The 104,636-nt window shown below is 47.6% G+C and overlaps 5 protein-coding genes and 2 pseudogenes across 20 annotated transcripts; 6 read left to right on the top strand and 1 right to left on the bottom strand.

Moving 5' to 3' along the window:
* Positions 1-7,898: 7,898 nt before the first annotated feature.
* On the top strand, positions 7,899-12,874 carry LOC136553286 (proline-rich receptor-like protein kinase PERK1). The gene is made up of 8 exons (XM_066449383.1): positions 7,899-8,549; positions 9,313-9,804; positions 10,523-10,609; positions 10,720-10,790; positions 11,077-11,153; positions 11,298-11,439; positions 11,856-12,017; positions 12,275-12,874. Exons 1-8 carry the CDS (start codon positions 8,030-8,032, stop codon positions 12,608-12,610), a joined length of 1,887 nt encoding a protein of 628 aa, XP_066305480.1. The 5' UTR covers positions 7,899-8,029; the 3' UTR covers positions 12,611-12,874.
* Positions 12,875-13,559: 685 nt separating this feature from the next.
* On the top strand, positions 13,560-16,247 carry LOC136449373 (ras-related protein Rab7). The gene is made up of 7 exons (XM_066449392.1): positions 13,560-13,612; positions 13,746-13,772; positions 13,874-13,973; positions 15,222-15,368; positions 15,446-15,526; positions 15,620-15,765; positions 15,855-16,247. The coding sequence occupies exons 1-7, from the start codon at positions 13,560-13,562 to the stop codon at positions 15,922-15,924; spliced, it is 624 nt and encodes a 207-aa protein (XP_066305489.1). The 3' UTR covers positions 15,925-16,247.
* Positions 16,248-30,481: 14,234 nt separating this feature from the next.
* On the top strand, positions 30,482-46,918 carry LOC136553284 (cytochrome P450 71A1-like). 16 transcript variants are annotated; one of them, XR_010783126.1, is made up of 8 exons: positions 30,482-31,914; positions 35,688-35,994; positions 36,073-36,136; positions 36,213-36,473; positions 36,557-36,950; positions 37,035-37,257; positions 37,335-37,420; positions 37,496-38,014. XR_010783126.1 is itself a non-coding variant. In XM_066544684.1 (6 exons), the coding sequence occupies exons 1-6, from the start codon at positions 30,991-30,993 to the stop codon at positions 37,167-37,169; spliced, it is 2,085 nt and encodes a 694-aa protein (XP_066400781.1). In that variant the 5' UTR covers positions 30,482-30,990; the 3' UTR covers positions 37,170-38,060. The 16 variants fall into 16 exon arrangements, 14 of the variants coding, with proteins under 14 accessions (XP_066400781.1, XP_066400782.1, XP_066400780.1 ...); XR_010783125.1 differs by having other exon boundaries at positions 37,335-38,017; XM_066544684.1 differs by having other exon boundaries at positions 37,035-38,060.
* Positions 46,919-49,578: 2,660 nt separating this feature from the next.
* LOC136449370 (cytochrome P450 71A1-like) lies at positions 49,579-51,336 on the top strand (annotated as a pseudogene).
* A 3,337-nt stretch (positions 51,337-54,673) lies between these two features.
* On the top strand, positions 54,674-55,276 carry LOC136451268 (uncharacterized). The gene has a single exon (XM_066451982.1). It carries the CDS (start codon positions 54,674-54,676, stop codon positions 55,274-55,276), a length of 603 nt encoding a protein of 200 aa, XP_066308079.1.
* Positions 55,277-87,667: 32,391 nt separating this feature from the next.
* LOC136451267 (F-box/FBD/LRR-repeat protein At5g22660-like) lies at positions 87,668-88,515 on the bottom strand (annotated as a pseudogene).
* A 7,839-nt stretch (positions 88,516-96,354) lies between these two features.
* LOC136451266 (uncharacterized) lies at positions 96,355-96,813 on the top strand. The gene has a single exon (XM_066451981.1). It carries the CDS (start codon positions 96,355-96,357, stop codon positions 96,811-96,813), a length of 459 nt encoding a protein of 152 aa, XP_066308078.1.
* Positions 96,814-104,636: the final 7,823 nt, after the last annotated feature.

The raw sequence follows: 104,636 nt of genomic DNA, 5'->3' as shown, positions 1-104,636 counted from the left end.
ACCGCGACCAAAAAGTCTCGCCTCTTGACAGCAATCGGATCCGCCATCAGGGAGATCAATCAATCAATCAGCCGTGTGCAATAAACTCGCGACAACATCTGCGCGCACCAAGTCCAGCTGCGTATGATATCGGTCTTGTGATCCGTCTGTCCTGCGTAAATAAATTTCTAGACTTGTCTTAAGTCAAATAAATAGATTTTTAGAGTTGTCTTAAGTCAAATTTTTAAACTTAAACTGAATTTGTATAAAAAATTGTTAAGATTTATAGTATTAAATTAGTATCATTAAGTTTATCGTAGAATATATTTTCATAAATGCTCATTTTATATTATATATGTTGTTACTTTTTTTTTATAAAATTAGTTAAAGTTAAAAAAGTTTGATTGTCATGTATTATAGGAATTAATTTATTTGGGGACGGAGGGAGTACGTACCAGCGATAAATATCTTTATACTTCATCATTATGAACTGTGACACTTTAATTTTTCTTTCAGCGAATTACACCGACAGAGGTCATCCACAAACAAGCAGGTACACTCATCTTCTATAAATACTTTAAATTAATGACACACATATTGCAAAATACTTCCTAATTTGGATTACCCACGCATTTATTTGAGGTCCAAACTTCGTAATCATCACTATCATAATCTACTAATAATCAGCAATACAAGATACTCCAGATTTGAAATTACCATCTCGTGGTCATAATTACGTAGTATGTTGCTAGTAGAAATAGTATTATAGTATAAGAGAACTTAAATGTTAAAACTTATTGAATAGACCGTGCCATGTGAAATGGTGGGCTATAACAAAAGAGTTCCTACTCTTAAAAAAAGGAGGTGCGGTATTAAGGGCATGCTTGATTTCAATCCAGGCAAACTTGTTTGGCACTACCAACAATATTTGGCGTTTGACTTTAGACGCCTAGGGTTACCATACACGTCTGAGAGGCCTCCGTCCATCCAAACCTTTGGGGTCTGAAGACGAAAATAAATCACCTGTCAATGGCGCCACGGACGATGTCCGGTCGGCACCCTCGCGCGTAGGGTTCAAGCCCCGCGGATGCGTTCATTCGCCAGCCAGAGGTAAAAAAAAAATCTCATCGTCTGTCCTACGTTTCTCAAACACAGGTAAATTGACCGGCCCACTCACATGGTAACAGACCCCTATGTGAGGGCGGGATATGGAGTTCGGGGATTTTCTCGGCCTACGTAAGAGGTCTTCTACCTTAAACACAAAGTTACGGGGCTGTCTGCCCACCGCAGGCTGAGTTTTTTTAATAAATCACCCATGATGTAAACGTGAATATTTTTTTTAAAAAAAGGGCTAGAAATGCCTTAGATTCTATCACTTTGCCTAGGTTAGACCTTCTATTTTAATCTTTCTGCGTAAACAATCGTGACATAGATCACTAAGTAGAGAAACGACTTTTGATCCGCTTCGAAATTTGGCTTTAGTCTCGGTATTTTTCGTGCCTGGGACTAGAGAAACCTTTAGTCCCGGTTGGTAGCTCCAACCAGAACTAAAGGTCCCTGCCCAACGGCTACTGCGGCAGGCTTTTGCTATAGGGGATCTTTAGTCCCGGTTGGAGCTACCAACCGAGACTAAATGTTAACTTTTACTCTCGGTTGGTCCCTCCAACCGGGAGTAAAAGTCTACTCCCGGCTGGAGGCTCCGTCCGGGACTAGAAATGGACCTTTAGAACCGGTTGTTGTCTCCAATCGGGACTAAAGATCCCCTTCTATATACCCCTTCTTCCAACCGGGACTAAATCTATATTCTTTTAAAACAATTTTATGCCTTGTATTTAATTTACTGTGCAATTAATAAGACTTTGACATTTTATAGAAAGAAATATATAAAAAAATAAATGGAGCTTGAAACGGGCGGGAAGTGAAACTGTAGCCCAACTTTAGTCCTGGGTAGATCTACCACCCGGGACTAAAGGTGGGCTGCATTATTTGCGGCCCGCCAAAATACACCTTTAGTCCCCGCTCGTAATACCAGCCGGAACTAAAGGTACCTATAGTTCCGGCTGGTATTACCTACCTTTAGTCCCGGGTATTTACAGGAGCCGGGACTAAAGGTCCCTCCCCTATATAAGGCGGCCGTTTCTTCTTCCTTCTCACTCATCGTCTTCGTCGCCCATCGCAACTGCCGTCGCCGCCGCCCTCGTCACCGTCGCCCGTGGCCACCTCATCATCCTTGACCTCGCCGTCGTCGGACCCGGCGCCGATCTTCTCCTTCCCAACCTCCGACGCGCTCTTCGACTGCGCGTGGTCTGAGTCCCACGACTCCCTCTGCGCCGCCGCCTCTAGGGACGGTTCCATGCGCCTCTTCGACGCCGTTGAAAGGTCCTAATGGCTAGAGGGGGGGTGAATAGCCTAATAAAAATTTCTACAACAATACTTAACAAAATGATTAGACAATTATGTGGCGAAGCAAGTGTTGCGCTAGGCTACTTAAAATGCAAGCCACCTACCACAACTCTAATTTAGATAGTTTCTATTCACACAATAGCTATGACACTACCCTATGTTAGTGTGCTCTCAAAGGCTAACTAAAGAGCCACACCAACCAACCAAGCAAGCTCTCACAACTAGCTACACTAAAGAGCTTGACAACTAGTTTGCGGTAATATAAAGAGAGTGATCAAGGAGGTTATACCGCAGTGTAGATGAAGGAACCAATTAATCACAAGAATGAATAACAATGAAGACCAATTACCTCGGAATCAATGATGAACACAATGATTTTTTATCGAGGTTCACTTGCTTGCTGGCAAGCTAGTCCTCGTTGTGGCGATTCACTCACTTGGAGGTTCACGCGCTAATTGGCTTCACACGCCAAACCCTCAATAGGGTGCCGCACAACCAACACAAGATGAGGATCACATAAGCCACGAGCAATCCACTAGAGTACCTTTTGGCTCTCTGCCGGAGAAAGATCAACAACCCCTCACAATCACCACAATCGGAGCCGGAGACAATCACCACCCTCCGCTCAACGATCCTCGCTGCTCCAAGCCGTCTAGGTGGCGGCAACCACCAAGAGTAACAAACGAATCCCGTAGCGAAACACGAACACCAAGTGCCTCTAGATGCAATCACTCAAGCAATGCACTTGGATTCTCTTCCAATCTCACAAAGATGATGAATCGATGATGGAGATTCTTTCTAAGTCCAAGCACTTGATCATCACCATGGCATCATCATCATCATGTTATGATCTTCATTTGCTTCACTATTTGGAGTGTGCTACCTATCTCATGATCACTTAATAAACTAGGTTAGCACTTAGGGTTTCATCAATTCACCAAAACCAAACTAGAGTCTTCAGCCGTGCGGCTCCCGTCACCGCAGAACCCCGTGCGCCTCCTCCGCGAGCACACGCGGGAGGTGCACGGCCTCGACTGGAACCCCAACACCAGTCGCCCCAACGCTGGCCGCCCCACACGCCACCACATGGCCAGGAGCCGCGCGACGTATTCGAAAACCACCATGCATATTCGAAAACCTATTCGAAAACCAAAACGAATCATCAATTGAAAATAGAAACAAAAAATAAAGAAAAAAAAGAAAACCTTTAGTCCCAGTTGGTAATACCAACTGGGACTAAATGGCCGACCCACGTGGCCAGGCCGGGAGGCCTCTTTAGTGCGGGAGGTGGACCTTTAGTCCCAGGCAAGAAACCGGGACTAAAAGAGGGGCCTTTTAGTCCCGGATTTGTGCTCCTGGTTGAGAAACCAGGACTAGAGGAGTTTCCCAACCAGGAGTATAGCTTGTTTCTGTACTAGTGGATAATGCATTGTAGAAGGACGTATGTTACCCCTTCGGTCCGAAAACATAAGGAGTTTTGAGCTATACTAAGTGAAAGCTTCCAAAATTTGACAAAATATATAGAAAAGAACAATAACATGTAAGATTTCAGACAAGTAATAAGATGTACTCCCTCCATGTTTCCAAAGAAAGTCAGTTTAAGGTTGTCTTAAGTCAAATATTTTAAACTTTGACTACAAATAAATTCTTTTGGGTTGAGTTTAAAAATATGAAAGTGATGTAACTAGATTCATCTCAAAATGTAGTTTTATAAAAGTATATATTGAGTATATTTTCATTACTATAGAAAACTTAACCGAGACGGGCAAAAACGATTAATCGAGGCGGGCATCCTATCAGCCTTCGCGAAAAGGTCACGGTTAATCCGGCCTTAACGGAGGCAGTTGGTCGCCTGCCTCGGTTAATCAAATAAAAAACAAAAATTCATGGACAAGCCCAGTGAGCCCACCCAAGGGCCTGCCGAGCCCATCCACAGGCCGCCGCCGTCGCAGCTGCTTGTAGGTGACAGCATCCCCGCTGGACCGCCAGGATCCGGCTGCCCGACGCTGGATCTGGTCACCTGCCGCCGGATCTGGCCTCCGGTCGTCGGATCTACGAGCAAAGGAGGGGAGGGGAGGAGCGTCGCCAGTGAGGCCTCCCCCACCACCGGAGGTGATGCCCTATGACGCCGGTGAGGCGTCCCCCACCGTGGATCTACAAGGGAGAGAGGGTGAGCTAGGGACAGATCCACCATGGATTTGAGAGAGAGGAGGAGGAGGGCATACCTTTTCCACCGGGAGCGGAGGCGAGCAAGTCGTCTATGGCCACGAACTCCATCGCAGTGGAGACGCCGACGCAGTAGGATGGGGTGAGAGATGGGTGGCGTCGCTACCGTGGGGAGAAGGATGGGTGGCGCCGCTGCTATGGGGAGAGGGATGGTGGCGCCGTCGGGAGAGGAGGCGAAGGAAGGGGAGGGCCGCTGAGGGAGGGAGGGAGAGAGAGTGGAGGGGGAGGCGCGTTGCTTCATCGAGGGCGTGAGGCGCCACTACGTCGGGAGAGGAGGTTGACGCGCGACTGAGGGAGAGCGAGGTGAGGATGGAAGTTAGGGTTTGTTGTGCTCGTGGTATATATACTAGGAACCCGTTACCGAGCCTAGATGGGCTGTTTGGGCCACTATTTACCGAGCGTGGGCCTTATAATGTGACCACCTCGATTAATCACTATTAACCGAGGCAGTTGCTGGGCCGGCTGTCGGCCACCCAATAACGGTGGTGGGCAACCGACCCTCCTGCCTCCAAGGCAGTTTGGGAAACACCTCGGTTAAGTTTTTGTGTAGCAGTGTTTATAAATATTTTATAGCAAAAAGTAGTGGTCAAAGTTGTTTTTGAGACTGTGTCAATGTCCAAAACGACTTTCTTGAGGAACATGGAGGGAGTAAACTTAAATCTATACTTTCTTTGATGCGATAGATGTTAAGGGCGCCTGAAATGGTTAGAGTCAGTTACTAGCTCTAAGTCAACTTCTCTAATAGTGCTAACTTTAGCACATAGCTTTTAACATTGATAGCCCTACATGACATTCTCACATAACCTTGAAGTGTGTAAGAGCTTATCTCTTAATTAAGAGCTAGCTTTTTTCTCTCTTTGATTAGGGCATGTACAACGGGTCTTCAGAAGCCGTCTCTACGATGTATATTTTGCAAAAAACACCCCACCGATATGAGGAGACGGGGTCGGCGTCGTCTCGTGAGACGACGAGGAAGTCCCGTTGCCCGAGGCCGAGGTGACTTCTCCAGCAGCGTTGTACGGGCGCTGCCGTCTCCAACCCTGAGGGCGAGGATCCAGTGCGCACGATTCAGGGAAATCTCTCTCAAGAGATCCAGGCCGAGGCGACTTCGTTCCAGGCCGCCGGAGAGGCCATCGCGGCAGCGGGCATCTCGTTGCAAGCCGCCGGAGGAAGTAGCTGTTCCGGCCATCGCGGTCGTTTGGTAGGTGGTGTCGTGCGCCGCCGCCGCTGCCGGAGAGCGCAGCCTCCGTGGGATTCAACAAACGTACGATGACTGTTGGTCGACGAGCGCAATCCTGCCCAGCTATGGCGTGCACGTTCTTGATTAATCACTTGATCTTGTAAATTGAAGCTAGTTAGGCTGTTTGGGATTAGTAGAATTGTTCCTTGATCACATAACTTAATGTCTGATGAAATGTGCTTCATAGAATCAGGGTCGGCCCTGGCATTATGGTGGTCTGGAGCGAGTGAAAATTGGGGGTCTATTCCTAATATATATGTGCAATTTTTTTTTTCTAATATATAATATAATCATTATAACGATGGTTTTGTAAAAAATATTGTAATTATGTTGCTGTGCAAGCGGTAGAGTCTTACCGCATTGACCGGAAGGTCCCAGATTTAAGTCGCAGTCTCATCGCATTGCACAGGCGAGGGCAAGGCTTGCCACTGACAACCTTCTCTAGACCCCGCACAAAGCGGGAGCTCTCTGCACTGGGTACGCCCTTTATGTTGCTCCTATTTATCCTTGATACATTTTCTATCAAATAGCCACATAATGATATACAAATATTTATTTATAGTTGAACTTAGCTACATGCAAAGCATTAAATAGCTTAGAGACATAACTCCGTATGTGGGTTGTATGGCCAATCTATATACTTGTCTGTATGATAGATTCAAGGCACTTAGAAACAGACCCCTGTCTGTGAGTTGTATATGCCCTTAAGGGGATGTTTGAAGTCCATGGTAAAACTTTAGTCTTGCACTTTTAACCTATTTTTTGCCATAGGGATCTAAACAGGTAGGCTAAAAATGAGCAAATAGGGTGGACTAAAGTTTTGCCCATTTGCTAATCAAGAGGTGCAAAACTAGGATAAAACATCTTTGGGGACGCACTGGACACCAGATAGCCCCCACCCATCCAGCTGCGCCCTCTCTCTCTCCTATGGCTTAAGCCTTCTTTGGCACGACTCATCCAAAACGGCTTCATCGGTGAAGCCAAAGCCGGTGAAACCAGAAAAACTGGCTTTTTCCGGCTTCTAGTTCATTTTAATCCCGGCTTACAAAACGGCTTCACGCTACAGTGCCTCGATTTACGTAAAATAGATGAAGCCGAAGCCGGCATAAGCCGTGCCAAAGAGGCCCTAATTGAATGAGGGTAAATCAGTCATGGTAAGATGGAGAACTAAACTTTTGCCATGAATCCAAACACCCGACTAAAGTTTAGCAGCTAAACTTTTGCCATGACAAATGGATCCAAACAAGATCTAAAATATGAGAAAATGCTTAGTTTAAAAGTCAATTGTTTGAGCTGCCCTATTACCCTCCTCTAAAACATGGTACACTCAAACATGATACTGTTCCAGTGCATTGTTTTCGGGACTTACGTACAGCAGGTGTAGACTCTCACGGCATTGGCGGTGAGCGGCGAGTCCCTTGGCCGGTCGCGCGGCACGGAGCTTGACGAGAGGGCAGCAGGGGCCCGGCCCGGCGGTCCGGCAGTAAAACGTCCCGCTCGGCCGCTCGCCACCCGAGTCACCGTCGTCAAGTAATCACGCCGTGGCGACGCGGGAGGCGCCCGGACCGGAGCCGCGCCACCGGGTCCCGCAGCTGTAACGCGCCCACCACCACCGCCGGCTCCGTCTCTTACGCAACTACGCCACTGACGCTGCCCACCGGTCAGCAGGAGGCGCGTGGACAGCGGAGGAGGGGCGCACCGGAAAGCGCGGGCGGGCCGCGTGCGTGAACGCCAGCGCCGCCCGTCGTGTCACGCTTTCCGTTGCTGGCTGGCTCGCAATCCCACGCAACGCAACGCAGTCCGGCCCGCGGGCTCCCTCCTGTTTCTCCGGCCAATCCTCCGCCGATTCCCCTCGCGCTTTTATTATTCCCCGTCACGTCGCTCGCGTCCGGCTACACCCCGCACCAGTACACTCCACTAGTCCCGCCGCCGCCGCCCCAGCCAGCCAGTGCCTGGCGGCAGGTGCAGGTGCAGCCGTGCGAGCGCTCCTGCAGCTCCTCCCTTCCCCTCTCGCCGTCTCGCGGCCCGGACCCGGGTCGCATTCCCCGTCCGATCCGAGCAGGCGCAGGCCTCCCAATTCCCCTCCCCCCACCAGCCACCAAAAAGCAAGCAGCGCACCACTAGCTCACTGCGCAGCAAGGAAGGACGCGCGAGCCACCGCACACGAGGGGACCGGCCGCGATGTCCTCCTCGCCATCGTCGTCCCCGCCGGCCACTTCTCCGCCCGCCGCGCCGGCCAACGGTACGGCCGCGACGCCGCCGCCGTCCAACTCCTCCTCCCCCACCTCCCCGACGCCCCCGTCCACGCCCACGCCCACGCCCACGACACCGACGCCATCGCTCGCTTCCCCCACCGCTCCCGCGCCGCCCTCCACCAACTCTCCGGCGCCGCCCGGGACGCCGGCGGCCCCAACCGCGCCCGCGTTCCCCGCGCCCGGCAGGGCGACGCCGGCCTCGGCCTCGCCGCCGTCACCGTCCTCCTCCGGGTCGGGGCTCACCACGTCCGTCGTGGTGGGGATCGCGGTCGGCGGCTTCGCCGTGCTGCTCCTCGGCAGCCTGTTCTGCCTCTGCCTCTTCAGGAGCAACAAGAGGAGGCGGCGACGGCACCACCACCACCCGCCCCCGCCCCCGCCGCCGCCCCACCTCTTGCACTACTACGGCCACCCGCCGCCGCCTCCGCCTCCGCCGCCGCCGCACAAAGGTGAGCTGCCGCCACCTCTGTTACGCTTCCCGAACAGGTGTCACGTCGCCATCACCTACTATAATTGTGCTGTGTTCTCTACTACCAGGGCGAATTGAATGTGTTTTGTGGGTTTTGATGCACAGCATAAATGTCGTTTTGCTTCTCTGCTACCATAATCGTGGTTTTGCTTCGCCATCACCTAGCATAATCGTGCTGTATTCTCTGCTACCATACCAGGGCGAATTGTGAATGTGTTTTGTGGGTTTTGATGCACAGCACAATCGTGGTTTTGCTTCTCTCGAGGATTTTTATTTTGGTGCGTGCGAGATGTGGCTAGTGCTGGCGGCATGCCGGCATGTATGTCATGTGTGATGACTAAAAAAACATTGACTGATTTTTTATTTTGGAGGTTTTGTCGCATAATGTGTGTCAATGGAATCACGTGTTGTTCATGGGCCTAAGTTTAGTATGGAATATTGGTCGTGTCGATATTCGTCTGTGTTCTACATTCTACATAATCAAGAGGGTGAATTTTCACAGCAAAAAAACTGATAGCACTCCACATGGTTAGTGATTTTGTTTGGGGGAAATCATGGAATTCACAAGGTTTCAAGTCAAGTCACGAGGGAAAGAATTTTTTTCCAATTCTGGGTTACACCATCATCATGTGAATGCGTTTACTTTAACCTTTATTTCTTCATTTTATTCTGCATTGGGAAGTTTTCATGTGCGATTTCTTTCTCCATAATTTTTATTTAAAGTCACGACTGTCTTGTTTCAGGGGATCAGTACGAAAACTGGCAGCATAATGCCCCTCCACCACCACCTGACCATGTAATTAAGATTAGTTCACATCCTACCCCTCCGCCTCCCCCGCTTAATGTACATAGCAGTGGCTCCGCTTCGAATCACTCAGGTGGTGAGAGCCGCCCTCCGCTGTCGCCTGGCACTGCCCTTAGCTTTTCAAGGAGCACATTCACTTACGAGCAGCTGATGACGGCAACCAATGGGTTTTCTGATGCTAATCTGCTGGGGCAAGGCGGTTTTGGGTTTGTTCACAAAGGAGTGCTTCCAAATGGCACAGAGGTTGCCGTGAAGCAATTAAGAGATGGAAGTGGCCAGGGAGAGCGCGAGTTCCAGGCAGAGGTTGAGATTATCAGCAGAGTACATCACAAGCATCTTGTCTCTTTGGTTGGCTATTGCATTTCTGGAGCCAACAGACTGCTCGTCTACGAGTTTGTTCCAAACAATACATTGGAATTCCACTTACATGGTATGTTCTCTTCCTGTTTCTGCACCGTAATTACTTCATCTCGTTCAAAATGCTTTGTATGATCTCTCAAAGGCACCTTAGAAAATATGTAATATTGTTTTCCATATTTAGTAGCCACATATGTCGTAGCTAATACATTTATCGTCATACACTAAAGTATCCTAGTAAAAAGTACAGATGATTTGCAACGGAAAACTTGTGAAATCAAGGTACACGTATACAACAATTGTTGGATATTTTGTCATTCCATTTCACTGAAGCAACCTAAGACGTATACTAAGGATATGTTTTTGCTTGCTCAGAATAATTGAGTACTATAGGAATTTTTGATTTGTTGAAGTGCGTTATAGCGACCTGCCTCTTCTATGTATTCGAGAATTTCGTCAAGCCATAACAGTAGCCACAAACAAACCAATCCGTGGAAGCTATTAACTTTAATGATACTCTTTTCTTTAGTTTGAATTATATGTTATTTTCATTCGGTTTGTCAAATTGTTAGGAGTGTTAGAAAAGACAAGAAGATGTCCCATTCAACGCAATGGCTGAGCTTGTGCTAAAGATGGAAAATGATTTCTGACTCTGATAGTTTCTCAACCACTTCTGATATAAATCCTGAACATTTTGCTTGGACCACACGCATGTGTCATACCATCTGCTATACCCTTTTGGTTTTTGTTCCTTGAGCACTTTCTGAGGGTTATCTTCTCTTTTGTTTCAGGAAGAGGCAGACCAACCTTGGATTGGCCAACAAGACTAAAGATTGCTCTGGGTTCTGCGAAGGGATTGGCATATCTTCATGAAGATTGTGAGCTCACAGCCATAGCTACTTATTATGCTTTGAGCTTTCTTTTTTGCTTTTGGATGGATGGGCAAGTAGCTAGTCTATACTGATTTTATTCTGGTTTCACTTCATAGGCCATCCTAAGATTATTCATCGTGACATAAAGGCCTCAAATATTCTTCTTGATCTAAGATTTGAACCTAAGGTATCCTCTACTTTCTCCGCTGCTCTTCCTTTTCCTAAGGAGTAACATACTTTCTCCATGGACTTGTCATTGTTCCTTGAATGGCACTAGACTAGAAACTTGTATACAATTGAACTAGGCTAAGCTTTTAAGTCTAGTTGAGATGATTACATTCAGATGACATAATGTTTTGACAAAGAGATGTATAATTATTACCATGTGGTCATTAAATAGTTGATTTGAACCTACTAACTTACGATCACAAACATATGTGCTAGCGTAATTTGCTAAGTGGCTTTCTTTGCAGGTGGCAGATTTTGGACTTGCAAAATTCACTTCTGATACAAACACCCATGTTTCAACCAGAGTAATGGGCACATTTGGGTATGTTCAGTCTTATGGTGTAATATCATCTCATTTTATTTTATTGTTTCAAAACAGAAGACCCACCAGGGTTATCTGTGTACACAATAGACATACAGGGTCTACTGTATCAAATTGCTATGTTAAATCTCTTACTCCTCATAGGTACCTAGCACCTGAGTATGCTGCTTCTGGCAAGCTCACTGAGAAATCAGATGTCTTCTCTTTTGGAGTAATGCTTCTTGAGCTAATAACTGGGCGGCGACCTGTAAATTCAAGACAAGCGGATGACAACTTGGTTGACTGGGTAAGCTATGCGTGGAAACCAATTTGAATTTTTGGTACACAGTACTGTGGCTAACAAGGTCAACTCATTTCTTCCACTACTTCCACTTATCCTAAAAAGTGTCTTTCATCTAACAATATTTACTGTAATTCTGTGACTAGATATCATTGTTATTATTGACTATTGAGGTCTGTAATTAACAGCTGCATGCTTTATCTTCATACAAATCAAAATTATACTTCTTATTTATCTTAGATATAATGGTTTCCTTTTTGATGGGGTTTCATGGCTTTCCTATTTTGATCTTTGCATGTGACTTTTTTAACTATTCATCTCAGGCTGTTCATCATCATGTGAACTACAGATGATAATTCCTCTTGTCATTACTGTAAACATGTGCTCCTTCCTTTCACTATACTGATTTGTTTCTCCTGCAGGCAAGGCCTTTGATGATAAAAGCATTTGAGGATGGTAATCATGATGCTTTAGTGGATCCCCGGCTGGGAAGTGAGTATAATGACAATGAGATGGCGAGGATGATAGCCTGCGCAGCTGCATGTGTTCGCCATTCTTCACGGCGGCGGCCACGGATGGGTCAGGTATACAAGTTAACTATTCTCTACTTTCAGTTATTCAGTAGGAGTAACAAATAAGAGGTCCCAACACTGTTTCAGGTAATCAGTTTTTCAGCATGGCAGTGGTTCAGCTAACCTATGTATACTCTGCTATCGTTATCTGCTTGATTGATGAGGACATGTTGTAGTTGTACTATTAGTTTTGACTAATCTAGTTTCGTGTTGCTTCAACGATGAATTCTAAGAAGAAATTATTTGCTCTTGCTGCCTGATCCACGCAGGTTGTCCGAGCCTTGGAAGGCGACGTCTCCCTGGACGACCTGAACGAAGGCGTGCGGCCTGGGCACAGCCGGTTCATGGGATCATACAGCAGCTCGGCGTCCGACTACGACACCAACCAGTACAACGAGGACCTGAAGAAGTTCCGGAAGATGGCGCTGGGCGGCAGCGGGCTCCAGAGCAGCAGCGGCCAGACGCCGACGAGCGAGTACAGGCAGAACCCGTCGGTGTCGAGCAGCGACGGGCACCACTCGACGAAGACGGCGACGACGCAGGAGGCGGAGGAGCCGGCGGCGAGCGTGAAGACAGACGCCGACAGCGCGGCCGCGGCGTCGTGAGTCGTGAGGCGTGAGGCGTGCCAGCCCCCCGCGCGTCTGTAAATCCTCCACTCGTCCTCCTAGCTAGTACCTTTGCTAGCTGATTGATTGCTGACCTGCTGCCGGGAGAACGAGATGCTTTGTTCGGTTGAGATAGCTTTTTTTTTGTTCCTTTTGGGGGTAGATTCAGTTCACTGGTCTCATGCGATCTCGCCGCCACTGAGAATGTTTTACATGAGGCATACGGAATATAAATTCATGACTCTTTTAGAAACCGATTATTGACGCTATGAGTATGAGCAGAGTGGATAAAAACTGTCGTTGGATTGGCTGCACGAAATCGACACGGGATGAGCAACCCACGGAGCACGGCTGCGTGGAGGAGTTTGAGCCGTCCGCGTCTGTGGTGTCAATTCGGGGGCATACTGCAGCATACTGACAGTGACAACAATGCAGACAGGCTGTGCTGAACTGCTGACTGCTGAGTACTAGTAGGAGTACGTGCACACCTGGAGACGACAGCGCAGGACCTTGTGTTGAGCTGGTTGGCAGTTTGCATGCACAGCACAGGGCCAGACGAGAGAACGGGAAGATGAACGCTGTGCATGTGCAGTGTGCCATCAGAAAACACGAGGCGACAGCAGAGCAGGCTCAAGAGAGGAGGGGGAGGCAGGCAGTCACCCCACAAATCACCAATCAGGCAGAGAGGCAAGCAAAACAAGCCAACGGCAACAACAGAAAACCCAAGACCAAAGAGAAAGAGAAGAGACCTTCCAAGCCAGCAGGCAACAGCGCACCAATCCCGACGCGAATCCCCCAGAACGCGAGGCGGAATTTCCCACCCCGCCCTCCACCTCGGGTCCTCTGCTCTTCCTCCGCTCCTCGTCGCCGTGTCCGCACCGCGTCCACACGCTCCGGCCCGGTCCGAATCCGCCCGCGTCCGCGGACCCAGATCCGGCGCCTCGCGACCATGGCGACGCGCAGGCGAATGCTCCTCAAGGTCATCATCCTCGGCGACAGCGGGTGCGGCCGGCTCCCCTTCCCCCTTTCCATTCCGCTCCCATTTTTTTTGTCTGTCTGTTCGTTTGCTACTTTGATTGCTTGCGCCGGTTCCTGAATCCTGACTGACCCCTCGTGCGCCCGTGTCTGCTCGCAGGGTCGGCAAGACCTCGCTGATGAACCAGTAAGTCCGCCCCTGTCCGATCCCTCGATTTCACTTTACTTCGTTGCTGCGTTGGTTCATCGGGGACCGATTTTCTCGGTTTGGTTTCTGTGCGCGCGCAGGTACGTCAACAACAAGTTCAGCAACCAGTACAAGGCCACCATCGGCGCGGATTTCCTCACCAAGGAGGTCCAGATCGACGACCGCCTCTTCACATTGCAGGTCTGCTTGCTTCGTCGTCTTACAGTTACAGTGCCATTTATTTAGGTTTTCTCTTCACTTGCCTTGGGGTACCTACAGTATCTGGGATCTATCTAGGAACCCGAGACCGGATTAGTTTGGGGTGTGTGCTCCCGTGCGCCTCCAATGTGATCGCTGTAGTGCCCGATTCGGAGGGGTCCGTTCAGTTTCAGGCTTTCAGTCCGGTCATCCTGTGCTCTCTCTCTAGATGAAGCTTGTTCACAATCCGACTAGCTGTGCTCAGTCTGAATCAACCAACTATCACCTTCATTTGCCTAACACTTTGACAAGGCTGGTACACTGGCTGCTTAGATCGTACGGCAACATTCATTAATTGATTGTTATATAGTGCCGTGTGCTTCTTAACTATCGTGTGGGTTGCTTATTGGAGATGCTGAGTGGCTGAAGGATATTTTGGGGTTGTGCCGAGTAGTTCCCTTTCAAGACTTTTGACTTTTGAGAGATGAAGTTTTACTAATTAATATTATACGGCTTTCTGCTTTTTGGGTACCACCCTGTTAAAAAGCTTATGATGCTCCTTTTCACATGTTTGTGTCTGTTACTCTATTGAATTTGTATGCTACTTAAAATCATTATTCCCCAGTTCCTTAAAAAGCTGTTTTCCTTTCATTACTTCCATTTCGGCACAACCCAAATTTCATGGGTTAGCCAAGATATTTTAGATTTGTCTAGCTCATAATGAATGATGCTGTGGAGAGGTGCTATAAGATTATCATGTTCTTTGCAGTACTTACTATGTCAAGCATTAGAGGCCATTAGTGATCATGTTTTGTTTCTTTAAAAAGAGATGTAACCGAAAAGGAAATGACAAGGGCTATTATGTCCATAATTTTATTTTGCCATTTATCAGTTATCATTGCCCTTATCTAAAATGAGGGATATGTGTCATTAGTCTTTTTGTTTATTATCTGTATCATTAAATATTTTTTTTTTGCCATGTGGTGCATTTGAATAAATAGAATTTTTGGTTCAACTCAGCACATACCTGCCTGTTTTTATCACGATTGGCTAGATAGCTGTTACGTCACAGACTCACAGGTACTAATTCAATCATGGGTAGCAATGTTTTTATATGCAATTACTGTTTATGAAACTGATGCTAACCTTTCCTTTTCATTTGAATGGGACTTGTCATATGTTTCTTAGTGTGATGGAATTAGCAATCATTCACATTTTAGCTTACGACAGTTTTGTTTCACTGAAGCTTAGATATGGGATACGGCAGGACAGGAGCGGTTTCAAAGTCTTGGTGTGGCATTTTATCGGGGAGCTGACTGCTGTGTTCTTGTATACGATGTGAATGTTACCAAGTCATTTGAAAAGCTCAACAACTGGCGTGAGGAATTCCTAATTCAAGTAAGTAACATGCTTATTAACAATCTATATGTACTTCACTGTGTTTGAAAAAAAAAGACCCACTGTTCATCATGCAGGCTAGCCCGTCAGATCCGGAGAATTTCCCATTTGTTGTGCTTGGGAACAAGATTGATGTTGATGGTGGCAACAGCCGGACGGTGAGTATTTCTCATCACGAGTTGCTACCTGCTCCTGCTTCCACTGGATTTATTCTGTACTGTTGTTAATTTTGTTTGATTTCCACTTTTCAGGTTTCTGAGAAAAAAGCTAAAGCATGGTGTGCTTCAAAGGGAAACATACCTTACTTTGAGACGTCTGCTAAAGAAGGCTTCAATGTAGAGGCTGCTTTTGAGTGTATAGCCAGGAATGCTGTCAAAAATGAGCCAGAAGAAGATATGTAAGTTTGAATAGTGTAACTCAGATGAATATTATACATACAGGCTGCCTTATGGTGTAACTTGTTCTATGTTTTACCAACTTTTGTAGGTATCTTCCTGATACAATTGATGTTGGAGGCGCTGGACGGCAACAACGTTCGTCAGGTTGTGAATGCTAGAAGATATGGAGCATGGCGATTTGCTCTGTTGGTTGGTTTGATTCTCTAGGGCTTGTTGTTTGTTTCGCTTGTCTCTTTTCGTATGTATTTAGTTTGCAAAACTGCTATTTGTGGATACTGGATAGTCTGGCAGTCTGCATGCGGGTGCTTATTGTCGACTCCCCTATGTAGATGCAGAGAATTCATTTGTAACTGCCGTTACAGTGTTGCATCGGCGCTAGATGCTAGTGTTGTAATGCTTTTGATTGTTGATGAATTGCATATATGTATCCATGGATTGGTTAGTGTTGCTGTAAATGGACAGCATTTTGATAGTGTTGGTTGGTTTGACAGTGTTGTAAAAATAGTCTCTTGTTTGCCTTGGCAGATCCGTCGGGTAGGAATGTGCTAAATATGTTACAGGGACTCCGAACTCTATCGATGTTGAAACTAGAGGTTTCAACCTGCGTGGCGAAGACCAAGGCCTTCGTCCGTCAGACGGCCGGCCTCGGGCGGAGGCACGGGGTACGAGCGACAGGGGGAATAGTGGAGAGTAAGGGAATGGCACGAGAAGTTAAGGTTCCATTAATTCACTCACCAACCAACCTCTATGGTTACAAGTGTCCCCTATTTATAGGACTCAACTACCACATAACATAATTTATTACAATGCCCCTCAACTACTACAGTACATCCCTGGAATATTCTGCCGCTAGCCTTTTATTCGCGGGGCAGTCCTGCCACACCGTTTCTAAGCAATGGGCCTCCACGAGCGGTCGGCCCACTGTAGCTGGTCTTCGGCCCAAAGGCCTGGCTCCCCGGCGCCGGCCTTCATCCCCCACGGCGCGCCGCTCCCTTGGCGGGTCTCCGCCGGACGGTCGGAGACGTTCTCCGCGGTTATCCGCCCGGCCGCGCGGGGGCCAAGGTTCTCGCCGCTGGCCTTCGCGTTCAGGGGCGCGCTGTTGCCTCGGAGAGTCCCCGCCAGTCCGGGCGGAGACATCACCAGCTGGTTTCCGCCCGGCCACTGGCCTCGGAGCCTCCGCCATCAATGGCGCGCCGTCGCCTTGGCGGGTCTCCGCCGGTACGGGCGGAGGCATCACCAGCTGGTCTCCGCCCGGCCGCTGGCCTCCGAGCCTCCGCCCTTAGTGGCGCGCCGTTGCCTTGGAGGGTCCCCGCCAGTCCAGGCGGAGACATCATCTGTAGGTCTCCGCCCGGCCGCGCAGGAGCCATGTTGGCGAGCTTGCGCCCACCGCGAGCGCCCGCGCTTGAGTACCTGCGCACACTTGGGCAAAATCGTTCGTTTGGTTAGTTAAGAGATAAGGCTGCCTCCGCCCGTAATACCGGAGACGTCCGCCTGAGCGGTCGGCGGGGTGCGTGCCTGGCCTCGACGGAGTCCATGATGACCCCTCGAGCATGGTTGAGAAATCTCCTAGTCAGCGCCCGGTCTCCGCTCGCTCGAAGACGCCTTGGCGACACCCCGCTGCCAGGGGCCTTCGCCACCCGCCAAGAGCCATGCTACAACAGTTCCCCCCTTTTGAGACCATGGTTCGCCAGAGCGTGCCGTGAGCTCAAAACGCCTTAGCCGAAGGCGTCCGCGGGGGCGGAGGCCACTTTCGGCGACTTCGAGCGAGACCCCGCTACTTCCCCCCTAGCCCGCTCTGGCGTAGCCGTTGGTCTCGTCGAGAATAGCCGTTGGGCGGCAAATGTAGCCGTTGCCCCACGTCGCGACCGTTTCCGCTGTGTCAGTGTCCGTTACGTTCCCCGCGATTTTTTCGGAGGTGACCGTTGTGCAGCGGGCGAAACTTCCGAAGATGACCGTTGTGCCCGCTGCCTATATAAGGGTGCTCTTGGTGGCGGGGTCCCCCCCCACACCGCTCATTCGCTTTCATTGCGTCCGAGAAAACGTTCTCTGCCCTCTTCGCTTTCGCCTCTCGCTGCCCTTGCTCGCTCCGTCTTTCTGTTCGCGTCTCGCGCTTAGGTTGCTGTCGCGGTGGCTCTCCTTTCCGCCTCCGCCCAAACTCGTCGGCCCGCCTTCTCCGGACCCTACCGCCACCTTCTCGGCGTTAGGGCCGTCGGCTGGGGTGCACGCTTTGAGGAGTGCATGCTTGCCTCTGCCTCCGCATTGGAGTTGGAAAAGCTGGTGGAGGAGGATTTGGGGAGCGTCTCTGCGTCCATCGGAGACCTAGTCGCCGCGGACTCCGGAGACATGGCGATAAAATCTTGGGACTTCGGCCCGTCCTCTATTACTGAGGAGGCAATCATGGAGATGCTGAAGGAGTCATGTTTTCCTTCTTCCCGGGTGAAGATCCCTCCGTCGGGTCAGACTGTTCCGGAGCCGGAGGAAGGATAGCGCGGTGGTCTTCCAGGACTTCTTCACCTGCAGCCTCCAATTTCCTTACATTCCCTTCCTCCGCCGGGTGTTGGAGACCTTCAATGTTCAGCTCCATCATCTGACTCCCACTGCTTTCTTGACTCTTAGCAAGTTTTGCTGGGCGTGCGTCTCTTATGGTGCTGAGCCAGATGTGGACACCTTTTGCACGTACTATGAACTACAGAAGCAGCCGAAGAGGAAGAAGGAGGTGCGAGATGGCAAGGAGGTGGAAGTGACCTATCAGTATGGTAGTTGCACTTTCATGTCCAAGAGGAACCAAGGCGTGGATCATCTGGAGATATCTTTTTGCCAGAAGGGCAAGTGGGACCGCGACTGGCTCGAGTAATGGTTCTACGTGAAGACTTATGGGGTCCGCAGCACAACCGAGGATGGCGAGGAAGTCTCGGAGTATCCACTGACTTCTCGGATGGAGGAGATGGCGCCACACACGCGCGTGGATCCACCAGAGGAGGTGTCTCCGACGCGGGAGGCCTGTGATCGGGCTTTTGCGGCCACGTGCCGCTACTCTGGTGGTCGCGATCTGGTGGAGGAGATCATGGCCTCCAACTACTGGCCCTTGGGCAAAAACAACCCAGCTTTTCAGCTGGAACAGGTCAAGGTCCCCATCTTCGGGCCGGAGGCCGGGATTCCGTTCCCCCGCTTTGGTCAGTCTTTGGGGGAGGGGGTGACAGAGGACGGTTTCGTCTCCGAAGTCGAGGAAGCCGCCATAGGACTGGTTGGCAAGATTTCTGAGCGTGAGTACACGTCTCGGATGGCCGTGGCAGGCACCATGCCACGGACTTAATAGAGTTTTCGAGGAGGTCGGTATCATATACCGGGAGCGCGAAGTTCCTGCTGAGGTCCTGGCCTCGATTGAGAAGAAGAAGAAGAAAGCCTACGCAAAGAATATTACAGCGGAGGCCGAATCCAAAAAGAGGAAGGGCGTCGCCGTATCTCGGGCGCCTATGAAAAAGAAAAAGAAAAACAGAGCCCTGCTGATCGCGTGGATTTGTCTTTCGCTGGCAGTGCGGGCGCTGCCTCCGCCGGCAGCGAAGACGTTGAGAGCTCCTCCGCCCCATCAGCGGATGCTTGAGTTGTGAGCGGAGGGGATCGCGGCTCTCCCGTAGCTCCGGTGTGCCCGACGAGCATGGCGATGAGTGGCGCCGGGCGTCCAGAGAGCGGCGTTATCCCGATGCGCCCCTCGCATGGTGCTACGAGCGTTGGCGATCGGCCAGAAGATAGCGCCGCCGAGCCTATGCCCGACGTTCTTGGCGGGCTGTGCTCAAGCTCTGAAGAGGACACGGAGGCCGTCCCGCGACGTGTTCCTTCGCCCTCTGCCACTGTCGCGCTTTCGCCCGCACCTGCGGCCGACGTAGGGCGGTCGGAGGCCGCTCTTGCTGAGGAGGCTCCGGTGGCTCGGCCTTCTTCGAGCCCTCCGCCCACCGGGCCGCTGGCTGGGGAAGTCCGTCCCCTTGGGCCTTCGTCACACGATACGGCGGAGACTTCTGCTCAGAGGGCGCTGGCAAGCTGCTCTGCCCGGGCTCTTTATGAGTAAGCTCGTTTGGTGGACATCTTTATGTTTATTGTCTTCGCCCGGTTCATCCCTTTGCGTGTTGTGCCAAGTGCCAATACTATGCACCTGCTGCTTTGCAGGTGATGTTATGGCTAGACTTCTCACCCCAGAGGAGCGAGCAGCTGCCGCTGGTGCTAGGTTCGGTCCAGGGCAACCGGGGCTGACGACGCCGGGTCCGAGTAAGTAAAAATATTTTCATTTTGATCGTCATCTGGTTTGTTTGTGATCTGCCCTCCGACCTAAGCTGCTGTTGTGTCTTTTTTACGTAGGCTCCTCCGACACTTCTATCTAGGTTGGGAGGAGTGTTATCTTGCCATTCTTGGAGACGTCGGAGGTGGCCTTTGGCTGTTGGTGCGTTTAACGTGAAATTTGCTTTTCTCACCTCATTGTTTCTTGTTTGTTTGTTCCTCTTTGAACAGATCGCTTCAAATAGTGTCTGAGGGATATGGATTTCTTCCAGCTTCTTCGCGTTCACCTGGAACACCAGAGCCTGGTGCGCCTCCGGCGGTTTTACTCCTTTCGTTGTTTTAATATTTTTTGCATATGCTCGTTTCTAGTCTTGTTCTTGATTCCGCTGTTGATCGCTTCGGGTTTGTTTTGTCATAGGGGTATCACACGGGCGTTGTAATGGAAGAGCGTTGCACCCTGGGAGGTCTCCGATCGTGACGCCGCGATCGAAGCGCTCAAGGTGGAAATCGAGCGCCTGGAAGGTGAAAAAGGGAGTCTGTCGGACTCTCTCACAGCTCTCCGCCTGTCTCTGGCGGAGAAAGAGCGAGAAAGGGATGGCTTGAGGGTCGATCTTGCCAAGGCCCGGGAGGCGGAGGTTTTGTCCGCCGAGCAGACTCGTAGGGCGAGTGAGCTGGCCGAGGGTCTCCGGCGAGAGCTCGCCTCCGAGAAGGAGTCCGCAGCAGCGGTGAGGGAGCAACTTTCTCTGACGACGAGGCATTTGGACTCGGTCAAAGGGGTCCTCGCTGTGACTGTTGGTCACTATCGGGCTACCATCATCGAGCTTGGAGGTGAGACCTCTGCTCCTCCAGAATTAGACGTGTACGCCCTCGCTTCCTGGCTAAAGCGTCATCTTGCGAAGCTCCCTGGTCTAATCAACGGTTGCACGGACTACGGGGCACTAGCGGGAGTGGCGAACTATGCCAAACTCTTGGCACGCGGCGAGTGTACGCACACCGAAAGTATTCTGGAGGGGGCGCTGCCTGGTCTGGAGGAGCTCGGTGAGACCTCTCTTGGCTTGCGAAAAACCTTGAGAAATTTCATCGGGCACTTTTGGGCTCCATTTAGGAGATCTGCTGCCCGGAAACTGGTGGAGGACAAGCGGGCGAAGGTACTTACAGTTTTTGTAGTTGCCCTTTTTGTCCTTTTTTGTTGCTTTTGGCCCTGACATTCCAGCCTACGCATGCAGGATGCGCAGAAGGGTCTTGCGGGCAGGCCTCCGTCAGTTCCGCGCTCGGTGTCTATGGTTGGTGCCTCCGCCGCTGGTGGTGCTTCAGGGGGATCTACCATCGGCGGGGTCGGTGGTCGGAGGCCGCAAGGCTCCGTCTCCGCCCACCGCTGATGCGAGCTCCTGCTCCAGGGACTTCCGCCGCTGCCGATGCGCCGGAGGTCTAGGCTCTTTGTAGCATTTAGCTGTTCTAGCGTGTACCTCGCAGTCCAACTGTGCTTTTGTGAATAAAGTTTATTTTGTTCTGAATGGTTTAGTGCAAAATTTTAATCTTGCGTAGGTTCCGAATCGGGAGCCTGCGCAAGACGTTGCTCCTTTGACTCTCTACAACGACGGTATTTACGTGAGCAGAGAGCTTTGGGAGTATTGGTGTTCGGCCTTCCCCCACAGCATCGCGCATGACGTATTTGAGTCGGTTAGGTTTGACATAGACGACGAGCGCGCTGGGTTTACTCGCGCGCTCGCTTGGCGCGGACCTCCGCCACAATAGTTAGGATTTTATTTCAAGTTGGTGTTCTGTAAGAATGTTTCTCGACACCTTATGGAATACAAGACAGGTTCACTTTCTTGATTGTTTGTGCGGTATCTTGAGCCCGTCGTGGTAGTTTACATATCGTCTAGTCCCTGAGCTCGCGCACCGTTGTCCTTTGCTCGGGCGATCGAGCGCGATACAGAGGTGGTGGCCAGGACCTTCGGCCCATTTTTTCTCATTCTCTGTGTTTGCTTGATGGCCGGGGTAGAAGTCTCCGCTAGCATTTCGACCAGTGGAGGCGTACCCGAAGGTCCGCCTAGCGAGGCTTGCCGATTCGTCGTTTGATCCGGCTGGGGGTTTGGCGCAGCTTGTGCAGACGGCTGGAGACTCTAGATATTTCTTTAGCTTGGTGTTTTAGCTGTCTGGAGGTGTGGGTCTCCGACGCTGCGCACCCGTGGGACATGGTTGATCTTTGGAGATGGCAGGTTAGGTCTCCGGCGTCAGGGGGATGTTACGAGTTTTCGTGCGATATCCCCCTGCTCCCGTAGGCCTTTGCTGTTCATCACCGTGCCGTAGGCCCTCTCTCTTTTCCCACTGTCTCCGACTGTCTACCGTTGCCTCCGATTTTACGAGTTTTCGTACAATATCTACGGACCGACTTGAATATCTAAGGAGACCCCTGCCTCCATGGCTATTGCTATGGCTTTTGCCTGCACTATGCCTTGCTCCCCCCTTGCGCCCTTGCGCCTTATGCTGACTGAGTTTCTTAAGGGCACGGGGGGGAATCCGTTTTTATAGTGGGGTGGTGGCTTTCGGGCGTTAACATTTTTGTACGTTGTTAGGTGGAACGCATCTTGGCTTTAATGGCCTGTATGTTGCCTGAATTAATCGTTCTTCTTGAGATCTTTGAAGTAAAGAGGCCTGGCGCCGCAGTGGTGGCAGTGTTTTGCCAGGCACTTTCTGTTTTTCCTATTACGGATAGCGGAGACCTTTTTCCTAGTTTTTGCGTCACAATTTTGTTTTCCCTGACGCTAGGGTTTTTTTTGAAAGGTCGGAGGCCTGTTCCACCGAGGTTGTTGCCCTGATGCCTGAGTTCGGTCAGGTCTTTGTCAATGGTCGGAGGTCTTTTTGGCCGAAGATTTTTGCCTTGAAGCCTGACTTTGGTCAGGTCTTTGTCAAGGATCGGAGGCCTTCTTGGCCCGAGGATTTTTTCCTTGATGCCTGACTTTGGTCAGGTCTTTGTCAAGGGTCGGAGGCCTTCTTGGCCGAAGATTTTTGCCTTGAAGCCTGACTTTGGTCAGGTCTTTGTCAAGGGATCGGAGGCCTTCTTGGCCCGAGGATTTTTTTCCTTGATGCCTGACTTTGGTCAGGTCTTTGTCAAGGGTCAGAGGCCTTTTTTGGCCATAGAGGTCATTTCAAATTGCCCTTGCCTATGGCTGGCGCTTTGAAAGGACCTGTTTTTTTGTTTACCGAATATTGCGGCGCCAGAGCTGGCCGCTTTCGGTTTTGGGTTCTGTGTGGTGTTCTTTTGGGGAATTACCTCTTTATACTTGTAGAGGATTTTTACATTGAGCCTGCCTCGTTAAAAACCTCACCTCCGTTTGGAGTTCCCCTGTGAGGAAAAGAGTGCAGGCTCTTTTACATTTTGTTTCGAATGAAGTAAAAAAAACTAAGGTAATTGCATGTAGGGGCCTCCGCTTATATTTTGCGGAGGTTGCCCTTCGTTACATTGCCTAGATGTAGTATCTGCGAAGGACTGTCGATATTCCATGTGTGGGTTGTTGTGACACCTTCGCTGTCGGTCAAGTGGAAAGAACCAGGTCGGCCTGCTGCCGTTGCTGTGTATGGGCCTTCCCATTTCGGTTGCAACTTACCGACGAAGTTGTGCGTTTGGTTTTCTCCTGAGTACGAGGTCTCCGTGTTTTATGTCTTTCCTTACCACCTGAGAGTCTCTCCACTTCTTGGTTTGTGACTGATATTTTGCAATGTTGTCGACTGCTTCCAGTCTGATGGCTTCTATTGTTTCTTTTGCATACTCTTCATCTTGCAACATCAGCTGGCTTGTTGTGCGGAGGCTTTCGTGCTTTATTTCTTCTAGGCATCATGGCTTCTTCTCCATAGAGCAGTTTGAATGGTGTGAATCCTGTTGTTCTTGAGACGGATGTATTGTGTGACCAAATAACTCTAGGTAGTTCATCTATCCATCTTCCTTTGCGTAGGCCCAGCAGTGTCTTTGATATTGCTGAAAAGACTATTCTGTTTGCTCTTTCAACTGCTCCATTGGACTCTGGGTGGTATACAGAGGCGAAGGCTAATTTCGTCCCTATGCTTTTGCAGAATTCTTTGAAGTTCTCTGAATCGAATTGTTTTCCATTGTCTACTGTCAAGATCCTTGGTACACCGAATCTACAAACGATGTTCTGCCTAGAAGAATTTTCTGATAGTTTCTGAGGTTATCTTCGCCAGTGGCTTTGCCTCTATCCATCTTGTGAAATATTCCACTGCCACTACTGTGAATCTGTTTCCTCCTTGGGATGGAGGTAATGGGCCGACCAGGTCCATCCCCCATCTTTGCAGCGGCCATATCGGAGGTATAAGCTGGGTCTCCGCCGATGGTTTTGACTGTCCTGGAGAGAAAGTTTGGCATGCTTTGCATGTTCTGACTGTCTGCTCTGCGTCTTGTATGTGTGTTGGCCAATAAAAGCCTTGCCTTATTGCCTTTGCTGATAAAGCTCTAGGAGCCAATGTGCGACCCGCAGATTCCTGAGTGTATTTCTTGAAGCAGTTCTATGCCTTCGCTCTGTGATATGCATTTGAGGAGAGGCTGGACTACTCCTTTCTTGTACAGTACGCCATTTACGATTGTGTAATTTCTTGCCCTGGCCTGTATTCTTGCTGCTTTTGCTTCATCTTCTTCGGTTGTTTTGCCTTCTAGGAATTCTGTTATCACCTTTCTCCAATCTTCATTTTGCAGGTGTAGTATGGGTTTTGGTGCCTTCGATGTCTCCGCAGTTGCCGGAGCCTTCAAGATCTGGTAAAAAGTGTTTGGAGGCAGTGGCAGGTTGTTTGCCTGCAGCCTTTGCCAATTCATCTGCCTCTGCGTTTTCTGATCTTGGGATGTGCTTTAGGGTGAAACCCTCGAATCTCCGCTCCAATGTTTCTAACAATGGATAGGTATTTGATGAGTTCTGGCTCTCTTGCTGTGTATTCTTTCTCTACTTGGCCAGTGACCACTTGAGAATCTATTTTGACTGTCAATGTTTTTGCCCCTAGGGCTTTTGCTTTGCTCAGCGCTAATATCAGGCCTTCGTATTCTGCTATGTTGTTTGTTGATTTGAATTCTAGCCTTACTGCGTATTTTAGTCTGACGCCGGAAGGTCCCTGTTAGGACAGCGGAGGCTCCTGCTCCAGCTTGGCCCCAGGCTCCATCCATGAATGCTATCCAGCCTTGAGCTGTAGGTTGCGTCTTGGGCTCTGTCGGAGGTGTCCAATCTGCTACAAAATCAGCTAATGCTTGTGATTTGATTGCTGTTCTAGGGACATATGAGATTCCAAACTATGATAGTTCTGTAGCCCATTTGCCTATTCTGCCGGAGGCTTCTTTGTTTCTGAGCAAGTCTTGTAGTGGCAGAGATGTTGGAACTGAGATTTCGTGGGCTTGAAAGTAATGCTTTAGTTTTCTTGATGCCATCAGCACTGCGTAGGCGACTTTTCTCTACCTCTGTATAGTTTAGCTTGGCTCCGGACAGTGCTTCTGAGATGAAATAAACTGGTTTTTGAGTTTTGCCTGATTCTTTTTCCATCTCGTGGACTAAAACTGCGCTGACTGCATGGTCTGAGGCCTGCCACATACAGCAATAGGTGGCTGTCCGATTCTGGGACGGAGACCATCAGTGAGTTTGCCAGATACTCTTTCAAGTCATGAAATGCCTCCGACTGCTTGGGCCCCCATTCGAAGTTGTCTCCGCCCCTCAGGGCTTGGAAGAAGGGTAGGCTGCGTTCTGCTGATTTTGAGATGAATCTGTTGAGCGCTGCTATTCTTCCCGTTAGCTTTTGTACTTCCTTCTTGTTTTTGGGCTCTGCCATTGCTATTATTGCTCTGGTTTTGTCTGGGTTTGCTTTGATGCCTTCGCTGCTTATGATATAACCGAGCATTTTCCCTTTTGTAACTCTGAATATACATTTCTCTGGGTTGAGGCGGAGGCCTGCTGTCCTGAGGTTGGCGAAGGTTTCCTATAAGTTGGAGACATGATCGTCCTTGTTCTTGCTCATGACGACTATGTCGTCGACATAGGCTATGATGTTTCTATCTAGCTGTGATCCCAAAACCTCCTTTGTCATTCTAGGCGAAGGTTGCTCCGGCGTTCTTTAGTCCCTTCGGCATTCTGGTGTAGCAGTATGTCCCAAATGGGGTGGTGAAACTTGTCTTGTCTTCGTCTTCTTTTTTCATCCAGATTTGGTGATACCTAGAGAAACAGTCGAGGAGGGAGAACCTCTGGCATCTGGCTGCCTTGTCGATGGAGGCATCTATTCTTGGCAATGGGAAGGGGTCTTTCTTGCAAGCTTTGTTCAGATCTGTGAAATCTATGCACATTCTCATTTTGCCATTTTTCTTTGGTACCAAGACTACGTTTGCGAGCCATTCTGAGTACTTGACTTCCCTGATCACTTTTGCATCTAGCAATCTTTGCACCTCCGCCTTTGCTGCCAGGATTCTATCCTCCGACATTTTTCTCTGTTTTTGCTTTCTTGGTCTCATGTTTTCGTTGATATCCAGTTCGTGCTGTATGATGTCCCTGCTGACTCCCTGGAGGTCAGGAGGCTGACCAGGCGAAGATGTCCTTGTTTTTGACTAGGGTTGCCATGAGCTCTTCCTCTTCTGCCTTGCACAATTTTGAGCTGATTGTTACTTTTCTGTCCGGTAACTCTTTTTCTAGAGGGGTCAGCTTTGTCTCTTCTTGACCTGCCATATCTATTTCTCCTTTGGGCATGTCCGGAGGCTCTAGTTCTTTGTTCGCTGACTCGACTGCATTGATGTTTCTTTGGGCTCTGTAGATAGCTTTCTCTATGTTTCTTGCTTCTTTCTGGCTGCCTCGAACTGTGATAATACCATGGAGTGCTGGTATCTTCATGCACAGGTAGGCCATATGCAGTGCTGCGTTGAATTTGGTTGTAAATCCTCTGCCCAAGATGGCATTGTATGGGTAATACAGATCGACGACGTCGAAGGTTATGTACTCGGTTCTAGGCATTCGCTTGGGTTCCGAACGACACTAGGAGTGAGATTTTTCCTAGTGCTTGTATCTGCTTGCCTCCGAATCCTATTAAAGGGGATTCGGAGGGTTGTAGTTGATTTCTGCTGAGCTTCATTTGGTCGAATGTATTTGCGAAGATGATATCTGCCGAGCTGCCTGTGTCGACCAGTATTCTGCTTATCTCCCATGCTGCTATGTTTGCCTTGATCACCATTGCATCTGCGTGAGGGTAGCTTTCTAGCTGGAGATCTTCTTCTGTGAAGGTGATTGGGACTCTAGACCAATCTGTGTGTTTCGCTGGCCTTGGACTGCTACATTGTTTACCAGGCGGAGGTGATCTTTTTTCTGCTTTTTTGTTTGAAACTCCATCGATGATCCTCCGGCGATTGGCAATATCATGCCTATTGTTGGCAGTGCTCCATGAGGGTTGACTTGGTTTTCTGGGTTTGGCTCGTTTTTTGGTGTTGCGGGCTGGTTGTGTGGTGGTGGCGGAGGCAGTTGCTGCATGTGGTGCTGTGGCTGCTGGAGGCTCGAACCTTATTCGGTTTTGCTCCGGCGGGTTTGTTTCGAGGTAGGTTATATGGGGAGATTTTGGGTTTATGTAGGTCAGGCTTGCCTCCGACCTGTAGTTGCTCGCCGGAGTCTGCTGCGAGGGTGATGACCGCCATGCTGGTAAGAAGTTTGGGTAATAGGCAGAGGCCAGTGTGGAGGGATGTATTTGTGTTGCGTTTAGCGCTGGGTACATTGGGCAGTACTGCTGGTGGCCAGTTGTGTATGTGGTGTTGACCTCTCTTGTGCTCTGCTGTGTCGAAGGTTGGGCAGTCTGCTTGTTCTTCATCCTTTCTTGTGTTTCTTTTGTCTCCGGACAATCTTTGGTGCTGTGCCCTGCGTTTTCACCGTGAAAGACGCAATATGGCTTGCGTTGTTTCTGGCTTTGGTTTCTGTTCTAGTTTTTTCCTTGGTAACCTTGGCGACCTTGGTTCCTTGTTTGGGTCTCCGGCCGTGTTGGCGCTGGCTGTTGCCCTTGCTCGTGTTGGGGTTGACCCTCGATACTGAGCACTTGTCCCTGGCCTGGCTTCTGATTTGATACATTCTGGTTCGTATAGGTTTTCTGGGAGTTTTTGCTGCTGTTTTGTTGTCTGTTCTGACCTTGCTCCTCCAGCCTCTTGCGTAGGTCATTGTCTGATCTGCAGTACTTCTCAAACTCGTCGTACAACTGCTGAATGGAGGTTGGTTTCTCTCTTGCTAAGTGTGCTGCGAACGGCCCAATTCGGAGGCCTTTGATCGCTGCTTCAATGGCGATCTCGTCTGGGACATCTGGTGCCTTCGCCTTTAGTTGCATGAATTTCCGGAAGTAGTCATGTAGTGTTTCTCCCTGCATTTGCTTGCACTGAAATAGATCTGTGGAAGTCAGCGACTGTGCTGTTAGCCCTTTGAAGTTTGCCAATATCTTGTCCCGAAGGTTCTCCCAAGAATAGACTGTGCTTGGTTTGAGCATAGAATACCAAGCCAGTGCGTCGCCTTCGGCTGCAATGACAAATGACTTTGCCAAGACGGCATCGTCTCCGCCGGCGGAGGCTACTGCTGCCTCGTAACTCATAATGAACTGATGGGGGTCAGTCTTTCCATTGAACTTGGGTAGTGTGATTGGCTTGTACGATGTTGGCCATGGCGACTTGTTGTATGCCTTCAGATAGTGGGGACTTGGGATCGATAGGCCTCCGCATTACCTGAGATGGCATTGTCGGCTGGCTGATCACTGGCGTAGAACCCTGAAGCATGGCTGCAGTTGTTGTTGCTGCGGAGGCTGGGATTGCGGAGGTTGTTGCTGGTACTGCATGCTGCATACTTAGCATCTCAGCATGTAGGACTGCCAACTGCTACCTTATTTCTGCTAGCTTGTGCTGACGCTTGGATAGCTTGCTGATTAGCCAGCGAATGCTGCTGCCATTATGTCCCTCTCTTGTTGAGCTCTTTGCAACTGTGCTTGCAGCTGTTGCAGTTCTTGCTCGGGTGCTGTGGCTGAGTTTGGTTGGGCCTCCAGATCTTGAATCTCTTGGTCTTGGGGTTCCGGTGGTTGACCCTGGGCGTCTGCTCTGGTGTCATCCTCCGCTGGCGAGGTTGCGTAGGCGCTACAAATATTGCGCCTAGGCCTTCCTCGCTGACCTGTGGCCGCTGCTGCTCTGGTGGTGGTCTTTCTTTTCCCTGCCATCTGTTGGTTTGCCTTGGCTCAACCACGGTGGGCGCCAATGTTGAAACTAGAGGTTTCAACCTGCGTGGCGAAGACCAAGGCCTTCGCCCGTCAGACGGCCAGCCTCGGGCGGAGGCACGGAGTACGAGCGACAGGGGGGAATAGTGGAGAGTAAGGGAATGGCACGAGAAGTTAAGGTTCCATTAATTCACTCACCAACCAACCTCCATGGTTACAAGTGTCCCCTATTTATAGGACTCAACTACCACATAACAGAATTTATTACAATGCCCCTCAACTACTACAGTACATCCCTGGAATATTCTGCCGCTAGCCTTTTATTCGTGGGGCAGTCCTGCCACACCGTTTCTAAGCAATGGGCCTCCACGAGCGGTCGACCCACTGTAGCTAGTCTTTGGCCCAAAGGCCTGGCTCCCCGGCGCCGGCCTTCATCCCCCACGGCGCGCTGCTCCCTTGGCGGGCCTCCGCCGGACGGTCGGAGACGTTCTCCACGGGTATTCGCCCGGCCGCGCGGGGGCCAAGGTTCTCGCCGCTGGCCTTCGCGTTCAGGGGCGCGTTGTTGCCTCGGAGAGTCCCCGCCAGTCCGGGCGGAGACATCACCAGCTGGTCTCCGCCCGGCCACTGGCCTCAGAGCCTCCGCCATCAATGGCGCGCCGTCGCCTTGGCGGGTCTCCGCCGGTCCAGGCAGAGACATCATCTGTAGGTCTCCTCCCGGCCGCGCAGGAGCCATGCTGGCGCGCTTGCGCCCACCGCGAGCGCCCGCGCTTGAGTACCTACGCACACTTGGATAAAATTGTTCGTTTGGTTAGTTTAGAGATAAGGCTGCCTCCGCCCGTAATACCGGAGACGCTCGCCTGAGCGGTCGGCGGGGTGCGTGCCTGGCCTCGGCGGAGTCCGTGATGACCCCTCGAGCATGGTCGAGAAATCTCCTAGTCAGCGCCCGGTCTCCGCCCGCTCGAAGACGCCTTGGTGACACCCCGCTGCCAGGAGCCTTCGCCACCCGCCAAGATCCATGCTACAACAATCGATTCAAGGAGCTAGATCTCACTTTAAATGTTATCCTAAACGCTAAACGGTAAACAATAGGTCACCTACTATTTAGTCCATTACGTGGGCAAAACGGGTGTTCAAACAGAAAAAACGGCCGTTTAAATGATTAAAATAACCGATTAAACTGAAAAGATGTACCACCGTGTAGCATTTAAACGGTGTGTAATCGGGTTAAACGGCCGTTTAGGGGACAGCGCTTCCGATAGGAAAGAAGGGATCATTTGTTCCGCCACTTGACTTGACAGGTGAGGCGGCGAAGTCTGGTTTCTCTACAGTGCCCATTTTGACCGTAGCTGTGATATGGGTGGGGCTGCTTTGGAACCTAGCTGCTGACCTTGGAAAACATGTGTTGCTTATCTGTATACTTGGATTTCTTTTTCTGTCAGTTTTCTGAATCACAAGGATTGCCTTCATTTTCAATTTCCATCAACCAAAACAGATCCAACGGAACCCATTTGTCATCATCTCCCCCATCTTATCGCGCGCACCGCCGTCGCCATCTAACATAGCAGTGAGGCAACCCACATTCATTTTCCACGACAAGTCTATATTCCATACGTGAGAAAACTGGTGCTCCAATTATCTTGCTCGCTTCTCATTGGACCATCCATACCATTACCATACGTGTCATTGGACCATACGTACCATCCGTGAGAGCACTAGTGCAAACATTGACCATACGTGAGAGCACTGGTGCAAACATGGACGTGTCACCGCTCCTTGCACTGCTGCTCGTTGCCCTCCTCTCCCTGCTCCTCTTCCTCTCCACCGGGACCGGGAGGAAGACGCTGGGCGGTGATGGCCGGCGGCGGCTGCCGCCGTCGCCTCGGGGCTTTCCTATCCTGGGACACCTGCCTCTTCTCGGCCCCCTGCCGCACCGGAAGCTGTGGGCAATGGCGCAGGCGCACGGCCCGGTGATGCTCCTCCGCTTCGGCCGCGTGCCCACGGTGGTGGCCTCGTCGGAGGCCGCGGCGCAGGAGGTGATGAAGACCCACGACCTGGCGTTCGCGAGCCGCCCCAGGATGCGCATGGCCGAGCGCCTCGTCTACGGCCGCGACGTGGCCTTCGTCCCCTACGGCGAGCACTGGCGCCAGGGCCGCCGCGTCTGCGTGCTCCACCTCCTCAGCCAGCGCCGCGTCACCTCCTTCCGCCACGCCCGGGAGCAGGAGGTCGCCTCGATGCTCGCCCGCGTCCGCCGCGACGGCGGCGGCGCCGTGAACCTCACCACCCAAATCATCTCCTACACCAACGGCATCATCTCCCGCGCCGCGTTCGGCGACAAAGGAGGGAGCTACTACGACGGCCCCGACGGCGGCGAGAAGCTCACGAAGCTGTTCGCCGACTTCGAGGGGCTCCTGGGGACCGTCACCATGGGGGACTTCGTGCCGTGGCTGGCGTGGGTCGACGCGCTCATGGGGCTGGACGCCAAGGCCACGCGCACGTCCGCGGAGATGGACGCCTTCCTCGAGCGGGTCATCTCGGACCACCGACAGAGGCGCCGTGGCGGCCACCGTGACGGCGACGATCACCTGGACTTCGTCGACGTGCTGTTGGACGTGAACGACGACGAGGCGGACGCCAGTGGAGCCAAATTTGACGACGTGGCCATCAAGGCCATTATCCTGGTACGAACTTACGAATTAATTTACCAACCACACGTACTATCGGTACTGATTTTATATTGACGTTTTTTTTCCGCCAGCAGAAATAATTAATTTACATGCATGTCTGTATGTTCAACATTTGTCCGGCTCAATTTTTGCTACTCGGGGCAGTATGTTCGGGCTTCGGCGTATGCCGAACTCGATGGTTTACGCAAGAGACAGCCGATTTATCCTGGTTCAGGCCCTCGATCGTAGATCGAGTAATAACCTTACGTCCAGTCGGCCTTAGCCTTTGCGTTGGATTGATTATGATTTGTTCTGTTCTCTCTTTTGACAGGAGCATTGCCCTCCTTTATATAGTCAGGAGGCCAGAGTCCTAGTCGGTTTACAATGAGATTTCCTAGTAGGATTACTTGATAGTTCTACTACTAAGATTTACATGGGAAGAATCCTAGTTGAACTAGATCTTCTCTCTCCCTTGCGAGGTATCCTGTGGGTCCCGTATCGACAAGCCCCCGAGCACTTCATGGTTGAGCTCTGAAAGTCTCGCTCTGCCCCTTCAAGTCTTGTTGAGTAGGAATAAGATGTCATCCGAGTGCTTTCTGGAGTGAAATCTTGTAGCGCTTCTTAGGATCTTTGAGTGGTGAGTGCTTTTCTGAAGAAAAAATACATCCATCTGGTTGTAGCCCCCGAGCCTCTTGCTATTTGGAACAAAGAGCTGGAGGATCTTGTCTTGAAGTTGTTCCGATTGTTCGTTGAAGTTTTATAAAAAAGAACTCGAATATGGCTCGTTCCGGGTTCTTTTTGTCGTAATGTCTTGAAATGGTCTGTGTTGAGGAAGTCTTTTGGTGACGTGCGCTTTTTCGAAGAAAAAGTGCACTCACTGAGTGTAGCCCCCGAGCCTCTTGCTATTTGGAACAAAAAGTTGGAGGGTCTTGATCCTTTATGTTGTTTGAAAATTTGTGTTCTAAAGTAGTCCCCAAGACTTGGATTAAACCATCGTCCGAGTAGTCTCGCGGCATCCTTCCGAAGCGGCCTTTTAGTCTTGGATTAAACCATCATCCGAGTAGTTTTGCGACATACAGCCTCCGAGCTTATGTCTGGGTTCCTTTTTGGTGAAATTACACTCACTGAGTGTACGAGCCTCGTGCTTTTGGGTTTATCCCGCAGCTCCGCGCTTTCTCCGAGTTCTTCTCTTTAGAAAAGAAGTCGGATAAAGAGTCTTGATGTATCGTCGTCGTTGTAGTCTTGAGTTTCTTGTATTCTTGGTCCTTTGTCTTTGGTTCCGAGCCTCCGGAAGTAGTTGAAATGAAAACCGGGTTCCCTAGCTTAGTGTTGATTAGGCTATGGTGCTGGTCGAGCCTCCGAGCATATATCCGTGTTGTTTTGTTCAGGAAGAAATCGGATGCGAGGTCCTGGCGTATTCTTTGATGGTCTGCTGTTGCCAGATGTAGTTGTATGGTGGTGGTTGAGTGTAAATGCCTTTTGTTCACGGGTTGTACTGTGCTGGTATATTCTTCCGAATATGCCTGTCTTCGAGTACTGCTTCCTCTCGCCTGAGTCATCTATTATTAAGTCCTGTCTTTTCACTGTGTCCTTTGTTATGCTTATTTCGTTGGTACTCCTAGTCCATGTGCGCCGATCCTTTGGTCTATAAATACTGTCCCAGAGTGCTTGTTTTCATTCATTGAATATTCTGTTGAAACCTTGGTGGTCATGAACATGGTAGTTTGTGAAGTAGAGTAGCCCTCGGGCATGTTTTGTAGTTCCTATGTGTCTTGTCGTAGCTAGAGGAAGTCTTGTGATAGGGATTAGAGGTAGGCTAATCCCGCGACAGCATTATGCTAGGATGTACGTGGTGGTAGTTGGAGGAAGTCTTGTGATGTGGGCTTCGTTCCTTCATCCGGCAGTTCTGGGTTAATCCTCGTCGCCTGTCTTGAGACCGTCCGGTGCAGATCAACACCATATCCAGCATCACATCGGTCTTGGGTAGACAGATGCCTACCGGCCTTCCATGCTCCATGTTGCCCTGCCATGCTGTCGATTTCCGCCTTGGATGCACTGCGTCCGTCCTTTGAAGAAAATAGTGTAACTGATGGCGGTTTGTCCTTCCTAGTAGCAATTTGGGACACGTAGTCGTTCCAGAGTCTAGTCGTGTCCGTGTTCCTCTTTTGCTACTTTGCTTTTCATGGTGCCGAGTTCGTTGGGTCTTGTAAGATTTGTAATCTTCTATTTTTGAAGTCGCTTGTAATGTAACGAATCTTGTCTTCTGAGTTGTCTTTGACTTTTCTGTTGTGATCCCTGTCGTTCGTGAGACTACCGAGTTCTTTCTTACATATCCGGGTTCTTTTGTTCCTCGTGAGGTAGCCCTTTCTTTCTTCTTGGTTTGATGGGTTGTTCTTGTATCAATCTGATAACCCTGCCGTGGCGTTGGACGGATAAGTCTGAAATCTGCCCGTTGGTTTGTACCGTTGTGAGGATTCGTGCCCTCCGTCGTTTTAGCTGCGTCGGTAAATGCACCGTTGCGTTCCCACATTGTGTTTTAACAGGCTTTGTGGGCCGTTTGTATCACTGAAAAATCTATTTAAAGACCTTTTATCTTCCTTTTCCTTGTCGCCCAGCTCTTGCCTTTAAACCCTAGCTCTCAGAAATCCGCCGCCGTCATTGTCGCCATCACCCGAGCACCATCATTCTAGCTTCATCTTCCTTAGTGCCTTTTTTGCTTCCGCCAGTTCATGGGAAAGAAGAAAACCGCAAGCAAGTCTCAGGCGACCTTCGTGGACGAGGAGTCATCCCTGTCTTTGATTGAAAACCAGGAGTTCGTGGCCATGAGGGCAGCTCAGAAGGTTTGGCCGGCTCCAACAACAAGCGAAGACCAGCTGCGCGAGCTCATTAGCGACGGCTTGATCCAAAGCAAAGTCATCGCTGAATGGAGAGTTCTGGGCGAGCATCGGGTTCCGACTCCGGGTCCTGGTGAGATTGTCCTTTTTGTTTCCTTTGTCCGCGCTGGACTTTGTCTTCCTGCTTCCGCCTTCCTTCATCAGTTTCTTAGTTATTTTGGGGTTAGTCTGAACCATCTAACCCCCAATGCCGTTCTCCATCTTTCTGTTTTTGTTCACCTTTGTGAAGCCTTCCTTGGGATCCCTCCTTCTCTATCTCTTTTTCGCTTTTTCTTTCGTCTAAAACCTCAACCCCGCCGTGAAGAAACCAGCGCCCTCGGCGGTTGCGGGATTCAGTTTCGCCAGGGTCTCAAAATTAAGTTTTTTGATTATGACCTGGTTGATTCTGTCAAAGATTGGCGTGCCAAGTGGTTCTACGCTGCCAATTTGATCCCTTCTCTTGTCGTTCACTCTGGATCTGGTCCTATGGTGAATGACCGATGGGACAAGAAGCTTGAGTCACCTGCTGAGATTCAAGCGATCTAGCCACTCCTTGATAGGATTAGCATGCTGAAACAGCAGGGTTTGACCGGCTTTGGTATTGTTTCAAGCTTCCTTCGTCGCCGGGTTCAGCCTTTGAAAGAGCGGGAGCATCTTGGCTTTGAGTATTCTAGGGCCGAGGATCCTTCACGCATGGTCCCAGCTCTTGAGCTGACCGGTGAGGAGGTACTCGAGCGCCTCCAGAAGATACTGAAAGGAGTGAGCGTCATTCCTCCTGCCGTCTCTGAGTTCTCAGCCATCAACCCGCCCCCAGCTGTGAGTTGTCTATCTTTTTGTTTGAGTTCTTTATGTACTCTTGCTGCATCCGTTCTTGCTTAGCTTTTCCTTGTCTCGGTGTTTTATCTTTTTTCGTAGGAGCTTGGGTGGAACTTTGTCGATCCGATCCCCCTTGATGTTCTCCCTGCCATGGCGGAGACTGGGGATCGTCTAGCTGGTACTTCTGCAATTAGTAAGTCTCAAACATTTACAGCCCTTCCTGGGGTTTCTTTCAGATTTGTTGATGTATATGAAGAATATGTTCCTCGTCTAGTCTCTCGTAGTCCTCGCAGTGTCCCGAAGAGGGGGCGAATAGACAGGTCTTCATCTGGCTTGCCTGTCTCCAAGAAGCCTCGCAAACCAAGTACTCCCTCAGGTACTCCAGTTGTTGCTAGCATGCTCTTAGGTGAGCACATTTAATACTCTTTGTTCTTTTATTTTCATGTTTCTCTCTTGAACCGAGTACTTTTCATCTCCTTTTCAGCAGGTGCTCTGGTTTCATTGGCTGAGGAAGAAGAGGATGATGAAGTCCCCCTCATCATGCGGCGGTGAGTTGGTTTTCATATTCTTGTTGCATTGAATTTCTCCTCTTTGTTTTGAATTTTAGTCTTGAACTTTTTGAAGTAATCGGAGGTCGGGTATGAGTTCTTCCGAGGCTCCCGCGCCGACTTCTTCTGAAGCTCCGGTGTCGAGTTCTTTGGTTGCCTCTGTCCTGAGCTGTACCGCTCCTCCGGTGCGGAGTTCTTCCATGGCTCTAGCCCCGGCTTCTTCCGCGGCTCCATTGTCGGCTGTCCCGCTCCCGTCGCCGGGTGGCAGGGACGTCTTCGCCGTCGTGGTTCCCCCTGCGAGGCTTTCTCTTGGCTTCGCGAAGAAAAAAGTAGTCGGGTGAGTAGATTCTAGCTTTATCTTTTTGGCTTTTATCTTCCTTCCTCTGATTTTTATTGGTGCTTCCTTTTATCACTTTTCAGTGTTTCGCCTTCTCTAATTTCTTCATCGACTTCTTCTCTGCCTCCCGCCGTGCCAACGAGTTCTGAGCCTCGAGACTCACAACATTCTGTTGATGAAGTCGCCGCGGGGGCTTCAGAGCTACCTGGCGGAGTTGCGGACTTGGTCGCTCCGGAGGTAACTGTGGCCGTCGCGCTAGGTCCTTCTGAGGGTTTGGCTCCGGCTTCCCTGGAGGTTGCTTTGGTCGTTCCTTCTTCGCCCCAGCCGGCCTCTCCTTCCCCTTCTCTTGCTTCCGGCGGCCCCTTCTTTTCCGGTGACGTGGTGCAACAGTTCGATGCCACTCATCGGTTATCGGAGCTGACCGTAGCTTGGGGGAGCTTGTCGACCCTCGCGACTTCTTTTGGTGAAAAGCTCCAGGTAGGTTTTACTACCACTCCTCTTTTGCATGCTTGTTTTTCTTCTATCCTTACGCCTTGTTTCTCTTTGCCTCTTTTTGCTCAGTCTTTCTCTCGTGATCATTCTGGCTTCTTTTTCTCATCTGAAAATGAGAGGAAGTTGTCTTTGGAGGTGGACGCTCTGAAAGCCGATCTTGACCTCCTTCGGGCTGAGTTGGAGACGGAGCGTCAAATGCACTAAAAGGAGGAGAAAGCCCTTCGCGCCCGGGTAGTGGAGACGGAGAAACAGAGAGATGCTGCGGTGGAGTCTACGAAGAATGAATGCAAAGGTGCCGCAGGTTCTGCCTGTTTCTTCTTGTATTTTGACTTCTTTTTCCGCTGACTTGTTCTTGGGTGTCCTGTCTAGCTCTCCGAGTTGAGAAGCAGAAGCTCTTGGAGAGTATTGATGAAATGAGGGCCCTTGTCCGTTCTAGTCATAATAGAGCTGAGGAGGTAATTACTCATGCTGAGGAAGAACTCGCCCTTGCTAAGCTGATTAGGCGCGGAGCTGACAGAGATCTTGTGCAGGCCCAAAAAACTATTGAAGGCTTGTCCGGGAAGCTGGCGACGGCTATAGAGAATTGGAATGTTTTGTGGAAATCTTTTCGTTCAGTAGCCGATGTCCTCCGGACTCCAGCGGATGACGGGCAATCTTGGGCGCAGTTCATTCCCCGGATTCTGACTCGTTTCCAAGAGTTCGTGAAGAGGTGTGCCCAAGTATGTACCAAGAATGTGCTGGCCCAGGTCCGGGTCCTTGCTCCAGAGGCGCCTCTCTCCAAGATAGCAGAAGAAGCTGAAAGCCAAGAATATCTTGACGCCGTTGAGAGGATGGAGTCTGAGGTCGAAGGTCTAGCCAGTAGGGTTGTAGACAGTCTAAATATTGACATTTCCCTTTCTGATGACAACGCCTGACTCGATTGAGCGTCCCCTTGTAATATTACACTCCTTTTTAAATGAAGATTCTTTATTTTTGTTGATGTATTCTTTGCCTGGGTGCGGTTGAAGTTACTTGACTTGCTGAGTACTTTGTCCTGTTCCCGTCTCTACTCCGCAAAACAACTCTGTGCGTTATTCTGACGAGACCCCTCGATTTGTCGAGTACTTTTCTTTTCTTCCTCCTTTGTGATCCGTCGAGTGCTTTGTCCGTGCTATGACTTGTTAGATGTAGATCTTTGCGTTTACAACCTTTCGCCTGCGCTATGTAAAATGACTCGGTATAGAATGTTGCCTTGACAAACTTCGGCACCCGAGTGCTTTCTTGAATGGTGCTTGTGCTTTTCTGAGGAAAAAGTATTCCTATCTGGATGTAGCCCCCGAGCCTCTTGCTTTTCGGAATGAAGTGCTGGAGGGTCTTTTGAAGTTAAATTTTGGTCGACTCAGCCATTTTGCTTTTTGTTTCGAGTGTTAGCTTTTAGCTACCCTCATCGGCGAGCTCAAGCATTTTTTCAGCTATTTTGCTCTCGGCCGGGATGCTCAGGCATGTTTTTAGCCATTTTGCTTTTTTGTTTCGGGTGTTAGCTTTTAGCTACCCTCATCGGCGGGCTCAAGCGTTTTTTCAGCTATTTTGCTCTCGGCCGGGATGCTCAGGCATGTTTTCAGCCATTTTGCTTTTTTGTTTCGGGTGTTAGCTTTTAGCTACCCTCATCGGCGGGCTCAAGCGTTTTTTCAGCTATTTTGCTCTCGACCGGGATGCTCAGGCATGTTTTCAGCCATTTTGCTTTTTGTTTCGTGAAAACAACTCGTTGAAGGTCATGACAAGACATGCTGTGGATGAATGCCATCTTTATTGATCATGAGTATAAACTACTACATATGTTGTTGAAGAGTATTGCTTTTCATCGATTGTGAACGTTGGTCCCTTGTGGCTTGCATATCTGTTTTTTCTTGAGTTGTTTCTACGCGTAGAATCTTCTTAGCTGGCTGATGTGCCATGTATTGCTGGCTTCTTTTTCATCTTCAGTTATTAACTTGTATGTGCCTGGTCCGGTGACTTTTGTGACAATGAAGGGACCTTCCCATGGACTGAGTAGCTTATGTCGTCCGTTAGTCTTCTGTATCCTTCTTAGTACTAAGTCTCCGACTTGTAGTGATCGAGGTTGGGTACTCTTGTTGTAATGCCGTCTTAAACCTTGTAGGTATCTGGCTGATTGGAGGGTAGCATTTACTCTGATTTCTTCTGAGCTGTCGAGTTCTAATCTTCTTGTGTGTTCCGCTTCTCCTTCATCTTATTGCTCTATCTTTGGGGATGTCCAGATCAAGTCGGCGGGCAGTACAGCCTCTGACCCGTAAACTAGGAAGAAAGGTGAATAGCCTGTTGCTCTGCTTATTTGAGTTCGTAGTCCCCATACTACTTTCGGTAATTCTTCAATCCATTTGGACCCAGAGTCCACTAGTTCTTCGTATAATCTTGGCTTTAATCCGGCTAGTATGAGTCCATTAGCCCTTTCTACTTGTCCGTTGGCCTCTGGATGTGCAACAGACGCATAGTCTATACTGAAACCACAGTCTTGTGCCCAGCCCTTGAATTCTGTAGCTGTGAAAGGGGAGCCTAGATCTGTGATGATTCGATTGGGCATGCCAAAGCGGTGCATAATGTTTTGGATGAACTCGACTGCTTTGGTTGCGCTGTACTTCGCGAGTGGTTTGTATTCAATCCATTTGGTGAATTTGTCGATTGCTACAAAGATGTACTCGAAGCCGCCTTTTGCTTTTTTCAGGGGTCCTACTTGATCTACCCCCAGCAGGAAAAAGGCCAAGCGGGTGGGATGCAGATAAGATTGTGAGCTAGTACGTGGGCTTGTCTTGCAAACATTTGGCAACCTTTGCATTTTTTGACAAGCTCTTCTGCGTCTTTCAAAGTGGTTGGCCAGTAGAATCCGGTGCGAAATGCTTTGCCAACCAGTGTCCTTGAAGCGGCATGATTTCTACAGCAACCTGAGTGTATTTCATCTAGGATTTCTTTGCCTTCTTTAAATGAGACACATTTTAGTAGTACTCCTGATGATGCTGCTCTTCTGTAGAGTTTATCCCCTACTAGAACGTAGTTTTTGCTTCTGTGAACAACTTGTGTGGCCTCTGCTTTATCTGCTGGCAGTTTATTTTCTTTGATATAGTCAATGAAAACTTGGGTCCATGAAGTGTTGATTATCAAGATCTGAATGCCTTTAGCCTGAATTTCATGTGTTGTTTCACCGGGTTGTTTGATAGAGGAAACTGATAGCTCTTCTATGAATACGCCGGGTGGAACTTTTGCTCTGTCTGATCCGAGCTTGGCAAGGACATCTGCTGCAATGTTGGAATCGCGTAGGACGTGTAAAATTTCTAATCCTTGGAAATGTTTTTCAAGTTTCCGTATTTCAGCACAATAAGCACCCATGTTTTCTTTGGTGCAATCCCAATCTTTGTTGACTTGGTTGATGACCACTGCTGAATCGTCGTATACGAGTAATCTTTTTATTCCGAGGGTAATCGCCACTCGTAGCCCGTGGATGAGGGCTTCATATTCTGCTTCGTTATTTGTAGCTTGCCATAATATCTAAAGGACGTACTTGAGTTGTTTTCCTTCTAGAGAAATGAGGAGAACGCCTGCACCGGCCCCGCCTAGTTTGAGTGATCCGTCAAAGTACATCTTCCAGTGGTCAAGGATTGTATCTGATAAAGGCTGTTGAATCTCTGTCCATTCGGCCACGAAATCGGCGAGGGCTTGAGATTTGATTGCTTTCCATGGGGTGAAATTGATGTCAAGAGCTCTAATTTCAACTGCCCACTTAGATATGCGCCCCATGGCATCTTTATTGTGTAGGATGTCTCAGAGTGGAAAATCTATCACCACGGTAATCTTGTGGCTTTCGAAATAGTGGCGAAGCTTCCATGAGGTAATGAGTAGAGCGTAGAGTAGTTTTTGTACATGCGGGTACCAGATTTTGGATTCTGACAGTACTTCACTGATGTAGTATACGGGACGTTGCACTTTATACACACGCCCTTGTTCTTCTCTTTCTATGACTATTGCTGTGCTAATTACGGTAGGAGTTGCCGCAATATATAGCATCATATCTTCATCTTTCTTTGGAGGTGTTAGGATAGGCGATGAAGTGAGGTATTCTTTAAGTTTTTTGAAAGCTTCGTCGGCCTCTATTGTCCACTCGAACTTGTCTGTCTTCTTTAGTAGTTTAAAGAAAGGTAACCCCTTTTCGCCGAGTCTTGATATGAAACGGTTGAGGGCCGCCATGCATCATGTTAGTTTCTGCACATCTTTGACACTTCTAGGTGGGCCCATTTCTGTTATAGCTCGAATTTGCTTGGTGCTGGCTTCGATCCCGCGCTGACTGACCAAAAATCTGAGTAGTTGTCCTGAGGGAACTCCAAATACACATGTATTTGGGTTCAATTTCCATCTCCATTTCTTCAAGTTTTCGAAGGTTTGCTTTAAATCTTCGATTAGAGTGTCTGGGTTCTTTGTTTTCACCACCACATCGTCCACGTATGCCTCCACATTTTCACCGATTTGATTCCCAAGGCAAGTCTGGATAGCTCTTTGGTACGTGGCGCCAGCGTTTTTTAGTCCAAACGACATGGTCTTGTAGCAGTAGGCACCAAACGGGGTGATGAAAGATGTCTTGCTCTGGTCTTCTTCTTTTAGTGCGATCTGGTGATATCCTGAATAGCAATCGAGAAAAGATAATAGCGCAAATCCTGCTGTCGAGTCAACTATCTGGTCAATGCGTGGTAGCCCGAACGGATCTTTTGGGCAATGTTTGTTGAGATCTGTGTAATCGACGCACATACGCCACTCGTCCGTGTTTTTCTTCTGTACAAGGACCGGGTTTGCTAGCCAATCTGGATGAAGGATCTCCTTGATGAATCCGGCTGCCATCAGTTTTGTTATTTCCTTTTTAATTGCTGCCTTCTTGTCGGGTGAGAATCGTCGTAGCCATTGTTTTACAGGTTTGGAGCTTTTGTTAACATCAATTCTGTGCTCAGCCAACTCCCTTGGGACTCCTGGCATGTCGGCTGGCTTCCAAGCGAAGATATCTTTGTTGTCCCGAAGAAAGTTGGTGAGCATGAGTTCCTATTTTGCCGAGAGGTGAGCACTGATAGTTGCTGTCTTGGAGGTATCGCCTGTGCCTAAGTCGATTTGCTTGACGTCGGCTTCTTTTGGTGGTGCGATGATGCTGGGCTTTTTAGCCGGTATTTCTAATTCTTCTTGGCTTGTTTCTGCAGCGATTGCGGCTATTTCTTTTCTTCCATTGTCGGCTTGCGCTTTAGCTGCAATTTGGATCGCCTGAACGTCGCAGTCAAAAGCGCGCTTTAAATCGCTTCAAAGAGAAAGGATACCGTTGGGTCCTGGCATCTTAAGCAGTAAGTACGGATAATGTGGTATTGCCATGAATTTGGCCAGTGCTGGACGTCCGAGGATTGCATGATATGATGAATCGAAGTTGGCGACTTCAAATTTGATAAACTCTGTTCGGTAGTTTGAAGGAGTTCCAAAGGTAACAGGTAAAGTAATTTGTCCGAGTGGCATGGCTGCTTTGCCGGGTACTATTCCGTAAAAAGGTGTGCTTGTTGGCGTAATCATCCCAGCGAGTTGTAGTCCCATTTTCCTTAGAGTTTCTGAAAAGATGATGTTAAGTCCAGCTCCTCCATCGATTAGTACTTTGGTGACGGTCATACCAGCAATAGTTGGATCTAGAACCAGTGGATAATGGCATGCGTTTCCCATGCTAGTCCGTTGGTCTTCTCTGGTAAATTGGATAGGATACTGTGACTAATTGAGGTATCTTGGTGTAGCCAGTTCTGCTATCATAATGGTCCATAGTGCTAGTTTTTCTTGATGTTTGCTTCTGCAATCCGGAGCCCCTGAGAAAATCACTGCTACCGTTCCCCTGGGTTTTTGGAATCCTTTGTCCTCGTGGTTGTCTTCTTCTCTTTTCTGATTGTCCTCTTTGGTGTTTTCCTTACTATCTTTTCTTGTGTATCGATCATTGAAAGTGTAGCAATTTCCGATGGTGTGCCTCCCACTAGGGTGCAATGGGCAACGTATGTTTTCAATGTCATCGTATCTTCTGGGTTTGGGAAACTTTTTTGATTTGTTGGCCATTGCCACAGTATTATCTGGTCTACGTTTTCTTTCTTGATGTCTGCTATTTCGGTGATTTTGCTTGTCCGGGTTGTCTTGGTTGCTTCTGTCCGGGAACCTCTCTCGTGTTTTTTTCTTCTGCAGTAATCATCTTTTCTACTGTACGTCTGAATTCTTCATTGTTTCTCAGATTTTCTTTGCAGAAGTCTTGAAATTGCCATCTAGCCATGATTCCGTGAGAGAAAGCTTCAATTACTTCTCGTTCGGTTATGTCATGCACTTGAGCTCGTAGTTCGCCGAATCGTCGATAGTAGTTTCTAAGACTTTCACCTCCCTTTTGCTTGAGTCCTTTTAGTTCTACATGAGTGATTGGGTGTGTAATGATTCCTGCGAAATTCTCACAAAAAGCTCTTTGAAAATCCTCCCAATTTCTGATAGATCCTGGATTTAGTTTATCGAACCATTGGAGGGGCATGGCCTCCAGTGCCATGGGGAAGAAAAGGGTTTTGATATCGTCGTCTCCTCTGGCTAGTTCAATTGATTGTGAATATATTCTGAGCCATTGCTTTGGTTCAGTTTTACCATCACACTTGGAGTGATTAGACGGTTTGAATTTGTGAGGTAATCGCACCAATGCGAGCCTGTTCGCGAAGCAGGGGAATATGTCGTGTGCCTTGGTTTCTTTGAATTCAGATTCGGCGCCTTCCTCTGGCCAACTGTTGTTCTGATGGGAACAATCTTGCGAGGTTGTCTGGGTAGGTACCCTGCTCCTAGTCCTCCTTAGTTGTTCAAATCGGTGGCCTTGATTATGTTCCTTCCTACTTCCTCCGTCATGGCTTCCACCCGGCCCAAGTCTTTCGAAAGCGGATTTCCTTTGATTTTGATCTTCTTGCCGGTGGGTTGTTGATCTGGCGGGTAGTCTTGATCGAGCTTTCTCTTCATGCGTTCTCGGGATTGTCGATCGGAGCAAGTCTTGGAGCTGTTCATACTTCTCACCAGGATGCGAAGTTGCTCCGAGTTCTTCTAATGCTTCTCGAATCTTATCGTAAGGCGTATTCGCCGTGCGTCTTCCTTCGACTTCTCGTTGCGATTTTCTTTTGTCGTACTCAGCCAATTCTGACTCGTATCTGATCCAAGCTTCCCTGCGCTGCCTAGCACGGTGTTGGCGCCCTTGCTTCAACTTGTTTTTTCTTTCTCTAGCTTGTTTTTAACTATCTGTTTCTCCGTCGTAGCCCTAGGCAAAGGGTGATATGTTGGATTCTGATTCATCTGATGATCTGACATCGGGTGCTTCCGGAGGATTTAATGGTGACCGCGGTCGTCGAACCATGAGCACTTCTCGTGCATGAGTCGTTCTGTTATTGGCGTTAGTTTTCATGCTGTTGGAGTCGCTCATAACTTTAGTGGATGCCTCGGTGTCGTAGATCGAGTCTCCTTCTTGGTAAGGTAAAATAGTTGTTGTTGTTGTGCCGACTAGTTGGGTTCTGCTACCCTCAGGAACGGAATCCGGCCAGTGGATGATACAGTCCTGCGATGTTATCGTTAGCACGAGACCCTCCTGAGCTCCTGTCAGTGGTATCCCGAATCTTGGATTGAAAAATCTTTCGACCTGTCCCTAATAGGATTTTGTCATGTTGTCGAGCCCAAATGAAAAAGAACTCGACTTCTTGAGAGAATTCTGGGGGTAATCCAAGTTGTTTTGGGTTGTGCTCTGGAACCTTGCCAAAAAAGAACTCGGTTTCTTGAAAGCACTCGGATAAAACTTTGCCTTAGAGTTTGAATTCGAATCGGATACGAGTGGTCGTGAAATCCGATTTGACTTGGATACTATGAGCTGCGCGAATCTTCTGGTGAGCTGATCCGTTGTAGTTGTTGAAATAGGAACTTCTTTTAGATGATCTGGATCTTCGAGGAGATGGCTTTGAAGCTTGCCGTTGTTGTCTGCCTTGCAGATCCATGAGCCGAAGATGAAAGTTGATCCCGTCGGAAAAATTATGTTGTCGAGGTCCATCGAGCTCTCGAAAGCAAAGTCGCCGAAAGCCCCTACCTGGCGCGCCAGCTGTCGATGTTTTACCACCGATAGCCTGCCATGGGGGTACCCGGGGCAGTATGTTCGGGCTTCGGCGTATGCCGAACTCGATGGTTTACGCAAGAGACAGCCGATTTATCCTGGTTCAGGCCCTCGATCGTAGATCGAGTAATAACCTTACATCCAGTCGGCCTTAGCCTTTGCGTTGGATTGATTATGATTTGCTCTGTTCTCTCTTTTGACAGGAGCATTGCCCTCCTTTATATAGTCAGGAGGCCAGAGTCCTAGTCGATTTACAATGAGATTTCCTAGTAGGATTACTTGATAGTTCTACTACTAAGATTTACATGGGAAGAATCCTAGTTGAACTATATCTTCTCTCTCCCTTATGGGGTATCCTGTGGGTCCCGTATCGACAGTACGTACGCACTTGACGTGGGCTATGACACGTATTTACGTACGCACATTATTTTTTATACATGCAGGACATGTTTGCCGCCGCCACGGACACGACCTACACGACGCTGGTATGGGCCATGGCCGAGCTCATCAACCACCCACACGAGATGCGCAAGGTCCAGGACGAGATCCGCGCGGCCGTCGCCGTCGCCGGCGGCGACCGCGTCACCGAGGACCACCTTGAGAAGCTGCGCTACCTCAGGTGCGTCATCAAGGAGACGCTCCGGCTGCGGACGCCGCTGCCGCTCCTGCTGCCCCATGAGACGACCGTGGACACGGAGCTGCTCGGCTACCACGTCCCAGCGCGCACCCGCGTCATCGTCAACGCCTGGGCCATCGCGCGGGACCCCGCGACTTGGGAGCGCGCGGACGAGTTCGTGCCGGAGCGGTTCGCCGGCGACGACCTCACGACGGACTACTTGCTCGGGCAGGACTTCAGGTTCGTGCCGTTCGGCGCTGGAAGAAGAGGGTGTCCAGGGGTGGGGTTCTCTGTGCCGGTCATGGAGCTGGCGCTGTCGAGCTTGCTGTATCACTTTGACTGGGAGCTGCCGGCTGGAGGACCGTCGAAGCTGGAGATGGACGAGCTGAACGGGCTGTCCGTGCGGCTCAAGGCGAACCTGTGTTTGGTTGCTAAGCCGTGGTGTCGTCAGTAAGATCATCATGCATGCCTTTGTTGGTAGTGGGATTTAAACATACGTGGGTGATTTTGGTTGCATTGTATAGTCATAGTGTCATGTACGCACCTAAAGTGAATAATTGTACAACATCTAGATGTAAGTTTATTATGGTTCTTTAGAATGTTTTTATTTCCTAGATTCAAGTTTATGATAGTTCTTTAGAATGTTTGTGTTTCCTACATGGCTTCGACGAACCATCAGGGAAATTCATTTTTGATAATGATATGCCACGTGCGTGTGTCCGGACGGACCGACCCAACGCACCGCTCACCAGCGCCATGCGCCTAAATCTGCGTCGCCCGTCCACGTTGCATGCCGCGCGCCCCCGCCCCACCCCGTGCTCATTCCCTCCCACCCATCGCATGCGCTGCCTGCCCGACTAAGCCAAGGCGATGCTAGTGGTGCTCGCGCACCGCTACTGGTGCTGGTGCTGGCGGCACTCGCGCGCCGCCGCTCGCCGCCGGCTCCCACCCTAACGCTTGGAATCGACCAGCCCTGGCCTTCCCTTTATTACAAAACACATGTTTAAAGTGTTTTAGATGTTTCAGAGGTATATTTCAGATGTCTCATATGGATGTTACAATGGTAGTTTTCGGATGTTGCACATGTTACAATGGTTATACATGTATGTTGTAAGAGTTTGTTCAAAATGTTTCATCTGTTTCATACATATGTTGCAAGTATTTTATCTGGATGTTGCATATGTTGTAAATATATGTTCTAAATGTTTTATCTGTTTTAGATGTATGTTGCAATTGGTTCATCTGAGTGTTGCAAAATTAGATCTAGATGTAGGGTTGTTGAGTGAGGAAGAGAGAGCTAGCGTAGGAGCCATGGCGGCGTCGATGTGGGGAGGAGGCACCGGCCGTGCAGCGCCGGTGTGGAAGAGGCGGGTGCGAAGCGGTGTGGAAGAGGCGGGCGAGGCGCTGGTGTGGAAGAGACGGGGCCGAGTCATCCGGGCGGCATGTGCAGCGGAGCGGGAGGGAGCGGTCCGAACACGAGTGGCGCGCGAATACGAGAGACCAGGCCGGAGCAGGCGTGGGAGTCCGGATGCGTGCAACCGTTTGGACGTCCGGGTGCTAGTCTTTTCGATTCATTTTTCCTATTTCTAGCCGTGTCAAAGGATCAAGGGTTTTTTATACAAATTGGTTGAAAAATTACCGACCACAAATGTCATGAAAATTCCAGTTTTCTGTTTATAGCAGTGTCAAGTTGAAAAACAACAACCACAAATGCCAACCAAACTACTAGAGCATCTCCAACTTTTTATTCTTAAATCCACTCTCTAAATTATTATTCAGAGAGCGGTTTAAATAAAAATCGCTCTCGATATCTTTTCACCTCAAGCATCTTCTCTATATCTTGTGCGTACTCTGGAGTGCTAGCTCCACTCTCCATCCTCTTTGACCAGTAAGTGACAATATTTGGAGATCTACCATTTTGTTTCAGAAATGCTATACAACACACATGTGTTTTAGCATAAAAAACACATGAATTTTCTCTCTCTCTCCCTCCCTCTCTCTTTTCAACTGTCTCCCTCGCCGGTTTCGGTACGACAACGCCGACGGCGAACCCTTCGGTGAAGCTCCGGACCCACAGCTGGGACCTGGTTGGGGCCCAACCTTCCAGCAGGCGATACCTGCCGTCGTCGGATCCATCATGTGCCCGATCTTCCCAGGTCCTGGTCCAACTGGGGGTGCCACACGCAAGCAAGGCCCACTGCTGAGGGAGGCGCAACGTTGACTGCATTCGTCACGTCGGTTTCGCTTGTCCTCTTGTCCTTACATAGAAAAAAAAATGTTTCTTGTGATATGTGGATCTGTGATCTTGTGATTTATGATTGTCTAGAGGTAGAAGAAGGTTGGAGATAGAAGGAGGATAGAGGTTGTTGGATTTTAATTCTATGATGTAAAAAAATTCATGTGTTGATACGGCATAAAACACATGGTTATTGGCTAGACAGACTATTTTGTTTTTGCCACTTTTCTCCCGCGTCGCTCCCACACAAGCAGCATGGGGTTCCTCGTCGAGCTGCCACCAGGCGTCCTCTCCCTCGCCTCTCTTCTCCTTGCCTTCGGCCGAGTTGGGGGCTAAAGGTAAAACACCCGTAAAGAAGGTGGCGGCAGGGCGTTCCTCGTCTGGCGGCACAAACATGTCATGCGGGTGGCACATGCCTTTTAACAACACTCTTGTAGGCTATTCTAATGCTCCGGCGACCAGAGCCGCGGCCCCATGCATGGATCCATCGTTCTCTCAAGCGGTTCTGTGGCCCTGGGGCAGTTTTTGTTGGTATCTCAGCATGCATGGTGGTCCGGTGGCGCGTGGTGGTGTGAATAGAAATTGTGAAGGTTTCTTGTTTGGTTTTTTTTATACGTGGTATGTTTGATCAAGAAAAACAACCGTACCATATAAAAACTTATATATATGCAAGTCAACGCCAACCCTTCACCTTCTTGCTATCTTGAGTCACATACAGGTCCATATCACAATAAGCATTCATCTGAATTCCATGTCATCAAGAATTTGATCTTTGCTTCCCTATTGACTTCGTATCAATACAGTGATCAAGCAAGCTCCATATCGTCTTTCCTTAAAAATAGAAAATTATTATCTTCTCGAATAAACAACTTCATTCATTTTGCAGTTTCATATGGTAGCCATAGCGGTATAATTAAATGTCTCATCTAATAATAAGTTAGACAAGGGTGTCAATTAGGATTGTGTAGTTCTAGCTTGAGACTGAAACTTTGCTATCTCTATATATATCATGAATCCATGCTTGGTGATGATTTTGACAGAAGAGTTGAGTAAGGAAATGGGTCTAAAATCATTTACACAGATTGGTCCATCAATTTTGGGAATCAGAGTAATAAAAGAGGTATTGATGATACTTCTTCTAAGGCAAAAGTCATTTTATGATTTAGAGTACGTGTCACATTTTATCTAAAGATAGCTAGGTTTGGTTGACGAGGAAACAAGAACTCCAATATACAACTTCATTCATTTTGTAGTTTCATATGGTAGCCATAGCATTTAATTATTACATTTTGTCTGTGAAACGATTCAGTAACAATCAGGTTTTCATTTTTGTTTTCATGAATAAATTAAAATAAAACAATACGTCTTGCTACCTTGTCGGTTTCGCTTTGCTAGATTGTGCTACCACGGGCAAATCCTGACCTTTAGTGGTGTTTTCAGTTTCCAAACGCAATTATCTAGATGGCTCTGATTTGGATCCTAGCTTTTGCCACTGATGATGACGTGTCGTGGAAAACTTGTGCTTCATGCTTATACGTGGAATATAATTCCCTATATATATTTTGGGTGCTCTACATACAAAAGGATAATGCCGGTGTGTCCTCAATCATGCATTTTGTATTTACCAACAGCATCGCCGTATTACCATGCACCTCCCTCACTCTTGACCTCAGCTCGGCGCAGTGCCAGACATGGACGTCTCACCGTTTGTTGCACTGCTGCTGGCTGCTCTCCTCTCCCTGCTCCTCTTCGCCAGAAGGAGGAAGGGTTCTCCGTCCAGCAGGGATGGCCGGCGGAGATTGCCGCCGTCGCCGCCGGGGCTTCCCCTCCTTGGCCACCTGCCCCTTCTTGGCTCCCTACCTCACCGCAAGCTTCGATCAATGGCCGCGTCGTACTCCTGCGCCTGGGCCGCGTGCCCACCGTGGTGGTCTCCTCGGCGGCCGCGGCGCAGGAGGTGATGAAGGCCCGGGACCTGGCGTTCGCGAGCCGCCCCAGGGTGCGCATGGCCGAGCGCCTCCTCTACGGCCGCGACATGGCCTTCGCCCCCTACGGCGAGTACTGGCGCCAGGCGCGCCGCGATGGTCAGCCGCGTCCGTCGCGCCGGAGCCGGAGCCCGTGGCGCCGGCGCCGTGAACCTCAACGCGATCCTCATCTCCTACAGCAACGGCGTCATCTCCCGTGCCGTTTTCGGCGACGACGGCCGGAGCTACGGCCTCGACGGCGGCGAGGGTGAGAAGCTCGCGGAGCTGTTCGCTGACTTCGAGGAGCTGCTTGGGGACGGTGACCGTGGGGGAGCTCGTGCCGTGGCTGGCGTGGGTCGACACTCTTATGGGGTTGGACGCCAAGGCGGCGCGCACGTCGGAGGAGATGGGCGCCTTGCTCGACCGGGTCATCACGGACCACAGCCAGAGGCGTCATGGCAACCGGCGGCGGGAAGAAGACGATCACCGGGACTTCGTCGACGTGCTGCTGGACGTGAACGAGGCGGCGGAGGAGGCCGGCGGTGTCAAGTTTGACAACGTAGCCATCAAGGCCAATATCCTGGTACGTCATATGCATCAAAATTTGGAGATGTAGCGATCATCATAATTTGGAGATGTAAACAAGAATAGCATGTCCAGGTCTTGTTTGCTGCCGCCACGGACACGACCTACACCACGTTGGTATGGGCCATGGCGGAGCTCGTCAACCACCCACAGGAGATGCTCAGGGTCCAAGACGAGATCCGCGGGGTCGTCGTCGGCGGCGGCAGCGACGTCGTCACCGAGGACCACCTCGAGAAGCTGCGTTACCTCAAGTGCGTGATCAAGGAGACGCTCCGACTGCACGCGCCACTGCCACTGCTGCTGCCCCACGAGACGATGGAGGGCACGGAACTGCTCGGTTACCACGTTCCGGCGCGCACTCGCGTCATCGTCAACGCTTGGGCGATCGCACGGGACCCCGCGACGTGGGAACGCGCCGACGAGTTCGTGCCGGAGCGGTTCAACGGCGACGACGACGTGAAGACGGACTACTTGCTTGGGCAGGACTTCAGGTTCGTGCCGTTCGGCGCGGGGAGGAGAGGATGTCCTGGGGTCGGGTTCGCCGCGCCAGCCATGGAGCTGGCTCTGGCGAGCTTACTGTATCACTTTGACTGGGCGATGCCGGCCGGCGGGGCATCGAAGGTGGAGATGGAGGAGCTGAACGGGCCATCCGTAAGGCTCAAGGCAATCCTACGTTTGGTTGCTAAGCCATGGTATCCTCAATAAGCGCCGTGTTCGGCTGGGGCTGGCTGCCTGGCTGGGCTGGTCAGCCCCCTCACATGAACACTGTTCCAATGAACAAGCCAGCTGTACTTCTCTCTCACATAAACGAACCAGCAACGATACGAACCAGTCAACCGAACATGCTGAAGATCATCATGTCTTTGGTATATGGATGGCAACGGGCACATTTTTCGCGGGTACATGGTATGGAAACCCGCACCCGCGAGCTGAAACCCGCACCCGTTACCCGTGACGGGCGCAAAAGTGTGCCCGCACCCGCTACCCACGGGCATAGCATACCCGCGGGCACACCCGCTAGCCCGCCAATATCAATTTTTAGAAAAGAATAAATATTTTTTAACTAGCAAAAATGCACACGACTTCTATAAATTTAATTAATTAGTATGAACCATATGTTGATAGTTGAGATTTTCAAAGACAATTAGCTAGATTTGATTCTATACACACTGAGGACACAACACTTCAACACCCACATGTCAGGGCTCTGGAGCGGGTTCGCGGGTCTAGCGGGCACGGGTACGAGTTTTTTTTTGCCCGCCAGATTTTACCCATCGGGTTCAATTACAAACCCTCGTCCACACCCGCACGTGGGTACAACTCCACACCCGCACGACATCCCGCTTGTTGGCATTGTTCTAGTTTATCACCATTAGTACACGATGCTTGGGGTCGTTACTGAAAAATATGCTAATGATTTGTGTGAGGATGAGAGTTGCTATTCATATCCACAAAAGATTTCAGCTCTGACATTTTGTTGGCAGCCTTTAGCAAAATGGATAGACGATTTGTCCATGTTAACCCACCGACCAGAAGCTTGGCAATAATCTTGCAACACCCCTTTACTTCTTGCGCATTCTCAATATTTGCCTTGAAAAATACTAGGCTATCATCCGTGAAGAGTAGGTGATTTATCTTCGGGGAAGAGGGAGCCACCTTGATTCCCTTGAGATTCAATAACTAGATTCGAGATTTTATCATGCACGAAACGCTCTCTGCTGCCTATAAGAACAAATAAGGAGAAATAGGGTCTCCTTGGCAAATGCCCCTTGTCGGCTTAAACTTATGCAGTAGTTTTTGTTAGAAGAAGCCGATCTCTTTATTCAACAGAGTATGAAGTACAAAACTCTACCAGGTGGAGTGATGAACCAAACATGCCTTCTAACAATAAATTAGCTGAGCTTCTGGCTAGAGAGTATGAGCGTCAACATTGGACCTCCGGCTTTCATGAACAAACTCCACTCTAGTGAAACACCTCCTCCCGTCACATACATTTTTTTTCCTTTTTTTCTTTCATGGAGAAGAACGGCTACAGCCCACCGGCACTCGATGGACCTGGGATTTCATTGTGGCTGCCCAATTGGACTCCCTCCCCACCCTCCTACTTTAGTGTGGCACTGCCACAATCGCATAACGAGGGGAAAGAGAAACAAGCACCCACCCCATTCCTGCTGCCGGTGTCCCACTCGCTCCAAACCATCCGGCTATGGTGGTGGCGGCCTCTCCTGCAAGGTCCTAATATAGGCTAGAGGGAGGAAGGGGGGGTGAATAGCCTATTTAAAAATCTACAAGGATCACTAGAGCAATTTGATTAGTATGACAAACGGCGAAATGCAAACTTGCTCTAGCTATACAAGGGTTGCAGGCACAAAAGAGGCTAAGTTGCTACTCACTAAGAGCTCTTAAACTTGCTACACTAAAGAGCTCCACTAGGTGAACTTAACTAGCAAGCAAAACAAGCTCTCAAAACTAATTACACTAAAGAGCTTGTTACAACTAGCTTGCAAGTAAGTGAAGGAGTGAGTGGAAAGCTTATACCGCCGTGTAGAGGGATGAACCAATCACAATATGAATGCCAATACAATCACTGGAAGAATATCAATGGGCAAGAGACAAGAAATTTTACTCCTGAGGTTCACATGCTTACCGACACGCTAGTCCCCATTGTGTCGACCAACACTTGGTGGTTCGGCGGCTAAGAGGTGTTGCACAAACCTTGTCCACACAATTGGACACCGCAAGAACCTACCCACAAGTGATGTAACTCAATGTCACGAGTAATCCGCTAGAGCTACCTCGTGGTTTCAAGTAACCTGACGTGCCCTAGTGTCCGGTCAGCACTCCGTTCCTCTCCGCGCGCTCGCGATGCTGACGCCAGCGTACGTCAGCATCCACCTGACGCTGCCCCTGCGCGTCCAGTCACGCTAAAACGCTTCCTCTCAAAAAGTGACCGGACGCGCCGGAGAAGCCAGGGCCAGCGTCCGGTCCTTTCTCCTCGCTCTCGGCCACCCGTCGTCCAAGCCTTCGCTGGAGAACCGTTGTCCACCTGTGATGCTTCCTCATCCTAAGGAGCAGTCATCGTGGCGGGCGGACACCCAGGCCCTGGTTCTTCTGGTGGCCGGCTGACAACGCGTGAGGCGGCGAACTACTCCAGCATTGGGTTGACCCACTCGTGAGGTCCTGTGCTCACGCACAGCTCCAGCACCAGCGGATCAGACATGGAGGTAGTGTGCAACGGCAGAGGTAGTAGTGTTGTCGACGGAGGCGTTGGGTGCGTCCATGATGGTGTCGCTCGTTGGCTTGCTCCGGCACCGCCAGCGTCGTCGCAGGCTTCTGCCAGCGCCCCCTGCGGCCTCGACCGAACTCGACGGGCCACCGTGGGTGCATGTGCTGTGGGGTCGGTGCCTCATCTCCACGAGCAACGCCACCCTTCGTCTTCAGCAGCAGACCTGATCCGCTTGCAGTCCCTGGCGAGGTGGCCAAAGCCGTGGCAACGCAGACAATGCCGTGGCAACTGGCCAGTCGCTACTCTGCGCGAGTAGGAGAGGCAGTTGAAACATCTATCGTGAAATTCTACGGGGATCCTCTGGGCCGACAGGAGCTGCTCTTGGTGAGGCTCAACCGAGGCGGCCGCAGGCTTGCGCCTCTTGTCGAGGTAGGATCTCCCTCCACCCATCGACATTGGGGGCGGAGACCCATCGTCGGGAAGACGTGACGCGAGGGCCAAGTCGCTGGTGTGCGGGGATGCGGCCATCCACTGGCCGAGCAGGAAGGCCGCGCACCAACTGGTGGCGTGGCCGGTTGCACTTCTGATGTCTTCGTCCAGGTCCCTGCCGTCCTGCGTTCGCTCCACCATGGCCCTGAACCACGACTGAACGAGGCTGGACGCGCATGGGGACGCAGAAACTGGCTTGGGCAGGTGTCGGGCGGCTTCCAGATAGGTTGTGGGATGTTCATCGTTAGACTCCTCGCCATCAGTCGTCCGCCCAGCGACGGCGCTTTGAGCGCCCTCCCGAGGAGCAACCAGGGTAGAACGGCGACGCGTCCACCGAGAGAGAGGAGGAGCGGGGGGTGGCAGGTGGCTCCTCGTCGGCACCCACGGGCCCAGAAGGCCGAGACTTGGGGAGGTCGCTGGTTGCGGCGCCTGCAACGCACATGGCACCGTCCGGCAGTGGCAATGTCTGGCGGGGCGCCCCGGGCCCTGTCAGCGGTGACTCGAGCCCCGGCTCCTGCGGCGAGCAGCACGCGTGCGAGCTGCCACCACCGGCACCGGCGTCAGGGGCACGTCGCGGAGGAGTTGCGGCGCGCGTGGGGGAAGAAAGGTTAGCGGAGTCGAGGGAGGTACCCACCGTCGCTGGAGCCGGCGCCGGCGGCGGTGGCGTAGAGGGGCCGCGATGCTGTGGAGTAGCCCGCGGAGGGGAAGGAGGAAGCGGAGGTGAGGGGGAGGCCGGTCGCGGGGTGGCCAAGCCAGCGCCAACACCCGCGCGCGGCAGGGAGGTGACACTGATCGCGGCGCTGGGTCGAGATTTGGGCGGCTGGGGCATTGTGGGCTCCACGCGCGGCTGGAGAGGGTCGTGGGTGGCGGATCTGGAGGGTGGAGGGGAGGGGGAGGTGGGCGGCGGTGTCGAGGCGGCCACCGCTGCCGGTGGTGGAGGCGGGCATGGAGCCGCCGGCTGGGGCTGCGCGGTTGGCTCCGGGCTCAGCTGGGGAGGGGCGTGGGTGGCGGATGGGGAGGGAGGCCGAGGCCGACGGGGCTAGGAGCGGGTGGCTAGGGTTTCTCAGGAGCGCATCGGCGCATATCCCCATCAGACACCCGACAGAATTTCCGTATGCAAGAACAAGTTATTTACTATTTGAAACAAAAAGGACTAATAAGTCCAACTGAAAGAAATGGTACACGGGAGCACGAATCAGTAATTGCTTTCCTGATGATTTGCAAAGCCATCGAACATCTGTGTGCACGTCTATAGCAAAACTACGTGCGATGTACATTATACTTTGCTCCAAATTACTTAAACCTGAGACGACGGTAGTTTTATTACGAACGCTGTACGTAGGGTCGACCTGAACTCGTGTTGCATCGATCATTAGCCATCAAATAGAATCGATGGCAACAAAGCTAGCATTTTGGGTCGCATAAGGCGCAGGTGGCCCTGCACTCTTGTAAGTCTAAGTGGCAATACTCTTTGCGGCTACCGTCGGGGCAACAATAGCATACATTGTACCTGGGATTAAAGTAATCGCAATGCACCCTGGAGCAAAAAATCAAGGTGAACTTTCTTTCATCTAATGAGGTAGTGGAGTTGATAGTCGTAGTAGCAATAATAGAACTATTAGCATCCAGGTGACCTGCAATATTATTTGCCTCGTTTTTCATCAGAAAAACAAACAAGCAATGGAATCGAAGTATCGAACACACATACGTAGTCTCTTTCTCTCTCTCTCTCTCTCTCTCTCTCTCTCTCTCTCTCTCTCTCTCTCTCTATATATATATATATATATATATATATATAGAACTACTATCCTGTAGCTGGCTACAAAATAACTAATTCTGTAGCCACTTTGAGTTACGATAATTACTATATTAATTTACTAAGTGGTTTACTATAACGTTATGGTAAATATCCCCATGTATTATAGTAACTCAACTATCGTAAATATGTATTGCCATTATCGTAAATTAGTGTATAAAATTATCGTAAATGGAGGTGGCTACAGAATAACTTATTTTGTAGTCGGCTACTGAATAGCCTCTCCCTAGAACTACTATCCTGTAGCTGGCTACAGAATAACTTATTCTGTAGCCACTTTGAGTTACGATAATTACTATGTTATTTTACGAGATTATAGTAACTCCTTACTAAGTGGTTTAATATAACGTTATGGTAAATATCTCCATGTGTTATAGTAACCCAACTATCGTAAATATGTATTTATATTATGGTAAATTAGTATATAAATTATAGTAAATGGAGGTGGCTACAGAATAACTTATTTTGTAGCCGGCTACTGAATAGCCTCTCCATATATATATATATATATATATATATATATATATATATATATATATATATATATATATATATATATATATATATATATATATATATATGAGGAACAACGTTGCTATAGCCATGCTCCTATTCGCTATGCTTTTTGGGCCTACGGAGTGTAAGTACGTGTGTGTCTATATATATATATATATATATATATATATATATATATATATATATATATATATATATATATATATATATATATATATATATTCCTCAAATTGGATCATTAATTTGATCAAAAGCTAAGTATATAGTGTTATATATTATCGATCCTGCCTGTGATGTGAGATGTATATATATATAATATAATATATATAGAGAGAGAGCAAGTGGGTGTGCCAGACGAGCAGTGTGTACGTTATGCAGACTTGCAGAGTGATAACTGAAGTTATGGATTTATATGCATGGTTAAAATTAATTAACCAGTTAGCGTATGTTTCCTTGTGTGGCGACCATTTATAGAGTAAAGTAGCGCACGTTATTATTAATGGTTTTTGCATGTGAGCTAGTAAATGAGAGAGGGAGAGATTAATGAAATAAAACATGAATGAAATTCTCGCTCTCAATGAAAAGTTTCATTCTATGATTTTATAGACACTTAATTTCGTGACTCGTAGAGAGTTGGTAATCGTGCTAAGAAACTCTCTCTATCACTACTACAGGCCATGTTCGTTTCTCTTATAATCCGTCTTTTTCAGCTTGTTTTTTCAGCCGGAACAATTTTTTTTCTCACAACAAATCAGCCGGAACAGTATTTCGGCTTGTTTTTTCAGCGAAGGGAACGGGGCCACAGAACTGATAATCACTATCGGTTGCTTAAAAACCGGTAGTGATAACCCTTCACCGACGTGTCATAAATTAAAATTTCGAAAATGATTGGGGGTCCTAGTGACCTAGCGGTGAAGGCTAGTATCACTGCCGGCTCAAGCCACAAGCCAGCAGTGACATTTCACTGTCGATTTAAGCCACAAGTCGGTAGTGATACTATAACTATCATTGTCGGCTGGTGGCTTAAACCGGCGGTGAAATATCATTATCGGCTTGTTGCTCGGATTGGCAGTGAGGTAGAGCGTATCACTGTCAGCGTGTGGCTTGAGTTGGCAGTGTTATGTGTACACAGTACAAAATACTCCTTTCTTGTCCCTCCTTCTTCCCATCCCGAGCACACTCATCCAAGGAGCATCTTTCCCCACCTCTCGCTCCCTCCATCGTTTTCACCAAAATGCTCATGGAAGGTCTTGGATTTTGATGGATGGACATAATGTTCTTGCCTTTAAGGTTATAAACAGGCATCCACTTCTTTGAATATGTAGCTTTTCAATTGTTTTTATGACTAGATTGCTTGATTCTCATGCTAGTTATTTCTCCATTTTAGAGAGCACTCTTCAATTAGATCTTGAGTAAGGCATTCAAATTGTGGTGAACCCAGCCTTCAAAAGGTTGGTGTCAACGAACCTATTTAATTTCTAGCAAATTATATGATGGTTTCGATGAATGTTAGTATGTGATGCTTTAGTTCTTGCATGGAGTAGAATTTTTTCAATCCAATACCAATTTGTGGCCATTAATTATTATTCTAATTTCTGCATAGGTCGAACTTCTCTACTTTTGATTGATATATAAGTTCTTGATAAGTGCACTGTCATATTTCTGGAAGAATTTGATGACGAAACTAATTTGATGTTATGGATACACATTTTTTTAGATAATGATGTTATGGATACACATACACACCGTATTGATGCCATTTTCGGTTAATTTGGTCAAGGTGAGCAAACTTGACTTAGAACAAGTGACTTATTACAATTTGAAACAAAGGACCAAGTCCAAGTGCAAGAAATATGTACACCGGAGCAATTGCTTTCCTGATTGTTGCATAGCCATCGACATGTGTGCACACGTTTTTTTTTTTTTTTTTGATAAAGCGTGTACAGCAAAACTACGTCATATACACTGATGCGATGTACATTATTTTTTTTTCTCCAAATTAAACCGAAGCGACGGTAGTTTTATTAGGAACGCTGTACGTACGGCCGACCTGAACTCGTTGCATCGATCATTAACCGAATCGATGGCAAGCTAGCTAGCATATGGGTTGGCATAAGGCGCAGCTGGTCCTGCACTCTTCTAAGGTTAAGTGGCAATTCCCTTTGCTGCTCGCATCCGGACAACAATAGCAAGTGCCATACAAGGGATCAAAGTAGTTGCAGTTCACCGTGGTGCAAAAAATCAACTTGACCTTTCTCTCCTCTAATGACGTTGTCGTGGAGTTGATAATCGTCGTAGGAATAATAGGGCCTCGTTCACTTTGCAAAAAAAAGTGAACCCGATGAATAGTACCACTTTCGTCTTATTTGGTAAATATTGTCCAATCGTGAACCAACTAGGCTCAAAAGATTCATCTCGTGATTTCCAACTAAACTGTATAATTAGTTATTTTTTTTACCTACATTTAATACTCCATGCAAGCGACTAAAAATTAATGTAATGAAGAGAGAGTGAAAAAACTTAGAATTTAAATGGCATCTAAACAAGGCCTAACTCCTATCACCCCCTAGCAGCTGACGGCGACCTGCGATATTATTTGGCGTCGTCCTTCATCAGAAACACACATCAAATATATAATCATATATATAAATTCAGAGAAGAAAAAAAGTGAAAATTTTACTACCAAACACCTACATTTCCCTTGAATACTAGACAAAGTCGTTGATTGTTATTAGTAGTAAAATGGGACAAACTTTTCTTAAATTGAATCGTAAGGAGGAAGAAAGGATCCATAATCATGTATAAATATACTTACACTCCGTAGGCAACACCAGGGATCCAAAAAGCATAGCGACCAAGAGCATGGCCATCGCAATGTTTGTTCCTCATATTGGATCTTTAATTTAATTTGATCCTGACACTACTGGAAACCGGCCGACAAAGCCCGAAATACACTCGGTAAAGGCTTTGTCGAGTGTCGCACTCGGCAAAGAGCAGTCGACAAAGAACCCGTCAGCAAAGGTTTCTTTGCCGAGTGCCACATATCGGGCACTCGGTAAAGCCTTTGCCGAGTGTCACGTCAGCACTCGGCAAAAAAAAAAACCGACGTCAACTCTGACGGTCTCTTTGCCGAGTGCCACCTCAGCGGCACTCGGCAAAGAATTTTTTCTTTTTTTTTGAAAATTATTTGCCGAGTGCCATACTCTTGCACTCGGCAAAGAAATTTTTTCTTTTTTTTTTAAAAAAAATCTTTGCCGAGTGCCATGGCTCTGGCACTCGGCAAAGCTGGAAAATTAGGTCTCTGGTTCTCAGCTTTGCCGAGTGCCATGGTCACGGCACTCGGCAAAGAGGGGAAAAATGCTATTTTTTGTTTTTTTGCTTTCCATCAGCGCAAACAAAGAAATCACATATATATCAACACACAGCACATGATATATCACATACACATCCATATTCCATCACATACACATCCATAACCCATCACATACACATCCACCATCCATAATACATCACATACAAATCCATTGTCCATAATCCATCATACATTCGCATCATCCATGACAATATCCATCACAATATATATATGTCTCTAGTAGTAGTCCAACATAAGGCTAAGTCTAACACAAGTCCATGCAACATGAAAAGAAACAAATAAACGGCACCTACTGCCAGCCTCTCCACCCGGAGTGTGAACTGCCACCTTGAGGAGGGCCAGTTGTCCACCCGGCCTGTGGAGAAGGGTCACCTTGAGGAGTAGGGTTCGAACCCGCCGACTGTTGTTGCACAAAGGAGAAGCGAATTCATGAGTATCTACAGAAGGGCCGCACAAGCTAAAGGAATAAACAACCATATATACTCACCGGAGTCCCTACAGGAGGAGGAGGAGCCACAACTGGAGTGAGCAGCGACTGGGGCACGACCACACCTGGCAAGGCCTGAAGGCTCGCCATGAAGCTGAACATGTCCTGCAACCTCTACGTCTCGGCCGTCCTCTGGGCTTGTACAGCCTCCATCTGCAGCCGATGGGCCTCCGCCTGGGCCGCCTGCTGGGCCTCCAATCTCTACAAGTCGCCCTGCAACATTCCACCCGCAATGTTTAAACAATGCAAAAGCAAGGTAGATGTGATCACATGTGGAGATGTCCTGGTTTGTGAGCATCGTACGTGACAACGTGCTTGAAACTTTTTCAAATTTTTTCCACGGCATACGCATATGATACGGCGACAACTCGATAAGTTTCATGACTTTCGGAATTCGTTCGCATTTTATACAATTAAAAAACCACTCCCACGCAAGTTGGCGGCGTTGCCCCATGAGCACGTTGATCGAAATTTCGAGACAGTTTCTGGATTTAGCCTAAATTTACACTAAGAAACAAGGATAATATTTTTTGAACGAATGTAATTCATTATTCGATGCACCTGCAGTTCAAACTTACATTTTCTAGAAAAATTCAACAAAACAAAATAAACTATAGAAATATGCCAAAAGGCAATGAAAATGTCCCAAATTTAAACATGTTGTTTGTGGTAGTGTACTAAAGTTTCAAAAAAAATTGGTGGCAAAGAACCAAAAAAAAAATTATTTTGTCGAGTGCCAAGTTTTGGCACTCGACAAAATAAATTCTTTGCCGAGTGCCAAACGGGGGGCACTCGGCAAAGAGGACGCCGCTGGATGCCGTTAAGCCCTACCGATCTTTGCCGAGTGTCTGCCTTTGCCGAGTGCCAGACAGCCTTTGCCGAGTGCAGGTCTTTGCCGAGTGTCTGAAATTTGGCACTCGACAAAGATTTTTGCACTCAGCAAATCACGTGTTTCCCATAATGTGAGCTAATAAGCTATATAAACCCATGCTTCTCCGATCTATATCTATATATATATATAGAGAGAGAGCGCGCGCGCGCGTAAGTGTGTGCGCTGAAGTAGATCTCTCAAGATTCTTGCAACAGTAACACAGATTTTCATTCCCTTACGGTAACATCCATTGAGAGAGAGAGGGGGCGCTGAAGTAGATCTCTCAAGATTCTTGCAACAGTAACGCAGATTTTCATTCCCTTACGGTAACATCCACAGCTTTAATCCCATTCCCTTTACATTACAATGCTATTACACTACTACATGATGGCCTTATTGTCCCGGGCGGTAACGACCTTTAGTCCCGATTATCGCGCCGGGACAACGATCCCGGGACTAAAGGTGGAACCTTCAATCCCGGGTCATCGAGCCGGGACTAAAGAGGAACCTGTAGTCCCGGTTGATGTTACCAACCGGGACTAAAGGCCCTCCAGCCGAGCAAACGTGGCCGCACCCTTTAGTCCCGGTTGGTAACCTCAACCGGGACTAAAGGTTCCTTTTCTTTTTTTTTAATTTGTTTTCAGTTCAGTTATACATATTTGTTTAACATATAATATATTTTTATGTACGTATTCTACGCTCCTAATATAAATACACGCACACATATAATTACATCTAATTCTCATCTCGAGCATTATTATATTCGAATAAAGTATGAAACCATATATATTATAGATATATATGTATATATACAACACTTTCATAATCTTGTTCTCGAAAATAACGATATCAATAAATATTTAATTTACATCATTTATTCCTTAGGATCAAAGTAGAACTCGCCGTTGGGATTTAGCACTTTTTCTAGAAAAAATCCTGCTATTGACTTTGGCTTTCAGATGGTCTTTTTGCATGACCCTTTGTTTCAACCATTCAGTCTTGCATTTGAAATAAAAGGAAAAGTATTAATACATATATATATATATATATTCATTTAAAAATAAATAAAAAATTGATATATACGTACTCTGATGACATCTTTAGGAGTTCTTCTTATGTGTGCAGTGATAAATTCACAAACGTAGTATCCACATAAGTTATTACCTGGTTGCTGCCGCAAATACCACTGTACGAGAAGAAGATTATTCTCATCATCTCACACGTAAATTGAAGTACGATATAGTAATTAAACACGTGAGAAAGTATATATAGTACAACTTACTGGTATTTCAACTACATTAAGTGGTGCCTTGCAATCCTTACGGTGTTGCTGAATAAACTCTTTTCAAACCCTGTGCGACCAATAATGTACGATCGTTAATAAATTATGGCAAAGTCTATTCAATAATAGTTGTGCGTGAGAGATCGAAATTACCCCTGGATAATATCTATCATATCTTGGTATAGTGTCCGCTCTTTTCTCAACGAGTCCAAGATTACTAACCGACTTGAGTTTAACTCAATGACAATGAGTATCCAGTGAAACCTGCATTGGTTTATACACACACGTACATGCATATAAGTTGTATTGATATTACATAAAATGTGTAGACTACATTATTATTAACACTTACTCAAAGTTGTATGGGAAAAGTATTGTTGTCTTGTCGTGCTGCTTCACTAAGAACCTCATGATATTCTTCTGTGCTTCAGATACCCACTGCTCTTTGACAATAATATCGGTTTTGAATATGATATAAGGATCAATAAAGCCAACACTGGTGTCTTGTATTCTTTGGAACTCTGACATCTAGAATCTATATATAAATATAAGTTACATGTGAGGATAATTATATACACGTACGCATGGAAGTGAGTTTATTAAATAAAAGTACGAATCACTTACAAACAAAAGGAGCTAATGATTGATTTGTCCAGAGCGTCCATGTGGTATAGTTGATGTAATTCTTCAAAACTAATATGTAAGATGTCATCGCCACGGAAGTAATGATGGTCTCTAAATCTGACAAAGATCCACTCCTCACCCCTGCCATACGCCTGCATATACCACTTGTTGAGCAAGTACATTTGCGTACCCAATTCATTCAGAGCCGTAGGGTTATACAGACTTTTGCCAAATTTATAAGTCTTCCAGGTATCAACTTCCTGGTTCTGAATTGGAGCTTTGCCCATCAATTGATCCAAGGTTAAACTAGTTAGTTCAAAAAAAGCATTAAGGTCTTAAACCGATACTTCTCCAGAGTTGTCTGGTCGATAGACTTCTATGTTGGAACCATATTCATTAGCAACAACAAGATTTTGCATTGGTTGCTTCTGTTGTTCGAGCTGTGGGACATCATTCCCTGATGCTCTTTTCCTTTTCTTATCTGCATCATGTGACTTCACGAGGGAGCGGTCATAGTCTGATAGTGGCGGAGGCTTACAAACTTTAAGCATCTTTTTCTTGTGAGCTTTGACCTTCTGCCTCAGCAGATCTCGTGGTATGTAAAAGTATGGCTTCTCCTTAAGCTTCACTTGTCTCTGCTTTTGGATATCTATAAAAAATCTTTCACTTTTTTGTCTTCTTCAGCTGCTATTTGCTCATCAGTCTTTTCAGGAAGTATTTCATGTAGCCACGGAACCGCCCTATAGCCTCTTGTTCGTCCACCGTGTTTAGGATTCTCTAGGGCATATGTCAATTTATTCTTCTCTCTGTTGGGCTTGAAAACACCACTATCAGCTTCTTCCCTAGCACGAGCTAGTCTCTGTGTTGCTCTCTCAATTTTTTGGCCAAAAATTAGCTTGCCAGTGTCTGGGTCTAGGCTTCCCTCATGAGCGTAGAACTAATTCTTTGTGCGTTGAGGCTAGTTCTTCTCTATTGTTTTAGGTATTATTCCCTTGGCAGTAATCTCTGCTTCTAGGTTCTGCCACTTGGGAATAGCACTCCTATAACCACCTGATCCCATGCGATGATGGTATTGCTTCTGTTGGGCATTCTACCAATTTCTCATCACACGTTACTCACTCTCTTGAGATGTCTTGTATTGTATGAAGTCATCCCAATGGGACTCCAACTTGACAAACGCCTTAGCATTGAAATCTGGCGTTTCATTCTTCAAGATAAACTTTTTATACAATGTCTTCTTCCAACTCTAGAACAATGTTGCCATCTTCTTCATTGTCCAATCCCTCACTAGCTCCTTCAAAGCATCATCTGCTTGTAATGTGAAATGCTAAGTGATATCTCTCTAAGCTAGGTTCTTGTCATAATCAGATACAAAACTAACATTAGGAGCGGATATCTTCTGCTTCCATTCACGAGCACTAACTGGGATCCTATCCATTACAATGAACCCACATTGATTGACATATGTCTGAGCATGTGGTCCCAATGGTTTGCCGGTGTCGGTATCAAATTCTGATATTATGAAACGGCCCTCTAATGGCTTTTTTGGCCCTCGGACTTTCCTACTCTTGCCGGTGGTTGATGTAGATCCAGAGACTGGCTACATGAGTAGAAACACAACGATTAACAACAAATATACGTACGCATGCATCTATAAGAGATGATAGATAATCGAATATACCGCGTCAGTATTTTCTTGCGCGACAATTTATTGATGTTCAACCACCAGGATATTCAGGATATCCTCATAATCAGTAAAGTACTGACTCGTGTTATCTACATCCGCATTGGTGCCGGTGTTGATAATATCCGCCATTATGTCATCATTCAAGTTATCATCCAAAGCAGCCATTTGTATCTTCAAGATATCTGAAAGCATCTAGGCCCCTAGTTGGGTTTCGGTGATTAATGACAATACAAGATTACTATGACTAATGTGTGTTTTGCAGATGCAATTAAGTTAGGTCATGGTAATGGAGATCAATCGGGCAATCAAAGTTGTGACGCCCCTATGATGGAAATCATTTTGGTTTTCAAAGGATGGACAACAAGGTTAAGGATGACTAGTTCTAAGTGTCAATTGGAGTTAGAGAGACACTTAGAGTAGTTTAGGACCTTGTTTTTCCTTTGGCCGTACTATTAAGGGGGGTATGGATGGGTAGCTTGACCTAGTTGAGTCTAGTGAGTTAGGTGTGGTGCACCCTTGTTAAAACTAGCTCTAGGTAGCTCCTACGAAGCCTTTTGATCCCATGGAGCAAACTTCATTCATAATTGATCAAAAGTTGGAAGTGAATGGAGGGTCAAATACTGACCGGACGCTGGCTCCGGTGCGACCGGACTCTGGCCGTAGGGTCCGGTCAGTTCATTTGACCGAGGAGAACAAGTCTGGTGTGACCGGACGCTAGAAGGTCAATGTGACCGGACACTGAGGGCTAGTGTCCGGTCGACTCTAGTAAGGGTCCAGACTTGAGAAAGTGTGATCGGACGCGTCCGGCCAATACTGACCGGACCCTGAGGGTTCAGCGTCCGGTCGAGTCCAGTAAGGTTCTAGTAAGGGTTTTATGCGACCGGACATGTCCGGTCAGTGCTGATCAGACCCTGCCAGTATCCGGTCAACTCATTACTACTGGTTCGTGGGTTGGACTGACCAGAGCGTCCGGTCAACACGATCGGAGCGTCCGGTCACCCCGCAGAAGCTCATAACGGTTCGTTTTTTAGGCTGTCTTATAAATAGAAGCTCCACTCATGTGTGGAGTCACTTTTACTCATTTCAACAGCTAAGAAACACATTTATGAGTGCCAAGAAGAGCAAGGTCCTAGTGAGATGTTTGTGATTTGAGAATCCAAGAGTGAAACCTCATTAGTGAGTCAAGAGTAGATAAGTGTGCATCAATCTTCTCATTAGGCTTCGCGTGGTCAAGTGAGAGTTCGTGCTTGTTACTCTTGGTGATCGCCATCACCTAGATGGCTTGGTGGTGATTGGGAGCTTGGTGTTCACCCAGAGGAGCTTGTGGGTGATCCAACTCAAGTTGTGAGCGGCTTTGGGTGATTCGTCGCGGAGTATCGAAGAATCAACCCATAGAGAGCACTTAATCCTTGTGCGGATCAATGGGGAGCTACACCCTTGCGCGAGTGCTCCAACGAGGATTAGTGGGGAGTGGTGACTCTCCGATACCTCGGCAAAATATCACCGCGTTCCTCTCTCCATTTACTTTGAGCATTTACTTTAAGTATTTACTTTAAGCAATTCAATACTTGTCTTTACATTCATAGAATTGCCATGCTAGAGTAAGTTTGGAACATAGGTTGCAAGTCTTTTGTGCGTTAATTTGATAGAAACACTTTTCTAGGCACAAGGGGTTAATTGGGCTATCCATAGGATTTGATTATTGCAAGAAAATTTAGAATTAGCCCAATTCACCCCCCTCTTGGGCATCTTGATCCTTTCAATTGGTATCAGAGCCTCGTGCTCATGTTTTTAAGCTTAACCGCTTAGAATAAGATGTCTCACGGGGATGGACCTCCTCCTATCTTCGAGAGGGATGATTTTCCATATTGGAAAATTCGCATGGAGGCTTACCTAGAAGCTCTAGACGTTGGAATACTTAGAGCTGCCTCTCAAGGGTTCCCAACACCTAAGAATGTCGCACAACTTCAAGGCGATGAAGTGAACTATAAAAAATAGAATGCAAAGGCTCGCAACACCATCTTTAGAGGCCTTTGCAAAGATGTGTTCAATCATGTAAGGAACCACAAAGACGCTCATGCTCTATGGTCAGACGTTTGTGCGCTCCATGATGGAACTAAGAGTGAGCGTGAGGAACGCTATCATCTTGTGATTAAAAAGCTAAATTCATTTGAGATGCTTCCCAAAGAATGTGCTAATGACATGTATTCACGTTTGAATGTTCTTGTAGAGGAAGTCAATGGGCTTGGACTTACTCAAATGTTGCCATCCGACGTTGTGAGAAAGATTTTGAGTGTCCTCCCCATTGACAAATATGGCCATATTGTGACCGTGCTACACCAAGGTGATCTTTCCACCGCTACACCGATGCAAATCTTGGGAAAGATCAATGCTCATGAGATGTACATACACATCACCCCACAAGATGGCTCATCCTCTATAAAGAAGAAAGAGAAGGACTTAGCATTCAAAGCTAGCCAAGATAAGGGCAAAGCAAGACTTGAGTATGAGAGCTCAAGTGATGAAGATGATGAAGAAAGCCTTGCTCTCATGGTGAAGAAGACTGCCAAGATGCTAAAAAGGCTAAACAAGAGTGGCATCAAGTTTGACGGCAAGAAGAAGAAGTTCTTCACTAGCTCAAGAAGAAAGCCAATCTCCAAGATGGATTGCTACAATTGTGGCGAACTTGGTCATCTAGCTCATCAATGTACAAAGCCCAAGAAAGACAAGTTCAAGAACAAGAACAAGGAAAAGAAAGATGACTCAAGCAATGAAGATGAAGATGAGAAGAAAAAGAACAAGCCATACAAGAAGAGAGATGGCAAAAAGAGGGACTTCTACAAGAAGAAGAAAGGTGGAAAGGCCTACATTGTTGGTGATTGGCTCACGGACATTGATTCATTAAGTGGATCATCCGATGATGATAGTGACAATGAAAAGGTGGCTGCCATTGCTATTGATCTTGCATCTTCACCGCCATCATTGCCATCATCCTCTATACACCTATGCCTTATGGCCAAGGGTGAATGCAAGGTAACTAAGAGTGATGATAATGGTGATGTTGAACATGCTAGTGATGATGATAGCAATAGCGATGATGATAACTCACCTACATATGATGATCTTGTCAAAATATTAAGAAAATACACTAAGATCATTAGAAAGAGTAGAGCTACAAATGAAAAGCTTGGTGCTAAAAATGATTCACTCTTAGCTAAGTGTGATACATTGGAAAAGGCTAATGATGAGCTTCGAGAAACTAATGATGCTATATCATCCAAACTCAAGGAGCTCAAATCCTCCAAGAAAGAGCTTAAAGATAAACATGATAAACTTGAGTGGGTGCACAATGAACTCATCACTAGCCACAACAAGCTAAAAGATGAATACACTACTCTTAAGATTAATCATGATACTGTTGTTATTGCTCAAGAATTTTTACCAAATGAGCCACATGATGCTACTAACCATGTTGTCAAGATTGATATAGCTACTTCATGTGATGATTTAATTGATGAAAGCATTGAGCATGGATCTAGTAGCAAAGGCAAGCAAGTGGTTGAGTGCAATGACTATGATGAGTATGTCAAGCTCAAGAGTGACAATGAGAAGCTCATGAAAGATCTTGAAGAGATGAAAAGTCACAACACCATTGTGCTAGAAACTCTTGATCATGACAAAGAGTTGATCCTTAAGAATGAGAAGCTCAAAGAAGAAAACAAGAAACTCAAGGAAGAGAAGAACAATGATATTCTCAAGGAAGAGAACAAGAAGCTCAAGATGGAGAAAGAGCATCTCAAGGTGGGATTGAGCAAGTTTGCTAGAGGCAAGCATCTCCAAAGTGAGCTACTCATGAATACCGTCATGAAGATGGATAGAAGTGGCATTGGATATATGGCAAGTGTAGAGAAGATGAAGGCCCAAGCTCAACACCAATAATCAAAGCCAAAGCCAAAGCCAAAGAGATGTTTTAAGTGTGGATAAGAAGGCCACTTTGCTCATGAGTGTCAAACTCCACCACTGCAACCCTTGCCCAAGCATGCTAGACCCTTTGCTTTCAATGCTCACTACATGCTTAGAAAAGATTCTAGTGGAAAGATGAAAGTCGTGTTCTTAGGACCCCCAACAAGAGTAGGCCTAAGAAGATTTGGGTGGCTAAGTCACTTGTTGAGAAGGTGAAGGGCCCTCAACAAGTTTGGATCCCTAAAGCTTGAACCTCTTGTGTGTAGGTGAACTATAAGACCAGTGGAAGTCATTGGGTTATTGATAGTGGTTGCACTCAACATATGACCGGTGATCCTCATATGTTCACCTCACTAGATGAAGAGGTAGATGGATAAGAGAAAATAACATTTGGAGATAACTCAAAGGGCAAGGTTAAAGGATTAGGCAAAGTGGCAATATCAAATGATCATTCCATCTCAAATGTGCTCTATGTTGCTTCATTGAGCTTCAACTTGCTATCCATTAGGCAATTGTGTGATCTTAGCTTTCAATGCTTATTCATCGAGAAGGAGGTTGTTGTATCCAAGGTAGATGACAATCAAGTGATATTCAATGGATTTAGATACAATAACTTATATCTAGTTGACTTCACCTCCGAAGATGCAAACTTGAAGACTTACCTATTCACCAAAACCACACTTGGGTGGCTATGGCATAGAAGACTTGCTCATGTTGGGATGAGCTCACTCAAGAAGCTTATGAAGAATGATTTAGTGAGAGGGTTGAAGGATGTGAAGTTTGAGAAGGACAAGCTTTGTAGTGTATGTTAAGCTGGCAAGCAAGTTGCAAACACTCATCCAACCAAAGCTTTCATGTCAACCACAAGAGTGCTAGAACTTATACACATGGATTTATTTGGACCAACAACATACAAGAGTTTGGGAGGAAATCTCTATTGTCTTGTGATTGTGGATGACTATTCAAGGTATACATGGGTGTTCTTCCTTCATGACAAATCCAAAGTTGCATCTTGTTTCAAGAAGTTTGCTAAGAGAGCTCAAAATGAATTTGAAGTGAAGCTTAAGAAGATAAGAAGTGACAATGGCAAAGAGTTTGATAACACAAACATAGAAGCTTATTGTGATAAAGTTGGAATAAAACATGAAGTCTCCGCAACCTATATTCCTCAACAAAATGGTGTAGTTGAGAGGAAGAACCAGACTTTGATCACTCTTGCAAGGACAATGCTAGATGAGTACAACACCCCCAAAGCTCTATGGGCAGAAGCAATTAACACCACATGTTATGCATCCAACCGCCTATTTCTTCAAAAGTTCCTTGTCAAGACATCGTATGAGTTGCTCAATGGGAAGAAGCCGGACGTCTCCTTCTTTAGAGTGTTTGGTTACAAGTGCTACATCTACAAGAAGCGGCAATACCTAGGGAAGTTTCAAAGACATTGTGATATAGGTTTTCTTGTTGGTTACTCATTGAAGTCCAAAGCATATTGAGTATTTAATCATTCCACCGGCTTGGTTGAAGAAACATATGATGTGGAATTTGATGAATCTAACGGCTCCCAAGGAGCACATGAGAATCTTGATGATGTAGGTGATAAACCATTGAGGGAGGCTATGAAGAATATTTTGGTAGGAGACATCAAGCCAAAAGATGATGAAGATGGTGTACAAGTCATTAACCAACCTTCTTCATCAAGTGTGCCACAAGATGGTGAAAAATATGGGAGAGTAGAAAATGAAGATACTCATATCTCCCATGAGCAAATGGTGGTACAAGCAAAAGATATTGATGCTCCACAACCTCCTCCTCAAGTGGTCAATAAAAGAAATACACCTCTCCTACAAGATCATCCACAAGATCTCATCATAGGGAGTCCATCAAAGGGTGTAATGACTCGATCTCAAAAACTTACTTCATTTATTGCTCATCACTCTTTTGTCTCTTGCTATGAGCCTATCAAGGTAGAAGAAGCTCTTAAAGATCCGGATTGGATCAATGCCATGCATGAAGAGTTGAACAACTTCACTCGTAATGAAGTTTGGACTCTTGAAGTGCGACCAAAAGGTGCAAGAGTCATTGGAACAAAGTGGGTGTTCCACAACAAGCAAGATGATCAAGGTGTTGTTGTGAGGAAGAAGGCAAGACTAGTTGCAAAGGGGTTCTCTCAAGTTGAAGGCTTGGATTTTGGAGAGACCTTTGCACCGGTTGCAAGATTAGAAGTCATTCGTATCCTACTTGCATATGCATCACATCATAAAATGAAACTATATCAAATAGATATGAAAAGTATATTTTTAAATGGCTTTATTAATGAACTAGTCTATATTGATTAACCTCCCGGGTTTGAAGACCCTAGATATCCTAATCATGTTTATAGGTTGTCCAAGGCACTATATGGGCTTAAGCAAGCGCCAAGAGCTTGGTATGAGCGCCTTCGGAACTTCCTTATTGAGAAGGGCTTCACCATTGGGAAAATCAACACTACACTTTTTACCAAGAAGCTTGATGGGCATATCTTCATTTGTCAAGTATATGTTGATGATATCATCTTTGGATCATCAAATGAAGACTCATGCAAAGAATTTGGTGAATTGATGTCAAAGGAGTTTGAGATGTCCATGATTGGTGAGCTTACATTCTTTCTTGGTTTTCAAGTCAAGCAAATGAAAGAAGGCATCTTCATCTCTCAAGAGAAATACACTAAAGATCTTCTCAAGAGATTCAAGATGGATGAATGTAAGTCAATCAAGACCCCAATGCCTACTAATGGACATCTTGACCTAGATGAGGGAGGTAAACCGGTTGATCAAACTCTCTACCGTTCTATGATTGGTAGCTTGTTATATTTAACTGCATCTAGGCCCAACATCATGTTTAGTGTGTGTATGTGTGCTAGATTTCAAGCTAGTCCTAAGGAAACCCATTTAATTGTCATAAAAAGAATCCTTAGATATCTTAAGCACACACCAAGCATTGGCCTTTGGTATCCCAAAGGAGCTTTATTTGAATTAATTGGCTATTCCGATTTGGATTACGCCAGATGCAAAGTTGATAGAAAGAGCACATCCGGAGGGTGCCATTTGCTTGGTAGATCACTTGTGTCTTGGTCCTCCAAGAAACAAAATAGTGTGGCTTTGTCCACCGCTGAAGCGGAATACATTGCCACGGGTGCATGTTGTGCACAAATTTTATACATGAAACAAACTTTGCTAGACTATGGTGTAGTTCTAGAAAAGGTACCTCTTTTGTGCAACAATGAAAGTGCGGTAAAACTTGCAAATAATCTGGTTCAACACTCTCGCACCAAGCATATAGATATCCACCATCACTTTCTAAGAGATCATGTGGCTAAAAATGATATATCACTAGAAGGTGTAAGATCCGAAGATCAATTAGCGGATATCTTCACTAAACCGCTAGATGAGGCTACTTTTTGTAGATTGCGGAATGAGCTCAATGTACTTAATTTTAGTAACTTCACTAAAAATTAAGCTTGTGTTGCCCTTTGCATTCATTGTAATATACAACATGCTTAATTTGTGGCAATGCATATAGGGCTTGTCTAACATAGTTAAGATAACCACCGCAAAGCGTGTGAAGAAGCTTAACCTTGGATCAAACTTGACAAGCAACTAGATTTACTTACAAGTATTGCATATGCATGAATGTTGTTTTATCGTTTTGTTCCATTTGCCCTCTTGTTGCCTATTTTCTTAAAAAGAATTATAGCCTAAGACAAAATATTTTAAAAAATATGAGGGTTTGAGAGAGGTCACTCACATCAGTCCCAATTGGTGTTTATTTGGATCTTATTCAAGTTGGGACTTGATTGGGAACAGGCAGCACGAAGGAAGTTTGAAGTTTTGCTGGAAAAAGTGCACCGGACGCTGCACCGGACGCTGCTGTCCAGCGTCCGGTTAGTTCACAGGAGGTGAACTGCTGGTGAAGGAGTGACCGGACGCTGTGTCTATGTGTCCGATCAGGAGGGGATACAACATCTGGTTGATCGAAGGAAGAACAAGTTGTACTGACCGGACCCTGCCTACGTCCGGTCATGGACCACCGGACATGTCTGGTCCCAATTCCTGAGGAATTGGACCTCTATGGAATCGACCGGACGCTGGGTGGTAGCGTCCGGTTAGTGGATCTCGCGTGGCTTCAGGACTCTTTTCTCTGTTTCCTTCTCTGTCACGTTTGGGACCCTCATATAACCGCTATCTTCGATTTGTTTCCCCATGACCTAGCCCTAGCCCTTGTCGCCGCCTCCTGCGCCTCCACAGCTCGCTAGCCGCACGCCGCCATAGCTCGCCGCGCCAACGCGCCGAAGCTTCGCCCAAGCCTCCCTGCGCGCCACCGTGCCACCACAGCACCGCACCCTCCCCTTGTTTTCTCCTGCCTGCGCTCGCCCGGCCCTCTCGCCACTGCGCTGCCTAAGCCGAGCCCATTGCCAAGCCTCACCGTGCGCCTCCAGTCTTCCTGCTGCTCAAGCAATCGCCCTAGCCCTGTTTTCTTCTTGGTAAGACTAGATCAATGCTCCAAATTCGATTTACCTATGAACCTAGATCAACTGCATTGTTTTGATTCCAAATCGCATTCAGGGTTTTCGACCTAACCTGAGCTAGTTCCTAGGTTCCCCACGTGACGTCTTTCCTTTTTCTTGGTTCACCGGATCATCAGGTAGCTTGCCCGTCGTCTCAATTTCGTACCTACATTGCTTGCTTCCTAGGTTTTTGCATCTAGTAGATATATTGTATTTATTCATGTATCCATCTATTCTATCGTGCAGCGAGTCGGTGCCATTGTGGTTCTTGTGGTAGGTGGCAGTCAACTCAAAGCCAAGCTCGCGAGTAAGGATCGAGGCCAAGCCTCGAGAGTGTCAGTTTGTCTGTTGATCTTCATCAGCGTCAGTTCATCATCTTGTCAGTTCAGATGGCTCGCACTAAGAACGTTGGTGGTGGCCCAGGTGATAATGATCGGAGGCCCCCGCCTCACTAGCTAGCAGGATCGAAGGGCAAGTCCACCAAGTAGGTGACATCCAAGAAGTGTAAGTACCCTGACATAAAGATAGCGAGAGCAGCAGCTGTTGCAGAGGCCACAGAGCGTGTCGAGAGAGGCGGTGCCCGCAGCGGAGTTATCATTGCAGATCAGCCGATTTCACCAGTAGTGAGAGCTGTGCTTGAGGAGGTTGAGCATCGTCACGGTAGTCTAGCTAGGACTACCACGCTTGCAGGACAATGGGTTGCCATTGAGGAGGGTCAGTCAGCAGAGCAGGAGCCAGTTCAGCAGACTTAGGAGGGCGAGCAGGCACAGCAGACCTAGGAGGCCGAGGGGACAAAGCCGGCACCCTAGCTTCACCGTTCTGGACGGACCCGTGTACTAGTCTCACCGAGGCCGCCGACACAGCGAAGGGGATCACATCCACCACCTAGACCATAGGGTCCACCTCTAGTGGTGCATCTCGACTTGAGGGCCACTACGGCCAGACAGGTTCAGCAGCTACGATTTGTAGAGCTTGAGGTTTGGTTTCCTCTGAGGAGGGATGAGAGAGCAGCTGAGGATTTCTACACGCCACTGTAGGAAGATTTCTACAATGCTTATCTCAACAGTGGGGCAGTGTTTAGATCTCAGAGAGTCTGTCGCATAGAGTCTATTATGGCAGCAGTCGGAGAGCACATTCGGCCTTACTTATCATATTTGCTAGGGTTGACAGATTTGATTGGACGGACAGGAATATATGTACCATCTTGGGTTTGTCAGTTTTATGCTTCACTCTTCATCGATCCACATCACAGATTTATTCACTTTGCTTTCAGAGGCAGAGACTACAGAGTGACGAGTGGAAGGGCTAGAGAGATACTGAGGCTATAGGATCAGCCTGTCAAGATGGATGAGGTTTGTTATGGACAGCAGGAGCCTCCCAGGCGTCCTCATGGAGGGTTGATGCCCCCTATAAATTTAGTGCGACATTGCTTCAAGGAGCCCTTTAGTGAGGGGTCGAGCAGGAACCCTAGTGACTTGACTCCTACAGCGAGAGTGCTAGAGGCCATTATTAGGAGGACACTGCTTCCCAGGTTGGGATACAGGGAGGGCCTGACTCGCTTACAGCTCTAGCTTCTCAATGCCCTGATGCAGCAGACAGTATTTGATATCTAGGACCTCCTTTCTTTCAGAGATGGAGGATACAATAGCTAAGGGATTCAAGGGTCGCAGGCAGCTTCCCTATACTCACTGGATCACATTTCTCATCCGCAGAGTGGTGCTTGATAAGCCCCTAGGTATGATGGATGAGTATATAGGTGCCACCACAGAGTTCCCAACTTACAACTTGTCATAGAGGATCAGACACAGCACTCCTCAGGCACCCAGACAGTCTAGCCATCGTCCCGATGTGCCAGAGTCCATAGCTCAGTAGGATGAGATTATTAGAGGGATTGCAGCCACTGAGGAGGAGGAGCTAGAGGCACAACAGGAGGTGAGTGAGTATAGTGACAGCTCTGACGATGACTACCAGCCTATTCCTTAGATGCCTCCACGCAGACACAATGTAGAGGCCGGTAGTTCTAGTTCTACTCCACCTGCTTCGTAGATAGACCCCGCTCTCATTGCTATTCTTAAGCAGATGTAGCAGACATAGGATAGACAGGCATAGGAGATAGCTTCTTCTTTTGCCTAGTTTTAGGCTCGACAGGACGAGTTCTAGAGGCAGCAGCAGGCCATGCAGCAGCAGCAGATGCATTAGCAGCAGATACTCTTGCAGCAGCAGCTTATGGGTTTCATGCAGCATGTGGTGATAGCTCTTAGGGCCCCATAGCCACAGCCTTCACCCTAGCTTGCTCAGCCGGCTACCACTTCGATGACTCTAGTAGTACAGCCCAGTGGGCTCTAGAGTTAGGAACAACCTCCAGCTCAGTTTGCTTCACCTCTTGTATAGGTGTCCCAATGGTTAGCCTCACCCGTGGTAGCCCCGTAGTTCACTCCACTTCAGACAGGCTTCACACCAGAGCAGTCTTCATTGCTATTTGTGCCTGACACATCAGTCTCCAGGAGTCTTGGAGCATCTTTCAGCGAGCTAACTAGCATGCCTACACCACCTCATATGCATGCCGCCAGTCCTTCTACAATAGCTACAGTCACAGTGACTACTCAGAGGCTCCCCTCGTCTGTCGCCTCGTCAGATCCTACGACAGACATTCTAGCAGCTTCACAGGCAGCACTAGCCCCATCTCAAACCTAGACTGCTTCAGCGACACTTCCTAACACAGAGGGTCAGTCAGTTCAGAGCTTAGGGTCAGATGATGATGGTGCCTAGTTCCAGCTTGCCCCACGTTCTTCAGCGCCCGGCTCGTCCGCTATAGCCCCGTCGACCGACCCCTAGGTTTTGGTGTTTGACGCCAAAGGGGGAGAGGGTTCAAGTATGTAGACTCAGGGGGAGCGACATTTAGGGGGAGCTAGTTATCTAGTATTAGCTTATTATATACATTTAGAGTTCTATTTGTGTGATACACTATTACTTATTCATTCATGTGTTCACTTTCATGCATACTATTATATATATGTGATAGTGCTATCTATGTGATTGTGATATATGACATGTGTGCTTTCTACTTTGCATTATTTAAATGTCATATCACTTGTGTTATGCTCATTTGCCTTTGCTTATGCGTTTAAACTCCGTTGCAAATGAGCTTTGTTAATTGTACTCATGCTTAATTCACATCCTTTGAGTACATTGTGTTGGCTTGGGTCATATAAGCTTGACTAACACTTTTGTTCTTATCGACAAAAGCTTATATGAACCAAGCTCGTCAAAAACCTCACTCTTTCACATACTCGAGGTGGTATTATCATCAATCACCAAAAAGGGGGAGATTGAAAGCATCTAGGCCCCTAGTTGGGTTTTGGTGATTAATGACAATACAAGATTACTATGACTAATGTGTGTTTTGCAGATGCAATTAAGTTAGGTCATAGTAATGGAGATCAATCGGGCAATCAAAGTTGTCATGCCCCTACGATGGAAATCGTTTCGAGTTTCAAAGGATGGACGACAAGGTTAAGGATGACTAGTTCTAAGTGTCAATTGGAGTTGGAGAGACACTTAGAGTAGTTTAGGACCTTGTTTTTCCTTTGGTCATACTATTAAGGGGGTATGGACAGGTAGCTTGACCTAGTTGAGTCTAGTGAGTTAGGTGTGGTGCACACTTGTTAAAACTAGCTCTAGGTAGCTCCTACGAAGCCTTTTGATCCCATGGAGCAAACTTCATTCACAATTGATCGAAAGTTGGAAGTGAATGGAGGGTCAAATACTGACCGGACGCTGGCTCTGGTGCGACCGGACACTGGCCATAGGGTCCGGTCAGTTCATTTGACCGAGGAGAACAAGTCTAGTGTGACCGGACGCTGAGGGCCAGCGTTCGGTCGACTCCAGTAAGGGTCCAGACTTAAGAAAGTGTGACCGGACGTGTCCGATCAATACTGACCGGACCCTGAGGGTTCAGCGTCCGGTCGAGTCCAGTCAGGTTCCAGTAAGGGTTTTATGCGACCGGACGCGTCCGGTTAGTGCTAACCGGACCCTGCCAGCGTCCGGTCAACTCATTACTACTGGTTTGCGGGTTGAACTGATCGGAGCGTCCGGTCAATATGATCGGAGCGTCCGGTCACCCCGTAGAAGCTCATAATGGTTCGTTTTTCAGACTGCCTTATAAATAGAAGCTCCACTCATGTGTGGAGTCACTTTTGCTCATTTCAACAGCTGAGAAACATGTTTGTGAGTGCCAAGAAGAGCAAGGTCCTAGTGAGATGTTTGTGATTTGAGAATCCAAGAGTGAAACCTCATTAGTGAGTCAAGAGTAGACAAGTGTGCATCAATCTTCTCATTAGGCTTCGCGTGGTCAAGTGAGAGTTCGTGCTTGTTACTCTTGGTGATCGCCATCACCTAGATGGCTTGGTGGTGATTGGGAGCTTGGTGTTCACCTGGAGGAGCTTGTGGGTGACTCAACTCAAGTTGTGAGCAGCTTTGGGTGATTCGTCGCGATGGAGTGTCGAAGAATCAACCCGTAGAGAGCACTTGATCCTTGCGTGGATCAAGGGGGAGCTACACTCTTGCGCGGGTGCTCCAACGAGGACTAGTGGGGAGTGGCGACTCTCCGATACCTCGGCAAAACATCGCCGCGTTCCTCTCTCCATTTACTTTGAGCATTTACTTTAAGTATTTACTTTGAGCAATTCAATACTTGTCTTTACATTTATAGAATTGCTATGCTAGAGTAAGTTTGGAACATAGTTTACAAGTCTTTTGTGCGTTAATTTGATAGAAACACTTTTCTAGGCACAAGGGGTTAATTGGGCTATCCATAGGATTTGATTATTACAAGAAAATTTAGAATTAGCCTAATTCACCCCCCCTCTTGGGCATCTTGATCCTTTCAATATCAAATAGATAGAATTACTATGGCATATAACATAAGTACATGTGATAACACATATAGAATTACTAAATCCAATTAAATATAATAACACATAATATTTCATAAGGATAAACAATAATAAGGTATAAGCTTTGGAATCGAATCAAAAACACTTTTGATCCAAAAACTTGGAAATAAGTACATGTATATATACACATAGAATGATACAATTTTCTCTCTCTCTCTCAACACATAGAAATAAGTGCATATATATATATCTCTAGATATGCATGTGATAACACATAGAATGTCTCTCTAGATACAATTTTCTCTCTCTCTCAACACATGGAAATAAGTACATATGTATACATATAGAATCTCTCTCTAGATATGCATGTGATATAGATAGAATTACTAATAAAATATCCAAGTGATATATAGATAGAATTACTAAAATAAAATATGCATGTGATGTAGAGATAGAATTACTAATAAAATATGCATGTGTCAATTACTAAAACAAAATTAAATCTAACACATATATAGAGAGAGAGATAGAATAATAATTACTAAATATATCAAAAACTATAATAAAAAACTATCTAAAAACTATCTAAATAAAGTACTAATTAAATTTTAATACATTTAAATCTAATTAACATATATAAAAAAACTATCTAAAAAACTAAGAATAAACTACTAATTAAATTTTAATACATTTTAATCTAACATATATATCAACAACTATCTAAAAAACTATATATATAAACTATCTAAAAAACTAGCTGGGGCGGATGGCGGGCCGGGCAGGGCGTGCTGGCCGGCCATGGGGCCAAGCTGAGCACCTCGCGCGAGGCGTACGACGGCGCGACAGACGAGAGCTCGACGGCCGCCGGGCGGGGCTCGACGACGAGGCTGGGAGGGAAATGATGCGGGCGGATTGGCGCAGCCGGGCGGGGGTAGACGACGACGGCGGCGTGGTAGAGACAAGCTCGACATGGCCAGGCACGGCAGAGACGAGATTGACATGTAGATCAAAAAGTAGAAGATGAACAGGCAGGAACCGTTCGATATATATAGGCCGGGACCCTTTAGTCCTGGCTGGTAAACCGAGCCGGGACTAAAGGACCAACCCTTTAGTCCCGGCTCGGCTTACCAGTCGGGACTAAAGGAGCTTCAGTCCCGGTTGATGTTACCAGCCGGGACTAAAAGTATTTTTGGGCAGGCAACTCCATCCACCCTTTAGTCTCGGTTCCTGGCCTGGGCCGGGACTAAAGGCCTGAAAATTTTGACAGCCCGCTAGAGTAATTGGAAAGGTCTGTGATTTTGATTTTGTTCTCCTTGTTTAATACTAGGTTAATCAATTAATTCTATAGCAACTTCAATACTTTGCAATATTTATATTAAAAAATACTATTGATTAACTAATTATTTATTGTAAATAGGAAAATTTTGTAACCTAAAGTTTTTAATTTCTTTTATGAATATAGAATATAAATGTTACTAATACTAAGTATTTTGTTAATGCAAAAATATATTTGTAACTTAAAATTAATAAAACTAATATTATTCGATAGGAAATTTATTATCATATTATTGTAACGTCAATGTTTCAATTTTTTCTCGGTTTTTGACCAAAATGACAGGAATTTTTTGTTGAACCTATAAAAATAAAGAAAATATAATATTTTTGTTCTACAATTTTTTCAAATGAGAAAACAGCCTATATAAGGATTGTAGATCTTGATGAACTGAACAAATTTGGTATTCAAAACTTTTCAATTTGAGACAATCTAAGGTTCCGAAAACTAGTTTGTAGGCATCAAAATTTAAAAATCATAAATTTGAACCATCTAAACTTTCTCAAATGGAAAGTTGACCAAAACAACAATTGTATATCTTGATGATCTTAACAAACTTGGTATTCAAAACGTTTCAATTTGAGACAATTTAGGGTTCCAAAAACTAGTTTGTAAGCGTTAAAATTTAAAAATCACAAATTTGAACCATCCAAACTATCTCAAATGGAAAGTTGACCAAAACAACAATTGTAGATCTCGATGAGTTTAACAAACTTGGTATTCAACACTTTTCAATTTGAAGTCATTTAGAGTTTATAATACTAGAGTCAAAGTGTTGTTTTTTCATTTGACCAAATTTGACTGGTCAAACTTGCTCAAATGAGATACTAAATGACCTCAGATGAAAAAACTTTGAATACCAAGTTTAATCATCTCAGCAAGATCTATAATTGTTACATATCCCATTTTCTTATTTGAGAAAGTTTTATCAAACACTAGTCACAAATTCTTGAATCTCATATAGACCTTCTAAAACTATGTCACACACTTGTGAAATTTGAACTATATTTTATTCAAAATTTTTCAAATGAAAAAATGGCCTATATAAGGATTGTAGATCTTGATGAGTTGAACAAACTTGGTATTCAAAACTTTTCAATTTGAGACAATCTAGGGTTCCGAAAACTAGTTTGTAGGCATTGAAATTTAAAAATCATAAATTTAAACCATCTGAACTTTCTCAAATGGAAAGTTCACCAAAACAACAATTGTATATCTTGATGAGCTGAACAAACTTGGTATTTAAAACTTTTAAATTTGAGACAATCTAGGGTTCCGAAAACTAGTTTGTAGGCGTTGAAATTTAAAAATCACAAATTTAAACCATCCAAACTATCTCAAATGGAAAGTTGACCAAAACAACAATTGTATATCTTGATGAGTTTAACAAACTTGGTATTCAAAACTTTTCAATTTGAAGTCATTTAGAGTTTATAATACTAGAGTCAAAGTGTTGTTTTTTCATTTGACCAAATTTGACTTGATCAAACTTGCTCAAATGAGACACTAAATGACCTCAGATGAAAAAACTCTGAATATCAAGTTTGATCATCTCAGCAAGATCTACAATTTTTACATAGCTCATTTTCTTATTTGAGAAAGTTTTATCAAACACTAGTCACAAATTCTTGAATCTCATATAGACTTTCTAAAACTATGTCACACACTTGTGAAATTTGAATCATGCGGGCACAACAGTGAATTTCTTCTTGACGTATGACCCTTGGTTATGATCTTGTTGTAACCATGGAGTGTCTTCATCATTTAACATGATGCTTGGATCTTTCTTCACTGTGAAGGGTGGAATTCAAACATTTCTTTCATAATCTTCTGACATGTCTGACTTGTCTTCAATTCTCACTATATTTATTTTTCCAGAAAGAACTATGTGGCGCTTTGGCTCATTGATCATTGAGTTGATGTCTTCGTTTTTTTCTCTCTTTGATTTTGTAGACATGTCTTTCACATAGAACATTTGACTCACATCGGTAGTAAGGACGAATGGTTCGTCTTTGTACCCAATATTGTTGAGGTCCACTGTTGTCATTCCATACTCTTTGTCGACTGTTACCCCTCCTCCGGTTAGCTTCACCCATTGGCACCGGAACAAAGGGACTTTAAAATTAGGTGCGTAGTCTAGTTCCTATATCTTTTCTATGCGGCCATAATATGTTTGTATATTCTCATTTGGATCTATGCCATCTATGCGAACACCACTATTTTGATTGGTGCTCCTTTTATCTTGGGCAACTGTGTAAAATGTATTCCTATTTATCTCGTACCCTTGGTACGTGAGGATATGCCATGATGGTTGCCTAGCCAACAAATACAGTTGCTCATCAATATTGTCATCGCCTTGACATTCTTTTCGCAACTAACCACTAAAACTTTCCATGTGCTGACGCCTAATTCAAGCTTCAGTCTTCCCTAGAAACTTGGATCGTAAGAACTCCTTATGTATCTCGATGTACAGATGCACTAATGACGAGTTCTGAAGGACTGCGTAGTGTGCTTTATGGAAATAATCGTCTTCCATATTAATATATGTTTTCTTCCCTAAAGTTCCTTTACCACTGAGTCTCCCCTCGTGTCATGATTCGGGAATGCCAATCGGGGCAAGGTAAAGAATAAAGTCAACACAGAACTCAATGACCTCCTCTGTTCCATAGCCCTGAGCGATGCTTCCTTCAGGCTTAGAATGGACTTTCACATATTTCTTCAAGACTCTCATAAACCTCTCGAAGGGGAACATGTTATGTAAGAACACAGGTCCAAGAATACTAATCTCCTTCACCAAATGAATTAGGAGATGTGTCATGATATTAAAGAAGGATGGAGAGAACACCAACTCAAAGCTAACAAGACATTGAACCACATCATTCTATAGAGTAGCTAGTTCCACTGGATTGATTGCCTTCTGAGAAATTGCATTGAGAAATGCACATAGCTTCATGGTGGCTACACGTACATGTGGAGGTAGAATTCCTCTTAAAGCAACTGGAAGCAATTGTGTTATAAGCACATGGCAGTCGTGGGACTTTAAGTTTAGAAATTTCTTCTCTGGCACATTTATTATACCCTTTATATTGGAGGAGAATCCTGATGGGACATTGATGTTGCTTAGACATTCAAACATGTTGTCCCTCTCTTCTTTGCTAAGCGTGTAGCTAGCAGGACTTAAGTAATGACGTCCATCATCTGTCTTCTCTAGATGAAGGTTGTCTCGTTCTTTCATGCCCTGTAAGTCTTGGCGTGCTTCAAATGAATCCTTTGGCTTCCTATACACACCCATGAATCCTAATAGGTTCACACAAAGATTCTTTGTCAGGTGCATCACGTCGATTGCGTTGCGGACCTCTAGGACTTGCCAATAGGGTGGCTCCCAAAAGATGGACTTCTTCTTCCATATGGGTGCGTGTCTCTTAGTATCTTTGGGAATAGATTCGCTACCTTGTCCCTTTCCAAATACTATTTTCACATCCTTGACCATTGCGAGTACATCTTCCCCAGTTCGGTTATGAGGCTTCTTCCGGTGGTCTGGCTTATCTTTAAAATGCTTCCCTTTCTTTCTACTTGGTGATTCATAGGAAGGAATCGACGATGGCCAAGGTACACGACCTTTCAACATCTTTTCAAATATATACTGTCAAGGTCATCAAAACAATGTGTGCATGTATTATATCCTTTGTTTGTCTGACCTAAAAGATTACTTAAAGCTGGCCAATCATTGATTGTTACGAACAACATTGCTCATAGGTCAAAGTGTTCTTATTTGTACTCATCTCAGACACGTACACCTGGTTTGTTCCATAAAACTAGAAGTTCTTCAACTAATGGTTTTAGATAGACATCAATGTCGTTGCTAGGTTACCTCAGACCTTGGATGAGGATCGGCATCATAATGAACTTCCGCTTCATGCATAACCATGGAGGAAGGTTGTAGATACATAGAGTAACTGGCCAAGTGCTATGACTAGTGCTCTGCTCCCCAAAAGGATTCATACCATCTGTACTTAAGGCAAACCTTAAGTTTCTAGCCTCATTTGCAAACTCTGGAAATTTCCTGTCTATCGCTCTTCACTAGGACCCATCAGCTGGGTGTCTCAGCATATTGTCTACCTTACGGTCTTCTTTATGCCACCGCAACAACTTTGCATGGTCTTTATTTCTGAACAAACGTTTTAAGCGTGGTATTATAGGAGCATACCACATAACCTTGGCAGGGATTTTCTTTGTAGGACGTTGTTCACCCTCGACGTCACCATGATCATCGCGCCTGATCTTATACCGCGATACTTTACATACCAAGCATTCATCCAAATTCTCGTATTCATTGTCATGGTAGAGGATGCAGTCATTAGGACATGCATGTATCTTCTGGATTTTTAATCCCAAAGGGCAGACAACCTTTTTTGCTTTGTACATAGTGGTGGACAATTCATTTGGCTTTGGAAGCATCTTCTTTATGAGGTTTAATAAATTTCCAAATGCCTTGTCGGATACACCATTCTTTGCCTTCCACTGTAGCAATTCCAGTGTTGTACCTAGCTTTTTTTGCCCCTATTTGGCCGTCGGGTATAGCAACTTTCTATGATCATCAAGCATGCGCTCGAACTTAACTTTCTCTTTTTCACTTTTGCATTCTTGTTGTGCATCACGAATGGCATCGCCAAGAGCATCACCGAGACCATGTTCTACCGCTACCTCTTCTTCATCTCCCCCCATTGTAGTATCATCAAAGGCACCATACTCAGCAATAATGTCATCAATGTCTAAATTTTCTCCTTCAACTTCTTCCATCATGACCCCGCTTTCTGCATGCTTAGTCCAACATATATAGTTTGACATGAAATCTGACTTAAGCAAATGTGAATGAAGACTCATTGAGCTTGAATATTCCTTTAAATTCTTACATAGGGCACATGGACAGCACATGAAACCATCCCGCTTATTTGCCTTGGCCACACCTAAGAAATAGTGCACGCCCTCAATAAAGTCTTGGGAGCGGCGATCGGCATTGTACATCCAATGGCGTGACATAATCTGCATTACATGACAAATTATGAAAACCTTAAACATAATTAAGTATTTTATTACACAACATAGATGACACACATGGTTGATTAATTAACTAAGCCTGGCTACAACGTAAGCAATCCCAACTATCACTAAACAAACTAAAACTACAATGCACTTCAGTAACATAATTATTTCGTGACCGTACGTAACTAAAACAGACAAATTATTCGTCTGTTGAATATCAATAAGCTTTTTCTGCTGGCTCACTGCCTCATTATCAGCAGCCGCTACCTTAAGCGCACCCGAATTCTATATGTATGTAGCATAGTCTTCCTCCCAGTATCAACCATCGCATCCATTGCTCTCCCACTGAAATTAAAGCCAAAAAATATTTAGTCAAAAATATTCAAGAAAAATAGGTCAATTAGCCATAATAATCAAATACGTAAGAAACTCATATCACGATCCGGGCACTTGTAGAAAACACGACCCTTGTTGGGTCCCTGTCTCTTGACTCGGTACTCCATCACAATCTTCTGCTTACACTTGCCGCAGATAATGAGAGGGAGTTTTGGCCTCAGTCGTTTCACAACCGAACGAGAGACCGAGGATCCGGTACCAGCTGTCATCTACTTTCTATACTTATTTTTGCAAACTAGTGTAAATTTCACATTTTCTAAAATAATATATTTAAACAAAACTAAAATTATTTATTTATCTAACTAAACCATGAAATATGTACTATGTATAATAGTAAAATACCAAACTATCAAGTGATTTTACTATTGTAAATCATCATGTGATTTTGAGCTAAAAATAACATAGAAATCATAATCAAATCCACCATATCAAGTTACTTTCTATACTTATTTTTGCAAACTATTGTAAATTTCTCATTTCTAAAGTAATATATTAAAAAAATAAAAAATATTTATTTATCTAACTAAACCATGAAATGTACTACATATACTAGCAATACTAAACTATCAAGTGATTTTGATGAACTAATTTAACTTTTGTTTATCCAAACATATATGCAAATCATCATGTGATTTTGAGCTAAAAATGACATAAAATCATAATAAAGTCGAACATATAAAGTTACACATGCATCTACATCGCAAAATGAGATAAGCTACTGATAAAACATAAGAGGATTAAGTTTGTTACCTCCAAAATTGAAGAGCAACACCAATGGAGGGGAAGAGAGCAAGAACAACTGTAAGCTGAAGAACAGAGGCAGTGAGTTTGAATGAAATGGCTCGAGCTCGGGGAGAAAGAAATGAGCTGGTCTATAGGCCGGAATAATTAGTCCCAGTTAGGGAGCTAAACCGGGACTAAAGATTAATCTTTATTCCCGGGGCATCACCCAAACCGAGACTAAAAGCTTTAGTCCGGCTGGTATTACCAACCGGGACTAAATGTTCCCTGCCCCACGGACGACCGTTGGGCAGAAACCTTTAGTCCGGAAGTAAAAAAATGCCGAGACTAATGCTACCGTTCTAAAGTCTGTTTTCTAGTAGTGTTATAACCAAACAGCACCTAATTAACCAGCTGTGCCAGCCGAGCACTCTGTACATTACTCCTTGTGTGCGACCATTTCTAAACTTCCATGTGTGGTCAAAACTTGTTCGATGTCACAGCGTATATGTTTGAGTCTTTTACTTGTATGCCACTAAAAAGATGGTCTAATCGTCTATATCCCTAAAAAGTTCGATCTATCGTCAGTGTCCAAGCTTGAAAAACGTTTCTCTCTCACGTCATTCTATCACTAACAGTGTGAAATGTGGGTGGTAAAGAACTTAAATGCCGTTGGAACTTTTGTTTCTCATGTGCCACTGCGTGTTGGGCGGCAACGTTTGCTGCTTCCGATCACCGCGTGCAAGAAAGAAATTGCGCAGAGACGGAGGTACCTGCTTCCGCCATGTTCCTGAAGAGGGTCTCTGCCAGCAGGTAGCGGCCCACGAGAAAGCACGCGAGGACCACGACTGTGACCGCTCCAATGGCTGCCAGAACGAACGACATGATGGATTGTGCCTTCCTCCCTGCGGTGCGGGCATTTCAGTTTTCAGTTGAAGATGTCAGCTACCTTATAAAATCAATCAGAGCAGGAGTTCTAGTGTCGAAATCGCAGTACGCTCGTGACATTATGTACCGAACGAGGTAGTAGTAGAGATGACTCACAGAGCGATGGCCCCTTGGGCTGAGCAAGGGCCATGGTCAGGTCGGCGAGCGTCTGCTCCAAGCCGTCGGTGTACGAGGAAGCGACATCGCCGGCATAGTACGCCAGGAGGCAGCCGTGGCTCCATACGCCCGCGCGGCGGGTGTCGTTGGCGCAGCACTCGCTGGCTGCCGCGACGGCAGCCCGGAGGCATGCGTGGCAGTCCGACGCGTCGGCGACGCCGCCAAAGCCGAACCCAAAGCAGAGGCCGAGGGCGTGAGCGCGGTCACGCCTGGGGTTCGGCTGGGAGCGCAGCGCGGCGGAGGGGAGCGCGGTGAGCAGCGGGGCGAGGCTGGTGCGGAACGCGGTGGCGTTGCCGTGGCGGACGCCGGCGGGGCGTAGCCGATCAGTGGAGCAAAGCAGCCGCCTCCTCCTCCCTGGTCGGAGCCGCCGGTACTGGAGCAGCCCGTCGGGACGAGGAGGAGGAGGAGGAGGAGCATGACGAATGGTACCGTTGCCGCGGGGAGCGCCATGGCTGGGTGCCTGGGCGCGAGGCGAGCTGACCCTTTTGCGCCGCCCGGTGACGGTGGTCGTTGGCTTTGGGGTTTTTCGAGCTGGCGTGGGAGGGAGGGGGAAATGGGAGAGCTCTAGCAAGACGATCGGGCAGAGCGCGTACGCGGACATGTCGGCTTCGCCTCGTCTTGCACCTGGCCTAGCCCGGAGACCCGGATGCGATGAGGCCCGGCCTACGCGACCGCGACGCGTGGAATGATGGGAGCTCGAAATGGGTGTGGCAAAGGCACTGCTCACGGCTCGGGCCCTAGCCTTGTTCGGGCAACTGGGATGGTGATGTTTTCGCGCCTTTTACTTTTGCCGTGGCTTTGACGGGAGGTCGGGAGGAGCGAGTGCGTGCGGTGCGAGCAAGCCGTCGCCATTTTCAGACGCACGATCTGACCTCTGTCCGTTTTCCGTTCCTGGAACTGGAATGGGGTTTTGTAGCACGGATCGGATAACATGACAGCTACTATAATCCCATGAGTCACAATTATCACAACTGTCTACATTGTTCTCGCCAATTCTGATAGATGCATCCACTAATGATGGCATGCTCTCAAGCACTGGAGTCTTAGACCAATTGTCATCTAGCAGCAGCGAAACCAGAGAGGGAGCATGAATACGTGTGCGGAAGCTTCCGCTGAATGCACAATTAATGAGACTTAGGCATTTGAGGGATTCAGATGAGATCTTGTTGACAACAGTCAAATCACAGTTCTCAATCTCTAGTTGTTCCAGTGCTGGATAGTCAGATAAGATAAGGAAATTTTCCTCAAATGCTACACCAGAAAGCTCTAGCTGCATTAAGTGCCTGGAGACGAGATGCATGTAATTTAGATCAAACCAATTTCCAGATGGCATTACCAACCGGAGGACTCGAGCCTGGCACCGTACAGCATGCCGAAACCAGAGGTTCACACGAACTCCCGGAGCTTCTCCATGTCGTCCTCGTATCCATTGCTAGTGATGCGCAGGCCCGTCGCGAACATCCAGAGCTCCAGCCAGCGCCGGGCGAGAACGCACGACCGCACGGCGTCTCGCGCGGGAAGGAAACCGAGGATGTGTTGAAGGACACCGTCTGGCAAGGACTCTATGCTGTTGTCACTGCTCTCAATTGGCGCTTTCCTGCCCCTTTTCCCTCTTCTCCAAGGAAACATTCTATCGAACAGGCGGCGGGCGTCGGCGCTGTGGGACGAGATATAAAATTAAGGTGGATGGATGGGTATGTCGCCCACATCAAATTAGTCCAAACCTCGCTGGCGCCAAAAGCCATCAGGTTGCCGCCCAGCAGGCAGTGACACATGAGAAACAAAAGTTCCAGGGGCATTCAAATTCAAGTCCTTTGCCACTCACATTTCACACCGTTAGTGACAGAATGGCGTGAGAGAAAAAAGTTTTTCGAGCTTGGACACTGATGATAGATCGAACTTTTTAGGAACATAGACGATTAGACCATCTTTTTTAATGGCATACAAGTAAAAGACTCTATATGTTTCCTTGTGTGCGACCATTTCTAAACTAAGGTGGTACACATGATTAATGGTTTAATTTCCCGCATGCGTGTGCATGAGCCAGGGGTTGGTGCCTAGCTAGTAGTGATGTGAGCTAGTAAATGAGAGGTTAATTTATTTTGCGAGTAAATGAGAAATTAAGGTCATGTTTGGAGAGCTCCACTATTGAAAAATCAGGTTTGGAGCAGTAGATCCATCATAGAGCCAACTCCATCGCCGCCATTGTTCTGGGCTCCACATACCGTCCACAACAAAGTTTGGGACAGCTCCACCGTGAAGTTTGGGAGAGCTTCATTGTATGTTTCCTTGTGTACAACCAATTCTAAAGTAAAGTGGCATACGGGATTAATCATTTTCTGCATGCGTGTGCATGGGCCGGGGTTGGTGCCTAGCTAACCTTCATTCATAAAGAATGCAACTATGGTATCTGTACCTAACAAATTAGTTTAAATATAACCAAATTTAAAGTGAAAGTATTCACATTTATGTCTCCAAATCAATTTATTTTATAATTAATCTAATGATACTTATTTTGTATCATAATTGTTAATATTTTTTCATAAAATTTGGATCAAAGTTGAAAACATTTGATTTCTCGCGAGATTTACACTACGTAGAAAAGCTTTTTTAGGGGCGGCTAGTTACCCTCTATAGGGGCGGTTTTGCCAGCTGCCCCTATGAAAGGGTGACTACAAATCGCTGATTTGTAAGGGCGGTTGGTACTGTAGCCATCCCTACAAATTGATTTATAGGGGCGGTCTAGGAACACCAGCCGCCCCTACAAATCGATTTGTAGGGACGGCTACAGTACCAACCGCCCCTACAAATCATTTTTCCACAAAAAAAAATTAAATTTACAATTCAAATTCGACCAGAACATTAAACGATGTAAGAATTTAAACATTGGTACAAGAGGAGAGGGGTAAGGTCAACAGGCAGCAACTTGCATGCTTTCAGAGTACAGGCAGGAGGAAGAGGAATGGTAGGTAAGTTGAAGAATTCTAATGATATACTCGTCACCTAAAGAATCTCAGCTCAAGTCTTCACAGTTGTGGGTTCCCAAATAATTGTTGTACTCCACTGTCATCATTGTAGAAGTAATAGTCCTGGCACACAAAAGATGATCAGTTAGTGGTTTATACTTTATATAGGAGCAACCACAGTATTCTAGCAGTCAAAATTCTTGAAGAACCTATACATTTACCCATAGTGGACAAATATTATGAATAGAAACTTGAAAGTTAATGAATCTTTCCTTAGTAGGTTTATTGCCATTGTCACACTACTTTCTTCCCATGTTCTGTCAATAGAACCCATATTAACTAAAAGCAAAGTCATATTCCAAAATAGCAAAGTTATATTCACTGTGAAAGCTATAGAATAGGAATCAAACAAGGAAGCCAATACATAGATACAGTTCAAAATTTTAAAAAGAAGTAAATCAAAATACCCTGATATTGAAGTGGGTCCATGTAATAGATTACCTTGCTAGCAAGCCCTACTCTACTACCTTTGCTGCTCTGTAGGCTGCTGCAGGCAGGGCCGCTCGCTTCGTCACTGGCTGGTCAGCTACCTTTGCCCCTGCAGGAAGAAGATGTTGCTTAACGAACCAATCACACATAATTTCAGTAAGAGTGATATGAAGAACCACATTAGATGTACCATTCCATGTGTAAGCTAAGGTATAAGAACATTAACAAAGATACAAGTAGCTTGGACCTCACGACAAGTATAATAGAAGAAAAGATAAATTGGTGGATAAGATTTGCTAGATACCTGCTCTAAGTAAGAGAGAAAAGAATATCCAACATAATAACATGGAAGCAACTAGCAAACAAAATCAGTGGTCATATCATACCTGTTTCTTAAGGTTGCTTAAATCATGAATGTGAGAAAGAGCATCAACAGCAGTGAGCAAGGCAATCAATCCTTGTGAAACAACTCAAGAAATTATTTATCTGGCATAAGTAAATAATATGAATAGGACCATCGCAAACCGTTAGCAAACTAGCAACTTACAGATATGGGAGAATCTGAACCAAGACTACGGTCCCGAAAAAATGATGCAGAGTCTTGGGATGCAATAGCCAATATTAAAGGTTTCTAATGCTCTGTAGATCCATTTTTAAGTGGCGGTAATTAATGAAACCCATACACTACCCTTCAAATATGAGGATTTAAACAATGATATAACATATAAAAACTAAATATAAAGGTATGATAGCTGTAACACCCCAGGTGTTTGTCATCAGTTAAGCAATGAGTCTGAGCTCAAACATGACATGTTAAGTGGTGATGATGGTGTCAAGATCACATCTACAAGAGTGAGCTCCAACTTAAACTTGGGCAACACACCTTTGCTTGCATATTGGCCCTTTTCAGATATACACCTAAGTAATGTTGAAGGTGTTTCTTTCATGTGCCTCACATCAATTTCCACCCACCTGGATGATTGGAAAAGTTTCATGGAGTTTGGAATCAAGAAGTCACATGAAATGATAAGTTATAATCTTTCTTGGATTGCTTTATTAAGTGAATGGAATGATAGGTCATCAAACAAACATTGCAACCTTGCTCAAACAGCTCTACTTACACTCATGAACAAAAGTTATGAAGGGTTCGTGTTGAGCAAATATCAAGAAAAGATCTCAATTGGTCGAAAACCCTAATTCCAGGGTTAACAAGATGTTGTTTTGACCAAGATGAAAAAATGGTTCATGTACCAGATATGAAGTTTGGGCTTTAATAAAAGTTGAAGTTTGAGTGGAGTAGAACAAACTTTGTTTTTGGACCTAGAGCCAGATCAACTTGGAACTAAGTCAAATCGAGGCTTGAACTTTGAATTGGCAGTTGTTTTTAGTACTTAGAAAATTTTCTAAGTCTGGAATCCATTGTCATCGCCATTGGCATTCCGCGTTCTCCAAATTTTGTTAAGCAACTTGATTTGGTCCAAAGACAAAAGTTGGAGTGTACATGATGGCGAAGGGCAAGTATAAAGATGGCACTCAGTCGACTTCATTTTGACTATCAATTTTTGGAAGTTGTTAATCGCCGTTAATGCATTGATAGTGCTGTCTTGGAGTGTCATTAACCACTAATATGCTGCCCTAATGGCTATGACCCCTTAATCAAGTTTGTAGAGCATCAGAAGAAGAAGAATTTAACTTCAAGGCCCATAGCCCCGTTCGGAGCAGATCTGGCCCAAAAATGGACTCCAAGGCAAGCACAGTGACGCTCACCATGTGTTCGACAAAAGGGTGTCATGGCAGCCATGCACCGAGTGCGCCCTTCCATGGCCGACGTGTGCCCCTGCCTCCCTACAGCACCTCTGCGTCCTCCTAGAGTGGGCACCGAATCCCAGCGCGCTCGCCCTCACTCCCTCTGCCCTCCCTCGGCGCTCTCTCGCCCTTGGTGCCATGCGCGCGCGTGCCAGAGCACGGCCGCCATGGCCGCCGCCACCGAACTCCCTTGTCGCCACTGCTCCATCTCTTGCAGCACTCTAGCGCCGCCACCATGTATGCCTATGGCTCCACGACTACCTCCCCAAGCCATAGGCAGAGCCGAGACCTACTATTGAGGGCCTAATACTAGGGTACCCTAGGAGGTGGAACCAATAACCATCGAATGTTAAAAACTTCTGGATGGACAAGGGCGCCGCTATGTTCCTTGCCCGAATGACAGAAGTTTGGTTTCATCTCGCTTGACACCTTTAGGCTAGCCCCGCCTCGCCCGAGGGCTAAGGGCTAGTCTCTGCCTCGCTCGATGCCTTTAGGCTAGCCCCACCTTGTCCGAGGGCTAAGGGCTAGTCTCCGCCTCGCCCGACGTCTTTGGGTCAGCCTCGCCTCACCCAAGGGCTAAGGGCGGGCCTCCATTCCACCCGACGCCTTTAGGATAGCTCTGCCTCGTCTGAGGGTTGAGGGATAGACTCTGCCCCACCCAACCCCTGAGGGGTGGGCTCGGTCACGCCCAAGGGATAAGGACCGAACTCTGTCTCGCTTGACGACCGAGGACGAACCTCGCCCCTGTTCAATGTCCAAAGACTGGTTTCATCTTACCTGATAACTTCTCCTTCGTTCCCTCATGATGATGGGTATAGAGCAAGACAAGACGTTTGGGTCAACCATGGCTTCAAGGACCATACCCTGTGCCCCGACAGGAAAGGTACTGCCAGGGAACGACTGGACAAGTGCTTTAGACCCTTTTGGGCGCCGTAGAGCCTAAAAGGTACTACAGGAGCGTGCTCCTCACCCTGTAGAGTTGTAGGCGCCGCCTTCAGCTCTGGGACACAGAACCCGACGAAGATATACGACAACCACTATACTCCAAAGAAAGATTTGCGATCTCCACGAAGGATGGACATGCCGTCACCACATTATGGACCCAAGGGAGCAGCGCCCGCTTCCCGACCCCTCGGGCCCACCAAATCAAAGGACCTTGCTCACAGCGCTACTCCGGACCCTAACCCCGCGTCCCTCCGATAGAGACTCATAGGAGCCAGAAGGCGTGCGGAGCAAGGCTAGGCAAGGTCCATAAGTTAAAACCACTATACTGCAACCCATACCTGGCGCAGGGCAATATTCTGTAAACATCCTGACATTCTACAGGGACGTCAATAGTATTGTAGGCACTTCTCATCCTTTGCACTCATCAGAATGAGTAACCAGGCTGGGTAGACGTGAGCCACAAGACTAGGTAGAACACGCATTCTAAGCCCTCACCCTTGTAAAGCCAGCCTCTTCATCTATAAAAGAGGATGTGCTTCCTCTAAATAGGGGACGAACAGAAAACAACATGAGACACACAAACAGCCAAGTTGCTACCAAGCTCTTGGCCTCCTTTCGACCCTTCCATCAGAGACTTGGGACCTGTCCCTCTCTTGATCATTTGTATCCCCTACTATGAACCATTCACGGTGCTAATAACACGAGCAGCAACAAACTAGACATAGGGACATTCAGCCCGAACCATTATAAATCTTGTGTCCTTTAGCGCACCATCCGAGCCTAACACGTATTACTATAAATTTACTTACCGGTGCTTGTACAAAACATCGATAGTTGGCACGCCAAGTAGGGGCTTGCGCGTTCCAAATCAGGCCTCGGATGGCCACCCACGCAATCAGCTGGGTCCCAGGCGCACACGTGCGTTTCGGCGACCTAGATTTCATCGTCACACTAGGAGGAGAACTGGCGCGGACTCACATGGCCACCCAGTCTCTCCCTTCCATCAACCTTAGTCATATGAGGCTTGAGGGCCCATCGGGCAACTCCTTTGGACCCCAGTTATCTAGGGAGGCCTCGCGCAATGTCACCCTATTTCTGGAAGGCCCCGTACGGAGTGCCCCGACAGTGTTTTCGTTTGGTCTCCACAACACTGCGATGACCGTTGGCCACCTTCTGGCACTACGCATGGTTCAGTCACCCACGGACATCGAGTTCGTGGGGGCGATTGAGCATGATGCGGAGACTCTCTATGAGCTCCTCAATGAGGAGCCAGGATCGCTCTCTAGCTTGGACTCTAGTAAGGGGAGCCACCACCCTTCCCGAGAATGCTTCATAGCGCAGACCCTCGAGGGGCACATCGAAAGTGTCTCCAGGGAAGTGGTTACCCCGATAAACAACCCTGACGGTAGATCCGGGGAAGAGACGACAACCCCATCTCGCCTAAGGATGGAGCAGCTGAGGGCCCATCAGTAAGAGATCGATGAGGCCAAATAGGGGCTCGTCTTGGAGTATGTGGACATTAATCGCGAGATTGAACGTCGCAGAGATAGGGGGCGCGCGCACGCCACGGCCTACACCGTACACCAAAGGATCCTCACCGATGATGGGACCCTTCCTCACTTTGCCCGAGCAAGCCAAAACATCGCCGCAGCAACCACCTTGCTACATGGCCTTCCAGAGGCCGCAACGTCCGAGGATCGCCACGCCCACTGAGAAATCCGCACGTTGCTCGAGCGTGCGGCGGCACAGTAGGCGGAAAGTTCGTTGTCTCAACGATGCGAACCCGACACCAGCCAGTGCACGCCCTCAGTGCATCCCACCAAGGATGCGTCCATTCACCAAACACCGCTAGGCGGCAGGCAGCCCTCCGTCGTCCAAGTGCATCAACGCCTCGGCCATGACCGTGATGTACGCAGCATCATCGACGCTCGGAAACACGCCCACGGCGACGATGGAGAAGCAACACGCCATGGCTACCATCCCCGACGTGGCAGATGCTACGATAGCAATGAGGACCGAAGCCCAAGCCCTAGCCTGCCAGGTCCTCAGGCCTTCGGCCGACACATCCTCAACGCTGCATTCCCCCTAAGGTATCGACCGCCTACCAACATCCCTAAATATTCTGGTGAAACAAATCTCGGGCTTTGGCTCAAAGACTATCGGCTTACATGTCAGGCTATTGGTGCGAGTGATGATGATTTCATTATTCGCAATCTCCCGCTGTTCTTGGCTGATTCGGCGTGAGCATGGCTAGAGCACCTACCATCCAACGCCATTCAAAGTTGGGCGGATCTGACGGAGATCTTCGTGGGCAACTTCCAGGGCACGTACAAACGCCCTAGAAACCCATGGGACCTCAAGAACTGCCGCCAGAAGGCCGATGAAACCCTCCGCGGGTACATCCAGTGCTTCTCTCGGCAGTGCAATGAGCTCCCTAACATCGCCGATGCTGACGTGATAGGAGCCTTCCTATCCAGGACAACCTGTGAATCCCTAGTCCACAAGCTAGGACATAGGGGCCCGTGGACTATCAAGGAACTCCTAGATATTGCCACTAGTCACGCCTCTAGAGAGGAGGCGGTTGGAGCCATCTTTGATCGCTCCGATGGAAAGACGAGGCAGGACGAGGACGTCGACAAAGGCGCCTCCAACCGTCCTGCCAAAAGGAAAAATAAGAAGCAATGGCACGACAACTCGCTCGTGGCCGCTGCCGATAGCAAAGGTGGCCAGAAGCGGGAACCACTTTAAGAAAATGCTCGAGGGGCCATGCCCAAACCACACCTTCCTAGCCAAACATCTATACAAGGATTGTGGCCTCATGCGCAAATACTTGTCCAGGGGCCTTAATAAAAGGGAGCAGGGGAAGGAACCTGTTCCCACCACAGACAACGCAGAGGAGAAGGACGACGCCTTCCCAACACTGACCGACACCCTCATGATCTTTGGAGGATCAATGGCCTACGACTCCAAGCGCCACCAGAAGGTCACGCGCCGTGAAGTCTATACAGCCGGACTGACCACGCCTTCCTTCCTTCGGTGGTTGAAATCCGCCATAACCTTCGACCAGACCGATGATCTGGATGCCATCCCACACCTAGGAAGGTACCTGCTTGTGGTCGATCTGATCGTCGGTCCAAAGCGGCTCACAAAAGTACTAATGGACGGAGGCAGCGGCCTCAATATCATGTACACCAAGACACTCAACGAGATGGGCGTCGACCGAACAAACCTCTGTCCCATCTGAGCGCCTTTCCATGGCGTCATGCCTGGTAGGCAAGCCATGCCACTAGGGCAAATTGATCTGCCAGTCACTTTCGGGGATCGGTCCAATTACCGGACTGAGACCCTCACCTTCGACATAGTGGGGTTCCCAAGGACTTTCCACGCCATCCTAGGAGAACCATGCTACGCGAAGTTCATGGCCGTCCCCAATTATACATACCTTATGCTAAAGATGCTGGGCCCCCATGGGGTCATCACCATCGGCACCTCCTTCCAACGCGCTTACGACTGCGAAGTCGAATGCTGTGGACACGCATCCACAGTCATCGCCTCCGAAGAGCTTGCCACCCTCAGGGAAGAGGTCGTTGAAGAGGCACCCGGCGCAAAGAGGTCGTTCGGGTCGTTCAAATCGGTGGAACAACCTAAGGAGGTCCTCTTGGACCCCAGCAACTCCGAGGGCAAAAAAGTCCGTATTGGGACCGCGCTCTCCTCCGAATAGGAAAGCGCACTCATCGACTTCCTCTGCGATAACAAAGACATCTTTGCGTGGAAACCCTTAGATATGCTGGGCATCCCAAGGGAGGTCGCCGAGCATACCTTAAAAATTCACCCGGGCTCCAAGCCAGTGAAGCAACGCCTATGCTGCTTCGACGAGGAGAAACGCAGGGCCATCGGCGAGGAGATAGCCAAACTATTGGCCACAGGATTCATTAAGGAAGTATACCACCAAGAGTGGTTAGCAAATCCTGTTCTTGTGCGAAAAAAGAGCGGGAAATGGAGAATGTGTGTCGATTACATAGGCCTCAACAAGGCGTGTCCAAAGGATCCGTTTCCTCTGCCATGAATAGACCAAACAGTCGATTCCACCTCAGGGTGTGAAACCCTCTGCTTCCTTGACGCATACTCTGGCTACCAACAAATTGCGATGAAAGAGTCCGACTAGCTCGCGACATCTTTTATCACCCCCTTCGGATCGTTTTGCTACATTTTAATGCCGTTCGGTCTGTAGAATGCTGGAGCAACTTACCAGCGCTGTATGCTCAATTGCTTTGGAGACCTCATCGGGCGAACCATTGAGGCCTATGTCGATGACATCGTAGTCAAGTCCAAGCGAGCTAACCACCTTGTCGCCGACCTTGAACAAACCTTTGTGAAACTCTAGGCAAACAACATCAAACTCAATCCCGAAAAATGCATTTTTGGGGTCCCGAGGGGCATGTTGCTCGGCTTCATCATCTCCGAGCGCGGCATCGAAGCCAACCCGGAAAAGATATCAGCCATCACAAGGATGGGCCCGATACAAAACATAAATGGGGTTCAGCGGATCACAGGGTGCCTTGCCGCCCTCAGCCGATTTATTTCGCGCCTCGGCGAACGAGGACTCCCCCTTTATCGACTCTTGAAGAAATCTGACCGCTTTGAGTGGACAGCCGAGGCTCAGGAGGCGCTTGACATGGTTAAGCAATTTTTAACTAAACCTCCGGTCCTAGTTCCTCCATGCAACGGAGAATCCCTCCTACTATATATATCGGCCACCACCCAAGTGGTCAGCTCCGCCTTAGTGGTAGAGCGAGAGGAAGAGGGGCACGCCTTCAGGGTGCAGTGCCCTGTATATTTCATCAGCGAGGTGTTATCTGGCTCCAAAGCCCGCTACTCCCAAATCTAGAAACTCCTCTACACCATCCTCATCACCAAGAGGAAGCTACGCCACTACTTTGAGTCATACCCTATGACAGTAGTGACATCGTTCCCCCTCGGCGAGGTCATCCATAGCCATGACGCTACGGGAAGAACCGCAAAGTGGGTGCTCGAGCTGATGGATCAGGGCATTTCTTATGCCCCCCGAACAGTGATCAAATCTTAGGTACTGGCTGACTTCATCGTGGAGTGGACCGAGGTCCAGATGCCACCAGCAGTCGTTAATCAAGAGTACTAGACAATGTACTTCGATGGATCGCTGATGAAGAAGGGCGCCGGAGTAGGACTAGTTTTTGTATCTCCCCTTGGGGTCCACATGAGGTACATGGTTTGGCTCCATTTCCCCTCATCAAACAAAACTGTAGAATACGAAGCGCTCATCAATGGCCTACGAATCGCCATCGTGCTGGGCATCCGACGCCTCGATGTTAGGGGCGACTCCCAGCTGGTCATCAACTAGGTCATGAAGGAGTCATGCTGCCACGACACCAAGATGGAGGCATACTGTCAAGAAGTCCGACAGCTAGAGGACAGATTCGACGGCCTCGAACTCAATCACATTCCAAGGCGCCTCAATGAAGCAGCCGACACGCTCGCGAAAGCAGTGTCCGGCCGAGAGCCAGTCCCGACAGGTGTCTTTTCTAGCGATCAACACAAACCCTTGGTACGCTATGTGAGGTCGGAACAAGCCAACGATGGCCCATCTAGTCTGACCCCAGGGGCCGATCCGCCAACTGCTCTGCCTGACCCTGATGTTATGGAGCTTGAAGAGGCCCCAGAAGCAAAATCTGACCCTCCTGACGACTAGAGAATGCTTTACCTCAACTACCTCCTCCACGACATACTACCAGTGGACAAGATAGAAGTCCGACAGCTAGCAGGACATGCCAAGTCCTTCATTCTTGTAGAGGGCGAACTCTACAAACGGAGTCACATCGGGATTCTACAACTTTGTATCCCTAGCGAATAGGGAAAACTTCTGCTAAGCGATATCCACGGTGGAGTCTGCGGTCATCATGCCGCACCAAGGACCTTAGTTGGGAATGCATTCCGACAAGGCTTCTACTGGCCCACAGCAGTATCCGATGCCGAGCAAATTGTACGCACCTGCGAAGGGCGTCAGTACTATGCTCGGTAGACTCACCTCCCAACCTAGGCACTCCAGATGATCCCCATCATGTGGCCCTTCGCGGTCTAGGGGCTCGACCAGGTTGGGCCACTCAAAAAGGTGCCCAGGGGCTTCACCCACCTACTTGTCACGATATACAAGTTTACAAAATGGATTGAAGCTCGACCAATCTCCACGATCAAATCCGAGCAAGCTGTGCTATTCTTCCTCGACATCATCCATCGTTCTGGAGTACCGAACTCCATCATCATAGACAACAGCACGCAGTTCACCGGTAGGAAATTCATTCGATTCTGTGATGAACAACACATCTGGATCGATTGGGCAGCCGTCGCACACCCCCGGACGAATGGCCAGGTCGAGCGTGCAAACGGCATGCTCCTTCAAGGCCTTAAGCCTAGAATTTTCAACCGGTTAAACAAGTTTGGTGCACGCTGGCTCGCTGAGCTCCCGGCCATGCTCTGGAGCCTAAGGACAACTCCTAGCTGGGCCACCGGCTACACACCTTTCTTCATGGTCTATGGTTCCGAGGCCGTTCTCCCAACGGACCTCGACTATGGAGCACCAAGAATTAGAGCATACGACGAACAGGGGGCCGAGGCATCTCACCAAGACACCATGGACTAGCTAGATGAAGCCCGTGACATCGCCCTCCTCCATTCGGCTAAGTACCAGCAGGCGTTGCGACGGTACCATAGCCGATGGGTATGAGGTCGAGCCTTCAACATTGGGGACCTCGTCCTTCACCTTGTGCAGAGCAATAAGGACTGCCACAAACTCTCACCGCCCTAGGAGGGGCCCTACGTCGTCACAGAAGTACTTCGCCCGGGCGCCTACAGGTTGAAAACCATCAACGGCGAGGTCTTCACCAATGCCTGGAACATTGAGCAGCTACATTGTTTTTACCCTTAAAATAAGCGTATACTCTTCCTTATCAGTTTTTGTCATTACAAAACATCGATCCTTAGTGACTTCCGACCCCTGCAAATCGCGAGGGGTCAGACCTCACTCGGGGGCTAACATGAGTAATACTGACATGAGTAATACAAGTATTACGCTTGCAAAAACCTCCTATGTTATATTTGCAAACATTCTCTAAGTTTTCCATTCTTCTCATAAACAAGTCCTAAGGGCTAAGATTTCAGGAACAAATTCTGAATACAACTGGTAGGACTGCGGGAGACCCACACCCCAGTGGCTGCAACCTCTTTGCTCACCAGCGCAATCAGAATTAGTTCACCCACGTTCCTAGTTTCTTATGACTTAGACCGTGAGAAGGGTCGGAGGGCACTAAAACCATTTCTACAAAAAAGAGAGTTAAAAAACTGCTTGCCATAAGCAAAAGATGAAAATTTGTTCATTTTTTGCACAAATTCACCACTTACAAAGTGATTTCATTACAAAAAGGACTAATATACTTGTAAATTCATAGGACTGTTTACTTGGGGGCTTATCCACAAAATTATTTAATTACAGTCTCTACTTAGCTTTACTACAAGTACTGCTACGGTCGCCACGCCACGCTCTCCATCGACAATGCCCGGGGCATGTACACGGGCCAGTTCGTATACTACGGCCGCCATGCCATGCTCTCCATCAGCGATGCCCGGGGCATGTACATGGGCTAGCTCATCTACTACGGCCACCGCGCCACACTCTCCATCGGCGACATCCCGCCGCTTCACAGGATCCTCAAAGGCGCCGTCATCTGCAACGCCGAGCACCACATCGCTGATGGTGGCGCCCCTCCACTAGGGACTACGCCATCGTCGTCAGCCACAACCCCAACAGCGACGCCTCCGCCAGGGCATCCGGGGACTATGCCATCGTCGTCAGCCACAACCCTGACAACGGCGTCAGGGCAGGAAACGCCTCCTGCCAAAGGAGGAACACAGCAAACGACGGCAAAGTCGACGACGTACGGCACCCACCAGCGCTCCTTCTCCTTCGGTAGTAGTGACTCCTCAGCAAGGGTGGCATGCACCATCTCATCTATGTTGGATGACCTCTGGCTCGACATCACGCTCTGGATTCATGAGCGGATTTGTGAGTTTTCTTTCTCTCTGGCATTACCCTTCCTCACTCAGGAACCGCCGTGACGCACGGATGCATTCAGTGGAAAGGAAGAAGAAGGAGAGGTAGCAGCTCAGAGGTAGAAGAAGAGGTGGGGTCAGAACTCCCCTCCCCCTCCCCATTTAAAGAGGAGATGCTGCAGCTAAGGAAAGGCGAAAGGTTGGACAAAAAACCCTCTCCCTTCCGCTCCTTAAATACGGAATCAATGCTGATAGACACCTAAGAGGATGCACCGGAACTGACAGGACGTGCCCCGGTCGACGAGGCATCCCCCTTGGTCAAATTGGACACTACCTGGGTATGGCTCGCTATTGACCCGCTCTGGACGTGGCAATTAAGGCGCCCACATGGGCAGACGACCCTTCGCCTCCCCATGTAGGACCTTAGAACGATTCGATGACAGGACCTCTGTAAAGGGGAGCCCAACGGATCTCCTAGGTCAACCATGCGGCCCAGGAGAGATGACGAATGAACATCCAAAGAAAGATAAGCATCTCTGCCTTCTTACTTTACGCGTTAAAATTCATTACCGAGCTTCCGACCCCATCAAATGGCAGGAGCACGAACATCACTTGGGGGCTGCCGAGGATGTCTACCAGTCTAGACATCCTCCTCACCTGACCCCTCTAGACGCTTGAAACCAAGGGCGTGAAATACGGACATAAAACTTTGAGTAAAACTAGATGAACTAGCAGACCCTACGCCCTGATAGCTATGGTGTTTCTGTTCACCAGAATAATCATACTCAATGCCCCCCGCATCTCTAGCTTCGACATCTGCCTTCTCAAGAAGGGTTTGGAGGGGTCCGCCTATAGAATCTCCCCTAAAGGAGAAGCTGTTAGGTTGCCCAAGTCAATCGAACGGCTCAGGCCGCCACCGAGATACGAAAAACAAAGAACAACGATTCTTATGTAGTTTAATCCAACCTCGTCGCAAACATCAGGGCCTGAACCCTGCACGAACACATCTGGAAGGGGCTGGTAGGAGCTTTCCATCACTCATGCCACCAAGGTAACATTACCGACCCCACCTTCATTTCGATTAAATTATACATTCAAACATTACATATGCAAAACATTGCATCCCAACGCTTCGTGTCGCGTCACGAAACGGCCGTCGCCTCATTTGATATAGGTGGCAGCAGGCCGAGGTTCGAAGGCTGGCCCGCGAAGGGCTCGAGGCCGCCTCATGCCGAACAGAGCCAGGGAGAAATGACTAAGACGAGCCCTAGCGGCCCTGCCCGACCCCGCTTAGAAGCGGATAGGGACGTCTCAACCTTTTCTTGTTCGATTCTAACCCCGAGCTAAACCCATAGAATCTCCATTGAGGAGAGGCCATCGGGCCACCTGAGCCTATCAAACGGCTTGGGCATCTGCCGGGAAGCGAGTTAAGAAGTTGTGGAATGCCACCAGAGGGCTCTACCGACCCTATCAGCAAATGATGGATCCAGATTCCACATGAACGTACCTGTTAGCGAGCTCATTGAGCGCGATACTCAAGCCGTCGAGGCAAGTGTCATCTACCCAGCCCCTCCGATTACGAAAATCAAGGATGGGGTAACACGCGAAACATGGCCGACCCCTATCAGACCCTAAGAGGGCTCAGGGGCTTGAGCCGCTCGATGCAGGGACAGAGGTTCAAAGGCCCCCTTTGCCGAGCCCATAGAGTCCCCAATTTAGGGAATTCTGTTGGAAGGCAGGGTGGGGAATAGTGGAACACCATCCAAGGACTTTGCCAACCCTGTCACAAAACCACGGAACGAGGTTCCATTTGAACATCCCCGTTGGCAAGCTCATCGGGCACACCATCGCTCTGGTCTCTAGTAACACCTGATCCCCGCAACCCCAAGGGATCGGATCTCACTCGGGGGCTGGTAAAGGTACGGCTACCTCCCTTTCCCCTTTTCGAAACAATTATTACAGCAGATTCCCTCCTCGCGTCAAGACCAGCGGCAAGATTTGGGGGAACAGATTGGTAAGATCGCAAAAACCAAACGACCAGACGGCCATGGGCAGAAGGTGAAATCAAACAAAACAAAATTATGAAGCAAAATCATGAAACTACGTCCAGACTCGAAAAATACCGACACTTGTTCACATATTACATATAAGTTGTGCTCAAAATTGTTCGACTAACTACTCCTGCGAAGGGAGAACCATTTCTTTTAGATTATCCACCAGGTTTTTTGCAAGGGGAGCCACCACCTTCTCAATGGCCTCCAGCTCATCATCCTCATAGGTAGGTGAGAAACCTTCGCTCATCACCTTCAGGTTGATCTCCTTCTCATAATGAGCATGGGCGACGGTGAAGGCCTTGGTGATCCTGACATGAAAAGCACTCTCCTCAAGCTAACCCACCCGAGCCGTGATACTAGCGGCACGGGTCATGGGCGAGCTGGTCCCCTCCTCTTGTGCCACCTGCAGGTTATCGTAGACCGCTAGAATGGTGAGGGACAGGCGATCATATTCATCACCTTTAGCTTGAAGAAGCCGCCGCGCCTCAGCAAGATCGGTGCGCAAACCGGCAGAAACTTCCTCGGCATCCAACCATCGGGTCACCTCGACTCCAAGATCCATCTGGCATGCCTTGGCCTCCCGACGTGCTTCGTCGTGCTCTCGGGTCATCTGCTCGATCACTGCGGCATCTTAGTTTGCCTTCTCCTGCAATGTCGTGGACCTCTCCTCAGCCTTCAGCTTGAGGTCCCGCTCTGTCTGTAGCTCCGCCAAGAGCTCGCTCACTTTCTCACCAGCCGTGGCATTCTTATGCAATAGCTCATCTTGCTCCTTTCAGAGCCTGGCGATCTCCTCCTCATCTAGTTTTGTCCTCACTGACAAGTCCTCAAACATCCTATGGGCATCCTCCGTGTCCTGATGCGCCTGGACCTCCCGCTACTAGGTGGCAGCAAGCTGTGCACCCACATCTCCTCGCAGCCAGGCCTCCTCGACAAGGCAATCCCATTCCACCTTCTATTCACGGAGGAACTAGGATTTGTTCTGACTACGAGCAACAATGACCTAAAAAGAAGACCAGTGTTAGAAACACAAAAATACTTGGAAAAGGAGGAAAACGAGGAAGAATAAGCAAATACCTGACTAGTAGGAATGACAATTTCACACAGGGCCCCTCTGACCTGGTCTAGGGCATTCATCATTGTCGAAAGCCCGAAGTCGAGACTTTCCTGCTCCATGCTCTCGGAATGGTCATTGAGCGTAAAAAGGGCCGACGTTGGGTCCTGAGTGTTCATCCACTGAAGCGGCGGCTCACCCCGCGTAGGGGAGCGGTTGCCTCCCAACAAGGGGGCCGAGGGCGGCTCCCTCCTGATCCTATGCGGCACCACCGCCACGCTCGATGACCCTCCAGCCATGTCCACCTCCATCCGGCCCACCTTGTTCGCCATGGCCTGGGCCGCCAATGGCATCAAC

Source organism: Miscanthus floridulus, chromosome 5 (assembly GCF_019320115.1).
Source record: "Miscanthus floridulus cultivar M001 chromosome 5, ASM1932011v1, whole genome shotgun sequence".
Classification (NCBI taxonomy): domain Eukaryota; kingdom Viridiplantae; phylum Streptophyta; class Magnoliopsida; order Poales; family Poaceae; genus Miscanthus; species Miscanthus floridulus.
The sequence above is the reverse complement of the archived record's forward strand: the minus strand, read 5'-3'. Positions and strand labels throughout refer to the sequence as shown.

What these genes read in the sequence shown, in the direction of transcription:
- LOC136449373 (XM_066449392.1), top strand. Translation starts at nt 13,560, where the DNA reads ATGGCGACGCGCAGGCGAATGCTCCTCAAGGTCATCATCCTCGGCGAC. An exon ending in ATCATCCTCGGCGACAGCGG is followed by an intron (nt 13,613 to 13,745) that starts GTGCGGCCGGCT and finishes GTCTGCTCGCAG; the next exon opens with GGTCGGCAAGACCTCGCTGA. An exon ending in AATGAGCCAGAAGAAGATAT is followed by an intron (nt 15,766 to 15,854) that starts GTAAGTTTGAAT and finishes CAACTTTTGTAG; the next exon opens with GTATCTTCCTGATACAATTG.
- LOC136553286 (XM_066449383.1), top strand. Translation starts at nt 8,030, where the DNA reads ATGTCCTCCTCGCCATCGTCGTCCCCGCCGGCCACTTCTCCGCCCGCC. An exon ending in ATTGGAATTCCACTTACATG is followed by an intron (nt 9,805 to 10,522) that starts GTATGTTCTCTT and finishes CTTTTGTTTCAG; the next exon opens with GAAGAGGCAGACCAACCTTG. An exon ending in GGCATATCTTCATGAAGATT is followed by an intron (nt 10,610 to 10,719) that starts GTGAGCTCACAG and finishes TTCACTTCATAG; the next exon opens with GCCATCCTAAGATTATTCAT.
- LOC136451268 (XM_066451982.1), top strand. Translation starts at nt 54,674, where the DNA reads ATGGCACCGTCCGGCAGTGGCAATGTCTGGCGGGGCGCCCCGGGCCCT.
- LOC136451266 (XM_066451981.1), top strand. Translation starts at nt 96,355, where the DNA reads ATGCCTGGTAGGCAAGCCATGCCACTAGGGCAAATTGATCTGCCAGTC.
- LOC136553284 (XM_066544681.1), top strand. Translation starts at nt 30,991, where the DNA reads ATGGACGTGTCACCGCTCCTTGCACTGCTGCTCGTTGCCCTCCTCTCC. An exon ending in CCATCAAGGCCATTATCCTG is followed by an intron (nt 31,915 to 35,687) that starts GTACGAACTTAC and finishes CTTTTTTCGTAG; the next exon opens with GAGCTTGGGTGGAACTTTGT. An exon ending in GTCCCCCTCATCATGCGGCG is followed by an intron (nt 36,137 to 36,212) that starts GTGAGTTGGTTT and finishes AACTTTTTGAAG; the next exon opens with TAATCGGAGGTCGGGTATGA.